The sequence below is a fragment of the Globicephala melas genome, chromosome 15 (assembly GCF_963455315.2).
Source record: "Globicephala melas chromosome 15, mGloMel1.2, whole genome shotgun sequence".
Classification (NCBI taxonomy): domain Eukaryota; kingdom Metazoa; phylum Chordata; class Mammalia; order Artiodactyla; family Delphinidae; genus Globicephala; species Globicephala melas.
In genome coordinates, this window is record NC_083328.1 from 64,340,742 (window position 1) to 64,461,430 (window position 120,689).

The following is a 120,689-nucleotide window of genomic DNA, read 5'->3' on the forward strand; positions in this document are numbered from 1 at the left end:
TTGTGCTGCTAAACTTAAGGGCATTGACTCATGGATTCATGTTTCTCATTTAAAGGAGGCACCATGTCCTGCTTGGACTTCACAACAGTCTAGAGACCTGAAACTGAAATTAACTAGACAAAGGCCAGGATAATGAAGCAGATGACATCCGTTGTAGACAGCTTTCCCAAGATTCAGGACCAGATGAATCATCTAATGTCATCCACTTAATGAGCCATATGAAAAAGCAAATAACTGCTATGAATGACCTAATACCAAGTCTTGGAGAAATACTAAAAGGAAAAATGATAGCTAGACATCTGGAGATGATTGACCACTCCTGTAAGATTCTAACTAATGAAGATTTATGAACTTCTCTTATTTTGAATGCCACTGAGGACTTGCTTCCTAGATGACTTATTGTTGCTCAAATATGGTCATAAACTTTCTAAAAGCATACCTTTCACACAGCCACCTCTTTCCCTCCTCTGTGGGACATGACTCTCTGGGAATGAGCCTCCCCAGCACAGAGGAAGTCGAAGCCAATGACATATAACCAAATGGTTGATCATTGATGCCTCCCAAAGAAAGATCTTGATCAAAAGGGGGAACATGAAAGAAAAATAAATATGGAGTAGGTATTGCTAAGAGAGGTCTCTAAAATGGACCCGGGAAGCCACTGAGGAAATAGGACTTATGCATGTCTCAGCCTGGATGGAATCTGAACTTTTGACCACTTATTGTCTTAACACAGGCATCCAGAACATTTGTCAGAAACTCAAGATACTTATTGACCTCACCCTAAACAAACTAGTGACAGTCTATTCCTTAAGAACAAATGTTTCCTTATTTGTGTCAGAGTCAATCACAATTCTCACCAGACAACTCTAACAACCTTGTGGCTTTTGTCTTTATAAGCCCTGATAATTCCTTCTTCTGAGCACTCTTTTGGTCTTTACCCAAATCTGTGTCTCCTGAATTGCAATTATTTTTTTAAAATTTTTATTTATTTATTTTTTGCTGCGTTGGGTCTTCGTTGCTGCGCGTGGGCTTTTTCTAGTTGCAGTGAGCGGGGGCTACTCTTCGTTGTGGTGCGCGGGTTTCTCACTGCAGTGGCTTCTCTTGTTGCGGAGCACAGGCTCTAGGCGCCCAGGGTTCAGTAGTTGTGGCTCATGTGCTCTAGAGTGCAGGCTCAGTTTTGGCGCATGGGCTTAGTTGCTCCATGGCACATGGGATCTTCCCAGACCGGGACTCGAACCCATGTCTCCTGCATCGGGAGGCGGATTCTTAACCACTGTGGCACCAGAGAAATCCCTGAATTGCAGTTCTTAACACCCCAAATAAAGATCTTTATTCTTTGCAGCCATGATACTGATTGTGGTTTGACAACTTCCAACTACGTGAGCCAAGAAACTTTCTTAGCTCCTAAGCCAGGTTGAGTTGGATTTTCTCTTTTGTGTGTGTGTTTTGTTTCTTTTCTATTTATTTTTTTCATAAATTTATTTATTTATTTATCTTTGGCTGTGTTGGGTCTTCGTTGCTGCGCGTGAGCTTTCTCTAGTTGTGGCGAGTGGGGGCTACTCTTCATTGCGGTGTGCCAGCTTCTCATCGCAGTGGCTTCTCTTATTGTGGAGCATGGGCTTCAGTAGATGCAGCACGCGAGCTCAATAGTTGTGGCTCATGGGCTCTAGAGTGAAGGCTCAGTAGTTGTGGCACACGGGCTTAGTCGCTCTGCGGCATGTGAGATCTTCCCAGACCAGGGTTCGAACCTGTGTCCCCTGCATCGACAGGCAGATTCTTAACCACTACACCACCAGGGAAGTACCATGTGTGTGTGTTTTGAATTTTTGGATTTTTCTCTCATTTATAGCCAAAAGCATCCCTGATACACAACTTCAGCATCCAACAGGACTCTGTTTCAGATATTCAGTGTTATCTGGCTGATTTTTAACTTGTAGTGACACTTGTATCCAGTCCAGTCTAGTCAAGTCCTCAACACTCATCCCCTACAGTCCCTAGTGAATACCACTGCCTGTCAGCCAAGTTCACAAAGATCATTTTCTCTGAGAACGTCACTGGGCCACACAGTGAGTGGATCCATGGTATTACGGACTGAATTGTGTCCCCCCCAAATCACATGTTGAAGTCCTAGCCCCCAATGTGACTGTATTTGGAGACAGGGCCTTTAAGGAGGTGATTAAGATTAAATAAGGTCATACAAGTGGGGCCCTAATCCAATAGATAGGACTGGTGTCCTTTTTTTTTTTTTTCTTTGTGGTACACGGGCCTCTCACTGTTGTGGCCTCTCCCGTTGCAGAGCACAGGCTCCGGACGTGCAGGCTCAGCGGCCATGGCTCATGGGCCCAGCCGCTCCGCGGCATGTGGGATCTTCCCGGACCGGGGCACGAACCCATGTCCCCTGCATCGGCAGGCGGACTCTCAACAACTGCGCCACCAGGGAAGCCCCAGGACCGGTGTCCTTATAAGAAAGGACGAGATAGCAGAGATCTCTTTCCCTTTGTGCACACAGAGGAAAGGCCATGTGAGGACACAGCAAAAAGACAGCTGTCTGGAAGCAAGGAAGAGAGGTCTTATCAGAAACTAATAAAACCATGCCCCGTGGAGTTAACAGAAGCTGATAACTAATAGAAATTGTTGAACTTTTTACAGAACAACACATAAGGGAACAGCTTGTTAAAACTGCCTTCATTGATGAATTTCACTTTCATTTTCTTTCTTTCTTTTTTCCTCTCTTTAATTGCACACCTTCCAAGCTTCACAAAGCCCAGTTGTTTTATAGGAAGTTGGAGTCAGCTCCTGCCCAGTATGAGCCAGCTGGGCGTTGGTTGGGACCACCAGCCCTAAAACTGGGCCTGCACAGCTGTCCAGTGAAGGGCCTTTTGATGTTAGAGGGCTGGAAACCTCCACCCTCAGCTCATGCTAAGCACCTCCATTTTGAATATGCAGAAGCATGTAACCCAGAAGCACCTGTGCAGAACACTGATTACCTCACCTTTTTCCCTACCTCAAGTCACCTTTCCCCATACCTAAGACTGTTACCAAAATGAATTTCGGTCCACTCACTTGCCGCACAGCAAAACCAATTTACTGACACCCGGTTGTCATGAAGGAAAGTACAGCTTTTATTGCAGGTGCCAAACAAGGAGCATGGGAGGCTCATGCTCAAAAGGCCCAAACTCTCCACTGACGGGTTTCAGAGAAGAGTTTTTAAAGGCAACTTTTGGGCCGAGGGCTGCAGGATGCATAGCTTTCTTCTGATGGGTGGATGGTGAGGTAATGGGTGGCGTTCCAGGAATCTTGTGCTCTGCATGAAGTCACCATCCTCCACTTGGGTGGGGGCCTTAGTTCCTATAAAACAATTCAAGATATGTATCAGATTGTTATGAATATCTCTTGAGGAGGAACTAGGACTCTGTTTTATTGCTGCCTGTTGTCATTACTTTTCTTACTTAACTGCTTTTCCTTTGTTTTTGCATTCCCTCATTTCTCTAATTAGTATCTGCTTGAATCTGCCCTTTGGAACTCAGAGAAGGTCTAGGAGGCTGAAGCCTTTTTCCTACATATGAAAAGTGGGGGACATGGAAGGGCTTTTGTACCCAGGAGGGCACTGCAGTGTCCTGCTCAAGGTGGTTTCAAGACCACCTTGCTTATCCAATAAATACTTCAATCCTCTTGCCTTCAGGGAGGTGGATCTGAGACTTGTTCTCCCATCTCCTTGCTTGGCTGCCTTGTGAATAAACTCCTTCTTGGCTGTAAACCTTGGCATCTCAGTGTTTGGCTTGCTGCACATTGGGCAAATGGACCTGGTTCAGTAATGCTAACTGTGCTAGCACCTTGATCTTGGGCTCCTAGGCTCCAGAACTATGAGAAAATAAATTTCTGTTGTTTAAGCCACCCAGCCCGTGGTGTATTGTCATGGAAGCCCTAGCAGACTGATACACACAGCCAACATGTTTGTACTATGTGACAACTACTCCTGAGTTGATGGCCTAAGGTTGGGCATTTTGACTTAATGGTTCCCAGTCTTTGGGCCCCAGGTTTCTGCTTCTGATGACTATGGAGCTGGTTACAACCAGGAACCCCTGTGCTATTGGATATCATGCAAAATAAAGTCTCATATATACTTGTCTATGCTTTCACTCTAAGTGTGCTGTCATTAACAAAGTAGATATTAGTTCAAATGTTAGGGAAGGCTTTGATCTTTTTTTTTTTTTTTTAATATTTTGGCCGTACCACACAGCATGTGCGATCTTATTTTCCTGACCAGGGATCTAACCTGAGCCCCCTGCAGTGGAAGTGTGGAGTCTTAACCACTGGACTGCCAGGTAAGTCCCTTGATCTTTTAAAAAATATTCTTTTTACATAGTAATCCTTCTCATCTAAAAACGTGACCCTTATCTCAAGGAGAAGGTCTGAAGGCATTCTAGTGTTTGGGACTTGTTAATCACTGTGATTAACAAGGAAAATAGTTTCAGAATTTTTATAAAGGTGGGGTTTAAAGCCAGTAACCTGGGTGGGACTGGAGGGTTGTCTTTGGAGTTGCATTTGCATAACAAGTATATTGTATTTCCCTATATTGTGAGTTAGAGTACACCAATACACATAGTAGTATTTAACGTGCTCTTATTTACATTGTTTATAAGACTGAGAAAACCTCAATTATTCCTACTAGTGAGAAGTATAATTTATATGGCTTCAAGGTGGCTTCAAGGGAATTGAACTTTCCCCTATCTACTGTGCTCTGAGTATCTGGGAATAAGCTGGCAGTAGGTTCTGAGAAGGAGAGCAGTGTTCCTTGGAGAAAAAGACCCTTTTCAGTGCCACCTTGACTCAATCTTCAGGACATTGGTGAAAGCTGGTGCTAAGGCTTCTAAGGTGGAAAGTTTAGGGAAGATGTATTAAAGGCAAGTAATCTAGGGCTCCCAGGAGGCAACTGGGAGAGAGGGCTTGGAAGAGAAGGATTGAGTGAAGGGAGAAGATTGTTATTGGACCACATTAATAACCCCTCCGCCCCCCCCAAAATATTTGTTGTAAGCAACTTTTTGAAAGGAAATCTTTCAACAAGCTGAGTTTCCTCTGTGTGTGATGCATGTGAGAAGATCTGCTCCAAAACAGAAACAAGAAATGAGAATGTTTCACATGGCAAAGGAAGAGAGAAGCTTAAGGAAGACAGCCCAGGACTTCCCAGAATACGGAGGATATAAATCTGTCAACTCAAGATTAATATCAAAAGACACAGTATAGCTTACAGATTAAAATTGAGCTGTAGTCCATCTAAGGGTGAATGGATAAACAAAATGTGGTCCTATACACACAATAGAATATTACCCTTAAAAAGAAGGAAATTCTGACACATGCTACAACATGCATGAACCTTGAGGATATTATGCTAAGTGAAATAAGCCAGGCACAAAAGCAAAAATACTGTATGATTTCACTTAGATGAAGTATCTAAAGTAGTCAAAATAATAGAAACAGAACGTAGAATGGTGGTTGCCAGGGGCAGGAAGGGAGGGGAAAAAGGAAGTTGTTGTTTACTGGGTATAGAGTTTCAGTTTTGCAAGATTTTTGAAAAAGTTCTGGAGATTGGTTGCACAACAATGTGAATGTTAATGCCACTAAACTATATACTTAAAATGATTAAATGGTAAGTTTTATGTTATACATATTTTGCCACACAAAACCCCCCTAATTTCATTGAATTAAAAAAAAAATTGGGGAGCCAGAGTGCTTGGGTTTGACTCTTGAGACCTTGGGCAAGTTACTTAAAATCTATGAGCTCTAATTTCCTCCTCTGTAAAGTTTTGTTACAGGGCTTTATGAGAATTGAGTCTGGCACATAGAAAATGCTTAATACATGTGAGATATAATTATTACAAAAAGCAACCCTGGGGGCTTCCCTGGTGGCGCAGTGGTTGAGAGTCCGCCTGCCGATGCAGTGGACACGGGTTCGTGCCCCGGTCCGGGAAGATCCCACATGCCGCAGAGCGGCTAGGCCCATGAGCCATGGCCACTGAGCCTGCGCGTCCGGAGCCTGTGCTCCGCAACGGGAGAGGCCACAGCAGTGAGAGGCCTGCGTACCGCAAAAAAAAAAAAAAAAAAAAAAAAGCAACCCTGGGACTTCCCTGGTGGTCCAGTGGTTAGGACTCTGCGCTTCCACTGCAGGGGGCACGGGTTTGACCCTTGGTGGTGGAATTAAGATCCCGCATGCCGCGCAGTGCGGCAAAAAAAACCCCTCCAAAACCAAGACAAACCACCCCCCAAAATAAAAACAAAAAGTGTCCCTAAGCCTCTTTCTTCAATTCACGAATTTGACAAATGTCAAGCCCATACTTCCTTCAATGCATCATTCTGCACTTTGGGAAAACTACAGAAAAAATGTTCCACCTACATGGAGCTTAATTACTAGTGGTGGATTCAGATAATACATGAGTAGATTATAAATTCTGGGAAGAAAAATAAAACGTGTTAAGAGTATAGGAAAGGCTGGGAAGTGCTGTGACCTGACACTTGAGCAGAACACAAATGAAGTAAGGAGCCTGTGGGGTACTCCACTGTGTAATGAATATCTAGTATTTTAACAACCTTGCATCATAATGTTATAGATTAAATAATGCCTAATTCTTAACTTTGCGAACATTAGACTCACTAAACAAAATTAATTCCAAATGCCAGTATCTGAAACAAATTCAGCAAAGAAATAACAAAATTCCAAAACCTTTTAATCTTTCCTGTATTTTTTTTCTTGAAAATACTAGATTTAAAAGAAAATGTCACATTGTAAACAAGTCCAGTGATCCATTAGCTTAAAACAGAATGACAGCACAATCACATTATAAAACCTAAAAATGAAACACTGGTACCAAACACAGCAGTTACAGAGAGGCCTGAGCCAGGCTCTGAAAGATCTTTCCCAGAAATAGAGGCAGCAGCAGCTTCAAAGAGGCACAAAAATTGGTAGAAGGAGGAGGCAGCATTCAAACCATCAAGGCATAAGAGTACAAAAAAAAAAAAAAACCAGAGCAATAGACTCATCTTGTGAACAAGAGGTGAAGGATAAAAGGGCAAAAGCATACTTCCTGATGTTCTGGGAACATCAGACCACGCCACACGAACCCAGGAGTGTTAGAAGGGCAGTTTTTTTTTTTTTTTTTTTTTTTTACGATATGCGGGCCTCTCACTGTTGTGGCCTCTCCCATTGCAGAGCACAGGCTCCGGACGCGCAGGCTCAGCGGCCATGGCTCATGGGCCCAGCCGCTCCGCGGCATGTGGGATCCTCCTAGACCGGGGCACGAACCCGCGTCCCCTGCATCAGCAGGTGGACTCTCAACCACTGCGCCACCAGGGAAGCCCCAGAAGGGCAGTTTTTTAAGTGGGGAAAGGATATTAGTCAACTTTAGAAGCACTTGGGTCTGCTTCTTGGCACTCAACTCTCAGAGACACAGGAAACACGTCACTCTAGTGTTGTTTCTAAACTCATAATTGAGCTGCTTGCCCTGACCCCATCACCTTGGCTGAACATAACATCGAATCTTGGCTGTGTCTGTTGCTCCCATGGATGTCCTACTTATGAATGAATATGTATAAGAGAGGTGCCACGGTGAGACCTTGGAACAAAACACAGGGCTCTCTTGGGAAAAGGGTTTCTGCCTTCCTCCTGGTGCTGGAGGGTCCCTGAGGGATAGGAGTTTGATGTGGCTGGGCCCCTTGAGGCTCCGAGTTCATCAGCAAAACTTTCTCTTTAGCCCCACCCACCCAAATCCTTCCCCAAGGAGGCCTCTGAGTTCATGGAAAGGCCAACTGAGAGAGCAGAAAAAAACAGCTGGGGAAAGAACGTAAGGGATAGTTTTCTTCCTGTGGCACTTGTTACTGACCAGAGTGACTACTTCCTTATAGTGACTTTAGACATTGAGAGAGTTTGTTCCTTAATCTGGAACACTGATTCTCAAGTAAGGGGCAGGCCTTCCCAAGAGGGGCTCTTAAGACTCTCCGAAGCGGTTTTGTCCAACATAAGCCCCAAACTCTCTCTCAACTGAGATCAGTATATGCAATGACAGAAATTCCTGATGGGAGTATATTGTACATCTGAACAGTGTTAGAGGCACAACAAAAAGCTAAAAACCCCTAATCTGTGGGACAGACGTCAAAATTATATAGTGATTTTTTTTCTCATTAAGTTACAAATAAGTAGCTAAATTCCGTGACTAGACTCCACGCTGAACAGCCAAGAACGACAAGTTCACCCATTCAACTAGTAACCACACTAGATTAAAGCAATACAATTCTGTCCTCCTAAAGACAATTTCCAGAAAGACCCGCCTGTCCCAGTGAGGTAGTTGACACTAGGATTAGCACAGGCTAATCACTGTACGGTTTCTTAGAAGACTGGCTTTTCTCTGTTTCTTTCTCTTTCATAGTGCACAAGGGGTCCACCAACTTGTTATGAACAAGCATTAAACCTCTGAAATACTTGACAGTCTTCACTTTCAACTCTAGGGTGGCATCCTCGTCGCACATAAACACCGTGTGGGGATGCTACTGGAAGGCAGACATATGGTTCACTCCCTCCTCCGTGGCCTTATACAGAGCAAACGCCTTGTGAGCACCTGAGATGAAGATTATCATCTCTCTAGCATCCATCACAGTGCCCGTGCCCACCATCAGGGCCATGGTGGGCACCTTGGTGAGATTCCATCAAAGAACCTAGCAAGGGCTTCCTTGGTGTCTCAGTGGTTAAGAGTCCGCCTGCCAATGCAGGGGACACGGGTTTGAGCCCTGGTCCGGGAAGATCCCACATGCTGCAGAGCAACTAAGCCCGTGCGCCACAACTACTGACCCTGTGCTGTACAGCCCACAAGCCACAGCTACTGAGCCCACGTGCCACAACTACTGAAGCCCGTGTGCCTAGAGCCTGTGCTCTGCAACAAAAGAAGCCACTACAATGAGAAGCCCGTGCACCGCCATGAAGAGTAGCCCCTGCTCGCTGCAACTGGAGAAAGCCCATGCACAGCAACAAAGACCCAACGCAGCCAAAAATAAACACATAAATTTATTAAAAATATATATATATAAAAAGAACCTAAGCATTGGCCAGGATGGTGTCCATGGCCAGTGTCTTCACATGGTCCTAGACAATAGACTGGAGCCCAACTCGTAAAAGGCAATGTGTCCACCAAGGCCGATGCCTCCCAACAAACAGCTCAATCCCTCCCGCAGCCTTGATCTTCTCTTCAAAGGCATCACACTCAGCCTGTAGGCCAGGTGCATTCCCATCCAGAATGTGGGTGTTTTCTGGGTGGATATCAATGTGTTTGAAGAGTTGTTCCACATGAAGGCGTGGTAGCTCTCTGGGTGGTCTCAAAGAAGGCCCACATACTCATCCATGTTGAAAGTCTTCACACATCTGAAGGACAGGTCTCCATTCTTATAGTACTCAATCAGCTTCTTGTAGCAGACAAGTGGGGTGCTCCTAGTGGGGAGCCCCAGGGTGAAGTACTTGTCTGGCCCTTGGCTAAACTGGATGATGCAGTTCCTGATGTATTTGGCCACCCACTCACTGGCCTGAGAAGAGGGGTCCAGGATGGTGAGCTTCATCTTGTTGAGGACACCTCCTGTGGTGGCTGTAGAGACTGTGCTAATCTTTCCTTGTTTAATGATAACATAAATAATTTATTGGAACACAAGCATTAAAATTGTCAGAAAGGTAACATTTAGACATTGCAAAGATGATATATTAAGTGACATATATGATCCATTTTTACCTTAAAAATACAACGATTTTTTCAATATGCATTGAAAAAGTCTAGGAAGATTCACATCAAGAGGTGGCTACAGTGCAGCCATTATGGAAACCAGTATGGAAGTTCCTTAAAAAACTAAAAATAGAGTTACCATATGATCCAGCAATCCCACTCCTGGGCATATATCCAGAAAAGATGAAAACTCTAATTCGAAAAGATACATGCACCCTAATGTTCATAGCAGCACTATTTACAATAGCCAAGACATGGAAGCAACCTAAGTGTCCATCAACAGATGAATGGATAAAGAAGATGTGGTATATATATACAATGAAATATTCCTCAGCCACAAAAAAGAATGAAATATTGCCTTTTGCAGCAACATGGATGGACCTAGAGATTACCATACTAAATGAAGTAAGTCAGACAGAGAAAGACAAATGTCATATCATTGATATGTGGAATCTAAAATAATGGTACAAATGAACATATTTACAAAACAGGAACAGAGTCACAGATGTAGAAAACAAACTTATTGTTACCAAAGGGGAAAAGGGTGGGGCAGAGGGATAAATTGGGAGATTGGGATTGACATATACACACTACTATATATAAAATAAACAACAAGGATTTACTGTACAGCACAGGGAACTATATTCAGTATCTTGTAATAAACTATAATTGATAAGAATCTGAAAAAAATATATGACTGAATCACTTTACTGTACACCTGGAACTAACACAGTATTCTAAGTTAACTATACTTTAATTAAAAAAAAGGGGGGGCTGTAATGTGGAGCAAATGGACCTCTTACACACTGCTGGTGGGAATGCAAAATGATCCACTTTGAAAAAAGACGTGTATATCTTACGAAGTTAAACACGTACTTACCATTTGGCCCAGCAGTGCAACTCATAAAGGAATAAAAGAGAAATAAAATTATATGTTCAAAGACTTGCATACATATGTTCATAACTATTAATAGCCTCAAACTGGAAACAACCCAAATGTCCATCAACTGGTAATGAGATAAAACAAATTGAGTATAACCAAGGTATGGAAAATTGCTCAGCAATAAAAAGAAATATTTATACATACCACATGAATGAATTTCGGAAACATTATACTAAGTGACAGAACTCAAATACAAAAGATTACATGCTGTGAATACATATATTTATATGAAATTCTAGAAAAGGCAAACCTATGGTGACAAAAAGCAGACCAACAATTGCCTGGGTAAGTGGTAGGGAGGATATGCAGAGGGTGGGGAATATTAGAGGGAAAAAGAAAACTTTTTAAAGTGATAGAAATGTTCTATATACGCATACCTCAGAGATATTGCAGGTTCAGTTGTAGACCACTGTAATGAAGTGAGCCACACAAATTTTTTTGGCTTCCCAGTACATACAAAAGTCAGTTGTTTTTACACTATGCAGTAGTCTATTAATTGTGCAATAGCATTGTCTAAAACAACAGTGTACATACTTTAATTAAAAAATACTTTCTTGCCAAAAAATGCTAGCCATCATCTAAGCCTTCAGTGAGCTGTAATCTTTTGCTGGTGGAGGGTCCTACCTTGATGTTCATGGCTGTGGACTGAGCAGGGTGGTGGTTGCTGAAGTTTGGGGTGGCTGTGGCGAGGTCTTTAAGACAACAGTAAAGTTTCCCACATCGATTGACTCCTCCTTTCACTTGAACACTTAGAGGCCATTTAGACTTATTACTTGGCCTATTTCAATATTGTTGTGTCTCAGGGAATAGGGAGGACTAACGAGAGGGAGAGAGACTGGGGAATGGCAGGTCAGTGGAGCAGTGAGAACACACACAACATTGCCATCTTATATGGGTGTGGCTCATGGCACCCCAAAACAATGATAATATCATACGTCAAAATCACTGATCACAGATTACCATAAATATAATAATGAAAAATTTGCAATATTGTGAGAATTACCAAAATGTGACAGAGACATGAAGTGAGCAAATACTGTTGGAAAAATGGCGCCAATAGACTTGCTTGATGCAGAGTTGCCACAAACCTTCAATTTGGTAAAAAAAACGCAGTATCTGTGAATCACAATAAGGCAAAGCACAATAAAACGAGGATTGTAGTGGTAGTTATACAATCATATATAATTATGATTATACAAACTATACACTTAGACTGGGTACATTTTATTCTATGTAAATTATACCTCAGTGAAGCTGGAAAAAATTCATCATAATATAAAACCTAAGATTTACACAATTTTCTTCATGTGAAAAAATAATAAAAATTAAAAAAAATTTGAACAGGTGACCTCTGGTTGGTGGGAATATAGTTTTTATTTTTTGCTTACATATATTGAATGTTATACAATGAATGCTATTTTCCATAATTAATCAATTATTTCTTGAAGTGATGATGACCTAACTGAAGTAAGTAAATAAGCCCAACTTGGTTTGGTGAGACAGCGTCAGGGTGGATGTTTGAACCTGGATCTCTATACTCTTGGCCATTATACAGGTACATTCCAAGCTTCCCAGATAAGAATAATAGCCTGGGATGCTTAACAAAACTGTTTGTATACTACACTTTTAAATCTGCATAGTTAATAAATCCTCAAAGGTGATTCTTACCACGGGGAAATTTGATGGAACCATTGCCTACATGCAGAATCTGAAACCTCAGGAACATTTTCTTTTATATTAAGGGTCTGTCATTGATGCCAAATAATCCCACATGTGTATTAGTTACCCCACCTGGAATCTATTAGCATTAATCTTTCCTGGAAAGTCATCTTCCTTATGAAGCTATCCCTAACTGGGACCCCATACCTGCCCAGAGTTGGGTGACCCTTGGTGGTTCCTTTTCTATCCCCGTTACCCGTACAGTAAAGCATATAGCTCTTCTTGCCCAGGTCTTTACTTAATTGGCACAACTGACACTGGGGCTGGATAAATTCTTTGCTGTGGGGGCTGTCCAGTGCACTGTAGGATGTTTAGCAGCATCTCTGGCTTCTACCCTTACACACCAGTAGCACCAACCTCCCATGCCCAGTTGTGACAACCAAAAATGCAAAAATGTCTCCAGTCATTGACACATGTCCCTGAAGGTGGCAAAATTAACCAAGTTAAGAACCATTAACTTGTCTCCCGTGTCAGTCTAAATAAACATCTTCTAATCAATCCTCTGCATAGATTCCAGATTTCTAAAACTTGCAGTTCAAAGCATAGTCCTTAGCCCAGCAGCACTGGTGTTAGGTATAAGAGCTTGTTAGAAAAGCAATATCTCAGGCCCAACCCCAGGCTCTGCATTTTTAATAAGATTAACAATCCCTGGTGATTCCTATGCTCTTAAAGTTTGAGAAGAACTGCCAGAAAGTCTCTAACTTGCCTGAGGGTTAATATCACTTGGAACAGAGGTTAACAAAATTCCTAAGTAAGTCCTTCTCCTGGAGATTTCATTCCATTGGTCAAGGGTGGGGCCTAGGAGCCTGCATTGTTAAAATGTGTCTCAGGTATCCTTATCTTTGGGCAAGTTAAGGAACTGCCAAAATAAACATTAGGGAATTCCCCGGTGGTCCAGTGGTTAGGACTCGGTGCTTTCTCTGCTGGGCCTGGGTTCAGTCCCTGGTTGGGGAACTAAGATTCGGCACGCCGTGCAGCTTGGCCACAAAAATAAATAAATAAATAAATAAATTCAGATTTTGTCATTATCCACATAAAATTAAAACCTCTGGGCTTCCCTGGTGGTGCAGTGGTTGAGAGTCTGCCTGCCGATGCAGGGGACGCGGGTTCGTGCCCCGGTCCGGGAAGATCCCACATGCCGCGGAGCGGCTGGGCCCGTGAGCCATGGCCGCTGGGCCTGTGCGTCCGGAGCCTGTGCTCCACAGCGTGAGAGGTCACGGTGGTGAGAGGCCCGCGTACCGCAAAAAACAAACAAACAGAAAACAAAACCTCCTCTGTGGCTCCCCATGACCTGGAGCAGTGGTTCTCAACCTTAGGTACTCACCTAGGGAGTACTTAAAAATCCTAATACTAGGTTGTTCCTCAAACCAATTAAATCAGAAATCTCTGGGGTAGAAACCCATTCACTGATGTGTGTTTTAAAACTCCCCAGTTGCAGCCAATGTTGAGAACCACTGGAAATGACCAAGCCTGAGCTCCTTAGCCTGGCTTAAAGCCCAACTAGAAAGGTCCCTTTCTAGCTCTGCTTTGCACTGCACTTTTATATATGTACACTTTACTCCCCGCCTCACTAAACTATCTGAAATTCCTACACCTATAGTACTTTCAAGTCTCTGGGACTTTCTACTGGTTATGCTGTCTTCTACTGCCCTGGCAAAGAGTTATTCATCCCTAACGACTAAATTACCACTTAGCCCCCACTTTAGAGTTAATCAATTAGTTAATTAATTAATTAAGCCTGTGCCGCACAGCACACGGGATCTTAGTTCCCCGACCAGGGATCGAACCTGTGCCCCCTGCGGTGGAAGTGTGGAGTCGGAACCACTGGACCACCAGGGAATTCCCTAGAGTGATTTTAGATTTCCCTGACAAACTCATTCAGGCAGAGTGAATCATTCCCTTCTCTGTGCTAACACCATCCGTCTTTGTGTAGACTTGTATTACTATATTTACCCCAGTATATTAATAGGCTACAAATATTATATCTTGAGGACAGGAACTATGCCTGGTTCACCTTTATATCCCTAGCACCTAGCAAAGGGCCAGGCATACAGTAAACAGCCAATAATATCTGTTGACTTAGTGAAAGTACTGTAAGCAACAAAATAAAAACAAGCAGGATATTACCTTCTTTAAAAAAATTTTTTTTTGATTTAACATAATCTAACTACATAAAAATCTTAATTAGAAAAGAACTTTTGTTGGGAGGGAGACGCAAGAGGGAGGAGATATGGGGATATATGTATACGTATAGCTGATTCACTTTGTTATACAGCAGAAACTAACACACCATTGTAAAGCAATTATACTCCAATAAATATGTTAAAAAAAACCAAAAAACTTTTAAGCTGTGATCCTCAAACGAAGAAATACACCTGAAAGCACTCCTAAGAGAGAAGCCTTTTCCTTGATTCAGAATCATAATTTGGTCCATTCCAAGGCTTTGAAATAATTGTTTTTTTTTTTTTTTTTTGATACGCAGGCCTCTCACTGTTGTGGCCTCTCCCGTTGCAGAGCACAGGCTCCGGATGCGCAGGCTCAGCGGCCATGGCTCACAGGCCCAGCCGCTCCGCGGCATGTGGGATCTTCCTGGACCGGGGCACGAACCCGTGTCCCCTGCATCAGCAGGTGGACTCTCAACCACTGAGCCACCAGGGAAGCCCTAATTCTGTTTTTTTATATGTGTCTATGGCACTTTTTCAATTTAGGTGAAATTTACCTAACATAAAATTAACTATTTTAAAGTGTAAAATTTAGTGTCATTTAATAAATTTACAATGTTATACAATCACCACCTATATCAAGTTCCAAAATTATTTTCATCACCTCAAAAGAAAACCCTATACTCATCAAGCAGTCATTCACTCCCCATTCTCTTCCTAGCTCCTAGAAAGCACCAGGAACATTAACTTTTAAGTTACACTAAGATATTTAAAAGATATAAAGCAGATAGTTAAAGAGATACAGATTCTAGATGGTTGCACAATTGCATCTCATCACACAGAAGAGCTCAAGTGTAGTTTTTTCAATAATCTCAAAAAACTCCAGTATTTTATTAACCATTTTATGTACATTGATATTCAGTCTTGAAAACTGATAAAAACATGTCCAGAGTTTCTTATAAAGACAACGTACAAATGCTCATTTACATTCTGCACATTAATAACGATGATGAAAATGACACAGTATTCATAGCTACATAAAAATATATACAAGGATTCAAACAGACGATGTTATTTGGCTTATAACATGTGTAGATACTACACAAAAAAATGAGGATGTAATTTTCAGAAAAGTAAAATGTGACCAAAATTACTTTTCGTCTTAAAATTTAAAAATAAAATTCCTAACAATCGTAATTACTAGTTCATACTCAAATCTCAGACTAATTCAAATTAGCCACGGTTAGACATAGGTTAAGTTAAATATATATATATATATTTTTTTGCGGTACGCGGGCCTCTCACTGTTGTGGCCTCTGCCGTTGCGGAGCACAGGCTCCAGACACGCAGGCTCAGCGGCCATGGCTCATGGGTCCAGCCGCTCCGCAGCATGTGGGATCTTCCTGGACCGGGGCATGAACCCGTGTCCCCTGCATCGGCAGGCGGACTCTCAACCACTGCGCCACCAGGGAAGCCCCGGTTAAGTTAAATACTTGTTAAATATTTTGCATTTAAAAAAATAAGGTCTGTGGTTTAAAAAACATACATTTGATAAGATTTTCTCAAAATTAATTAAGAATGGCTTATCCATGTCCTTCCAGATTCTGGAAACTCACTAGAAAAAGTGAATACCGAACAGCTGACTCTTTGGAAAGTTGCACCCCAAGCCCCGGAAAACACCCTTAAGGGGCCCAGTGATCAAACCCTAATGGGAAACTCATAATGCACCGATGATACTGAGAACAAAGAGGGGGAAGTAATATGGCATGAGGTGACATTAATGTGGTTTTGAAAAAGGTTTCAACTATTCTTAGGGAATCAATTATACATTGAGAATGACCAATCTCATGATAACCTCAAAAACAGTATCTCACATATTATCATGGTGCTACCTCACTAGTAGGAATATGGTTTCTAACAACTCTTTTCTGTATTTTACTCTACTGGCTTGAGAAGCAGCTTCCTATTTTGAGAATTATATGACATAATATAATCATACATAACTAAGTTAATGGTTTGGAAAACAAAATGATAGTAGTTTTAAAAAGGAGCAAGTATCTCTTTTATCAGGTTGTGACACCAGGCTAAGAGGGCTTAGGGCTGGAAAGCAAGGAGTGGGGGTAGTGCAGGGGTTCAGGTACAAATCTGCTTCTGCTCAAGGAGAGGAAGGGCACGAGAAGTGTCTGGACAACCCACAATGGTCTTGGCACCTGGATGTGGAGTTACCACACTGAGTCAGAGACAGGCTGGGCATCATCCTCTGGCCCAGATGCCATGGAACCCAACCCCTACTTAATACTAAATTAGGAACACAAACCCCTCAAACGACACTTACCAAAAACAGATTATTCACCCTCATATTACAAAGCCCAGAAGAATAAGACATTTAATTATTTTAAAAAGTGAGCCAAAAAATTATGAGGTTTCTCCTTACTTCACCTGAAAAACCCAGGGAACAAATATTTTAACAATTCTATGACTATTAATATGTTTAAAAGGCACTTAAAACATTCCTTTACAATCCAACTCAAAATACATCTGTCAACTACATTTTGGATAAATGTAAAAAAACCCCAACTTTGGTGTAACTTTTTTTTGTAACTCAGTGATATTTACTACCTACAGGGCTGAATGTTTTGAAAGATAGAGCCCCAACTTTCTGCAAAACAACTTGAAAGTGCTTTTATCATAGAAATGGGAAGGGCACTAATGATTTGCTCTTTCACTGACAACATCCTGTAGTCGTTTAAGTAAAACGTCATCATTTTCTTGACAGAGGCGTTTGGCAGGTGATTCTGCATCACCATCGATGGCTATTGCTCGCTTCTTGGTTCTCTGCTCACCTTGCCTTATCATGTTGTTGATATCTTTCAAACTCTGTGCAAAAATAGAGGACATGTGTGAGTAAAAGGGGAAAAGGGAGAAACAGCAGCCAAGAACTAAGCTAACTGCTTTTTCCTGCCCTTTATCCTCTATCCAAAGCTGAACACTGGGGTAGAGATTATTTTTTGAATCTAGGCCAACCTAATAAGGGTGATTAGAACTAATCTTTTCAGGTGATTTTAAAAATTGGATTTACCTTATAGCAGTAGTTTTCAAAATGTGGACATGAGACCAGAAGCAGCAGAAGCATTTGGAAACTTATCAGGAATGCAATTTCTCAAGCCTCGCCCTACCCCTACTGAATCAGACATTCTGGGGGTTGGGCCCAGCAATCTATAGTTTATCAAGCCTTCCAGGTGATTCTGATACTCCCTAAAGTTTGAGATCCTCCTCCTGAAGCAGTGCTTTTCAAACTTTAATGTGCTTACTAATCGTCTGGGGAATCTTGTTACTATGCAGATTCAAATTCAGTTGGGCTGGTGTAAGCCTGAGAGTCTGCGTTTCTAACAGGCTCCCAGGTGATGCTGATGTTGCTGGTCTGTAAGGCAGCCTTAGAGAAGTTGCTCCTGAAAGCTGTGCATCACAACAGTCTAGGAGACCTGCCTGCCAGAGCTCTGTGATACAGGAAGTCTATGGGACAGGTATCTGTGTTCAACAAGCTCCCCAGATTCTGACCTATGACTGTGAAATCACTGCCTTACAATTCAATTGGTCCCATTTCTGATTTTATGCAAGAATTTCTTCTAAAAGTCCTCATATAAAATCAACTTCTATAAAGAAGAAATGCAAGCCTGTGCAGTATATCTCAGTCAACTTTGTTTGCTAAGCATAGCAGGAACTTAATAGATGTCTGTGGAACTAAATGAGAAACTAATGAGTTAAGGAGCTGCCATGTATTTGGACTGAGTTACAATCTGTCCCACTACAGTTTCTTCCAGTTAGTAGTGATTCTGGCTTCTGGAGACATACTGAGTGTATCTACTTGATAGCCCTTGAATTATCTGAAAACAGCAATCATGTCCCTATCACATCTTCATCATTGTATGGGAATAAAGATGGAGATAACCATAGAGCTGTCTGTGTAAGTAAGAAGAGGCCTCTGTTTTCAGACCTTTCACTATCCTGGTTGCCATCCACCAAATGAACTTTCACTTCTAAGGCCTTCCTTTACACATAGTGTTCCCCATGTCTGACCACTTGCAGGTGTTGCCTTACTGGTCCTTCTCAAGATCGTGCTTGAGCAGGGACACACTGGGCTCTTGGACTGAACTCCCCCGATACCACATCAATCGTAAAGGATTAAACTACCTCAACTGAATACACTGCTCTTGATCACAGGAAACTTGCCATAGTAATGGTTCATATTTATTAGCAGTAACTTTGCAAAAAAAGGGGTAAGATTAAAGATTACTAATTGGAAATCTGAAATCCAGTATTTAACACATGTACACCATTGTTTTGGAGTAAAGTTTGTGTGCAACTTACCTTAGAAGGGCTGCCATTGAACTTATAGAGCAGAGCACTCCTTGTTGTAAGGCCTGACCCATTTTTGTGTGGGGACACATAAATGGAGTGCTGCTGGGAAATGCGGCGCGGAGAGCCTGGCTGTTGCTTAATATGTGGAAAAGGAGAGAGTGGTGGAGCTTCCATCTGAAATAATACAAAAGTAAAGTTTTTATAAGATAAAAGGTTTTCTTTCTTTTTTTGAATCCCACCATTTTTATTCTGCACTATCCACCCTGTCCTACCCCAGCCCCAAGCCAGGTGAAGGGTCAACATGGAACTTTTTTTTCTTTGCCATGTTTTTATTTTTTTTAAAAAAATATATATTTATTTATTTTTGGCTGCATTGGGTCTTCGTTGCTGCATGTGGGCTTTTCTCTAGCTGTGGTGAGAGGGGGCTACTCTTCATTGTGGTGCATGGGCTTCTCACTGCGGTGGCTTCTCTTGTTGCGGAGCATGGGCTCTAGGCACATGGGCTTCAGTAGTTGTGGCTTGTGGGCTCTAGAGCGCAGGCTCAGTAGTTGTGGCACGCGGGCTTAGTTGCTCCGCGGCATGTGGGATCTTCCTGGACCAGGGCTCGAACTTGTGTTTCCTACATTGGCAGGCGGATTCTTAACCACTGCACTGAAGTGAAAGTTCATTTGGTGGAAGCCCTGGTTTTATTCTTTTTTTATTTTTTATTGCAGTACGCGGGCCTCTCACTGTTGTGGCCTCTCCCATTGCGGAGCACAGGCTCCAGATGCGCAGGCTCAGCGGCCATGGCTCACAGGCCCAGCCGCTCCGCGGCATGTGGGATCTTCCCGGACCGGGGCACGAACCCGTGTCCCCTGCATTGGCAGGCGGACTCTCAACCACTGTGCCACCAGGGAAGCCCATGTTTTTATTCTTATTGCTATCTCCTAGTTAGGAGTCAGTTATACTGTAAGAGGTTATTTATGGCTGAAGAAAATCAAAAAATGGTTCATTAACCCTTGTTTTTCAACAATTACTAATAGATAAACTAAAATTTATTTTCCTGGATCTTTCAGGAAATTCTGAAGAATTCTGAGCAAGACACCAGAAGCAGTAAGCCAGGAGCATAGGAACCTTATGTCAATGCTCAGAAAGTGGAGCAAAGAGTAATCTATGTCCTAACACTTGCAATAAGAATCTCCCTCCACACGCACATACCCACAACCAAATTAGTAGCACAGAAAATAAAAGAGAGGCAGAGCATTCTGTGGGCCAGCAGGATGAGCCCAATATGGAACAAATCTCTTAATGAAATGGTTAAGACTTTATACTGAAATGCAAAAGATTTAAAGTGAGAAGGGACTCACTTTTAATAATCTATACAATGTTTCTATTCCAAGAATGGAGATGACTCCTTAATTAATATTTCATTCAGCATCTTCACTTGAAGTTAGGAAAACTAGTTTTGTTTTTGTTTTTTTTTTGCAGTACGCGGGCCTCTCACTGCTGTGGCCTCTCTCGTTGCGGAGCACAGCCTCCGGACGCACAGGCTCAGCGGCCATGGCTCACGGGCCCAGCCGCTCCGTGGCACGTGGGATCTTCCCGGACCAGGGCACGAACCCGTGTCCCCTGCATCGGCAGGCGGACTCTCAACCACTGCGCCACCAGGGAAGCCCTAGTTTTGTTTTTTAATTGGCTGATAATAGATATATTCACAGTATAGCACATGGTGCGGGTGGTGGAACTGAGGGAACAGATTGAGTAGTCATGGCTTCTGAGGATAATCATAGACCATATTCCTTGAAAGGGACAAAGACAGAAATATAGAGAGATACATAGACACATATATGGCTACTGCCTGGATGCAGCTTCTACTAGATTCCTCTTTCTTATAACTGAAGTCTGGTCTCCTGTGAACCAACTTCAGCTTATACACTGATAATACTTTGAAAGGCCTGCTGGTACTGTCAAATCTAGAGTCTGAATAAAAATTTCTTAGTGTTGCTTCTATTATTGATTCAAGCCTATTTATTTCCTTTTCTTTTTATCTTGAGAAAAACACTTATCTCAGAGATATAACAATAGGAATCAAAAACAAAGGAAAAAACCACCAGAACTGTTTTCATTTTTCCATGTTCCCATCTAGTCCTTGCCCATATGCATTCATAATTTCTAACAACATAATCACAGTGTGGATAAAATTTCCATGATTTCCTCTGGTCTCTGTTGTATCACAGCCTTAATCACTCTAATTACTACTATGTTTTCTCCTATAAAATGTATCAGTAAGGTTTTAGCTTTGAAACACTTACTAGCAAAATAAACTCACAGTAATCCAATTATGAGTACAGATGTTAATAAAGTAGTAAAATATAAAACATACCACATGGTCCTGATTTGACAAGTCGTATTTCAATGCAAATGACTTCACTCTTCCTACATATATTGTATTGTAAAATTTGATAAGATCACCTCTTTCCTCTTTCACTGGTCCACTGGAACAGTCAGGTGTTTTTGTAGCATCTTCCAAATCTGTTAAAAGAATTCAGTGTTGTACAATGTAATATTACTCAGCCATAAAAAGGAATGAAACCAAGTCATTTGTAGTGAAGTGGATGGACCTAGAGTCTGTCATACAGAATGAAGTAAGTCAGAAAGAGAAAAACAAATACTGTATATTAACGTATATATATGGAATCTAGAAAAATGGTACTGATGAACCTCGTGGCAGGGCAGGAATAAAGATGCAGATGTAGAGAACAGACTTGAGGACACAGTGGGGGAAGGGGAGGCTGGGACAAAGTGAGGGTAGCATTGACATATATACACTACTAAGTGTAAATTAGATAGCTGCATATAGCACAGGGAGATCAGCTCGGTGCTTTGTGATGACCTAGAAGGGTGGGGTGGGGAGGGTGGAGGGAGGCTCATGAGGGAGGGGATATGTGTATACATACAGCTGATTCACTTTGTTGTACAGTAGAAACTAACACAACATTGTAAAGCAATTATAGTCCAACAAAGATGTAAAAAAAAAAAAAAAAGAATTCAGTGTTGTGATAGGTGTACCTTAATCTATAAGTTGGCGATTTGAATCACAACTCTCTCTACAATATAAAAGGAAAAAAAACCAAATAAACCCACATCTTTATGTAAGACAATTAATATTTTTAGAAAAGGTTCAGAAATCCATCTATATTATGGATAAATTAGATTGGAATCATAGAAATGCAAACACGTAAACTTAAGCTGGTACTCTATTCTCTAGATATCACTTCAGCAAGAATGTTTTCACAACCCTACCTTTTGAGCTCACTGTCACCGGTGGCTCTTAGAGGGGCACCAGCCCTGGGTTGAAGTTTACCTAAACTGAGCTTCAGAGTATGGGTAGCAGTGGCAAACCCTGAGTTTCAGATAACAAAAGCCTGCAGATATTCATACTGACTCTTTGAAAAAGGTGGAAAGACTCTAAAAGGTAAAGTGTATCCTCATAGTTTAAGGAAGAAGCAAGGTGAACTGCTTATGTTTATTTTTCTGCAAATACATGGCAGGTGACAGGTGTTCAAAAAGTCTTATTTTCCCACGCACAACAGGAACCTTAGTGCTGTCTATAACTGGCGTCCTCAGTTGTAAAATGATAGCTTGCCCCAAGGTGCTTTCCTGTTTATTACTGTAATTCTGGAGTAGCTTGTGACACCAGGCAGAACTTTATCCTCTTCTTTTTTGGGAAAGAGTATTACAAACCATCTTCTCCTTGTACCTACAAGAATCATCTATGCACAGGAGCTAAGAAAACTACCAGCAATTAAAAAGAATTCAACATGTGAAAAAACTTTCTCATTTTCAATTCTGAAAACATGGGTAGAAACATGCTTCCACCTTTGGAAAACCAGAAAAACTCAAACATGGTCCAAGGGCCAGGCAGCCACAGGGAACCTCCATAGGGATCTCCATTTGGATGTCTTTTTTACTCTTGCTATTTTTGCAGCATCTTAATAGGGCAGAAAAAAGCTATGTGATCAAATAAGTTGAAAAAATGTTGCATAGTAGTATATCCTCCTCTTAGGAATTCAGAATACATGTTAGTATATTAAAGGTTCTGAGAACTTTTGCAATTAGAAAAAAACACATGTTCACTTTAATTCCATACTTCTCAAATTTTCTACGTACAGTCGCTCTTCCCCATAACAGTTACTACCATCCTGGGGACACTGTCCCAAGGCAGTAAACAATGGCTTAATAACAGCTGTTGTAGGTTATTCTTGTTATACAGATGAATTAAAATTATTATATGTCCTCCTTGGATTAGAAATTTCTGGAGGCAGTTACTTCTTCATGTTTCTGTGTTATTCCATTTCCAGTTGTTAATAGTTACATAAGGTAAGGAGCTATACTTAATTTGAAGGAACCAAACATTTAAAACTCTCTGGGACCTTGGATTCTAACTAAACATGATTTTATTTAGATATTTTTCATTTAGCTGTTTAGTATTTTTTCATTTCAAAACAGAAAACAAGATGTCAGTTGTCCTTTAAGCAGGAAAAAGATCTCTACCTTCCCACCTCTTTAAGGACTTTAGCACTCAGAAATCAAAGCCTCAGTAGGCCGGTGACCATCTTATCACATATACATTAGGAGATGGAACTTATGAAAGACTGGGAAAGAGAATGAGATCTCCCTGCCTGGTGCTATAATTGTTTCAAATCTGTTTCCCCTCAGAGGGCAGGAGGGACCTCTGCCTAACATAATTTGAGGCACATGGTATACATTTGATATACTTCATGAAACGAACCAATGAACTATTATGGTTTCATAATTTTCCCTACTGTTCCCATGAATAAGAGGAATGTCTTTTTTGGATTATCATACAACACTGTCAAGCAATTAAAGTGTGGTTTTATATAAACTACCAGTGAATGAGACTAGCCCTTAGAAAAAAGGAGATATTATCTGCAGAGCTCCAGAGAGACATGCTGAAATTTTTAGCCTGGATCTCTGGCTTCAGAATTTTCCAAGGATCTGAAGTGAAAGTGGGAAGGGAGAAGGCAAATTACCCCAGGGCTGCAGGTGGCCAACAACTGCAACCATAATACATGCTTAATTTTATATCCCAGGACAATATAAATGCATTCAGGGGAAAAGACATTGAGGGCACCGTAGATACCCATTTCTCAGGGGAACTGGTTTCAGAGGATGGGCACGCCCAAATTGTTTGGGATGCACAAATTAATGAAACCCCCATCCATCACCCCCAGAGGAGCTGCTCAAGTGACTGATGCTGGTTTCTTTGTATACTGTCATTAGGCTTCAGTCTGAGAAGAGGCATAAATAGTGATTCTTACCACTTAAAAATGGAGAAAGTAAAGAAGAAAAATTATTTTAAGATGAAAGTAAGAAAGAAGATCACAATTTATTTATAAATTCAAGGGTCAGGTTGAGATATGATGGGCTTGATCAGCACAGCAGCACTCCCCTGGAGTAAGCATTTAGTATTTATTTTATATTTCTCCTACCACGTCCTTCCTTACCGTTTTTGCTCCTCACCGTTAACAGTGTGCAGTAAATATTTCAGACTGGCTTTCGGATTGAGAGGGCAGTGCCATTTAGCTCCAGTTATGCAAGAGCCACTGACCACACACCAATTCAAAACTACTACAGTGGTTTTAGACCATTTTGGCAGTTTCTCATGAGCTCTAAAGGGCATCATTATAATCTAAAACCAAGTAAATCTTGTTTAGATTAAACAGTCTAGAAAGAAAATGTGCTCCATCCGTATCTTGGTTGTCTATCTGGTGACTATAAAATAGTTGTAATGTGAATAAAGTCACTTAATTATCAATTTGCAGGTATCAATGTTATACATCTCACATGGAAACAGAATTTTTGTCCCTTGAGAGGATTGCTTTAACTGTTTTTGTGTGTGTGACCTAGTTTTCAACATTTAAAGGATTTTATGTAAGGAATACAGCCTTAGAAAAATTAGCTTAAAAAAAAAGACATTTAAAGAGCCATATACTCATGAATAAAATACAATAAATTTTATATTGCTTATAAACAAAATAATAAATAATAACTACTACTTACTGAGGCCTTACTATGAGCAGGCCTTGTATTAAACACCACACACATGCATCATTTTTTTTTTAATTCTGAAAACAAGCCTCTGAGGAAGTACTGTAAAGTTTTCAATTTACTATCATACACTTGGGCATTATGTTTGTGTTACTTAATTAAGCTATAATCTGGGTCTCTCAAATGTTCTAATCAAGAATGCCAGTCTGGGGACTTCCCTGGTGGTCCAGGGGTTAAGACTCCGTGCTCCTGATGCAGGGGGCCTGGGTTTGATCCCTGGTCAGGGAACCAGATGCCCCATGCCACAACTAAAAAAGATTCCACATGCTGCAATGAAGATCCTGCGTGCCGAAACTAAGACCCAGCGTGGCCAAGTAAATAAATAAATATTAAAAAAAAAAAAAAGAATGCCAGTCTGGGGTGCTCTGCTAATATGATAATGAATGCACAGTCCATGAGTATCCAGCTAGTGTTTTAATCAGGTAGCTCATTCTCCACAGGTGGCTACTATAGGGCTTCTGTTAGGCATATCTCCATCAATGACCAATGCTCAACATCACTAATTATTAGAGAAATGCAAATCAAAACTACAATGAGGTATCACCTTACATGGGTCAGAATGGCCATCATCAAAATATCTACAAACAGGGTTTCCCTGGTGGCACAGTGGTTAAGAATCTGCCTGCCAATGCAGGGAACAAGGGTTCGAGCCCTAGTCCAGGAAGATCCCACATGCCGCGGAGCAACTAAGCCCGTGTGCCACACCTACTGAGCCTGCGCTCTGGAGCCTGTGAGCCACAACTACTGAGTCCATGCACCTAGAGGCCATGCTATGCAACAACAGAAGCCACCACAATGAGAAGCCCACGCACCGCAACGAAGAGTAGCCTCCGCTCACCTCAACTAGGGAAAGCCCATGCACAGCAACAAAGACCCAATGCAGCCAAAAATAAAATAAAATAAACAAAAAACAAAAAAACCCCCACAATTCACTTAAAAAAATCTACAAACAATAAATGCTGGAGAGGGTGTGGAGAAAAGGGAACTCTCTTGCACTGTTGGTGGGAATGTAAATTGGTACAGCCACTATGGAGAACAGTATGGAGGTTCCTTAAAAAACTAAAAATAGAACTACCATATGACCCAACAACCCCACTACTGGGCATATACCCAGAGAAAACCATAATTCAAAAAGACACATGCACCCCAATGTTCACTGCAGCACTATTTACAATAGCCAGGACATGGAAGTAACCTAAATGTCCATCAACAGAGGAATGGATAAAGAAGATGTGGTACATATATCCAATAGTATATTACTCAGCCATAAAAAGGAATGAAAGTGGGTCTTATGTAGAGACGTGGATGGACCTAGAGACTGTCATACAGAGTGAAGTAAGTCAGAAAGAGAAAAACAAATATCGTATATTAATGTATGTATGTGGGATCTAGAAAAATGGTATAGATAATCTTATTTGCAAAGCAGCAAGAGACACAGATGTACATAACAAGTGTATGGATACCAAAGGGGAAAGGGGGGTGGGTAGGATGAATTGGGAGATTGGGATTGACATATATAAACTACTGATACTATGTATAAAATAGATAACTAATGAGAATCTACTGTATAGCTCAGGGAACTCTACTCAATGCTCTACTGTGACCTAAATGGGAAGGAAATCCAAAAAAGAGGAGATATATGTATACACATAGCTGATTCACTTTGCTGTACAGTAGAAACTAACAAAACACTGTAAAGCAACTATACTCCAATAAAAATTAATTAAAAAAAATAAAATTGCATTAAAAAAAAACTTAGGAATAAACCTCACCAAGGAGGTGAAAGACTTACATGCTGAGAACTACAAAACATTCATAAAGGAAACTGAAGATGATTCAAAGAAATGAAAAGATATCCCATGCTCTTGTTTTTTTTTTTTTTTTTTCATGCTCTTGGATTGGAAGATTTAATATGGTTAAAATGACATGGTACCCAAAGCAAATATTACATCTATAGATGTAATATGATCCCTATCAAATAACCCATGAATTTTCCACAGAACTAGAACAAATAATCCTAAAATTTATATGGAACCATAAAAGACCCAGAATTGTCACAGCAATCCTGAGGAAAAAGAACAAAGCAGGAGGCATAACCCTCCCAGACTTCAGACAATACTACAAAGCTACAGTAATCAAAACAGCATGGTACTGGCACAAAAACAGACATATGGATCAATGGAACAGAACAGAGAGCCCAGAAGTAAACCCACACACCTATGATCAATTAATCTTCAACAAAGGAGGTAAGAATATACAATGGGGAAAAGACAGTCTCTTCAGCCAGTGGTATTGGGAAAGCTGGACAGCCGCATGCAAACCAATGAAGTTAGAACACACCCTCACAGCATACACAGAAAAACCCCTCAAAATGGCTTAAACACTTAAATTTAGGACATGACACCATAAAGCTCCTAGAGGAGAACATAAGCAAAACATTCTCTGACATAAATCATACCAATGTTTTTTAAGGTCAGTCTCCCAAGGCAACAGAAATAAAAGCAAAAATAAACAAAGGGGACTTAATTAAACTTATAAGCTTTTGCACAGCAAGGGAAACATAAACAAAAAGGCAATGTATGGGGAATTCCCTGGCAGTCCAGTGGTTAGGACTCTGCGCTTCCACTGCAGGGGGCACGGGTTCGATCCCTGGTTGGGGAACTAAGACCCTGCAAGCCACGCAGCGCAGCCAAAAAAAAAAAAAAAGTCTACAAATAAAAATGCTGGAGGGGGTATGAAGAAAAGGGAACCCTCCTACACTGCTTGTGGGACTGTAAACTGCTGCAGCCACTATGGAAAACAGTATGGCAGTTCCACAAAAAACTAAAAATAGAGTTGCCATATGATCCAGCAATCCCACCCCTGGGCACATATCCAGACAAAACTATAATTTGAAAAGATACATGCACTCATATGTTCATTTACAATAGCCAAGACATGGAAACAACCTAAATATCCATCGACAGATGAATGGATAAAGAAGATGTGGTATATAGACACAATGGATTATTACTCAGCCACAAAAAAGAATGAAATAATGCCATTTGCAGCAACATGGATGGACCTACAGATTATCATACTAGCAAAGTAAGTCAGAAAGAGAAAGACAAATACCATATGATATCACTTATATGTGGAATCTAAAATATGACAGAAATGAACATATCTACAAAACAGAAACAGACTCACAGATGTATAGAACAGATTTGTGGTTGCCAAGTGGGGGTGGGGGAGGGAAGGATCGGGAGTAGAATTAGCAGATGTCAAACTATTATATGTAGGATGGATAAATAACAAAGTCAGATGCAAACTACTGTATGTAGGATGGATAAATAACAAAGTCCTACTGTGTAGCACAGGGAAATATATTCAATATCCTATGATAAACCATAATGGAAAAAAATATGAAAAAGAATATACATATGTATTAAAAATAAAAAAGATTGATTAACATATTTGAGACACTACCCGAACAGCATGATAGTCATGAGAGATCCAGTGAGGTCTGTGGGGCTTTACTATTACGAATGATGCCCAGGCCTGAACTCTGACGCATGTTGTTTGCTTGATCTTGGCTTTAAGTTTAACAGAATCCTGCTCTGGAATCTTGGCATCTACTTTGAGTGAACCTTTTATGTGAGGAGGTGGTTGGTCAGGTGGCATAGGATGCATAAACTGTGTGTTTTTTTAAATAGTAATTATTTTATTCCTAATTATGAATTTGTTTATAGAACCAGAACTCTTCTTCCCAAGGTGGTGTTCTTTGGTGTGTCCAAGTCTAGGTCATAGCATCTAGCCACAGCTCCAGGTACTGGAACTTGTCTTATCTGAACACAGACTTGCGAGACTGTATCCTCCTCAATAACTTTGTCCCTTTTTTGGTGCCGGAATTCCTCAGTCTTTTATCACTGGATACTCTCCCTGCTCTGTGCCATCACCACTGGACAGGATCTTAAGAATGGTTTTTTGTTTGTCTGCTAATAAATATCTAGTTAATAAATGTATATAAAACAGAACTGGACCTGAAACCTTTATGTTGTAGAGAGGGTAGCTAACCTTCAGTTACCTCAAGCTTTATCATCAAACTTAACAAATTCTGTCTTGAACTTCACTGCTCCTTGTATCCCAAACACTCGCTAGCAGTTACTTTGTTTCTCGTAGAACACACAGTTTCCCAGCCAACCTGATGCCTGGTTTTGCAAGGACAGAAAAACCACCCAGGACAGGTGAGCAACATGTATAACAAAAATAGGTAGGTTTTTTTTTTGTATTTTGTCAGGTTTACTTCCTAATGTACTTCTTCTCATTGCCTTGAAAAGGCTCAGGGATAATTTATCTATGTAAAAAGAACTGAGTTTGGCCTGTGTAACCTTAGATGGGATCAGATTCTAGGACATTATTATTCAAGAATTTTTTGTTAAGATCTTAAAAGTTCAGATCCCAGTAGACACCATAATTATCATGGATATTTGGGTAATTAAAAAAAAATGTCTTTGACCCAGTCAATTTTCTCTAAGAATTTACCCTAAGGATGTGGACCAAAGATCAACCTACAATGATGTTCCTTGCAAAGCTGTGTATAATTGGAAACAACCTAAAAGTCCCACACTGTGAAATTAAATAAATTACAGTACTTATATACACATGTACACATATATATACATTAAGTGATAGAAAGTGAGACAAGGAAAAGGAGACAGATGAGACAAGGAAAAGAGATGGGCTGAAAAGGCATTTTTACAACTTATCAACATATGAATACTGAACATTTGATTCTTCTTTCTTTCAAAAAAATTACTAGTACCTGAAGTCTTAGCATGATGGTAGTAACAAGGTGGCGACCTTGCTTTTGCTGATGGTGGCAGAATACCTATACACTTATTAATGAACAGGACATTTCCTTAATGTTCTCCACAGGCAAATCACTGACAGCTATCTTACTTTCCCTGTCATTCAGATTTAGTTTTGAATTTTATTGTCTTTTATGAGTTTTTATTAATGTGTATAAGTATACTAGAAAACTTCTAAAACACAGTTAACATGCGATAAATTAATGGTTTCAATACACAACTTCTGTGGAGGGAGGTACCTGACCCATATTTATCTCAAAGTCATTTGCTTCTTTCCAACACATATGCATTATCCACCCCACCTACACAATTAACTCCAGGACATCCACTGTATTATATACAATGTAACCAACAGTGTACTACATATAGAATCTTAAATTGGGCAACTTACCACAATCTGTCATTTCAAAATCACCATTTAGGTTTTTATTGTATGTCACAACTTCTCTTGGAATACTTTTCAACAGTACACTTCTGTAAACCTATATAGATCAGAGGGGACAAAAAGGACTGCTGAGTCACAAAGAGGCACAGGTTAAGTAAAACCAAAATAAGAACAAGATATCAAGCCAATTAAAAAGTATTTGTCTGTACGGGTGATAATCAAGGGCAAGATGTTAGTAGCCCTTGGTAAATGCAGATTACGGCAAACATCTTAGAAGAGGGGATACTGAAGCAGAGCTTACCACCTGAAATATAACCACTGCAGAAGGTTACAAAATAGAAGAATTAAGTAAGGAGCAACTAAACACTGATGAGAAGATTTTGCCAAATAAAAGCAACTTAAAAGATATGAACCTATTCCTTCTTCTTTTTAATTTCTTACATGAGACTCATTTGATCTCACTGGGGCTTGTTTTCCTGCTCCCATCCCACACCCATCTCCTTTCACATGGCCACATGAAAATCTGTTCCCCTCCTTGCCCCTAAACTGTTTTTAACCTCCAAGGTAGCTGAAAGGAATGATCCATTCCCCCTCATCCTATGGATATCGGTATTGAGAGAATATTTAGGAAGCTGTGGCTTAAACCATTTTTGACCCACATTAACTTAATGATCTTAAGGGATACTCTGAACCTCTCTAAGCTCTGTTCCTAAGGGATTTTTCTGAAGAGGCCTGGAAACCAGGCCTCTTCCACCCTGTCACAGGGTGTAAGAAATGCCTATACTTGGCTCTTCTAATATCTCTATATTGCTAGCAGTGTACCTGGGGCTTAAGTAAAGAAGTGAAACTATCTGTGGGGCTCTGATAGAAGGGGGTATGGCTACTGGTACTGGGGCCAGGGATATCTGAGCTACCACATCTCTCTTTTTGTCTAAGGTGGCAGATCACTGGGCCAGAGAAGAGGCCATTATGCTCCTTTAGAGCAGAGCAATCAGGTTCTTGAATGACCAAGGCCTTAAGGTAACCTAATCCTGTGTTCTTCAGCTACAATAATAACAATAATATAGAGCTAACAGTTATTAAATGCTTACTATGTGCCAGGTCACGCTAACATTTTATATTTCCATGACTGAAAGACTGTACAGAATTCTCACCAGGGCTATTATATCAGAAATGCCTGATATCTATTCAAAGATGCAAACATTAAGATTCTTATCAGATGGAAAAAGAAGCTAGACTTAATTTAATATATCCTCAAATTTCACTGGATTTAAACATCATCAGAGAATCAAGTCTTATATGATTAAAGAATATTATTATTATAAATATTTTTCATTAGTGAAAAATGTCCCTACTCAAATAAATGAACAAATGGAATAAGAGAACGTGTGAGAAGTATATGCATATATAATATATAGGGACTTCCTTGGCGGTGCAGTGGTTAAGAATCCGCCTGCCAATGCAGGGGAAACGGGTTCGATCCTTGGTCCGGGAAGATCCCACATGCGGTGGAGCACCTAAGCCCGTGCGCCACAACTACTAAGCCTGCGCGCTAGAGCCTGTGAGCCAACTATTGAGCCTGTGTGCCACAACTACTGAAGCCCGTGTGCCTAGAGCCTGTGCTCCGCAACAAGAGAAGCCACTGCAACGAGAAGCCTGCACACCGCAACAAAGAGTAGCCGCCACTTGCCGCAACTAGACAAAGCCCATGTGTAGCAATGATGACCTAATGCAGCCATAAATAAATAATAAATAAATAAATAAATAAATAATATAGATTAGTCAGAAACAGCAAGATTTTTGGCTTCCACTGAAACTGTTTTTTAATTAAAACTGTCTCGAGTTTAATGGTGTCCATTAAACCAAAAAATCTATAGTAAAACTAGAAAAGAAGTTTACCTTTTACATGACTTGTCAGCAGAGAAATAGTACAAATCTATTTTGGGACAGGAGGAAAAATAATGTAACTCACATGACTATTAGCTTGAGGCTGATTCCTATAACTTTTCATTATTTCTTGAAAAGTTCTTTCTTCTTTTGTTACCTAAGGAAAATAAGAACTGCATTTATCAACTGCTTTTAAAAGAAAAATGGCTCTGAACAAAAACTTCAATTACAGGTTAGCATTGAGAGGAGTCTTGCAGAAAGCCATTAACCCCAGGCCACTCAATAACTAAAATCCACTACCATTTATGACTTTTACTACCTTAAAAGTTCAGGTTTGGGGACATCCCTGGTGGCGCAGTGGTTAAGAATCCACCCGCCAATGCAGGGGACACGGGTTCGAGCCCTGGTCCGGGAAGATCCCACATGCCGCGGAGCAACTAAGCCCATGCACCACAACTACTGAGCCTGCACTCTAAAGCCCGTGAGCCACAACTACTGAGCCCATGTGCCACAACTACTGAAGCCCATGTGCCTAGAGCCCATGCTCCGCAACAAGAGAAGCCACTGCAGTGAGAAGCCCGAGCACCGCAACGAATAGTAGCCCCCGCTCACCGCAACTACAGAAAGCCCACATGCAGCAACGAAGACCCACTGCAGCACAAATAAATGAAAAGTAAAAAAAAAAAAAAAAAAAAAAAAAAAAAAAAAAAGTTCAGGCTTTGTGGCCTGTGGAGACTCAGCTAATAGTTTCATTAATCAAAAGCACTAAGATTGCTATGATATAACTACCAAAAATGCATTTCTTTATAAAAAAGAATGATATAAGAAAACTCAGATCTGCTGAATCCCTTGCAGTCTCCAGTTGTATTAGTTTTTAAGTACTTATTTAAAATTAACCACATACTAAAGGATAGAAAATGTCTTGTGATTCACAATAAGACAGAGGGTATTACAGGATTAGGCTTTTAATAGTTCAGAACAGACTATAGGGTTTTAACACTTAGAAAAGTCACAGTGGTGGCCAAAAGAAAGAAAATAAATTAGTGATCCATAAAGGAATCCCTTCTAGTCTATTTATTATCACAGAGTTCACTTAAATTACTCTTTTCTTCTCCTTCACTGTCCATTAGCACTAAACCTGTTCTCCATAATGATGTTCTCCACAGAAATGGCAAAGCCTGAGCTATGGTAGTTTTCAAAAAAACACAAATGATTATTTAAGACGGTAGACAGCAGAAGCGAGAAGAACTACAATCCTGCAGCCTGCAGAATGGAAACCGCAATCACAAGAAGTCAGACAAAGTGAAACGGCAGAGGAATATGTCCCAGATAAAGGAACAAGATAAAACCCCAGAAGAACAGCTATAAGTGAAGTGGAGACAGGCAACCTTCTGGAAAAAGAACTCAGAAAAATGATAGTGAAGATGATCCACGATCTCAGAAAAAGAACAGAGGCAAGGATAGAGAAGATGCAAGAAATGTTTAACAAAGACCTAGAAGAATTAAAGAACAAAGAAACAGAGATGAACAATACAATATCTGAAATGAAAAATACACTAGAAGGAATCAATAGCAGAATAACTGAGGTGGAAGATTGGATAAGTGACCTGGAAGACAGAATGGTATAAATCACTGCCGTGGAACAGAATAAAGAAAAAAGAATGAAAAGAAATGAAGACAGTCAAAGAGACCTCTGGGAAAACATTAAATGCATCAACATTCACATTATAGGGGTCCCAGAAGGAGAAGAGAGAGACAGAAAGGACCTGAGAGAATCTTTGAAGAGATAACAGCTGAAAACCTCCCTAACATGGGAAAGGAAACAGTCACCCAAGTCCAGGAAGGGCAGAGAGTCCTAGGCAGGATAAACACAAGGAAGAACACACCGAGACACAGAGTAATCAAACTGACAAAAATTAAAGAAAAAATACTAAAAGCAACAAGAGAAAAACGATACAAGGGAACTTGCATAAGGTTATCATACAAGGGAACTTGCATAAGGTTATCAGCTGACTTCTCAGCAGAAACTCTGCAGGCCAGAAGGGAGTGGCATGATGTATTTAAAGTGATGAAATGGAAGAAACTACAACCAAGAATACTCTAACCAGCAAGGCTCTTATTCAGATTTGATGGAGAAATCAAAAGGTTTACAGATAAGCAAAAGCTAAGAGAATTCAGCACCACCAGACCAGCTTTGCAACAAATGCTGAAGGAACTTCTCTAAGCAGAAAAGAAAAGGCTACAACTAGAAACAAGAAACTTACGAATGGAAAAGCTCACCAGTAAAGGCAAACATACAGTAAAGGTAGGAAATCATCCACATGCTAATATGATATCAAAACCAGCAATTACAAGAAGGGGAGAACACAAATGCAGGATATTGGAAATGCATTTGAAATTAAGAGGCCAGCAATTTAAAACAATCTTGTTTATATATAGATTGCTATATCAAATCCTCATGGTAACCACAAATTGAAAATCTACGATACACATACAAAAAAGAAAAAGGAATTGAAACACAACACTAAAGTTAGTCATCAAATCACAAGAGAAGAGAACAAAAGAGGAAGGGAACAAGAAAAAATGTTTCGTAACTCTATGTCTCTTGATTTTTTGTATTTTCCATCTCTATGTGATATGCTGTTTTTTCGTTTCCTCAGCTCTACATTCTAATCCATTGAGTCTTTTGGCTTGGAATTTGTTTCCATTACAAGCTTCATTCAGTTCTTTTTGACATCTTTCAGGTCCTTTTTAAAATGACTTGGCCTTTGTTCATAAAAAGAATTTTCCTTTATACATTGAATCATTTAAAACATATAATTGCATAATTTGAGATCAATAATTCCATTACCTGAAATTTTTGAATATCTAACCTGCTCTAAATTTTATCTGTTGACATACTCACATTGGCTTATTTCCTTGATTGTTTTATAATTTTGGATTTTTTAGTTCTGTTTTAATAAGGATTTAATTTGTGTGAATACTGAATGGCTTCAGGGTTGAGTGTTTCATACCTCAAAGTAGTTTGCTTCTGCTGGGAACCCCAGTGATATTATTAGCTCTGGGACAACTTTTGGTTTTGTTGTTGCTGTTATTGTTACTGTTTTGACTTTGCAGATTCTTTTTCTTTGGCCATGCCATGTGTCTTGTGGGATCTTGGTTCCCTGACCAGGGATTGAACCTGCGCCCTCGGCAGTGAAAGCACAGAGTCCTAATAACCCTAGAGATTCTTGGAATGGTAAAATAAATGAGGTATGCAAATTGGTGTGGTTTTAAAAGAGGAAAGAGTGATACCAATATAAAGGATTATTAGTATGGATGCCAATGTAGAATGTGACTATAAAAGGGGAGTAACTATGTGGTCTTTTTCGTGCTGTATGTTATCTAGTTGTTGTGGAATAAATGTATAAAAACTGTAACCACAGAAGGAAATATTTGTAACTCTCTGTAAGTTATAAACCCAATGCTGCTTTTTAGGGTTCTGGTATCCTTAAGAGAAATAATAAAAATAGTAACAGCTTAAAAAAAGATTAGTTAATAACATTTATTAATACCTATTTTGTATAGAGATTTTAAAGATGTAATGTGAGAAGGAAGTCACAAAGGAGTTTGAGAACATGTGTTCTGCCTCAAAAAGCTGAAAAATTAGGTTGTAACATCTACATCTGCTAGGACTGGTAGTGTGGCCAATATGATCAAGACCAAAGGTACAGATGATTGTTTCAGACCTATTAGAATTTTTAAAGACAAGTAAGATATGCCATTTTATGACTTAAAACATATTGTAGCAACTAGAAAGTAAAATGCTCTTCTGAGGCAACAGAATAACTCACTGGAAAGCAATAAAGTATAGAAGCTATTTTATACCAGATTCTGAATCAGGAGAACATAGGTTGTCACTTATTGTGTAACTTTGGCCAAGTTACTTTCACCTCTGGGCCTCAGTTACTCGCCTAAAATGTAACGATCATTTTACTTTAAAGTACAAGATTAGAGGTGTCACGGGGTGATGGTGGAAATGGTTCTCCATTAATAGTGTGGAGAACCATTTTACCAAAAATGGTCTCTAAGATCTTTTCCAATTTTTTTTTACAACCAGTGTATTCCTATGAAGCAAGAAGGCTGATTACTATGAAAGTAAATGAAAGACTTCCCTGGTGGCACAGTGGTTAAGAATCTGCCTCTCCCAATGCAGGGAACACGGGTTTGATCCCTGGTCCGGGAAGATCCCACATACCATGGAGCAATTAAGCCCGTGAGCCACAACTACTGAGCCCGCGTGCTGCAACTACTGAAGCCTGCAGGCCTAGAGCCTGTGCTCTGCAACAAGAGAAGCCACTGCAATGAGAAGCCCACGCACCACAAGGAAGAGTAGCCCCCGCTCTCTGCAACTAGAGAAAGCCCGCACACAGCAATGAAGACCCAACACAGCCAAAAATAAGAAATAAATAAAATAAATAAATTTATAAAATAAAAAAAAGAAAGTAATGAAGAGTCCATAGAAATAGATACAGTAGCTGGAATTTACCACTGTTGGCTTGTAGCACTTAAGGCAAACTAACAATCAAGTGCAACAGATTTTCACCTCAGGCCTCAAATACAGGTAACTACGGCAAAGAGCTTCCCCCAACTTATACGTTACCTTTGCCATGATGTAGAAGGCACAAAGGAGGAGCTGATCCAAATGTCTGTCTTTCATCAGATCAGGGCAGTGAACTAAAGTGAATTCAAAACATGTCCATATCTTCCTTCTTAACTCATTTGAAACATCCAGTTTTAAACATAAATCACGTAAGCGTACACTTGCCAAATGATAGACCTAAGATGAAAGATAGCACATTGATGCAAAAAATCAAGTAAATAATTTCTCAAATTTATGTCTTACCATGAACATGGGCTTTTAGGCCAACATTAATAAACACCTAAGCCTGCTGATGCATTAAATTACATAAAATTTTTATTTTATAGTACTAGTTCACTGCTATGGCAAAAGAAAATATATTAAAACAAAATTTTCTTTGGAAAACTACCTTAAACATTTTTTTGGTAAAGATGTTATATGCTATTATTCTATGCTGTCAACTATGTAAAGTGAGAAATACTAAAATTAAATGGTTTGATTTACCAGCATCATGATCATTATGAATACATAATTTTTCAAGTATTCAGAAGTCTCTCTCTTTTTTTGGTTCAGGTAAAATGACTAGAAAGCCTAAAATGTCACATAATACACTCAAATGTTTGACTCCAAAATAAGTCAGAAAGCAAAATCATTTAAAAATTTCCCCAATAGTCTACATTGTTTTTATGAGCACATGAAAGGAATGTTAAGCAAACGAGATACCAGATTTTGTTGTTGTTTATTGAGGTATAACTGACATACAACATTAGTTTCAGGTGTACAACATGATTCAACATTTGTATATGTTGTGAAAAGATCACCACAATACGTCTAGTTAATATCCACACAGTTAACACAATTTTTTTTTCTTGTGATGAGAACTTTTAAGATCTAGTCTCTTAGCAACTGTAATATGGAATAAGCATTACTAACTATAGTCACCACGCTATACATTATATCCCCATGATTTATTTATTTTATAACTTGAAGTCTGTACCTTTTGACTCCCTTCATCCATTTCACCCACCCCCTCGCCCCCGGCAACCACTAACCTGTTCTCTGTATTTATGAGCTTGTTTTTGATTTTTAGATTCCACAAATAAATATCATATAGTATTGTCCTTCTCAGTCAAGTTGTTGTTTTTAAGTATGTCAGAGTAAATTCAGTTCAATACCTTCAACCTTTCATATATAGAGTCTTTATATGAACTGATACTAATGCAAATGCCCCAAAGGTCCTAAAAGATTCTAAAATGATTTCTGATCATCCAAAAAGCATTACGTTTTATTATCTTAAGAACTGGTAATCCTACTGTGATATTCCTAAACTAGACTATTCTGTTTGAACTAAGTCTTTAAATCTAAATGTTCAGGGTAAAAAAAATGAAAAAGAGTAAGGCATTCTTTATAGCAAAGTATCTTTTGAGAGGGAAAAAAAATCCACAAATTAAAGCTGAAAAATGAACTTTAGCCATCCAATACACTAATCTGATAGAAAGAGAGATAAGGGTTGACTCCAAAGCCACCAGTGATTCATTGTATAACAAACTCATTTTCTGCATCCAACCCTTTGTTTCTGGTCTTGCTGGCTAAGAGATAAATGGGAACCACTGGGGTCAGAGCAGTGGGAAAGATGCTGGAACTTTACATTTGTGATAGAAGATAACAGATACAGTCCTAGGTAGAAGGATTAAGAATGTCATTAAGTAATATTTGTGGGGCTTCCCTGGTGGCGCAGTGGTTGGGAGTCTGCCTGCCAATGCAGGGGACACGGGTTTGGGCCCTGGTCCGGTAGGATCCCGCGTGCTGCAGAGCAGCAAAGCCTATGTGCCCAACTGCTGAGCCTGCACTCTGGAGCCCACGAGCCACAACTGTTGAGCTCATGTTCTACAGCAGGACAGGCCACTGCAATGAGAGGCCCACGCATTGTGGCGAGGAGTGGCCCCCACTCGCTGCAACTGGAGAAAAGCCCGTGTGCAACAATGAGGGCCCAATGCAGCCAAAAATAAATAAATAAATTTTTTTTAAAAGTAATACTTGTTAAGTATCTTTTACAAAGCTAATCCAATGCCTTAAAGGTACACATACTCTGGAAGGCTTCTAACAAAAAATTCACAGTAAATTCTACTCAGGCATAGGATATCAGCATCACACTGAGTTCAGCATGGATAACATGTGCAATTTACTCAAGAAATGGTTATTTTGAACTCATTATAGATATGGACGTTTCAATTTCCTTTTAGGGTAAAATTTTTCTAGCTTCTAAGTAGGCTATAATTAAAAGGAAAAGGACAAGCTAGATTCTGAAATAAATTCAGAACTAAAAATTCATAAATAAAGCCTTATTTTTGTCAATCTTAGATTCATTATCAAAGGCAGCAATTTGTCATTTTGAAAATTAAAAATAGGGAATGAATGGGGAAAATACTACAGTTGGAGCTCTGTTTTTAAAACAGGCCTTAGGCACAAGATGTAGGCAGGAGTGGAGACGGTGGGATAGAGTAGAGAAAGCAGTGGGAGGTGGAAAAAAGGGCAAGTGTCTCAAGAATTATTCTAAGAAAGACTAGATAGAGGAAATAAACTTAAATTTGAATGAAGAGATAATTTGAAAAAACAAACATGAATTTCTTAAAAATTTTAAGCCTTAAACCCTAATCATAATGCTAAAAAGAAACAAAAAACAGTGCCTTTTTTTTCATTTACAATTTTTCAGAATGGGCTAAATAGCCACTAGTTACAGGGTAGACTGGAGAGGTATCTTCCAATTCTGGAATTTATTTTAGAGAAGCGGCATGTTTGGTCACAAATATCTGACTAACATGTCTATGTTATCAGAAGCTTTATGGTGCTTATAAAAGCTAGGCAGGATAAGCTGAAATTATTTCTATGTTAAATCTTTGCATTAATACTAAAATAATCTAGGCATTATAATGAGAACTGGTCAATTCATAAAAGGTAAAAAACTAGATTTATGATAAAAATTATGTAGACTCCCAGCAGTATCTCACCAATCTTAATAATGAATCCTCAGTAATGTAAACTTATCCATAAGATCCAATGTACCTGTCCCACAATAAACTCCAATCTAAAGCAATATAACACAATGGAGTTCCTGTAAATTCCACAGGATGGCCAATTGCTTAATCAAAGTTATGTAAAACAAGCCGGCAGGAAATGGAATTAAAACTCTATGAGTCTGAGTCCAAACATTAGCTCATCAAGATCATAATGTTCTTTTAGAATGTCAAATATGTTTTTAAAAAAGGCTAAAGGTACATCACCTGATACTAAAGCTAAACAAAGACACTCTAAGAAAACTACAGACCAATATCTATGATATTGATGTGAAAATCCTCCACAAAACCCTAGCAACTGAATGGAACATCATACACTAAAAGGGTTATACACCATGACCAAGTAGGAGTTATTCATGGAATGAAAGGATAGTTTAACATATGAAAATCTATCAGTGTAATACACTACATTAGCAGAATGAAGAGAAAAATGATATAATCATCTCAAAATTTGATGCAGAAAAAAAGCAATTGACAAAATTCAATACCCTTTTGTTACAAACTAGGAATAGACGGAAACTACTTCAACATAATAAATACCATATATGAAAAATCCGTAGCTAAGATCATACTCAAAGTAAAACAATGAAAGCTTTTCCTCTAAGATCAGGAACAAGACAAAGATGCCCAATTTCAGTACTTCTATTCAACACCATACTAGAAGTTCTAGCCAGAGCAATTAGGCAAGAAAAAGAAATAAAAGGCATTCAAATTAGAAAAGAAGTAAAACCATCTCTGTTTGCAGATGACATGACTTTATGTGTAGGAAACCCAAGCACCCTGGAGTCCATAAAAAATGTTAGAACTAATAAATGAATACAGCAAAGTTGCAGGATACAAAATCAACACACAAAAATCACTTTTATTCCTAAACCATAAACAATGCACAATCCAAAAATGAAATTAAGAAAATGATTCCATTTACAATAGCATGAAAAAGAATAAAATACTTGGGAATAAACTTAACCAAGGAGGCAAAAATTTGTACACTGAAAACTGCAAAGCATTGCTCAAAGAAATTAAAGAAAACATGAATAAATGGAAAGACATACTATGTTCATGGACTGGAAGACTTAATATTGTTAAGATGTCAACACTACTGAAAGCAATCTACAGATTCAGTATAATCCATATTAAAACCCTAAAGATTTTTTTTTTTTTTTGCAGAAATAGAAAAAAATCCATCCTAAAACTCATATGGAATGTCAAGGGACTCTGAATAGTCAAAATAATCTTGAAAAAGAAGAACAAAGTTGGAGGTCTCACATTTTCTGACTTCAAACCTTACTACAAAGTTACACTAATTAAAACTGTGGTACTGGCAAGAAGAGACCAATGAATAGAATACAGAGCCCAGAAATAAACCCTCACATATACAGTGATGAGTAACTTGACAAGGGTGTCAAGACCATTCAGTGGAGAAAGGCAGTCTTGTCAACAAGACTTACTGAGAAAACTGGATATCCACATGCAAAAGAATGAAACTGGGTCCTTACCTTATACCATATATAAAAATTAACTCAAAATGGATCAAAGACCTAAATGTAATTTCTAAAACTATAAAAATCCTACAAGAAAACATAGGGGAAAAGCTTCATGACACTGGCATGTGCAATGATTTCTCGGATATGACACCAAAAAGAACAAGACAACAAAACAAAACATAGATAAATTAGACTTCATCAAATTAAAAACTTCTGTGCGTCAAAAGACACTAATATATAACATAGTGAAAAGGCAACCCATGGAATGGGAGAAGATATTTGCAAATCATGTATCTGATAAGGAATTAACATCCCGACAATATAAAGGACTTTTACAACTCACCAATAAAAAACTCAAAAAATGGGCAAAGGACTTGAATAGACATTTCGCTGAGGAAGGTAAAAGGATTGCCAATAAGCCCATGAAAAGATGCTCAATATCACTAATCATCAGGGAAACGCAAATCAAAACTGCAGCAAGGAGATAGCTTCAAAATGGTGGAGGAGTAAGACGTGGAGATCACCTTCCTCCCCACAAATACATCAAAAATACATCTACATGAGGAACAGCTCCTATGGAACACCTACTGAACACTGGCAGAAGACTTCAGACTTCCCAAAAGGCAAGAAACTCCCCACGTACCTGGGTAGGGCAAAATAAAAAAGAAAAAACAGAGACAAAAGAATAGGGATGGGACCTGCACCTCCGGGAGGGAGCTGTGAAGGAGGAAAAGTTTCCACACGCTAGGAAGCCCCTTCACTGGTGGAGATGGCGGGTGGGAAGCTTTGGAGCCACAGAGGACAGCGCAACAACAGGGGTGCAGAGAGCAAAGCGGAGAGATTCCCACATAGAGAATCGGTGCCGACCAGCACTCACCAGCCTGAGAGGCTTGTCTGCTCACCCGCCGGGGCGGGTGGGGGCTGGGAGCTGAGGCTCGGGCTTCGGAGGTCAGATCCCAGGGAGAGGACTGGAGCTAGCTGCGTGAACACAGACTGAAGGCAGCTAGTCAGTCACAGCTACCTGGGAGGGAGTCCGGGAAAAAGTCTGGAACTGCCTAAGAGGCAACAGACCATTGTTTCATGGTGCGCGAGGAGAGGGGATTCAGAGCACCACCTAAACGAGCTCCAGAGACGAGTGCGAGCCGTGGCTATCAGCGTGGACCCCAGAGACGGGCATGAAATGCTAAGGCTGCTTCTGCAGCCACCAAGAAGCCTGTGTGCAAGCACAGGTCACTACTCACACCTCGCCTCCCGGGAGCCTGTGCAGCCCGCCACTACCAGGGTCCCGAGATCCAGGGACAACTTCCCCGGGAGAACACACGTCATGCCCAGGCTGTTACAACATTATGTTGGCCTCTGCGGCCGCAGGCTTGCCCCGCATTCTGTACTCCTCCCTTCCCCTGGCCTGAGGGAGCCAGAGCCCCCTAATCAGCTGCTACTTTTTAACCCCGTCCTGTCTGGGAGGGAAACAGACGCCCTCAGGCGACCTAAACGCAGAAGTGGGGCCAAATCCAAAGCTGAACTCCAGGAGCTGTGCGAACAAGGAAGAGAAAGGGAAATCTCTCCCAGCAGCCTCAGGAGCAGCGGATTAAATCTCCACAATCAAACTGATGTACCCTGCATCTGTGGAATACCTGAATAGACAACGAATCATCCCAAAATTGAGGCAGTGGACTTTGGGAGCAACTATAGAGTTGGGGTTTGCTTTCAGCATCAAATTTGTTTCTGGCTTTATGTTTATCTTAGTTTAGAATTTAGAGCTTATTATCACTGGTAGATAGGTTTATTGATTTGGTTGTTGCTCTCTTCCTTTTTTTAATATACATACATTTTTCCTTTTTCTCCTTTTGCCAGTGTGTATGTGTATGCTTCTTTGTGTGATTTTGTCTGTATAGCTTTGCTTTTGCCATTTGTCCTAGGGTTCTGTCTTTTTTTTTTTTTAGTATAATTTTTAGCACTTATTACCATTGGTGGATTTGTTTTTTGGTTTGGTTTCTCACTTCTTTTTTTTTTTACTTTCTCATTTTTTATTTTTAATAATATATTTTTAATTTTTAATTTTTATAACTTCATTTTATTTCTCTTTCTTTCTTTTTTTCTCCCTTTTCTTCTGAGCCATGTGGCTGACAGGGCCTTGGTGCTCCAGCCGGGTGTCCGGTCTGAGCCTCTGAGGTGGGAGAGCTGAGTTCAGGACAGTGGTCCACCAGAGACCTCCCAGCCCCACATAATATCAAATGGCGAAAGCTCTCTTAGAGATCTCCATCTCAACGTGAAGACCCAGCTCCACTCAATGACCAGCAAGCTACAGTGATGGACACCCTATGCCAAACAACTAGCAAGACAGGAACACAACCCCACCCATTAGCAGAGAGGCTGCCTAAAATCATAATAAGGTCACAGACACCCCAAAACACACCACTGCATGCAGTCCAGCTCACCAGAAAGACAAGATCCAGCCTTATCCACCAGAACACAGGCACCAGTCCCCTCCACTAGAAAGCCTACACAACCCACTGAACCAACTTTACGCACTGGGGGCAGACACCAAAAACGAGAACTATGAACCTGCAGCCTGCGAAAAGGAGACCCCAAACACAGTAAGTTAAGCAAAATGAGAAGACAGAGAAATACACAGCAGATGAAGGAGCAAGGTAAAAACCCACCAGACCAAACAAATGAAGAGGAAATAGGCAGTCTACCTCAAAAAGAATTCTGAGTAATGATAGTACAGATGATCCCAAATCTTGGAAATACAATGGAGAAAATACAAGAAACGTTTAACAAGGACCTAAAAGAACTAAAGAGCAAACAAACAATGATGAACAACACAATAAATGAAATAAAAAATTCTCTAGAAGGAATCAATAGCAGAATAACTGAGGCAAAAGAACAGATAAGTGACCTGGAAGATAAAACAGTGGAAATAACTACCACAGAGCAGAATAAAGAAAAAAGAATGAAAAAAATCAAGGAGAATCTCAGAAACCTCTGGGACAACACTAAACGCACCAACATTCAAATTATAGGGGTCCCAGAAGAAGAAGAGAAAAAAAAGGGACTGAGAAAATATTTGAAGAGATTATAGTTGAAAACTTCCCTAATATGGGTAAGCAAATAGTCAAGTCCAGGAAGCACAGAGAGTCCCATTCAGGATAAATCCAAGGAGAAGCATGCCAAGACACATATTAATCAAATGATCAAAAATTAAATACAAAGAAAAAATATTAAAAGCAGCAAGGGAAAAGCAACAAATAACATACAAGGGAATCCCTGTAATGTTAACAGCTGATTTCTCAGCAGAAACTCTGCAAGCCAGAAGGGAGTGGTAGGACATATTTAAAGTGATGAAAGAGAAAAACCTACAACCAAGATTACTCTACCCATCGAGGATCTCATTCAGATTTGATGGAGCAACTGAAACCTTTACAGACAAGCAAAAGCTAAGAGAATTCAGCACCACCACACCAGCTTTACAACAAATGCTAAAGGAACTTCCCTAAGCAGGAAACACAAGAGAGGAAAACACCTACAATAACAAATGCAAAACAATAAAGAAAATGGTAACCGGAACACATATATTGATATATACCTTAAATGTAAATGGATTAAATGCTCCAACCAAAAGACATAGACTGGCTGAATGGATACAAAAACATAACCCGTATATATGCTGTCTACAAGAGACCCACTTCAGACCTAGGGACACATACAGACTGAAAGTGAGGGGATGGAAAATGATATTCCATGCAAATGGAAATCAAAAGAAAGCTGGAGGAGCAATTCTCATATCAGATAAAGTAGACTTTAAAATAAAGAATGTTACAAGAGACAAGGAAGGACACTAAATAATGATCAAGGGATCAATCCAAGAAGATATAACAATTGTAAATATTTATGCACTCAACACAGGAGCACCTCAGTACATAAGGCAAATGCTAACAGCCATAAAAGGGGAAATCGACAGCAACACAGTAATAGTAGGAGACTTTAACACCCCACTTTCGCCAATGGAGAGATCACCCAAAATGAAAATAAATAAGGAAACACAAGCTTTAAATGATACATTAAACAAGATGGACTTAATTGATATTTATAGGACATCCCATCCCAAAACAACAGAATACACTTTCTTCTCAAGTGCTCATAGAACATTTTCCAGGACAGATCATATCTTGGGTCACAACTCAAGCCCTGCTAAATTTAAGAAAATTGAAATCATATCAAGTATGTTTTCCGACCACAATGCTATGAGACTAGATACCAATAACAGGAAAAAAGGTGTGAAAAATACACACACATGAAGGCTAAACAACACACTACTAAATAACCAAGAGATCACTGAAGAAATCAAAGAGGTAATCAAAAAATACCTAGAAACAAATGACAATGAAAACACGACAACCCAAAACCTATGGGATGCAGCAAAAACAGTTCTTAAGAGGGACATTTATAGCAATACAATCCTACCTCAAGAAACAAGAAACATCTCAAATAAACAACCTAACCTTACACCTAAAGCAATTAGAGACAGAAGAACAAAAAAACCTCAAAGTTAGCAGAAGGAAAGAAATGATAAAGATGAGATCAGAAATAATGAAAAAGAAATGAAGGAAAAAATAGCTAAGATCAATAAAACTAAAAGATGGTTCTTTGAGAAGAAAAACAAAAATGATAAATCACTAGCCAGACTCATCAGGAAAAAAAGGGAGAAGACTCACATCAATAGAATTAGAAATGAAAAAGGAGAAATAATAACTGACACTGCAGAAATACAAAGGATCATGAGAGATTACTAAAAGCAACTATATGTCAAAAAAATGGACAACCTGGAAGAAATGGACAAATTCTTAGAAAGGTATAACCTTCCAAGACTGAACCAGGAAGAAATAGAAAACATGAATAGACCAATCACAAGCACTGAAATTGAAACTGTGATTAAAAATCTTCCAACAAACAAAAGCCAAGGACCAAATGGACTCACAGGAGAATTCTAGCAAACATTTAGAGAAGAGCTAACACATATCCTTCTCAAACTCTTCCAAAATATAGCAGAGGGAGGAACACTCCCAGACTCATTCTACGAGGCCACCATCACCCTGATACCAAAACCAGACAAAGATGTCACAAAAAAAGAAAACTATAGGCCAATATCACTGATGAACAAGATGCAAAAATCCTCAACAAAATACTAGCAAACAGAATCCAACAGCACATTAAAAGGAACATACACCATGATCAAGTGGGGTTTATCCCAGGAATGCAAGGATTCTTCAACATACAGAATCAATCAATGTGATAAACCATATTAACAAATTGAAGAATAAAAACCATATGATCATCTCAATAGATGCAGAAAAAGCTTTTGACAAAATTCAACAGCTATTTATGATAAAAACTCTCCAGAAAGTAGGCATAGAGGGAACTTAACTCAACATAATAAAGCCATATATGACAAACCCACAGCCAACATTGTTCTCAATGGTGAAAAACTGAAACCACTTCCACTAAGATCAGGAACAAGACAAGGTTGCCCACTCTCACCACTATTATTCAACATAGTTTTGGAAGATTTAGCCACAGCAATCAGAGAAGAAAAAGAAATAAAAGGAATCCAACTTGTGAAAAAAGAAGTAAAACTGTCACTGTTCGCAGATGACATGATACTATACATAGTGAATCCTAAAGATGCTACCAAAAAACTACTAGAGCTAATCAATGCATTTGGTAAAGTAGCAGGATATAAAATTAATGCACAGAAATCTCTTGCATTCCTATAAACTAATGATGAAAAATCTGAAAGAGAAATTAAGGAAACACTCCCATTTACCACTTCAACAAAAGAATAAAATACCTAGGAATAAACCTACCTAAGGATGACAAAAGACCTGTATGCAGAAAACTATAAGATACTGATGAAAGAAATCAAAGAGGATACAAACAGATGGAGAGACATACCATGTTCTTGGACTGGAAGAATCAACATTGTGAAAATGACTATACTACCCAAAGCAGTCTACAGATTCAATGCAATCCCTATCAAGCTACCAATGGCATTTTTCACAGAACTAGAACAAATATTTCACAATTTGCATGGAAACACAAAAGACCCCGAATAGCCAAAGCAATCTTGAGAAAGAAAAACAGAGCTGGAGGAATCAGGCTCCTTGACTTTGGACTATACTACGAAGCTACAGTAATCAAGACAATATGGTACTGGCACAAAAACAGAAGTATAGATCAATGGAACAGGATAGAAAGCCCAGAGATAAACCCACGCACCTATGGTCACCTTATCTTTAAAAAAGGAGGCACGAATATACAATGGAGAAAAGACAGCCTCTTCAATAAGTGGTGCTGGGAAAACTGGACAGCTACATGTAAAAGAATGAAATTAGAACAGTCCTTAACACCACACACAAAACTAAACTCAAAATGGATTAAAGACCTAAATGTAAGGCCAGACACAATAAAATTCTTAGAGGAAAACATAGGCAGAACACTCCATGACATACAACACAGCAAGATTCTGTTTCACCCACCTCATAGAGTAATAGAAATAAAAACAAAAATAAACAAATGGGACCTAATGAAACTTAAATGCTTTTGCACAGCAAAGGAAACCATAAACAAGATGAAAAGACAACCCTCAGAATGGGAGAAAATATTTGCAAATGAAGCAAATGACAAAGGATTAATCTCCAAAATATACAAGCAGCTCATTCAGCTCGATATTAAAAAACCAAACAACACAATCCAAAAATGGGCAGAAGATCTAAACAGACATTTCTCCAAAGAAGATATACAGATTGTCAACAAACACATGAAAGCATGCTCAAAATCACTAATCATTAGAGACATGCAAATCAAAACTACAATGAGGTTATCATCTCACACCGGTCAGAACGGCCATCATCAAAAAATCTACACACGATAAATGCTGGAGAGGGTGTGGAGAAAAGGGAACCCTCTTGCACTGCTGGTGGAAATGTAAATTGATACAACCACTATGAAGAACAGTATGGAGGTTCCTTAAAAAAGTAAAAATAGAACTACCATATGACCCTGCGATCCCACTATTGGGCATATACCCTGAGAAAACCATAATTCAAAGAGTCATGTACCACAATGTTCATTGCAGTTCTACTAACAACAGCCAGGACATGGAAGCAACCTAAGTGTCCATCGACAGATGAACGGATAAAGAAGATGTGGCACATATACACAATGGAATGTTACGTAGCCATAAAAAGAAACAAAATTGAGTTATTTGTAGTGAGTAGGATGGATCTAGAGACTGTCATAAAGAGTGAAGTAAGTCAGAAAGAGAAAAACACTTGTATTTCACAATATTGTGGAAAACCTTGTATGTTGCTAGCAGGAATATAAATGGTGCAGCCACTGTGGGAAACTGCATAGCATTTTCTCAAAAATTAAATTTAGAATTACTATTCCACTTCTGTATGTACCCAAAAGAATTGAAAACAGACTTGGATACCTGTACACCAATGTTCATAGCAACACTATTCACTCACAATAACCAAAAGGTAGAAACAACGCAAATGTCCATCTATAGATGAATGGATAAACAAAATATGGTATATACATACCATGAAATATTAGTTTTAAAAAGGAAGGAAATTCTGACCATGCTACAATATGGAAGAGCCTTGAAAACATTATGCTAAGTGAAATAAGCCTGTCAAAAAAGGACAAACGTTATATAATTCCACTTATATGAGGTACCTAGAGTAGTCAAATTCATAGAGACAGAAAGTAGAATAATGGCTACCAGGGGCTGGGGGTGGGAGGAAGAAATGAGGAGTTACTATTTAATGGGTACAGAGTTTCAGTTTAGGAAGATGAAAAAGTCTGGAGGTGGATGATGGTGGAAGCTGCACAACAATGCGAATGTACTAATGACATTTAGCTGTACACTTAAAAATGGTTAAAATAGTAAATTTCATGTATATTTTACCACACACAAAAAAAGAAGGCTAAAGTTGCCCTCTGTTACTCAATTTTTCTTGCATTGATTAAAGGAGACCTTTTTAGATGCTATAAAAACACGTACCTTTCTATAAAACAGTGCTAAGGACCCAGTTCTCTTTGGTTTGCTTATTCCAACTGAATGTACCTCTTGTGCTTTAGTCAAATGGGTCTGTTTTGGAGAAGCACCAATTAATGACTGAGCCGTAAGTGATACAGGACTCTCGACTTTGGACTCCTGAGTTGTATTCATGGAAATTGGTATCAGTGTGATCTCTCCAGCATCATTTGCAATACCTGAATGTACAAGCAAGAGTTCTTAGTTTTAGAAGTGTGTCCCAGAAAAGTTGTCAATTCTTCCTTCCTTGCTTCCTTCCTCCCTCTCTCCCTCCCTTCCTTCCTTTACTATCTATCTATCTACCTACCTATCTATCTATCTATCTATTTATGCATAGGAATATGTTAGAAGAAAGCCACAAAAATAGTAATTCTAGGTTATGATACTCTTATTTTCTATTTCTGCTCTGAAACAATAAAATTGTTCTTTTGAGCTCTAAAGGAGATGTTTTTAATCAATAAACAAAATTCTTCCTCAATGCACTTATTTGTAAAACTCAGATAAGAAAATAAAATAAGTCCTAACAAAGAGGGTTGTAAATTTATAAAATGTGAAAATTCAAAAAACAGTGCAGGCATACCTCAGAGATATTGCGAGTTTGGTTCCAGACCACTACAATAAATTGAGTATCATAATAAAGTGAGTCACATGAATTTTTTGGATTCCTAGTGCACATAAAAATTATGTTTATGCTATATTGCAGTTTATTAAGTGTGCAATAGCATAATGACTAAAAAACAATGTACATAACTCAATTAAAAAATACTTTGTTGCTAAAAAATGCTAATCATCATATGACAACAGAGGGTTGCCAGAAACCTTCAATTTGTAAAAAAAAAAAAAAAATAGTATCTGTAAAGTGCAACAAAGCAAAGTGCAATAATACTAGGAATGCCTCTATAGGTTCAAAACAAAACAAAAGGGTGGAGCACAGAGGATCTTTAGGGCAGTGAAACTATTCTGTATAACAGTATAATGGTAGATATGTGTCATTAGACATTTGTCAAAATTCATAGAATGTACAACACCAAAGAGTGAACCCCAATGCAAACTACGGACTTGGGGTGATAATGATGTGTCCATGAAAGTTCATCAGTTGTAACACATGTGTCTCTCTGGTGCAGGATGTTGATGACAAGGAAGGCTCAATTTTGCCATGAACCTAAAACTGCTCTTAGAGAAAAAAAAGTATGGGTTCAGGGACTTCCCTGGTGGCGAAGTGGTTAAGAATCTGCCTGCCAATGCAGGAGACACAGGTTCGATTCCTGGTCTGGGAAGATCCCACATGCCATGGAGCAACTAAGCCCGTGCGCCACAACTACTGAGCCTGCACCCTAGAGCTCACAAGCCACAAATACTAAGCCCATGTGCCACAACTACTGAAGCCCACATGTGCTCGAGCCGCAACTACTGAGCCCTCGCGCCGCAACTACTGAAGCCCGTGTGCTGCAACTACTGAAGCCCGCACGCCTAGAGCCCGTGTTCCGCAACAGGAGAAGCCACCGCAATGAGAAGCCCGCGCACTGCAATGAAGAGTATCCCCTGCTCCCCATAACTGGAGAAAGCCCATGCACAGCAACGAAGACCAAACGCAGCCAAAGAGAAAAAAAAGTATATAGGTTCAAGAAAAAATACTGGAATAATAAGACCATGTGATCAGTCCAATAAGACATTTCTTAAATTTTCACCCAACTCAGAAAAAATATAAAATAAATGCATCAAAATGTTACCATGCAATGGGATTGTAACTTTATGTCCTGTTGTCCCTGTTACTATGGCTGTGGCCATTGTTAGAAGACTTTGCCCAGGTGAAATTGATATATTTTCAGCAGTAATGCTTGAAGAAGGAGCAATTTTCAATTTTGTTCCTTCTGTTATGATCCTGTCCATAAGCATTTCCTTTGGGGGGTCTTCCCCAAAAAGTCTTCTCTTAGCACTGCCAGCGGTAGGAGAACTGTAGCGTTCATGGACAGAAATTGGAGACAATGGTTGCGTATCTAATAAAGAGAAAAATTTATAACAGTTTGACATGTATTCCAAAATAATAAGTCAGGTTTACTCACTCATTCAACAAACAGAGATTGAGTTACTATGCTAATAACATGGCCTCTGTCCTCATGGAATAATCGAGTCTAGTGGGAGAGAGAAGAATGAAGTAAATATTAAAATAAAATTATGGGGCTTCCCTGGTGGCGCAGTGGTTGGGAGTCCGCCTGCCGATGCAGGGGACGTGGGTTCATGCCCCAGTTCGGGAGGATCCCACATGCCGCAGAGCGGCTGTGCCCGTGAGCCATGGCCGCTGAGCCTGTGCGTCCGAAGCCTGCGCTCTGCAGCGGGAGAGGCCGCAGCAGTGAGAGGCCCGCGTAACGCAAAAAAAAAAAAAAAAAAAAAAAGGAAAATAAAATAAAATAAAATAATGAGAGCTCACCTTCCTGGTTTCTTGAACCTCTGCCTATATTAAAGAAGCAAAATATTAAGGGTAAAGTAGAAGGTGAGAAGTAGAATGTGGTGACTGCTAAATTTCAAAAGTAGTCCAACTAGCTTCTGTCTCCCAATCTTATCTAGTAAATAACTCCTGATTAGAAGGAAAAATCAGTGATTTGGTTCACAATTTTGCCTTCACCACATGCCCACACTTCAAATAGTTTAAGGCAGTAGCTGTGGCTTTCTGATTTAGTAGAGGCAGAATCATCTTTTATAAGTCCACTAGAAGATAAAGATGAGTAGAAGTGTTATGACTCTGCTTAACTTGCCTTAATCTGAGGCATTAGTGTATTGATCAAAAAGAAAGTAAAGTATGGATTAAACCTCTTTTCCAGTGCTATCCTTCTGCAGAAACTGCTCTCCTTTCCATCTCCACTAGGTGCAAAGCCTCTCCTAGCCAATCCTACATCTTTTCCCACCATTTCCCCCCTACTTCCCTCAACCCACTGTTTCTTTACAGGTATATAACATGTTTTTAAAGTAAAAACATTTCACTAATTATTTTTACAATTACTAGATAATTAGACAGCCATGTCATCTATTTTCAAAACATGTTTAAAAGGTATAAAAATTACCTCTGGCATAATTTGACAGCTCTCTGTATTACTGAGGTAAGTGAGGAATAGTCATGGTTTAATAAAAATCTCTCCATAATTCTGGAGGTTATAAAAGCAACTCTGACTCCCAGTCTTAGTAAAAAAGTGGAAAGTTCTATTGTAGCTCCCATTACCCCTTAACAGAAGTCTACCTGGATACCTTATATCTAAGAAAATCAATGCAGCCCTTGAATCTGACTTGGAATGTTCAGAGCTGACATTTCAAGGGAAAACTCATGTTATAGCCATGAAGTTAGCTGCAAGCCCCTTGAAATGATGCTCTGCCTAGCACAGTACTGGAAAAGCTGCAGTAGACAATAAAAATTTAACAAATATATAAGTTAATAAATTGTCTTTTTTCTCCCAGAGTCAAGGCTCAATATTATTGTTTTCTAAGGATTTTCCATTATTTGATTCTCTTGCCTGAACCCCTATAAGAAAATACCGTTTTCTTCTAATTATAAAAATAATATATCACCTGAATGTTCACAGCAGCGTTATTCATAAAAGCCAACAAGTGGAAATAATCCAAATGTCCATTAACAAACGAATGAACGAACAATATACAGTATATCCATACAATGAAGAATTATTCAGCGTAATGAAGTGTTGACACATGCGACAACATATATATCTTGAAAACATGATAAGTAAAAGAAGCCAATCACAAAGGTCACATATTATATAATTCCATTTATATGAAATGTCCAGTACAGGAAGATCCATAGAGACAAAGAATAGATTAGTAGTTCCAGGGTCTTGGTAGAGGAGGAAATAGAGAGTGATTACTGTTGGATACAGGTTTTTTTTTTGGGGGGGGTGGGGTGATAAAAATGTTCTGGAATTAGATAATGGTGATAGTTGTATAGTCTTGTAAATATACTGAATTGTATATTTTAAAAGGGTGAATTTTATGCGATGTGAATTATATCTCAATTTTTAAAAGCTCACTGAAAAAACTCAAACGATACCAAAAAACTGTAATGAAAAAGGTAACACTCAAAATTCCACCACCAGGACAGAATTACATTTTAGTGACCATTTCTTCATGATCTTAGTTCTGATATCTCTAGCTAGGCTGCAAACACACACACACACACATATATATAACATATATTATATATATAATATATATTATACATACATACACATTATAGTCAGATACACACACATGCATACGCACAGAGTTCATGCTTTGTACAGTTAAAGTATGCATGAGTTTCAGTTATCATAGCATAAATTAACGACAGCCTTAACAAAAAGGTTCAGATTTCAGTTGCCATGGTATATTAACTGTGAGTAACTGCATAAACTACAAACTTTTCCCATGAGGATTTACATAAATCACTGTGTGAAAAATAGATGTGCATCATGATCAGTGACCAATCCTGTTACTTCTTTCAAAGTCTGTTGGTGATTGTTCAGGGCAAATCTGCTGGTTCAATTCATGCAGGCAGCAAAGCATATGGTTATGTTGTCTCCTTATTTCCCAGTGATAAACCCGCATTTTACAAAATAGACGAATGAAAATAGACAAATGAAAGAAGGAATGGCCCCCCCAAAAAAGTGAAAGTTCAACAAAGAATTGAAAAGTGATAATGCTGAAAGTGAAATTAAAATTGTTAATGAAGTTATAGAAGAAATAGCTGACCCTAGGAATGTTGACACTGCTGCTATTCAAGAGATTAGATATACAGCCAGAAGAACTGTGTGAAGATGAGACTTATTGATATAAATGCGAAAAGTTGTTAAGATAAATAGGATGAAGACATCTAACAGGAAGTTATGATGGCAAAAAACTTCACTTTAAAGGAACTTTCAGAAATATTTCACAACACTGAAAGCACAAAGGATAAAATGTTAAGAGCTGGTCCAAACTTAGAAAGGAACACGACAGTTCACCAAGGCACAGGAAAGAAGCTCACTCAGTATTGTAAGTTATATGAGAAGAAAGTGGCAAGCACCATTTAAACTATTCTTTATGACTTTAAAAAACAAAACACTTTCATTCTCAATGTTTCCAATTGTAGTGTACTAAGTAAATATTTTTACTATTTTTAAATTTGTTTAAATATTAATAATTGACAGTAAGAGAGTTTTTAGCTTTGACAAGATTTTTAAAGGTCATAAAACAATCCTAATTATTCCCCTTGCTTAATGAAGACTGTTTTGCATGCACAGTGTGCACATTTTCATGACCTTATACTACGTGTAAAGCAAGACACACACAATTATAGTCCAAAAGTGGGTCTTGAGCTACCTTACTATATAACCTGAATACTTGTACATCTGAGGTTTATTCAGGGATATTGTCATCAGAAGATTTTAAGTGATTTTTAAAAATCCAAGAGTTAAATAATCCAGAAGATGCACACATCAGTTTGCTACACCACAAGAGAAAATAAAGAATAATGCACTAAAATCTTCCTATTAGTAAGGCTCAAATGAACTATTTTGAGAGAGCATAGATAAGTAATTTATTAGATGAATTTAATATCCCAAAGAGTTCTTTGTTCTGCTTTAAACATTTATTTTTCTATAAAGACTTAGAGATAAAGAATATAACTTTTATCACATTTGGAAAAGTAGGTATTTAGCTTAAATAGTTTTCCATTAGCATTGAGGAAAAGTTGTGTATATTTATGAAAAAGCCAAAATACTATTTCCACAATAATAGACACTGCAATTTAAAAAATAGATTAGATTCAAAATCAGAGTGGAAATCTTATTACTTTAATATAAAAAAGTATACAATGAGCCACACGGGGTATTGGCATAAACATTAATCCCCTTTCAAATCTTGATAAAAAAATTGTATTTCTTAATAATACGTTAGGCAAGACCTGAAATTTTCTCTAAAAAAAGATGTTTGTTATTTTTTCATTGTTTTACCAATGTTGAACCTACCCTTTCGAAGACTCCCACTGTCAGTCCGAACTTCTTTGACCCTTGGATGCATTAGAGGAGACATTGGCATCATGGGAAGATGTCCCTGTACATTTCCCCCGTTTCCTGTTTCAAAATTATTTGGGAATATAACCTGTAGAAAACAAAAACCCTCTGCTTTACACACAGATAAACCCACTGATCAAAACATAACAGAAAAAATGAGAAAGAAAGTCTTCTTAACTTTTTACTGTTTTATTTCCCTGTCCTTCACAAAATATACCAGCTTGCATAAAGTGCTCAATAGTTAACATTGTTAAAGATATGTAAAGAGTTCAACTCACTTAATCTTATAATATATCTAGTAAAGTTTACTGACCACTAGAAGTAAACCTATGAGGTAGGCACTGCTATTCTTCACTTATGGATGAGAAAATGGAGGCTCAAAAATGTGAAATCTGCCCAAGGACACAGTACTACTAAATATTACAGCAAGGGCTTCAACCCAAATCCTTCTCTTTTAAGTTCATAGCTTTTTTTTCCACTTCCCAATGGATTCCATAATGGAAATATTGATGAATACTGAAGATTGCCCAATTAATCATAGTCTGCTGCAAAAGACCAAAGAAGCATAGAAGAGAGGCTTTAAGAAATCATCTTTTCAGTTCTTCCTAAATAGTTCTTTCAGTTGTTTGAGATTAGAGAAAAACTCAAGAAGATTAATGAAGTATAAGGAGACACAGAAAAGCAAAGTAGGATGTATAGACAGGAGTTAAAAAAGAATAACACAGAGGTGAAGGGAAAAAACTCAATTTCTCATGATACTAAACTGTTAAATGTGCAATTTGTGTGCATTAGGTAGAAGCTTTTAATCTTTTTATTGTAAATACTACTAATTAAAAGTGCTCAATTCTTTATATGGATATTTAAAAAATTAAAAATGATGGGATTAATGGTTTCTTAGATCTGATACTGAAAGCACAAGCAACAGAAGAATAAACTGGATTCATCAAAATTTAAAACTTTTGTGTTTCAAAGGTCATCATCAGGAAAGTAAAAAGACAACCCACAGAATGGGAGAAAAGTTTTACCGATCATATATCGGATAAAGGAGTGTATCTAAAATATATAAAGAACCTATAACTCAATAATAAAAAGACAACCCAAATAAAAAATGGGCAAAGGATCTGAATAGATATTTCTCCAAAGATGATAAAGAAATGGCCAATAAGCACATGAAATGATGTTGAACATCATTAGCCATCAGGGAAATGCAAAAAAAAAAAACCACAGTGAGATAATACTTCATGCCTACTAGGATGGCTAGAATCAAGAAGACAGATAATAGGCACTGGAGAGGATGTGGAGATATTAGAAACTTTATACACTGATGGTGGGAACGTTAAATGGTGCAGCCACTTTGGAAAACAGTCTGACGGTTCCTCAAAAGCTTAAAAAGAGTTACTATATGGCCCAGCAATTCCACTGCTAGCCATATACTCAAGAAAAATGAAGGGCTTCCCTGGTGGCGCAGTGGTTGAGAGTCCGCCTGCCGATGCAGGGGACACGGGTTCGTGCCCCGGTCCGGGAAGATCCCACATGCCGCGGAGCGGCTAGGCCCGTGAGCCATGGCCACTGAGCCTGGGCGTCCGGAGCCTGTGCTCCGCAACAGGAGAGGCCACAACAGTGAGAGGCTGCATACCACAAAAAAAAAAAGAAAGAAAAAGAAAAATGAAAACGTATGTCCACACAAAAACTTGTTCATGAATGTTCATAGCAGCATTATTCATAATAGTCAAAGGGTGGAAACAACACAAGTTTATAAATAAACAAACTGCTATATCCATACAATGGGATATTAGTAAGCTGTAAAAAGGAACAAAGTGCTGATACATACAACAACATGGATGAACCTAAAATCATTATGCTAATAAAAGAAGTCAGTTATACTCAGCCATAAAAAGAAACGAAATTGAGTTATTTGTAGTGAGGTGGATGGACCTAGAGTCTGTCATACAGAGTGAACTAAGTCAGAAAGAGAAAAACAAAATACAATATGCTAACACATATATATGGAATCTAAAAAAAAAAAAAAAAAGGTTCTGAAGAACCTTGGGGCAGGACAGGAATAAAGACACAGATGTAGAGAATGGACTTGAGGACATGGGGAGGGGGAAAGGTAAGCTGGGACAAAGTAAGAGAGTGGCATGGACATATATACACTACCAAATGTAAACTAGATAGCTAGTGGGAAGCAGCCGCATAGCACACGGAGATCAGCTCCGTGCTTTGTGACCACCTAGAGGGGTGGGATAAGGAGGGTGGGAGGAAGATGCAAGAGGGAGGAGATATGGGGATATATGTATAGCTGATTCACTTTGTTTTAAAGCAGAAACTAACACACCATTGTAAAGCAATTATACTCCAATAAAGATGTTTTTTAAAAAAAAAAAGAAGTCAGTTTAAAAGGACCACATATTGTATGATTCCATTTACATGAAATGTCCAGAACAGGGAAATCAATAGAGATGGAAAGTAGATTACTTGGTTGCTTAGGGGCTAGGTCAAGAAGACAGAGGTTAGGGAAGTGATACGTAAAGTTTCTTGTTGAGGTGGTGTGTTCCAAAAGTGACTGTGGTGATGACTGCACATACCTATGAATATACTAAAAACCACTGAATTGTATACTTATGGGTGAATTGTATGGTATGGGAATCACGTCTCAATAAAGCTGCTTTCATAAAATGATGGGATTATTAGCCTTGCCCTAACTCACTTCTTCACAGGTAGGAACTCTGTTTGCAGAAGCCTGGAGAGCCTCCCACAGAGCAGAGTCATGACTCCATGCTAAACTCTCCAAAATCTGTTCTTCAATGCTGTTCAGGTGTTTCACCATGTCCCTGGAGAGTCCTTCCTCTGAGCGGATCACCACCTCAATAACCTGGAGAAGAGAAAACTGAGAAAGTAATGTGGTCTCAAGTAGTCAGTTCTAGACTAGGCTGACATGTATGGCTAGCACTGCTGTTATTAATGACACAGAACCAAGAATATCTTTGAACCATAATTCTATGGCTTATTAATATATTTTTAATTTATAAAGAAGTTTTTAAGATTTTCAAAATACTTGCACGTACATTTCTGGTTTTCATGTTTTATTTTACACATGGAAAACAGAGGCAATGATAGGTGAAAGTGGTCAACAGCCCAACAGTGGTAGAAGTCAGGTCTTGGGTTCCCAGTCCAATGCTATTTTGAATTCACTGCCCCTTCTCAGACTATTCCTCCCAACAGCTCAAAAGAAAGAATGAATAACATATTTAAAAGGAACTTTGCTTATATACACTATAGTTCCATTTTAATAAGAGTAAATATCTAGAGCAAAGTCTGTAAGCATATATATAAAAATATTATTAGTGATTATTATTTGTAATTAGGATTATAATATATGACTTTAATATCTACATTTGTGTGTATTTTCTGTTTTTCTTCAAGGAGTATATATTATTTATGTGGTTAAAAAACAACGGCATTGGGTTTCCCTGGTGGCGCAGTGGCTGAGAATCCGCCTGCCAATGCAGAGGACACAGGTTCGAGCCCTGGTCCGGGAAGATCCCACATGCTGTGGAGCAACTAAGCCCGTGCGCCACAACTACTGAGCCTGCGCTCTAGAGCCCGCCAGCCACAAGTACTTAAGCCTGCATGCCTAGAGCCCATGCACAGCAACAAGAAAAGCCACCACAATGAGAAGCCCGCGCACCACAACAAAGAGTAGCCCCTGCTGGCAGCAACTAGAGAAAGCCTGTGACCCAACGCAGGCAAAAACAAATAAATAAATAAATTTATTAAAAAACAACAACAACAACAACAACAGCATTTAACTTCTTGAATGAAAAAAGGATGTTACAAAAAACAATGAATTGTTATTAGGTGAGGGCAAAAACTAAACTTTTTCCTCAGATAAAATTACATATATTTCCTAATGGAAAATCTGAAACACATACATAAACATTAAAGTAAATATAGAGAAGCAATTTTCCTTACAAAACTAAAAAGAATTTAAATTCCACTCAATCAACAATTAAAATGGATAGGGTTTTCAGTGATCTGCATTTCTGTAACTTTAGGTATAAAAATTTAACTCATCAAACTAACTTTTCTATAATCAATAATTTTCAAGTAACACAGATGACAAAATATTAACTAAATTATGCCAACCAGTATAATAATAGCATCAGTCTTAAATTCAGACATCAGGTAACATTAGTTACTGCAGCTGTGACCTCTGTGTTCTGTAAGAAAAAGGTTCTAGCAGGTAAAAAAGGGTAAGTAAGTTAAGATTCATCCACAGTGAATTAGCTCAAATTTGGGGAAGGAGCACCATCTGTTATTACAGCCTCAGTAGCTAGACCATGACCACAATTAATTTTAGACCTTTTCTTTCTCCTGAGAGAAAGAGTTTTTGTTCTTCATCACACATCTATTTAACAGGATTATGATTTTCATTCATAATATGGAAATTCAAACTTAACGACCTAGTTCCTGGCCACATTTGCAAGTCAGTGATGGAAAAACTGAAGCTATGAGATTGGCTTAATTTACTGATCCCCTCTCTTCCTCTCCCTTTTGTCCTTGATTCCACCCTAAAAGGAATGCTTTCACAATACCTCTGGAAATATTTTCCAGACATCACTACAGCTCACTTCTTCAGCATTAAGACAAACAGAATGTTTACCTGAGGCACACCATAACAGAACTTTGCTCTCATCTCACCTTATAAAAATAAAATGGTCGCAGATTAAGAACTTGAATAATCCAGGGAAAAGTACGAGGTGAGCTATAGGCAAAGAGCACAATTTCCAAACAACAGGCCATCAAGGAATGATGAAATATATCCTGCTCTAAAAGAACCTTGGGGAAGAGAAAGACCACAGTTTAATAAATTTCTCAATTTTAGCCTCTGCCATTATGTAAAGAAGACTATAGAAACAAGAAAAAATAACTTATATCTTATGTAAGTTATAAACCATAACTTATATAAGTGTACATTATATTATACTAGATTACCAGAGATAAAAATCTGAGTTCTTAAACTGATAGTTTTCTTATGAGATACAGTCTTGCTCAGTGACAGATGTTAAATTCAAATGAGGCATAAACAACAATCTACTTTGAAACTGGAGTAAATAATAAAATAATTAATATTCCTGCCAAGAGAAAAGCATAAGAATTGGGCTCCTTTATTTAAATGACAGTTTTATGTCAACTGTTTTGTCAACATGAGGGCAGTGTTTATTAATCAAAACACTAAAATCAAAGGTGTAGTATATCACAGCTAAGATTTTTAAAAGTTCAGAGAAAGAAATATTTTACTAAGATAAAGTCTTGGGACTTCCCTGGCAGTCCAGTGGTTAAGACCCCATGCTTCCACTGCAGGGGGCATGGATTCGATCCCTGGTCAGGGAACTAAGCTCCCGATGCCACGTGGCGTGGCCAAAAAAACAAACAAACAAACAAAAGATAAAGTCCTATTTCACCACTGAGTTTAAAATTTAACATAAGTTTTCAGTTCTATAAATGGTGTTTGTTGCCATCCTTCTTTCAAATACCATTCCAAATCAACAAAGAGAATAAGCAATAGAAAATATCTTGGATAGAACAAGGAGTTAATTGTAACCGCAAACCATATATGAAAACTGAAACTGGATGAAAGGATGACAAATTACTCAGCAGAAAGTAGGATGGTCAAACATAAGGGCCTGAAGAGAGACACTTAAAACAAATGAATCTGCTGCACTCTACTCGGGAAAAACACAGCAACTGAAGGCACAGGCAGAATGAAAAGTACAGGTTAGGCAGGGGCTGACATGGATGGGTGATTTTTAAGTTTATGGTAGTCAGAAGTCCTCAGGTCCCCACCCAACATCCACTCTAAGGAGTCAGATGATAGGTCTCTAGTCTATCCCAACAAGGATCTAGAGAATTATTCTCTACAGAAACTGAACTAGAGAGAATCAGAGCTTGAGAACACCAGGTATAGAAGAGACCGTGGTTTTAGGTGAAAGTCTGCAGACTGAATTGTGAGACCAAGTTTCCCTTCCTCGCTCTGCTCTATAACACGAACAGCCAGGCAGATACTTTTCTAAAGAAACTGAAATATTCCAGAGAAGTCTTAAAGACACCAACAGTTGAGGGTCCCTATACTACACGATCACTTGAGGCTACTGGACTTTTATTCTCACTCTTGCACACAGAGCTTTGAGCCAAACTGTTTTGTCAACATCAGGGTTTATTAATGTCTCATTTTTAGTGACTCATTCAGAAAGTAGACATTTGAGGAAAGCCTCCAACTGAAAGACAAAGGTGTAATCCAACATTTGAGGAATAATCCAACATTTGAGGAAAGCCTCCAACTGAAAAACAAAGATCAAAACAAATGGAAAAGAAACTCAGAGGAAACAGAGACAATGCAGGCATCAGAAGAAAACCTCAAAGAAATCTAAATTAACCTCAAAGAATAAGTCTTAGAAATGAAAATACAGCTAAAATAAAAAATTCTTCAGAATTGGATGGTGAAAAATTGAGTAAATATCCTTAGAAGTAGAACAAAAAGACAAAGAAATCGAAAATAAGAGGATTAATCCAGAAGGTCCTTTATCTGAATCATAAAAGCTCCAGAAAGATAAAATTGTGGGCAATACATTATCTAAGAAATAATGCAATAAAATGACCTAGAACTGCAGGACGTAAATTTCTGGACTAAAAGAGGAACTCTGTAGGAATGCCCAACACATGAATGAAAAGACCCACGATTAAGGCACTCTATTATAAATTTCAGAACATTAGTGATAAAAGAATGATAACTAAGATTCCAGAAAGTAAAAACAGGTCACATACCAATACAAAGAATTAGAATGCCACTGGATTTCTAACTAGCAATACTGGAATCTAGAAGATAATGGAGCAATGCCTTTAAAATCATAAAATTATACAAAGACAACTATTAATCAAGTGTGAATCTAAAATAAAGACATTCTGGACTTCCCTGGCGGTCCAGTGGTTAAGACTCCACGCTTCCAATGCAGGAGGTGTGGGTTTGATCCCTGGTCAGGGAACTAAGATCCCACATGTCGCGTGGTGTGGCCAAAAAATAAAAAAATACAATAAAATAAAGACATTCATGCAGTTTTAAAAAAGACACTTAAGGCAAGGTAAGGTTTCCATGCTTTACTTGAGCTGATAAAATGTCTATACCACTGGATTGTGAAATTATGTATGTATAATGTAATACCTACAGCAACCAGTAAAGAAACAATCTATACAAAGATACACAGTCTAAAAATGTTCAAATTGACCCACAGGAAGGTAGGAAAAAGAAAACAGAAAACAAAATATAAAATGGCAGACTTATGCCCTAACAAATTAATAATTAAATTTAATAGGTAAATTAAATTTACCTATTAAAACAAAAAGCCTGACACAGTAGATTACAAAAAACATGACAACTATATGCTGCCTACAAGAAACTAATTTCAAAGGATGTTACAGGTAGATTGAAAGTAAGAGAATGGAAAAAGAGGGCTTCCCTGGTGGTGCGGTGGTTGAGAATCTGCCTGCTAATGCGGGGGACACGGGTTCAAGCCCTGGTCTGGGAAGATCCCACATGCCGCGGAGCAACTAGGCCCGTGCGCCACAACTACTGAGCCTGCACGTCTGGAGCCTGTGCTCCGCAACAAGAGAGGCCGCGATAGTGAGAGGTCCGCGCACCACGATGAAGAGTGGCCCCCGCTTGCCACAACTAGAGAAAGCCCTTGCACAGAAATGAAGACCCAACACAGCCAAAAATAAATAAATTAATTAGTTTTAGAAAAAAAGAATGGAAAAAGATATACAGGCATACCAGGTTCCAGACCACTGCAATAAAGTGAATATGCAATAAAGCAAATATCGCAATAAAGTAAGTCACACAAATGTTTTTGGTTTCCCAATGCACGTAAAAGTTATGCTTACACTATATTATAATCTATGAAGTGTGCAATAGCATTATGTCTAAAAAAATAACTTAATTAAAAATTACTTTATTACTAAAAAATGTTGACCATCACCTGAGGCTTCAGTGGGTCGTAATCTTTTTGCAATAGTAAAGATCACTAATCACAGATCACTATAACAAATACAATAGTAGTGAAAAAGTTTGCAATATTGCTACAATTAGCAAAATGTGACACAGAGAAATGAAGTGAGAAAATGCTGTTAGAAATATGGCACCAATAGACTTGATGCAGGGTTGCTGCAAACCTTTAATTTATTAAAAAGTCACTATTTGTGAAGCACAAAAAAGTGAAGCACAATAAAACTAGGTATGCCTGTATAAACATCAGCCAGATGACTTCAGAACAAAGACAATTACCAGACTCAGAGAGGGATGTTCTGTCATGATAAAATGATTAATTCACCAAGAAGACATAGTAATCCTCAATGTCTATGCATCAAACAGCAGAGCTTCAAACTATATGAATTAAAAAAAAATCTGATAGAACTGAAAGGAGAAAGAGACAAATCCACAATTTTATTTGGAGACATCAATACCTTTCTCTCCTCTCAATAACTGATAGAACTAAACCAAAAATTAGCAAGGATACAGAAGAATTCAACACCATTAACCAACAAGATAGAACTGACATTTACAGAACACTCCACCCAAACAACAGCACACAATCTTTTCAAGTGCACAAAACATTTACCAAGAAAAACCACATCCTGGGTCATAAAATAAACCTCAAAAAATATAAACAAAAAGAACTCATAAGAGTGTATTATAAAAGTTTAGATATGGAAAATAAATTAGTGGCTAAAGAGACTGAGTGTCACTTAAAAAGGGGTAGTATGAGGGAGATCTTTGTGGCGAAAGAACAGTTCTGTATCTTGATTTTGGTGGTGGTTACCTAATCTACACATGTGATATAAGGGTAAAGAGCAAGACACATACATTGTTCTAATGTCAATTTCCTGGTTTTGATATACTATGTAAAATGTAACCACTGGGGGCAAATGGATACATGGGATCCCTCTGTACTACTTTTGCAACTTTCTGTGAATCTATAATTATTTCAAAATAAAAAGTTGAAAATTTACTTCTTTCTCCAGAAGCTATGAGAGCATATGCTCTATCAAGTATTAGTAAATCATGAAAAAGAAAGACGTGGAATCCAGGAAAAATGGGGAACCAACATAGAGGAAAACTTCCAGGGTGCAAACACAGAGAAATTTTATTACACTAGTTAAGCAGCACCTCCAAACATCAACTTGTTCTTACTGGAATTGAAGGTCAGAAGGCTTCAAGAGTGACAAGAGAGAGGAGGAGGAAACAAAGATCATATGATAAGTTTGACTTCTTAGAAAAATTCCTTTACATAGCTATTGGAGAGAGTGATCAGACTTGATCAAATGTCCAAAGAAAATGAAGCAAAAAAAAAAAAAAAGCCATCAACATTTTATTCCTCAAAACTCCCTGAGCGGTATGGCTAGATATTTTAATTATCAGTTGGTTTAATAGTTGGGGGATTTCATTATTAGCTAGCTAGGAACGAAGGACAAAAAAACTGACCAAAGGGAAAGGATAATGATGGTGCATCAAAGAAAAATTTTACATATTTCACATTTCTGCCTAGAGGTGGCTAGCACTGGGTGTGCCAAAGACAACTAAGGCCAATTAAGATGTCATCATGGGTAAGTTTGCCATTAACTGCTGAGCCCCACAATGAACTACAGAGGCTCTCAACACATTGCTTCCAAGCTTACGTTCTGTAGACCTCGCCAGTCGCTGGGAGAGTGAATTTACTTACTGACATGTCCATTCCATGAAGTCTTCGTGTCTCCTGAACCATTACAGTCTCTAATATTTTATAATACAAAATTTCTGCAAGCTTTAGTCTGTTTACAGCAAAATCTACGGGGGGAAACAAAGGGAAAACACATGCTAAATAAATGTAGCTGTTAAGAACTAAAGAACAAAACTTATATAAGCTTCAATCAGATATATTAAAAATTGCAGGGAAAGAAAAAACTTGAGTTTCTATTTTTCTTGGAACAATCTATCTACTTTCAATGCTTTATCAATTTCAGTTTTGTCTTCTTACCTATGTGAGATCCTGGCTGTTCATCTGTTGATTGGGTATAGTGTTGGCAGAAAGTCTCTCCTATTAGTTTCACTGTTTTCATAATGTTTTCCATAGGATTACGCATACAAGACCTAAAAAATACAAAAGGAACCTAATTAACAGAAAAAAAATTCCAGAGTACCAACATTTCTTCATTCAAGAATTAGTCTAGTTTTTAGTGACCAAAGTCCTATTCTCAGGTGTAAACCTAGATATGTAAACACAGCATATTTCAAACCAGTCTACAGCCTTTAAATATAATCATTTGGCATATTGTTTTGGAATTTCAACATTACGGGAGTCAATGTTCTCTCTATTATGCTTCTATTTATATGAAATTCTAAAAAGGCAAAATTCTAAGGACAGAAAACATATCAGTGGTTTCCAGAGGCTGGGGATGGCATAGGGATTGACTACAAAGGGGCATAAATTTGGGGGGACTGTTCTATGTCTTGATCATGGTGGTGATGGTTATACAACTGTATACATTTGTCAAATCTCATACAATTGTACAGTAAAAAGGATGACTCTTGTATATAAATTATACTTCAATAAACCTGATTTAAGAAAGATTTCTTCATCTGATTTAAGAAAATGATAGGCAGCATTTATGTATATATTGTGCTGGAACAATAAACTGCATTTAGTTCTTATCAAAGCCAAAAGAATAACAAATAAAAAAAATGTAGCATTAAAAAGGAAGATGGACTTCCCTGGTGGCACAGTGTTTAAGAATCTGCCTGCCAATGCAAGGGACACGGGTTCGATCCCTGGTCTGGGAAGATCCCACATGCTGCAGAGCAACTAAGCCTGTGTACCACAACTACTGAGCCTGTGCTCTAGAGCCCGCAAGCCACAAGTACTGAAGCCCGAGCGCCCAAGAGACTGTGCACTGCAACTACTGAGCCCACGCACCGCAACTACTGAAGCACTAGCGCTCTAGGGTGCACGTGCCACAACTACTGAGCCCAAGTGCTGCAACTACTGAAGACTGCGCGCCTAGAGCCCATACTCTGCAACAAGAGAAGCCACCGCAATGAGAAGCCAGCATACCATGACGAAGAGTAGCCCCTGCTTGCAGCAATGAAGACCGAACGCAGCCAAAAATTAAATTAAAAAAAAAAAAAAAGACATTTGGCAAGAAGCAATTAATCCTGTTACTTTTATATTATTAACTCTGTTACCTTTCTATCAATAAAACACAGAATACAGGTCTTAATTCAGAAATGACAAACAAATCCAAGACTGTGAGAAACAATGTGATTTGCCCAAAGCCAAATAACTAGTGCAGGGTTCAGAATTCCCGGTCCCATGTTCAAAAAGACCAGCATCATGTGCAGCATCATGTGCCATGTAGCATATATGGCAAAAACATTTTATATTCTTATCAAGTTCTTCTAATGCAAAGCTGTGCCTCTTGAGTTATATTTTCTTCCAAATAGGTTGTCTTTTTAAAATTTTATTATGTGGTAAAAACACATAACAAATTTACCCTCTTAATTTTTAAGTGTACATTACTGTCAACTATGTGCATGTTATTGTATAGTGATCTCTAGAACTTTCTCATCTTGCATAAATGAAACTCTATACCCATCGAACAACAACTCCCTGTTTCCCCCCTCCCCCAGCCCCTGGCAACCACCATGCTACTTTCTGTTTCTATCAGTCTTATTACTTTAGATACCTCATATAAGTGGAATCATGCAGTATTTGTCTTTTTGTGATTGGCTTAATTCACTCTGTATAATGTCTTCAAGATTCATCCATATTGTAGCATATGACAAGATTTCTTTCTTTTTAAGGCTGAGTAATATTCTGTTGTACATACCACATTTTCTTTATTCATTCATTCAACAGTGGACATTTAGGTTGGTTCTATATCTTGGCTCTTATGGGTAATGCTGCAATAAACTTGGGTGTGCAGCTATCTCTTTGAGATCCTGTTTTCAACTCTTTGGGATATATACCCAGAAGTGGGATTGCTAGGTCATAAAAATTCTATTTTTGAGAAATCTCCATACTGTTTCCCATATCAGCTACACCATTTATAATCCCACCAATGGAGTGCCAATTCTGATACTCACCAACACATTTATTATTTTCTGTTTTTTTGATAGTGGCCATTCTAACGGGTGATATCTCATTGTGGTTTTAATTTGCATTTACCTGATGATTAGTAATGTTGAGAATTTTTTCACATGCTTGTTGGTTATTTTTATGTCTTCTTTGGAGAAATGTCTATTTAAGTCTTTTGCCCCTTTTTCAAATCAGGTGTTTGTTGTTTTTTTGTTTTGTTTTTTGTTGTTTGAGTTGTAGGAGTTCTTTATATACTCTGGCTATTAACCCCTTATCTGATATATGGTTTGCAATTGCATTCTTCTATTCTAGTAGGTTGCTTTTTCATCCTACTGATTATTTTCAATGCTGTACAGAAGTATTTAAGTGGGATATAGTCCCATTTTTCTATTTTTGCTTTTGTTACCTATACTTTTGATGTCACATCCAAGAAATCACTGCCCATTTCAGTGTCATAAAGCTTTTCACCTATGTTTTCTTCTAGTTGTACAGTTTCAGGTCTCATGTTTAGGTTTTTAACAAATTTTGAGTTAACTTTTGTACATGGTGTAAGATAAAAGTCCATCTTCATTCTTTTGCATGTGGATATCTCAAAGAGATATTTGCATACTCAAGTTCACTGCAGCATTACTCACAGCAGCCAAGATGTGGAAGCAACCTATATGTCCACTGACGAATGAATGGATAAAGGAAGTGTGGTATGTATATATATACAATGGAATATTATTCAGGCTTAAAAAGAAGGAAATCCTGCCATATGCTACAGCATGGATGAACCTTGAAGATATGATACTAAGTGAATCTGACTTTCCCCATAGTGTAGTCTTGGCACCCTTGTCAAAGATCATTTAATGATATATGTGAAGGTTTATTTTGGGACTCTAGTCTATTCCATGTCTAGTCTACATGTCTGTCTTTATGCCAATACCATACTGTTTTGCTTACTGTAGCTTTGGAATGTGTTTTGAAATCAGAAATGTGAGGCCTCCAGCTTTTTACTTCTTTCTCAAGATTATTTTGGCTAATAAAAGTCCTTCAAGGGCTTCCCTGGTGGCGCAGTGGTAGATAGTCCACCTGCCGATGCAGGGGACACGGGTTCATGCCCCGGTCTGGGAAATCCCACATGTCGCGGAGTGGCTGGGCCTGTGAGCCATGGCCGATAAGCCTGTGTGTCCGGAGCCTGTGCTGCGCAACAGGAGAGGCCACAACAGTGAGAGGCCCGTGTACCGCAAAAAAAAAAAAAAAAGTCCTTCAAAATTCCTTATGAATTTTAGATTTTTTTTTTCTATTTCTGTAAAAATGCCATTGGGATTTTGATAGGGACTGTACTGAATCTGTAGATTGCTTTGGGTAATATGGACATTTTAACAATATTAAATCTTCCAATTCATAAACATGGAATGTCTTTCCATTTATTTGTTTCTAGGTTCTTTGTCTTTTGCATTTTATGTTTTCTTCCTTCCTTCCTTCTCTTGTGCTTTAAAATGTCTGCAAGATGCTTTGCCATTTCTTTTTAACTTGTTCATGCTAAATGGATAGTTCAGTTCAGATCTATTTATTCAAATGCTATGAGGGTAGATCTTTATGAATCTTCCTACTTTACATGCAATCTGCTTACCTTCTGAGCTATGGTTGAGGCTGGGGCTTCTTCTGTCCACTTTTCTATAGACTGAGGTTTGGGGACTAGTGGGAGGGCACAGATGTGCTATGTTCAGCTTTTGTTAGAGGATCAGGGCTTTGCTTTCTCTTCTGAGATTTAGTTAAATGTCCCCATTCCAGGGTTCACTATACCTTGGTCAGAGATATCTTCTAGTTCTATGAAGATCGCTCCCCAAATAAGCTAGGAATCTTGGAAAATGGTAGGTCCTGAGAATTTTTCATATTTCTGCTATCTTGGTGGTATACAGGGACTTTCACTTGGGGAGGTTTCTATGACTTTTTACTCATATGCCTACTCATGCCATTTGTTTCTCTCCACATCTGGGTTATTAATGAGTATTTTCAAGATCCTATCAATAGGACTTCCCTGGTGGCACAGTGGTTAAGAATCTGCCTGCCAATGCAGGGGATGTGGGTTCGAGGCCTGGTCCGGGAAGATCCCACATGCCGCGGAGCAACTAAGCCCGTGCATCACAACTACTGAGCCCGCGTGCCACAACTACTGAAGCCCGCGCACCTAGAGCCACACTCTGCAACAAAAGAAGCCACCGCAATGAGAAGTCCGTGTACCGCAATGAAGAGTAGCTCCCGCTTGCCACAATTAGAGAAAGCCCACGCGCAGCAACAAAGACCCAACGCAGCCAAAAATAATAAATAAGTAAAATAAATAAATAAAAAGATCCCATCAACACACCCTTTCCCCCCAGTAACGCTTCTTGGGGATAGGCATACCAGAAGCAACCATTTCCTTTCCTGACCACCACTTTGGAAAATTATAGCATGAAATCATATCCCTCTCCTCATTTGGTTTCTGCTGATAGATAGTCTGCTGATTTTTACTATTCTGTTATTAGGTATTAGGAAATAAGGTTCTCTAATCTGGCCTCACTTTATCATCTTTACTATGAAATATGCTTCTTTTTCTTAGACAATTGCATAAAATTCCATTTTACAGCTGTACCATCAATATGTAACCAGTCTCCCATTTGATGGACATTTATATTGAACCCATTTAAAAACAATGTAAAAAGAAAAACAGTAATGCATAAATTAGGGGTGTTACCAGAATGGAATGTTGGAGCTAAATAACCTTTAAGATACATTTAACCTTGAAAGTCTATAATAATACGAAATAAAATTTATATATAATTTTTAATAGGTACTTCTATCTGATTTTAGGTCAACATACTTTGTGATTGAAATGGTACAGTAAAACTTGCCAGATGTATATCCAGTATCTCCAGAATTCGGAAATACTGAAAACAGAATGGAATACAGAATCTAATTTAAAAGAGACATTTGGAAAAATACTAGTATTGTACTCACTCAAAAATGTTTATAAGTTGTTCACTTGGTGCATTTTTCAGTCCGGCCACAATACTCTGTAACCGGCTCACACTTTGGGTGGCTGAAGCAACAGGAGTAATGACTGCTTCTTTTTCTCTTAAATATCGTCGTCCTGTCAGTGGTGTAGAAGGTGCAAATGATGTTTTCTGTCAGAAAAGAAAATTATGTGAGATTAAAAAGCTACCTTCTTCCTCATTATGTGTTTAATTCAGTACATATGCCATCTTCTCTATTCACGTTTAATAGGTTACTTTCTCCCCCTCTTCTGGTTACCCACCAAAATTTTAGCAATATTATGCTAATAACATCCTACCTTTGAATAACACTTTCCCAAAGTGCTTTCTATCTATAATCTCATTTTATCTTCATAACATTCATTTGAAATATAACAGGCACATTTTCATTTTACATATGAGGCAATAGGCACAGAGAAGTTATAAAACTTGTTTAAGCTGACAAAGGTAATGGCAGAGCTGACACTAAAACTTAGGTTTCCATCTTCTGGACCAGTGAATTTTCCATTAGACCTCATCCTCCAACCTACTTAAGACATAAATACAGAATTAAGCCTTGGCTATTAACAATCAAATCAGAGTTATGTGGCTGAAGTTTGGGAAGAGCACATAGTTCGTCATGGGTAGGAAAGCAAACTAAATTTTAAATCAAGAGAAGAGTGGCTAAAGTGATGCAAAGAAAAAATAGGAGGAAAGCATAAATCCTTCTTCATATCCAAAGACACATACTCTACTGAAAAGCCAGGCATTCTGGGAAAATATCCAAATATGAAAAATTGCAAGAAATGAGGTAAAAATACTAAATGCCACAGTTTTGAAAGCTACCTTTAAGGCTTTCATGGGAAATATGAGTTAATAGAAGAAACTCAAGATTTAACTTGAAAGATGCTGCTGCTGTTAGTAGAATCACACACACAGAGAAAAAGATCATTCAAGACTGAGGCCAGGCTAGGTTAATTACTTTTTCAAAGTGTTGTTGAAGGTTACACTCCACATTAGCCTGTGCTGTCAGTTTCCCTAATGGGGCATCACCAGTGAACTTTCGAGGAGTTCCAATTTCCTCTTCTGCATCTGCTCCCAAAAAGATCCTCTCATCAAAGTCACCAACAGTTAAAACATATTCTTCATACTCCTTGTTCACTGCTTTGCTGAAAAGAGAATTATTTTAAGCTGCTAGAACAAAACTAAGTTACACAATGGATTTATCTTGACTTGAAGATAGATTTTGACTCCACAGACTAGAAAAGCTCATGACTTTCTAGTTTTTATTAACTTTGCCCATCTAACAATATCAGAGGTTTCTATCCGATCACAGACATTCTTCACATTCACATACATGGCAATAAATTACTTTGAAAGGTGAGTGAAAAGAATATACACTTAATCTGGAAACTAGTTGAACCTAATTAAGACCTGATCATTGAGGAAACAATTGTGTGTGGCCTTGAAATATAAGCACATTCTGAACTTGCCAATATTTGATTAATTTGCCAATATTAGTTTACAAAGAATGTAAACTCAAATACAGAAGTCATTGGGTCTGTTTATGAGTTTCTTAGGAGAGCAGCTGTTTTAAGAGCAAATGGGATCTTAAAATAAATGTACTTAAAGACAGCAAGGCTTAGTGATAACACCCACTCAGCCACGGAAGCAGAAGGAACTTGAATTTGGAGCAGTTACCTTCATACAACATTTCACTTAACAAACTGCAACAAATCATATTGATAACTTATGATATGCCAGATACCATCAGTGCTAGACACTTACCTATTATCAGTAAAACTAGAAAGGTCCAGAAGGCATTCTCCCTTTAAAATCTGGGGAAAAAAACCCACTTTGTGACTTCATGTAAGTAAGCATATTAACATACACACAAAAATACTACATTTATCTAAATTTTCACATTGGTAGTTATAAATAACACACACACACACACACAAAATAGAATTACTAAATATTTCTTTCAGACCTGTAAATCCTATTTAGTATGCAAATAAAATATTAAAAAACATTTAAAGTCAAGTTTTGAAAATACTTTGTAGTCTATAGCAGTGGTTTCCAAATTTTAGTGACATAACAATCATGTAGGGGAACTTGTTAAAAATGCAGACTGACAGACCTCAAGGTCTGAACTAAGGCAGCAGTTTGTTTGTTTTTTGTTTTTGCGGTAGAGGGCCTCTCCCGTTGTGGAGCACAGGCTCCGGATGCACAGGCTCAGCGGCCACGGCTCACGGGCCCAGCTGCTCTGCGGCATGTGGGATCCTCCCGGACTGGGGCTCGAACCTGTGTCCCCTGCATCGGCAGGCGGACTCTCAACCACTGCGCCACCAGGGAAGCCCAAGGCAGAAGTTTTAACAAATTCCTCAAGTAATTCTCATGAAAGCTGTCCAATTTTAAACATTGGTCTATGGAAAATGGAAACTAACAGTTACTGAATGATAATATATGTCAGGCAAGCAAAAGATTTGAAAGGAATATAGGTACTGTTACTGGTGACAGAGGAAAACTACACTGTTATCAATATTTTCTGTGTATCCACACTATACTTAGATTACTACATAACAAGGGTTGCAAACTCAAATGATTTCAGGGGTCAGGGATCAACGTACATAAATGAAGATGGCAGAAAGCATGCTTCCCATCCTAAAAGAGGTGGCCAAAAGACGTGGCCATCATTTAGCTTGACAACAGTTACCATGTAGAAATTGCAAACTGCTATTGCCATAGCTTCTGATTTTAAAAAAATTTTCATATAAAAGATCTTTATGTGTAAGTTAAAAATTGAACAAAAGAAAAATGAAATAAAAAATTAAAACACCCTAAACAGGCCAAATAAAGCGTCTGGCCCATGGTCAGGAGAACCACTGTCCAAACCAGGATACTTTTGGAGTGAAAGAAGACACTATAATAATTATGCCAAGACAACAGCCAAAACCCAGATAATTCAGGCAAACCAAGATGAATGGTCATCATAGCCAGGGGCCACTAGTGCCTTGCACAATAGACATAATCCTTGAGTTCCTTTAAAAGTTTATTTTGCTGGAGATTAAAGTTTTACAAAAAGATATTTTACATAGATATACACACAAAAATATATACTGTGTATATATACACATAAATAAATACTTGTTTTTTTGCTGAAAGATAAGACTAAATACAAAATGATGTCCAAGAGGGACTTCCCTGGCAGTCCAGTGGTTAAGAATCCCCCTTCCAATGCAGGGGATTCAATCCCTAGTCGGGGAACTAAGATCCCACATGCCGTGGAGCAACTAAGCCTGTGCGCCACAACTACTGAGCACACAGGCCACAACTACAGAGCCCATGCACTCTGGAGCCCGTGCACCACAACTGGAGAGAAGCCCGCGTGCCGCAGTGGAGGATCCCTCATGCCGCAACTGAAACCCAATGCTGGAGATTGGTTCAAGATGGCAGAGTAGAAGGACGTGCTCCTACTCCCTCCTGTGAGAGCAGCGGAATCACAACTAACTGTTGAACAATCATCAACAGGAAGACACTGGAACTCACCAAAAAAGATACCCCACATCCAAAGACAAAGGAGAAGCCACAGTGAGATGGTAGGAGGGGCACAATCACAATAAAATCAAATCCCATAACTGTTGGGTGGGTGACTCACAAACTGGAGAACACTTATACCACAGAAGTCCACCCACTGGAGTGAAGGTTCAGAGCCCCACGTCAGGCTTCCCAACCTAGGGGTCCAGCAATAGGAGGAGGAATTCCTAGAGAATCAGACTTTGAAGGCTAGCGGGATTTGACTGCAGGACTTTGATAGGACTGGGGGAAACAGAGACTCCACTCTTGGAGGGCACACACAAAGTAGTGTGCACATCGGGACCCAGGGGAAGGAGCAGTGACCCCACAGGAGACTGAACCAGACCTACCTGCTAGTGTTAGAGGGTCTCCTGGAGAGGTGGGGGGTGGCTGTGTCTCATTATGAGGACAAGGACACTGGCAGAAGTTCTGGGAAGTACTCCTTGGCATGAGCCCTCCCAGAGTCTGCCATTAGCCACACCAAAGAGGCCAGGAAGGCTCCAGTGTTGGGTCACCTCAGGCCAAACAACCAACAGGGAGGGAACCCAGCCCCACCCATCAGCAGACAAGCGGATTAAAGTTTTACTGAGCTCTGCCCACCACCAGTCCCTCCCATCAGGAAACTTGCACAAGCCTTGTAGATAGCCTCATCCACCAGAGGGCAGACAGCAGAAGCAAGAAGAACTACCATCCTGCAGCCTGTGGAACAAAAACCACATTCACAGAAGGATAGACAAGATGAAAAGGCAGAGGGCTATGTACCAGATGAAGGAACAAGATAAAACCCCAAAAAAACAACTAAATGAAGTGGAGATAGGCAACCTTCCAGAAAAAGAATTCAGAATAATAATAGTGAAGATGATCCAGGACCTCGGAAAAAGAATGGAGGTAAAGATCGAGAAGATGCAAGAAATGTTTAACAAAGATCTAGAAGAATTAAAGAACAAACAAACAGAGATGAACAATACAATAACTGAAATGAAAAATACACTAGAAGGAATCAATAGCAGCATAACTGAGGCAGAAGAACGGATAAGTGAGCTGGAAGACAGAATGGTGGAATTCACTGCTGCGGAACAGAATAAAGAAAAAAGAATGAAAAGAAATGAAGACAGCCTTAGAGACCTCTGGGACAACATTAAATGCAACAACATTTGCATTATAGGGGTCCTAGAAGGAGGAGAGAGAGAGAAAGGACCCGAGAAAATATTTGAAGAGATTATAGTCGAAAACTTCCCTAACATGGGAAAGGAAATAGCCACCCAAGTCCAGGAAGCGCAGAGTTCCTTACAGGACAAACCCAAGGAGAAACATGCCGAGACACATAGGAATCAAATTGGCAAAAATTAGAAACAAAGAAAAATTATTGAAAGCAGCAAGGGAAAAACAACAAATAACATACAAGGGAACTCCCACAAGTTTAACGGCTGATTTCTCACCAGAAACTCTACAAGCCAGAAGTGAGTGGCATGACATACTTAAAGTGATGAAAGGGAAGGACCTACAACCAAGATTACTCTACCCGGCAAGGATCTCATTCAGATTTGATGGAGAAATCAAAAGCTTTACAGACAAGCAAAAGCTAAGAGAATTCAGCACCACCAAACCAGCTCTACAACAAATGCTAAAGGAACTTCCCTAAGTGGGAAACACAAGAGAAGAAAAGGACCTACAAAAACAAACCCAAAACAATTAAGAAAATCATAATTCTATCAAACATTTAGAGAAGAGCTAGCACCCATCCTTCTCAAACTCTTCTAAAAAATTGCAGAGGAGGGGCTTCCCTGGTGGTGCAGTCGTTGAGAGTCCGCCTGCCGATGCAGGGGACACAGGTTCGTGCCCCGGTCCGGGAAGATCCCACATGCTGCGGAGCAGCTGGGCCAGTGAGCCATGGCCACTGAGCCTGCACGTCTGGAGCCTGTGCTCCGCAATGGGAGAGGCCATAATAGTGAGAGGCCCGCGTACAGCAAAAAAAAAAAAAAAAAAAAAATCTACAAACAACAAATGCTGGAGAGGGTGTGGAGAAAAGGGAACCCTCTTGCACTCTTGGTGAGAATGTAAATTGATACAGCCACTATGGAGAACAGTATGGCGGTTCCTTAAAAAACTGAAAATAGAATTACCATATGACCCAGCAATCCCACTACTGGGCATATACCCAGAGAAAAACATAATTCAAAAAGACACATGCACCCCAATGTTCATTGCAGCACTGTTTACAATAGCCAGGTCATGGAAGCAACCTAAATGCCCCTCGACAGACGAATGGATAAAGATGTGGTACATATATACACATGGAATATTACTCAGCCATAAAAAAGGAACGAAATTGGGTTATTTGTAGAGACGTGGATCAATCTAGAGAGTGTCATACAAAGTGAAGTAAGTCAGAAAGAGAAAAAACAAATACTGTATATTAACACATACATGTGGAACCTAGAAAAATGGTACAGATGAACAGGTTTGCAGGGCAGAAATTGAGACACAGTTGTAGAGAACAAACGTATGGACACCAAGGGGGGAAAGCGGTGGGGGGCGGGGGGTGTGGTGGTGTGATGAATTGGGAGATTGGGATTGACATATATACACTAATATGTGTAAAATGGATAATAAGAACCTGCTGCATAAAAAATAAAATTAAAAAAAAAGACCCAAATCTACCAAAAAAAAATTAAATAAATAAATTTTTTAAAAATATATTTTAAATAAATATTTTTTAAAAAGTATGTGTAAGAGAAGAAACCAGTTAGGGAAGACTTTATGCTCAGAGGAAAATCTCATAATAGTATTTGCAAAGAGGGGAACTATAATAATGACCTAATCCATATTCCTATTTTTTTTTTCCAACCAAAGAGAAAACTCAAGTCGTAGCTGGATTAAATGGCTCAGCGTTGGGGAAATAAATTGAGACCCAAAGGAAAAAGCCAGGGCTTCCCTGGTGGCGCAGTGGTTGAGAGTCTGCCTGCCGATGCAGGGGACGCGGGTTCGTGCCCCGGTCCGGGAGGATCCCTCGTGCCGCGGAGCGGCTGGGCCTGTGAGCCATGGCCGCTGAGCCTGTGCGTCTGGAGCCTGTGCTCTGCAGTGGGAGAGGCCACAGCAGTGAGAGACCCGCGTACCGCAAAAAAAAAAAAAAAAAGGAAAAAGCCAACTCAAACATATAGAAAGAGCGAGGTAAATTATTGAGAAAAAAATCCAGAATGCATGTAGGTAGCCCACAACTGTAAGGGATTTTCTGTTCTACTCATACTGAATTAAAGTTACAGTTGTTATATTGACACATCATCCTACTTTTAATAAACAGTCAGCGAGTTATTCAAATTGTGGCAATAAACTAGCTTACTCTGACCTCCTGCTTTTCATAATTCTTTATCAGGCTTACTCTGATGTTCTGTTCTTTATAATTCTCTATCAGAACCTCCTATAGTTGCCTCTGACAGTGCATTTACTTGACAGTACATACAGATGGTCACATTCTTCAACAGCTCAGTTTTGCACATCACAGAAAATCACAGGACAACTCCACATCACATCAGAGACTGAAACCTGGGAATCTTGACCCTGAGTCCTATAATGTTAAGAACTTGCTTAAAATATTGCTTTTCCCCTTGAGGCTGCTGCTGCTGACCCCCCAAAATCTGAGTCATTTAATTGTAAGTATAGTACCTTCCTGTCAAAGAGCTTTGAAATATATGGCTTAAAGTAGTGCTCCTTTATTCCTTTGGCTTCTACCAGAAGTCCGTCATGTAGTTCACACAGTACAGGAATGATGCAGGGAGGTTCTTCAGAAGCCCTAAAGTCAGCAGTATGGAAATCAGATGGTAACCCTAGTTTGACAGGGTATAAAGAGCAATGGAGGGAAAAGAGAATATGGTCAATTTTTGAAACTCTTTTTCTAAAAATTGATAATCAGTTTTCAAAAATACATAAGGTCTTACCTTTAAATGACGGATTTAGCAAGTCTCGTCTATTTGGGCACATAATGGCATTGGCAAAAATCAGATCCAAGCAGCACAGAAGTAAATGATAAGAGTTTACTAAATCATCTCCAATCATACGAAAATTACCTTTAGAAGAAAAGAGACATAAAACCCAGAAACCTTTCAGGTCAAATAGCACCAAGTTCCCACAGTAGAAATGTAAAACACCTGAAAGTGTCACCTTACCCTTAGTATAAACAAAGAGTGTCCAACAGAAATTAAAGAGCTCCTTAACACTGCAAGGAATCCTCCTAAAAAGGGGGAAAAAATGTACTTTTTATCTGACTTACTAAATATCATTCCACATTTGTCACTTAAATTGAAACAGCAAATATAACAAATAGTAAAGTCAAATTCCATATAAAATCTCATTCACAAAGGACAGACAACTATGTTTTATTAAATGGAATTAAAAAGTAGACTTTTAAAAATGCAAATTCCCTTAATAAGTTTGTATCATAATTTTTATGTCAATTATATGAGGATTAAGTGTCTCACCTCTGCTTCCTGCTTCGTGGTAACTTTGGTGGCTCTTCATATGGATTTTGAAATATATCTAAAAAAATTGGCTCAAATTTTTTGAAAATTACAGTAGACACCTCAAAATTTCTTTCTAGCCTTTCTATACGTTCACGAAATTCTTGTGGCAAGTTTGACATGTCCATCCACTTCTTCATTTTACTAAAAAACTGTATTAAACTAAAAAAACAGAAAAAAAGCAAATTTAAAATGAGTCCATATAATGGAAGGAAAAGAAGACACTCTACTTATGCCTAAAAATCTTTATAAAATGCCTGATTTTATTTTAAAAAAAAAAAGAGAGAGAGGGAAAACAAAAACCTCACTCCAAGTGCTATGAAATTACTTTGGTACCCAGAATCACTGTGGGAATGTAGATTTTGAATTAGTAGTCAATACATAAAATACCTTCTACTATGCAGGGAGTACCTATCTACTTCTTTTATTCCCTGCAGCACCTAGACAATACTCTGCATATAAATTACAAAGTAAATGTTAGGCAACAGACTGATGAGTTCACAAAACTAGTTTGAGGAAAGACAGAATCTCCCAATACTGGATTCTGGAATTTGATCACAAAGCACCAGACTGTTACAGGGCAGGAATAAAATTCAAATGTTTGTGTTCCAACGTGTGGTTCTACCTCCAAATATAAACTAAGAAGGTAGTACATAACCAGAAAATCACTTAATGGATAATGGCTTTACCTTTCTGGCTTATTTAATTATGAGTGCATTTTTTTTATGTCCTCATGTTAGTATGGCCTTAGACTGAAATTTTGTAGTGTTAAAGCTCATTTAAGTGTCTAGGGCTATATACAGAATGATACTTGTAATTTTTTTCTTAAAAAAGGTGGTGGAAGAAATCATTAGCTAGTTGTCCATAGGTGTTCAAACTCCAGACATGCTGATTGAAATCTAAAAATCTGAGTTTTTTTAAAAGATCTTTATCAGGGCTTCCCTGGTGGCACAGTGGATAAGAATCTGCCTGCCAATTCAGGGGACACGGGTTCGATCCCTGGTCCGGGAAGATCCCACATGCCGCAGAGCAACTAAGCCCGTGCACCACAACTACGGAGCCTGCGCTGTGGAGCCTGTGAGCCACAACTACTGAAGCCCGCATGCCTAGAGCCCGTGCACAGCATCAAGAGAAGCCACCACAATGAGAAGCCCACGCACCACAACGAAGAGTAGCTCACGCTCGCTGCAACTAGAGAAAGCCTGCGCACAGCAATGAAGACCCAACACAGCCAAAAAAAAAAAAAAAAAAAATGTATATCATGATACCCTGTGTGTGAGAATTCTCCTTTTTGGTTTTCTTTTTTTAACGGGTAATATGCATAATTACAAAATTTAAAAGGTACTAAAGGATATATGATGTCTGCTACCACCGCCCTCCCAGTTTTTTTCCACTAAAGCAATCAACTTTGCCTTAGTGACTAATTACATTGTTACTAGTTATTTGTCCTTGCAGAGCTTTTTAAGGCATTTATAAACATATACCTACTTAAACGTTTTTCCCACTCATACGATACCATACTACCTACAATATTCTGCACTTCATTTTTTCCCTGTAATTTATTTTGGAGATCTTTTTTTTTTTTTTTTTTTTTTGCGGTACACGGGCCTCTCACTGTTGTGGCCTCCCCCATTGCGGAGCACAGGCTCTGGATGCACAGGCTCAGCGGCCATGGCTCACGGGCCAGGCCGCTCCGCGGCATGTGAGATCTTCCTGGACCGGGGCACGAACCCATGTCCCCTGCATCGGCAGGCGGACTCTCAACCACTGTGCCAGAGAAGCCCTGGAGATCTTTTTATATCAGTTCATGTAATACTCCTTCCATAATTTTAAGAGCTGCGTTTTATTCCACTATATGAATGTACCATAAATGTATTTAAACATTCCCTTTTATCCCTTAATCTTTTTATTTTGAAATAGCATCAAACTTACAAAAAAGTTGCAAGAATAGTATACAAGAACTCCTTTATTCACCGATAATTAACATTTTGTGTATTTGCTTTGTCATCCATCTCTCTCTCTCTCTCTGTGTATATATGTGTATACAAGTGTTCCTTGATTTATCATGGGGTTACATCCCGATAAACCCACTGTAAGCTGAAAATATTATAAGCTGAAAATGCATTTCATATACCTAACCTACCGAACATCATAGCTTAGCCTAGTCCACCTTAAACATGCTCAGAACACTTCCATTAGCCTACAGTTGGGTAAAATCATCTAACACAAAGCCTATTTGATAAAAAAAAGTGTTGACTATCTCATGTAGTTTAATGAATACTCTATTAAAAGTAAAAAACAGAATGGTTGTGTGGGTACAGAATGGTTTTAAGTGTATTGGTTGTTTACCATCCTGACTGCATGGCTGACAGGGAGCTATGGCTCACTGCTGCTGCCCAGCATCATGAGACAGTATCACACCATCAAGTCACAAATCTTAAGTCGAATCATCATCTGTATATGTATCCACATGTGATGGTTAATTTTAGGTGTCAATTGGACTGAGCCACGGTGCCTAGATAGTTGGTCAAACATTATTCTGGATGTTTCTGTGAAGATGTTTTTTGGATGAGATTAAAATTTTTTAGAAAAGTTATATACGGGCTCATGGATTTCCACTGCCTATCTGGACCAAAGCCAACCTGCCTACAGTCACTGCTGAGTGCCCAATCAGCCAGCAGCAGAGCAACGTTCTTTAGGAGGCTGTATATGCTCTGAATCAGCAAACAGTATAGTGCTGTTTCTTCCATAGCCAGGATTCACAGGTCCAGGAATCAAGAGGTGGGGGGAGAGTGGCACCACTCACTATTACCCCTACTGACCCACCAGCAAAATTTTTGCTTCCTGTCTCTGTCACATTATACTCTGTTGGCCTAGAGGTCTTAGTTCCAAAGAGAGTAATGCTTCCACCAAGAGATACAACAATATCCATTGAACTAGAAGTTAAGACTGCATCCAACCACTTTGGGCTCCTCATGCCTCTAAAGCAACAGGCAAAGAAGGGAGTTACTATGCTGGCTGGAGTCACTGATCCTGATGACCAAGGAGAAATTGGATTGCTACTCCAGAATGGAGGTAAAGAAGAATAGAATACAGGAATCCCTTAGGGTAGCTCTTACTATTACCATCCCCTGTGATTAAAGTCAATGGAAAACTACAACAACCCAACAGGCAGGACTACTAATGGCCCAGACTCTTCAGGAACGAAGGTTTCGGGTCACCTCACCAGGTAAAAAAAACCACAACCAGCTGAGGTGCTTGCTGAAGGCAAAGGAAATATGGACTGGGCAGTGGAAGAAGGTTATTAATACCAACTACAACCACATGACCAGTGAAACGAGGACTCTAATTGTAACGAGTATTTCTTATTTTGCTACAAATATGTTTGTGTGCGTGTATTAAATCTTTGTATTCCTTCCTCTCTTACCCACTTGTTACGTAACATAGCACGTACTGACTTTATACCACAGTATTGTTAACTTTACTTCCGAGCATTTAAGTTATAGGATATCAAGAAGAGTAAACATCACCCAAGGATTTTGCATCCTCTTTTGGGGAAAGGGTTAGGGCATTTTGGGTTGTACAAAGTATACTTATCTCATGTTAGGCTAATGTATGATCTTGTTATGGCTTTTATTTGCAGATTAAGTATGGCATAAGGAGATGTGTATGAGCGCCCAGATATTCAGTCAAACATTATGCCAATGTTTCCATTAAGGTATTTTTTGGAATGAAATAAACATTTGGATTGGTGGATTCTGAGTAAAGCAGATTACTCTCCATAATGTAGGGGGGCCTCATCTAATCAGTCTGAAGGTCTTAACAGAAAAAGACTGACCTCCTCCCAAGTAAGAAGGAATTCTGCCAGCAGACTGCCTTTGGATTCAAACTGCAACTCTTTCCTGGGTTGCCAGCCTGCTGGGCTACCCCATATTTTAGACTCTCCAAGTCTCCACAACCATGTGAGCCAATTCCTTAAAATCCCTCTCCCTCTCCTCTTCCCAACCTGTGCATGTGTGTGTACATGCTATTTTGCATGTGTGCTCGCTCGCTCTCTCTCCATATATATGTGTGTGTGTGTATATACACACACACACACACACACACATTAACACATTCTATTGGTTTTGTTCCTCTGGTGAACCCCAATATAACATACATATAATTTTTTTCTGAAGCATTTGAGAGTAAGGTGTAGATATCATGCCCCTTTACTCATAAATACTCTTCTATTTTCATAAAGAGAAAATGTATTTACTCAAAAATATAGTTTCTATTTCCTGAGAAAGAGGTCTTACATGATTAAGTGCAATTATCAAAATCAGAAAATTTTATATTGATAAAATACTATTAGTTCATATTTAAATTTATAATTCACCAATTGTCTCAAGAATGTTCTTGATAGCAATCTTAAATTTCCCAGTCTAGGTTGTAATCTAGTAGCATGAACTGCATTTATGTGTTATTTCCTTTTAGTTTCCTTCGGTCTACATCAGTTCTTTAGACTGTCTCTTGTGACACCAACATTTTGGAAGAGGACAGGTCAGTTATTTTGTAGTATGTCCCTACATGCTTCCCTCATTATTAGATTTAGGCTATGTATTTTTGACAGAGTACTACATAAGTGATGTTATATCCTTCTCAGTGGGTCATAACCATTTGTCCCATCATTGATAATAACTCTGCACTTGATTTAGGTGGTATCTGCCAGGTTTTCCACTTCAAAGTTACTATTTTTCCCTTTGTAATTGATAAGTGACTTATAGGGAGATACTCTACAATTATGCAAATATTTAGTTGGCATTCTAATATAAGGAAGATATTTCCCTTCTCCCCTATTTATCATCAGTATAGATTTTATTCAGTGAGCTATAATCCATTACTGTCCCTATTCATTCTGATGCTCAAGTTATCCCAGGTATGATTACAAATGGGAGCCTTTTCAAACTAGCTCCTATGCCCCCTGGACATGTCCCCAACATTTTTTGAGCACTTCCTTACTTTCTGGCATAAGTTGTTCCAGGTTCGTTAGAAAAATAGGTCTGCCCCAGCTTCTGAATCAGCCATTTCTTTGAAGACATTATGCTAAGTATTCATTTGTTGTGTCCTTCCTTGGAGATACTATGCTGTTATTTGAAGACATTAGGCTAAGTGAAATAAGCCAGTTACAAAAAGACAAATACTGTACGATTCCACTTATGTGAGGTACCTAGAACAGTCAAATTCGGAGAGACAGAAAGTAGAATGGTGGTTGTTGAGTGCTAGGAGGAGGAAGAGGGAAGTTATTGTTTAAGTGGTATGGAGTTTAAGTTTGGGAAGATGAAAAAGCTCTGGAGATGGATGGTGGTGAGGGTTTAACAACAATGTTAATGTATTTAATGACAATGAACTGTACAATTAAAATTGGTTAAAATGGTAAATTTTATGTAATGCATATCTTATCACATACACATACAATTCCCCCCAACCCTGCTGCCAAAAGCAAAGTATAGAGTAGGGATGGTAATATGGAACATACATTCCAATAGTGGCACACTACCTAATTTTAATGGCACTCAAAAGATAAAAAAGAAAATTACTCTGTAAAAGTTAGTATCATCAATGTTCCAATTAAAATTATGAAAAATCATTTTTCATTCAGGTTCTATTATACTATGAAAATAATGAATGAATGAAAGTTGTCTTGATTTAAGTTACTGAAAAACTTGTAAAAAATTAGTTCTCAATACTTAAAACAATAAGATATAGACAACTAACTGTTTTATTAAAATGAATTGAAAATTCAAATTATAAAATAGATACAATTTTTTAATACCCTTAATAGCAGAATAAATTTTTACATGAAACTTTCTTTTTAAGTTGGAAGTTGCTTTGGTTAAATTTTTTTTGTTTTGTAGACTGAAGCTGAATATAGATACAGTTCAAAAGGAGACATACTAATGTATATTTGTATATAGATACATATGTAATACAGCATGACTTGGGAGGCTCGCCACTTTCTTAGGTATATAACCTCTGGGAAGTAATTTAATCTCTTGGTGACTTGGTTTCCTCATCTTTAAAATGAGATTTATTTAATACAATTACTGTGAGGATTAAATTAATAAAGATATGCAAACTATTAGCACATATTGTCTGTCACACAGGTAAATATTCAATAAAAATTTGCTAGTTTTACATGTTTATGTATAAATCTATACTTAATCAGTATTTTGCAGTATAATTTATTAACAATATTTGATGGATATTTTCCCATATCTATAAAGATCTACATAGTCATTTAAAATTACATTTAAAGTTGAAATTTTGAAAATAGCCCAAATTATTATAAATCACTGTAAATAATAATCATCACTTGAAATTCTTTTTTATTTGCCTGAATGAACATACTGATGTTGGTCAACAGCTCTTTTAGCAATTAGGAATGTGACACTTAAAAAAATTTTTAAAACCAATCCACATTTTAAAAAGTATCTTTTGGGCTTCCCTGGTGGTGCAGTGGTTGAGAGTCCGCCTGCCAATGCAGGGGACACGGGTTCGTGCCCCGGTCCGGGAAGATCCCACATGCGGCGGAGCAGCTGGGCCCGTGAGCCATGGCCGCTGGGCCTGCGCGTCCGGAGTCTGTGCTCCACAACGGGAGAGACCATAGCAGTGAGAGGCCCATGTACCGCAAAAAAAAAAAAAAAAAGTATCTTTTGACTCATCACTACACTTTTAGGAATTTATCTGAAATACACACTTACAATAATGTTCACTTGTCTGTAATCACAAGGGACTGGATATAATCTAAATGCTCATCAATAAGGGGGCTGGCTAAGTATATAAAACATCCTTATAACTTAAAATATCCCACAGTCACTAAAAAAAAATTAATGAGGTAGAGCTATACATAGTGATATAGAAGGATTTCCAGAATATAAAGTAAGAAAAGCAACAGAAAAATACATTTAGCAATGATCTCATTTATGCTTAAAAATAAAATGCAAAAAACTAAAAAACAGATTTTTTCCTGCTTAAAAATTTAATAACAGTAAATTGCTAATAGTGGTAAATTCTGGGGGATGGAAAAAGAGACATCTTTCTATTCTTCTATTCTTCTATAGACATCTTCTATTCTTCTTCTGTATTATTTAAAAGTTTAAACCTTTTTTCTTTTATTGTGGTAAAAGTATATACAATGTAAAATTTACCATTTTAACCATTTTTAAGTGTACAGGTCAGTGGCATTAACCATTACCACTATATACCTCCAGAACTGTTTTCATTATTTGAAATTTTTATCATGAGCTTGTACTGTTCAGTTTCCGCAACAACTTATTATTACAAAGATTTAAAAATTTAGTATGGTCAGTGATGAGAACCATCAATAGAAAAAGATCACATGACAATGGACAAGGTTTTGCTCAATTAAAAAAAATTACCTTAACTCCTTTTATCTTAGTTATATTTTCATTTTGTTTTTATCATGAATGACAAAAATTATATTTACTAAAGTTTTAAAAATTGTCTTGACTTAATTCTTTTTCCATTTATAGAAACCAAAATTGTTCTGAAGATTTTTTTTTTTTTAATTTAGCATGAACTGAAACTTAACCCTTGCTGGATAGGGCTTTACACTTTCTCCTCTGTCCTGGAAACCCAGGATAGCAAATAGACAATGACCTCAAATAGTCATTATGAACATTAGCAACTATCCAAATCTGAATCACTCCATTTCTGTTGTTTGGTATTCAGGCAAATAGTTCCATACAGTTGATACCAGAGCAAGTAAAAGCTATAGCTAAGACCCACCAATTGCTTAGTATTTGCAAGGGAAAAAATATCAACCATACAGTAGAGCAACAAGAGAACATCGTTAGCAGATGATCAAAATTAACATCACCAATGAGAGGCAGAAGGATATCATGTGCCTCTAGATGTGATATACTGAGGACACAAAATCACTTATGTAGTTTTCCACCTAGGAATGTAAAACCTGCACCTAATCATAAGGAAACATGAAACAAAACGAGGAACAATCTATTAAAAAGGGGGGCAGGGTGATTGTGAACTATACTCTTCAAAAATGTCAATGTCGGGGCTTCCCTGGTGGCGCAGTGGTTGGGAGTCTGCCTGCTGATGCAGGGGACACGGGGTTCGTGCCCTGGTCCGGGAGGATCCCACATGACGCGGAGCGGCTGAGCCTGCGCGTCCGCGTCCGGAGCCTGTGCTCCGCAACGGGAGAGGCCACAGCAGGGAGAGGCCCGCGTACAGCAAAAAAAAAAAAAAAAAGTCAATGTCATAAAAGACAAAGGCTGTGGAAATGTTCTTGTTTAAAGGAGACTAAAAAGACATGGCAAGTGAATGCAATACCTGACCCTAGATTGGATTATTTTTTTTTTAAGATTGGATCTTGAAGGAAGAAAATGCTATCAAGAATGTTACTGGATCAACCAATAAAACTACAATAGAGATGCTAGATTATACAAAATTACTGTATCAATGTTAACTTTGTTGACGTTGATAACTGTACTGTAGTTATTTAAGGAAATACACACTGAAGTATTTAGGGGTAAAGGGCTACAATGGACACCACTTAAATTGAAATAGCTGAGGAAAAAAATACTATTTAACAGAAAAAGATCAAATGATAAAGCAAATGGAGTAAAATATCAATAAAAGGTGAGTCTAGGTCAAGGGTACATGGATGTTCTTTGTCGTTTTCTTATTTCTGCAACTTTTCTGAAAGCTTGAAATTATTCTCAAATTTAAAACATTAATGAAAAAGTTACAGAGAAAAAAGATTTAGAACCTCTAAATCTAAAAAGATTTAGAGGCCTCTGGTTTAAGTAAGTTAGAATTTAAGGAAGAAAGGCAGAGAAAGAATGTGAGAATTGGGAAAAGATACCTATATGGATAACAAACTTCGAATGGGATGAAGCTAAATGATTTAAAATAAAGAGAAATTAAATCCTAAAATTAAATTTAGGACTTATAAAATAATGTTTGAAAAATCAAAGTGCTTTACCTTAATTTAGCTGAACGTAGTATTCTGGTAAGTGAAACACAATTTCCTTCCATGATACCCTTTCCAACTGTGGGAATAATGCTTTTGCGGCAAGCGACATATAATGAACATGCCAACCAGTGGATAACTTCTCCCTAGCAGGCAAAAGATAAAACAGCAAAATGGATACACTATGTTAAAACGCTTGAATTCTAGAATCAAAAGAGATCTTAGAATTACCTGATCTAATATTCATCCTGTATTAACAGGCCAGAGAAATGAAGATATTTGCCCAAGGTCACAAAACTTAGTTGGTTGCAGTAATGGGTATAAAACTCCTTACTCTTAGTCCTGTGTAACATGCTAAATCCGTATTAATCTAAAGATAGATCTCTCACCTATACCCCAAATCTAATATTATTGAAGAGTTTTCAATTTCTCAGCATTAGCTTTCTCAATATTATAACACCAGTCATGGCCTTGATGATGCTGAAGTTCCTACCATTTTAGTTTTAGGTTTCTTTTTTAACCAGTTTGGCAGAGAAAGGAAAGAACAGAGTAGAAGATGGCAAGAGAATTACACATATAAAAATTAACACCCATCACAACACAAAGGAGACTGTCAGTTTTGTGAGGTAAAAATTTGGGGAATTATTTACCCTAATCTTTAAAATAGTAAGTATGGCTCTCTATCTTAGCAGACACTTCAATTTGCAATGCTACAAAAAAGGTGTCATTTGGGAATTCAACACTTAATTCTCTGCTTTAGGCTTGAGATATCCAAGCTAGATTCACTTTATGACTTCACTGATGAGTTTTACATAAAATTAAGAACTAGACTCAAACCTCATAGCACAACACAATACTGTTGTGCAGATCCTCTTTAAGATCAGACTCTAAAAGAATAAAATGATTGATAAAGATTTCTTGTAATAATCCAAAAGGGGTGGGTAGAGATGGGTAGCCACCAATAAAGCTAAGACCTAGTGTTCCTACCCTAAAGTACTATAGTGAAAAGTCTCATTTGCTCAAGGCATTAAAGGAGGCAGGTAAGCTTAAGGTTGAATACTTTTAGAAGCCTTGATTAACGAATTGTTTGGGTATAGCATCCAAGTACTCTATAGCTTTTGGATACAGGCTACTAGATGAAAACACTATTAAGACAGAGAAACTTTAAGAACCAAAATTACTGCTTTGATTTTTTTCCTTAAAAAAAAAGCACCTATAGTATTTAATTTAGTTCCTTTACGCTAGGCCTTAGAAATACAAAAACAGTTTCTAACATCAGGGTACTCCAAGTGTAGAGCTAAGAGGAACAGATATTATACTATTATCTATAATTGGTGAGATATATGTTTTAAAAAGAATTTAAGAGAAAGTGTTTTGGGAGAATATAGTGTAGTTACTGATTTTGACTGGGGGTCTGGGAAGGGTTCACAGAGGGAGACAAAAGTGCTAAGTGGTGAAAAATCACCAGAATGTACAGGGGCGAAGTGGGGTGGGTAAGCAGGAGCTAGTCAGGTAGACTAGAGGGGATAGGGGCTGGGCAGAGGGGTTCTTAGGAAGCAGCAGATATATGAAAATGCCCTCCACCAAAAACAAAGCATAAAAGAAAAGGAAAATAAAACACTCTAGATAGAATAAACACTCACAAAATCTCAATTCACACAGCTGTGATTTTGGTCAAACATTTAAGATATCCTGATGAACTCGGCCTAACTGGAGATTCAGCTCTTCAACTTTCTCTGCAGTTGGGAGTGAGGGAAAAGTTTCCAGGCAGAGGGATCGGCATGGAGAAAGCACGCAAGTAGGAACAAGCTTGGCATATTCAAGAATCTGAAAGATGTGCCCAGGTTAATACCTTGACCTCCATCTGCACTCAGCAGTGCTTTTTCAGTGACAGACCAAATGAGGACTCGATGTCAGAAATGCTTTCTCAGACTTTAAAAGTTTGTTTCCAATCTAGAGACCATAATTTATAATCTCCCTTAGCTTCTTATTCTTTCCTCAGCTTTCCAGTCGTGTCACCCAGAGATGCACATCACTGTCCTTCATCCAGTCTATCCAGTCCTACCCTGGAGACATACAAGAGTCTCTCTTCTCCTCTCTCTCTCTCTCACACTCACTCACACACACACACACACACACACACACACACACACACACACATTCAACTCCAAATTTCCAACTCTATGCCTTAGAGCCCACCCATTATTTCACCAGGTGATGAGTCAGCAGAGCACTCTGGGTGAGACCAGCTCTCTTGGATCACGAAAACCTTTGACCATAAGGCTACTGGAGTAATTGCAAATACATTCCATCACAATTCTACCTCTATACTGGGCTTATGCTTGTCTGGGTTCCTATGACAATTAGCAGAACGACCCTGGGCAAGACAATCCTCTGGGCCTTGATAATATTGCCTGGAAAGCAGGTTTAATACTCGCTGCCCTGCCACGTTCACAGGGCTGTTGTGAGGACTTAATGCAAGAACGGTTGGGGAAAATCTAATGATAGCCTACATTTATTTTGGTTAGAGACAGACACTGTGATTAGCATCTGGATAATCTAATTATCCCCATCTGAGAGAGGAGGAAACTGTGGCCGAGAGATAAGCATTGTGTGCACACTGGCTCTGATCAAACTGCTGTACAGTGGCAATACTGCCGAAAGAGCAAGCCACACCTCGAGGCGGAAGGGTGAAGAGATTATGGCTCAGACTCCTAACTCCGGCTCCACCTCTAACGGTGCGACCTTGCGCTTAACCTCTTCGGGGCTCAGCTTTCCCATCTGTGTAACGGGGATCACAACATGTTCGAAGAGGTGTGGCGGCGAGAACCAAGTAAGATGACATATTTAAAGCGCTGGGCAGTGTCGTCTGGGCACACAATTCACGTAAGCTTCTGCCATTAGAGTAACTGTTTAAGCAGATTTAAGGGCAGTCCCATGACGTTTGTGGCACTGGTCTGAACACTAGGGGACCCTGAGTGGCATGTGACCTTGGACAAGCCACTCCTTTTCCGGACTTCGGTTTCCCGCCTCAAAATAAATGGAGAGATTGATCTACACTCGCCCTTCCAGCTTCGCACTCCTCGGCGCGGGGCTGGGCAGAGACCCTTCCCGGTGGGGAAACTCCCACCGCCCCATAGGGTGGGGTAGGGGCGGGGCGGGGGTGGGGCCTGGCGAGCTCGGTCTCGCCGCCCCACCTGCCGCCGCTCACCTCTAGGCTGTAGTTGCCCCGGATGGCGGTGAAGTCGTCCAGGGCTTCGGCCGCGCTCCCCTCATCCAGGTTCAGCTCCTGGCACAGGGCCTGCAGCGCCTCCCCGGCCGCGGCGACCACCGCCGCCCCCTCAGAGTGGGGATCGTCCTCGTCCATACCCTCAGGCCCGGCGGGCGGCGCGGTCACAGACCCCCCAGCTCCTTTCTCCCTCCTGGGCGCGCTACCCACAACCACCCGCGCCAAAAGCGCGCGAAAATCGGTAGCCGCAGAACGACGTCTCTTCGATGGTCTGCATCCGCGTTTCTCCTCAAAAAGGTCCGTTTCTCCTCCAGGGCTCCTAGCCTCCCTCTCCGGAAATATGATAAGAAGACGGACTCCGGGGCCTAGAAAACCCGGACTTGGCCCTTGGCGGACAGCGGTGCACACAGCCGGCAGGGCAAATTTGTAGCGGAGGGATCGGCGGTCCGCGCGCAGGATCTGCTGGGAGTTGTAGTCCACATCCTGCCTTGGAGCCGGCTGCGCCTCCCTTTCTTGGTGGCTCTTTGGTTTGGGCCCCGCTGGGCTGCCAGTTGCGAGGCGGCCCCGTTCATCTTAGGGGGAAACCTCTTCTCTTCTGCCCGGCCAACCCACGGGCCTGGGTTTGTCACTGCCCCGGGACGCCATAGTCTGATCGAGAATTGCCCCTTGAGTTAGAAGATGGAGGAGGGACCTGAAAAAAGTGGTCTCTCGACAGCGAGGGCGGGGGAGGGCCTCGTCGCCCTCTCCTCAGTGTCTCCAGCGCCTAGTGAGTGGTCTTTTGAATGACTGAAGGGTTGGTGAGGCAAGGTTTATTGGGGTACACTTGTCCATCTCTTCTTGATCGCTAGACGAGGCTTGACCTGGGCTGAAAGAAATGCAGTAAGGAGCCACTTTCTCAGCTTCCTGGGAACTGGGACCCTGGAACCCAGTAAAGACTGTTATTCCAGACTTAGGAATGGCCTGAGCATAAGCCTGAAGGCGTGGAGCTGGTCTCGAGGCTTACCCTTCCGCTTCACCAAAAACACCTTCTCCAAGAGCCAGAGTGATCATTTGAAAAGGTAAATCAGAGCACGTCAGTACTTCACACAAGACCCTTCAGTAGATTCCTTTTGCCCTTAAAATAATATCCAGACTTCTTGACCTGGCCTATAAGGCCCCATGTGATCTGGCCTCACCAGGGCATTGTCCCCCTCCTCAGGTATATAATAAGATCCAACCTCACTGCTTTGTTTTGGAACCTTGGAAATGCCAAGCTGCCAAACTAGTTCTTGCCTCAGAGCCTTTTTCCCGTGCTGCTCAAACGGCCCCACATATTCTATGGCAGACCTTTGCTTGTCTGGCTCCTCCTCATCCTTCAAGTTCAGCTAAAAGTCATCTTGTCAGGCCACCCCTGAGCACTGTATTTAAAACAGCTGACCCTGGTGGCGCAGTGGTTGAGAGCCCGCCTGCCAATGCAGGGGACGTGGGTTCGTGCCCCGGTCCGGGAAGATCCCACATGCCGCGGAACTGCTGGGCCCGTGAGCCATGGCCGCTGAGCCTGCGCATCCGGAGCCTGTGCTCCGCAATGGGAGAGGCCGCGGCAGTGAGAGGCCCGTGTACCGCAAAAAAATAATAATAATGACTAAAATAAAATAGCTGACCCGCATCTCCCCCCATCCACCCCATTTCATTGTCTTCATAGCATCTTATCACTATCTGAAATTATCCTATTTGTTTATTCGCTGGCTCTTCCTACTAAAATGTGAGTTGCATGAGAGCAGGGGCCTTCCTTTCATGTTCACTGTAGTCCAAAGTATATAGATGAGTGACCAACTCGTAGTTGGCACTCAGTACTTAGCATGGTGTGTTTGAAAAATTACAAAGAAAACCTTTGTTGCTTGGATGAGGGAAGGAGTCACCAGAGATGAAAATGGAAGACAGGTCAAGTTAGGTTGCAAAGGATCTTATAAAGGTAAAAACGTGCACATTATCAGGGATTTTAATGAAAGGAGGTGAATGATCAGTATGTGTTTTGGACAGGTTCCTCTGGCTGCAGTGTCACACGTGGAGTGCATGGGGTAGAGAGTAGAGGTATGAAGATGGTGGGAGGTTGGTCCAGCGTAGAAAGGAGCCAGTCTGGAGAGACAACTTTGTCCTAGAACTGAAGGGGGCACTACTGAAGGGGAGGCATCTCCAATACCAGGTTTCCATCTGGGCCAAGAGGGTGAAAGGTGATACTGTCAACTAGAATGGGAGTACAACCAGAGGGATAAGATCAGTTCTGGAACTGTTGTGTATGGGATGCTTGCAGGCAGTTTAAAAGGAGGCTGTTGGATCCTGGAATGTAGCCCCTCTCTCCTGGGCAATTTCCCAGTCTTCTACATTCTCCACACGTGGGGAGGGGTGGGACTTGGGAACCAGTGGCAAGCCGGGTCTCAAATGAGTAAAAACTCAAACTCCCCCTAAAAATTCAGACGCAAATTGAACCGCCCACGTGGAACTTCCAACTCTGCTTTCTTCTAGCTGACTTCAGGGCCATCTCATTATTATTTTCTGAAAGGGATGTTGGCACATAGTGTCCGTACAGAGACTTACCTCCCATGAGATTTTACTTAGAGGTTATGGGCCGTTAAGGGGAGGTCTATCTCCAGTGCCAAGGGTTCTGTAACAGGGCTTATCATCTCTCCTCCTAACTTCCTTTCCTGTCAGCAAAGAAATGTCAGGATTAGTGGAGGTGAAATGGATGAAGGTCTTCCTGTACTGGCTCATTTGTTTTCTAATTAACCTACTGTGCTTCTTTAAGAGAGAGCTCCAGGAGTGGAGACAGCCTAGACATGAAGATTTGGGAATTCTCAGGCAGTACCTGAAGCTAAGGGAGCAGGTTCATATCACTCAGGGAATGTGTTGGCATGAGAAGAGACTCAGGGGTAGAACCTCTAGGAACACCAACATTTCAGGGATGGGCAAAACTTTAGGAGTGAATGAAAAAAAAAAAAAAACTGTCCAGAGAGGTATAAAAACAAGGAGAAGTAATTCAGAGGCCAGGAAAGAATTACTCCATAGAGTACTACCAACACGACAGAGAACTCAGATAGGATGAGGAATTCAAAGAAGATACCTCATGTATTATCTTTCATATGTTTTCAGTGACCTTTGCCAGAGACAGCTGCCTTTAGCACAGTGGGAGTGGAAGCCAGATTACTGTGATTGAGGGGCTAATGGGAGGAAGGTCAGAAAGTTGAAGTAGGAAGTAAAAACTTCTCTTTAAGTAGTCCGGTGGAGGAGAGCCAAATGGAAGGGTATTTTCTAGGACTGGGAAACGCAAGCATGCGAGTAATCAGAGACAGGCAGCAGGCAGAGATTGAAAATAAAAAAAGATCATCAATATAGTCAGGCTCCAGAGAAAGTGGCCAAGCCGGGGATCCAGAGCCTGCCCTTCCTCTTCACAGCTCTTGTCTGGAAGGGGGTCACCTCACATCTAGATTAAGCACAACGGCTAGGTGCTCTGGTGAGAGCAAAATAGCAACATACAGTCGGGTGTTGAGAGTGGGAAAGGCTTGGAACAACTTGAGAAATATCACTGGCTCTGTCAAATGCAGACACCATGGTTGGAATTTTTTGAGGAAAAATGCAGTAAAAGTAAGTCTACCCCATGAGATCCTGGGTTTCGTAGCTAGTCCTGGACAAGATCACAAGAGCTGAGAAGCCTCAAGTTTTTTGCCTTTGCCATAACTAATCAATCTCTTTTTTATCCAGATCTGAACTTCAGAGGGTCATTCTGGCCTTGAAAAGAAACCAAGATAAAAGGAAACAGCTCTCAGGAATTATAAATCAAATAGAACCTGAGACTCATTGCCCCGTTTTTCATCCCTTTAGTAAGTAGTTGGGCTTTCAGTGAGTTGCAGTATACGTACTATAGCCCATTTCTTCTTTGCAGCTGGATTTGATTCTCCTGATTCTTGTCCCACTTCATGCATACTAAGTCCTGAAAGCCCTTCATTTCTTCATTCCAAAAATGTTTACTGAATGCCTGCCATGTGCAAGATACTGATTCTTCCTTTGTTGTGACTTTCAGGTCATCCAGACTTGAACTGAGGGGCATTGCTGGCTTGAAAATGATCCAAGAACAAAAGAAACACCTCTCAAAGGTCATCCACCAAACAAACAAAAACTGAGAAACACTCTCTGTTGTTTTCTCCTCAGGAGTGAATCTGGGCTCTAACTTCGGATTTTCAGTAAGTCATATCTTATCTATGTAAAGCCTTCCATTTTCCCCTCCTATGTTTTGATTCATCTGATCCGTAACCCTTTACATCCAATTAACCACTCATGTCTATGACTTTTCCGTTTGCCATGTTGTAATTCTCAGACTGTCCTGAATTGAATTATTAGGAAGTGCAGGCCTTGGAAATGAGGCCACGATAAAAGGAAAATACTCTTGAGTTCCCTTATTTCCCTTATGAAATAAAGCAAATTTAAGCAGTACTCTTTTTTTTTTTTCCTCTTTTGGATTGTAACTAAACTATATCATTGTTTTGTTTTGTTTTTTTACATCTTCATTGTAGCATAATTGCTTTACAATGTTTTGTTAGCTTCTGCTGTGTAACAAAATAAATCAGCTATATGTATACATATATCTGCAAATCCCCTCCCTCTGGGGCCTCCCTCCCACCTCCCTATCCCACCCCTCTAGGTGGACACAAAGCACTGAGCTGATCTCCCTGTGCTATGCAGCCTCTTCTCACTAGCTATCTATTTTACATTTGGTAGTGTATATAAGTCATTGCCACTCCCTCACTTCGTCCCAGCTTACCCTTCCACCTCCCCATGTCCTCAAGTCCATTCTCTATGTCTGTGTCTTTATCCCTGTGCTGCCCCTAGGTTCATCAGAGCCATTTTTTTTTTTTTAGATTCCATATATGTGTGTGTTTGTGTGTGTGTGTGTATTTGTTTTTCTCTTTCTGACTTACTTCACTCTGTATGACAGACTCTAGGTCCATCCACCTCACTACAAATAACGCAATTTCGTTTCTTTTTATGGCTGAGTAATATTCCATTGTATATATGTGCCACATCTTCTTTATGCATTCATCTGTCGATGGACACTTAGGTTGCTTCCAAGTCCTGGCTACTGTAAATAGTGCTGCAGTGAACATTGTGATACATGTCTCTTTTTGAATTATGGTTTTCTCAGGGTATATGCCCAGTAGTGGGATTGCTGGGTCATACGGTAGTTCTATTGTTAGTTTTTTAAGAAGCCTCCATACTGTTCTCCATAGTGGCTGTATCAATTTACATTCCCACCAACAGTGCAAGAGGGTTCCCTTTTCTCCACACCCTCTCCAGCATTTGTTGTTTGTAGATTTTTTGATGATGGCCATTCTGACTAGTGTGAGGTGATACCTCATTGTGGTTTTGATTTGCATTTCTCTAATGATTAGTGATGTTGAGCATCCTTTCACGTGTTTGTTGGCAATCTGTATATCTTCTTTGGAGAAATGTCTGTTTAGGTCTTCTGGCCATTTTTGGATTCGGTTGTTTGTTTTTTTGATATTGAGCTGCATGAGCTGCTTGTATATTTTGGAGATTAATCCTTTGTCAGTTGCTTCGTTTGCAAATATTTTTTCCCATTCTGAGGGTTGTCTTTTTGTCTTGTTTATGGTTTCCTTTGCTGTGCAAAAGCTTTTAAGTTTCATTAGGTCCCATTTGTTTATTTTTGTTTTTATTTCTATTTCTCTAGGAGGTGGGTCAAAAAGGATCTTGCTGTGATGTATGTCATAGAGTGTTCTGCCTATGTTTCCCTCTAAGAGTTTTATAGTGCCTGGCCTTACATTTAGGTCTTTAATACATTTTGAGCTTATTTTTGTGTATGGTGTTAGGAAGTGTTCTAATACCATTCGTTTACATGTAGCTGTCCAGTTTTCTCAGCACCACTTATTGAAGAGGCTGTCTTTTCTCCATTGTATATTCTTGCCTCCTTTGTCAAAGGTAAGGTGACCATATGTGCATGGGTTTATCTCTGGACTTTCTACCCTGTTCCATTCATCTGTATGTCTCTTTTTGTGCCAGTACCATACCATCTTTTTTTCTTTTTTTTTTGCGGTACGCGGGCCTCTCACTGTTGTGGCGTCTCCTGTTGCGGAGCACAGGCTCCGGACGCGCAGGCTCAGTGGCCATGGCTCACAGGCCCAGCCGCTCCGCGGCATGTGGGATCTTCCCGGACCAGGGCACAAACCCGTGTCCCCTGCATCGGCAGGCGGACTCTCAACCACTGCTCCACCAGGGAAGCCCAATACCCTGGGCTTGATTACTATGGCTTTGTAGCATAGTCTGAAGTCAGGGAGCCTGATTCCTCCAGCTCCATTTATCTTTCTCCAGATTGCTTTGGCTATTCGGGGTCTTTTGTGTTTCCATATGAATTGTAAAACTTTTTGTTCTAGTTCTGTGAAGAATGCCATTGGTAGTTTGATAGGGATTGCACTGAATCTGTAGATTGCTTTGGGTAGTAGAGTCATTTTCACAATATTGATTCTTCCAATCCAAGAACATGGTGTATCTCTCCATCTGTTTCTATCGTCTTTGATTTCTTTCATCAGTGTCTTATAGTTTTCTGCATACAGGTCTTTTTTCTCCTTAGGTAGGTTTATTCCTAGGTATTTTATTCTTTTTGTTGCATTGGTAAATGGGAGTGTTTCCCTAATTTCTCTTTCAGATTTTTCGTTGTTAGTGTATAGGAATGCAAGAGATTTCTGTGCATTAATTTTGTATCCTGCTACTTTACCAAATTCATTGATTGGGTCTAGTAGTTTTCTGGTAGCATCTTTAGGATTCTCTATGTATAGTATCATGTCATCTGCAGTGACAGTTTTACTCCTTTTCCGATTTGTATTCCTTTTATTTCTTTTTCTTCTCTGCCATGACTAAAACTTCCAAAACTATGTTGAATAATAGTGGTGAGAGTGGGCACCTTTGTCCTGTTCCTGATCTTAGGGGAAACGGTTTCAGTTTTTCACCATTGAGAATGATGTTGGTTGTGGGTTCGTCACATATGGCCTTTATTATGTTGAGGTAGCTTCCCTCTGTGCCCACTTTGTGGAGAGTTTTTATCATAAATGGGTGTTGAATTTTGTCAAAAGCTTTTTCTGCATTTATTGAGATGATCATATGGTTTTTATCCTTCAATTTGTTAATGTGGTGTATCACATTGATTGATTTGCATATATTGAAGAATCCTTGCATTCCTGGGGTAAACCCCACTTGATCATGGTGTATGATCCTTTTAATGTGCTGTTGGATTCTGTTTGCTAGTATTTTGTTGAGGATTTTTGCATCTATGTTCATCAGTGATATTGGCCTATAGTTTTCTTTTTTTGTGCCATCTTTGGTTTTGGTATCAGGGTGATGGTGGCCTTGTAGAGTGAGTTTGGGAGTGTTCCTCCCTCCGCTATTGTATCATTGGTTTTTAGTAAACAGTACTGCCAAAATCACCAAAAAGAAAACCCACCCCATGCTGTCCTCTTTGTTATCACTGACTCCCCTGCTCCTTCATCCTCTATACCTAATTACTAAGTCTTGTGGATTCCTCCTCCACCAGATTTCTAGCTGTCTTTCAACATGTTATATTTTCTCTTACAATCCATCTTATGTTTACTTACTAGTCTAGTCTTTCTCAAGCAGCATTTGTAACATGTCTCTTTCTCAGGACTCTTCAGGGCTCCCCTATTACCAGTTGAATCAATTTAGGCAGCTAAGCATTGAAGCACATCTGTCAGGTCCAGCCTCACCTGCATGCTTTTTTTTTTTTTCTTTTGTCGATATGCTCTCCCTACTTTTTCTCAGGGTACATGTTGGGTTTTATTTTTCATTATTATCCAATGGCCTGCCGTGTTAACACTCAACTGAGCTTTTTTGAATAGAAAATGAAGTATGGGTGGTTAGATAGATTTACTCTGCCCTTCATTTCTGATCCAGATACATCATGAAGGTTGTTTCTATTTTGATCCCACTGTGCCTCTATGATTAGCCTCCCAGTTGTGGTTTAGTATTTCATAGTTCCCCAGAGCACGTGTCGAGAGCCTGATGAAGACCTTTAGAGGCTCCAAGACTAAAAAGATGATAGTATACAGCCTTCCAAATGTAATTCAAAATATAAACAATTCCAAACCCCAAAATAAGGGTAAGAAAGTACAACAAAGTTCTGATTATTTTTCCCAGCATGAATATTTCATTTTGAAATTCTTTATAAAAAAAAAAATTTTTTTTTTCCCCATCTTTGTTCTGCCCTAAGCAACTACTTAGTCTGCACATGCCCCTCTTAGGAAAAACTACTCACCAGCTAACCTTCTAACGGTCAAAAAAAAGCAGTTAATAGTTGTCGGGGAGGGGCAAGACCAGCCCTCATCATTCTTCTGGTTCTTGTTCCTCAAAGGAAAAACTAACGTGGTGGTCCTTAAGCTGAGTCCCTACAGAGAAAGTAGTGCCAGGGATAGGATACTCGAAAGGATAGTTACTGGATTTTTCTACTCGAAAGGATAGTTAACGATTTTTCTACCTCGCTTAGACTTTAGATAAAGAAATTAAAAACCAAAAAGCCCAATTTAACCTAATGTTAATTCTAAGGCATTTATCCATCAAAATCTATGTCCAGGGCACTCAATTTAGTCACAAGAAGATATTTCACAATAGCGTTTTCTTTGAAGTTTTCCTCTAAGAGACTGTCCTGATACTTCATTCTACCTAGAACCAAAACTTAGGATCACTTTTGTTTCCTGAATGTATAATGTTAATCCTGCTCTGCTGTATTCCCAGAGAAGTTGGAAAAATGAACACTGGTTTAACCTACCCCCTACCGCCCCCCAGAGAATAGCCTTTTAATCAGAAGGTCTTGGTGGAAAAGTCATTCATATGAGAGGGATATATGTAACACCCAAAGATAGCAACAGCAGGAACAGTCTTGGCGAGATTATCCCTGTTGCTTTTTTCCTCATTTCGATTTCCTCATTCAGTTTAGAGAAATTGGTATTTTCCTTTTCTTCTTTGAAACAGCTAAAGCTATTACCTAGGGAGCTACTGAAGAAGGTACAGACAATTGGAATCAAGAAATTTGAGTCGGGCTTCCCTGGTGGCGCAGTGGTTGAGAGTCCGCCTGCCGATGCAGGGGACACGGGTTTGTGCCCCGGTCCGGGAAGATCCCACATGTCGCAGAGCGGCTGGGCCCGTGAGCCATGGCCGCTGAGCCTGCGCGTCCGGAGCCTGTGCTCCGCAAAAAACTATACACTTACATTAGGTGGATTTCATTGTATATAAATTTTAATATATAAATTATAACTCAATAAAGTCGATTTAAGAAAAACTATGGACCTTCCTCGGACTACACCACACAAAATTCTGCATACAACTTTCTAGATGTTCACAGACCCCAATGGCACCTAAGTTAAGCACCCTTATATTAGCAATTCTCCCCGGGAAGAAAATGTTAAGGAAGATCTGCAGGGCCTAGAGAGAGATTATGTATAGGAAGGAGTCTTTTGAAACTCTTGTCTTTAATCTGCAGCCAAAATTAGAGGTTGAGGAAGAAGGAGGCATTGTTGTTAACAATAGAATAGTCAGTGAGGACAGAATAAGGTAGTCAGTGATAGCCACAAGTCACTTGCTATCACTGACTGAACAGAGAAAAAGGGAAGTAGCATAGTTTGAGGGACTGAGCTTCAATAGGAGGTGGAAAGTTTGGATATGCTTTCAATGGGAGAAATAAGAAAGTTAGTGGAATGCTGTCCTTTTAAACATGACTGTTAGAATATTTATATCAAGGGCAAATTCTCTAAGGAATTCTGGCATAAAGACCTGGTATTCCTACCCCCCAACTTCTCTTCCAGTTCCTGGGCCTTATTATGCAGATTGGAGAAATGATGGATAGAGAACAGAAGAGGCTCCAGTGCCTAGAAGATCTACTGGAGAAAGAAGAAAGAGATTTGCGGATGAAAAAAGGAACAGATTAGGAGGGAGGATCCTAGTTTTGGGGAATTCTTTTTGGGAGTTATGGGAGAAGATTCAGAACAAGTGAGAAGTGAGAGAGTGAAAGAGGGAAATGAGGGGATTTAAAGAGAGGTACAATAGAACCATTTTCTTTGAGGTGCTGGGAGATATTTATTTATTTATTTTAACATCTTTATTGGAGTATAATTGCTTTACAATGGTGTGTTAGTTTCTGCTTTATAACAAAGTGAATCAGCTATATGTATACATATATCTGCATATCTCCTCCCTGTTGCGTCTCCCTCCCACCCTCCCTATCCCACCCCTCCAGGTGGTCACAAAGCACTGAGCTGATCTGATGCTGGGAGATATTTAAATTGATTCACACACTTATATTTGCCTGCTGGACTTTACTACTTCAAATATAACAGTGCACAGAGGGCTTCCCTGGTGGCACAGTGGTTAAGAATCCACCTGCCAATGCAGGGGGCACGGGTTCAAGCCCTGGTCCGGGAAGATCCCACGTGCCGGGGAGCAACTAAGCCCGCGAGCTGCAACTACTGAGCCCATGTGCCACAACTACTGAAGCCCACGCACCTAGAGCCCATGCTCTGCAACAAGAGAAGCCACCGCAGTGAGAAGCCTGTACACCTGAACGAAGAGTAGCCCCTGCTCGCCGCAACTAGAGAAAGCCCGTGTACAGCAACGAGGACCCCACACAGCCAAAAATAAATAAATAAAATAGATACATAAAAAAAAAAAAGCAATGCACAGAGACTAGGCCACTGAAGGCGCTCAGATATTTTCAGGTTACATTTATTTACGCATTCATATGAAAACGTATACTCTGTTGTTATGTACCAGCTCTTGTGCATCCCCATGAGGATGCAAGATTAATAAACACAGTAGCTGGCCTCAAGCTGTTCAGTTATGGGAGAGGAGCAGATATGTGAATAATGCTAAGGGCTATTATGTAAGCACCAAGAAGTCACCAGTTTGGGGAGTCATAAACAGGAGGGGAAATAGGCAATAAAAGGATGGCTCTGGATCCTTCATCCTCAACTAAAGGGCTGCTTACCTTCAGGCTGAGATTTCTGGATAAACACTTCAGAACTTGAGCCATGCTGGCTGTGGCCTGTTCCCGCTCATGGTCTTTGACTGACTGTAACCAGGGGTCCATGTGCTGCGAAAAATAAAGGGAGCCTGAATGGTTTATCAGGATGATCTGGGATAACACCTATATTCTTTTGGAAGAAAGTGTGGAGGGAGAAGTCCCACATGTCACTACTATGTCTGAAAATATCTTCCTAAATGATAAACCAGTTTTGGTTGCAAATGAAAGTAGTGGGATGACAAACAAGGCACAAAGATCTAGGCCATCAGGTGGTCAGGCTTCTACAGGGGCTTATTGTCTAGACTTATTTTCCCTTCATCCACCTTTCTTCAATTATTTATTCTATTCTTCTGTATGTTTTTAGCCTTCTGAAATCTACTTTGGAGAGAAATAAAATTAATGATGTGCTATAAAGGAACTCTGAGGATGGGAAATTGCATCTGCCTGAAACAGGGAAGGATTCATGGAGGAAATAATATTCATGAGCGGGAGCTTCATAAAGAGGGTGGCATTTCAGGTAGAAGAAACGGCTTGTATTAAGCTGCCAGGACAGGAAAGTACAAGACACAACCAGATAAAGGAGAGAAACCCAATCTGGCTGGAGTGTTGATATATAAATAGAAGAGGAATGAGAAATAACGTTAAGGTTGGTGTGGCAAAGACAAATGTCCACCTGTGTAAAGGCACAAATTATTAATAATAGTTTAAAGGGTTATCCCTTTCTGGAATATTTGCATCTTAAAAAGGGCAAAGTGAGCAAGATGCTTGAACTGCAGTGAATGCACTCCAATGAATAAATCCCTATTGGTGGAATGGCAGCTACTGGAACGGGTACAGGTGAGGGCAGGTGGTTATTAACAACCTTTGAATCTCGCATGGTAGCCAGCTGCCTATTTACTCACTCACGAGGCTGACTGTTCTTCTGGTCACTGATTGAAACCCTTCTATAATAATAAGCAATAATAATTTAAGGAATAATTATAGCAACCACTTAAATCATTTATTGAAGGCCATTTATTCAACACTCATAGTAACTGTTATCTCCATTTAAAGGTGAAAAGACTGAGAGATTAAATTCCTTGTGAATGTATAGCCGATGAATGGCAGGGAGTCAGAATTTGAGCCCAAGTCTGACTCAAAATGGACAGCTGATACTCAACTATTATGCTGTCTCCTGAAACTTCATCCTTCCATATTTTCTTCTTCCACTTTCACCAGTTAGTAGCAATAGTTTCCTGTTCTCTCCTGATATCCTGTTTACCTTAAAAATGATGTCAAGATTTTTCAAATGTGGGTCTTTTATCAACCAAACTCTGGAGCCATCTCAGAGAACGCCTGAAACGTCTGCCTGTAGAGACAGTGCAAAGGCACAGGGTTAGTGAGGACCGCCCCCCACCCTGTGAAGTTCCCCAACACTGTACACTTGTAAGGCTCTCCTTGTTATCTTCGACTTTACTCAGAGGTGAAGGACTTTTGAGTACAGTACTAGCAGGCAGTGTGTGACCTGAGATGAAACAATAAATCTTCATTTCAAATGGATACCTCAGCCTTACTGGGAACACAGTTAACTGACTCTAACTACATTTGAGAAATTACTTATGGGTCATCAAAATACTTTCAAAGTTTGACTTGTGAGTCTTTCTGACACTTTGAAACCTAGGGGAACAAAGTCTCCTTGGGCAGTTGCTTCACCTTCCAGTTTACCAGCTGCAGAAGGAAATCCAGGCCTTTGCACTTCTTTCCTCTTCTCTCTGCCTAAAATCTTCTCTTCCAGAGATATTCACGCCCTCTCTCTGCAGCTGTCATCTCATCAGGAAGGCTTTCTCTGGCCACCTTATGTAAAAAAAAAAAAGCCCCTGGGCTTCCCTGGTAGCGCAGTGGTTGAGAGTCCGCCTGCCGATGCAGGGGACGTGGGTTCGTGCCCTGGTCCGGGAGGATCCCACATGCCGCGGAGCGGCTGGGCCTGTGAGCCATGGCTGCTGAGCCTGCGCGTCTGGAGCCTGTGCTCCGCAACGGGAGAGGCCACAACACTGAGAGGCCTGAGTACCGAGAAAAAAAAAAAAAAAAGCCCCTGTGCCTCCCAAACACAGTACTATGTATCCTCCTCTTTCCCTGTTTTATTTTTTCATAGTATTTCTTACCACCTAATATTATATTTATTTATTAGTAGTTTGTATCTCTGCACTAGGAGGTAAGCTCCCTGATGAGACAGCGTATTGCTGTATTTCTGCTGCCTGTCATGATGCTTGGTATCAGTACATGATAACCCTAAATATCTGCTAAGCATATGAACACTCCCACCTTATTTTAAATATTTATTTTTTTGGCTGCTCCGGGTCTTAGTTGCGGCATGTGGGATCTTTTAGTTGCGGCATGCAGGATCTTTAGTTGCGGCATGCGAACTCTTAGTTGTGGCATGTGGGATCTAGTTCCCTGACCATGGATCTAACCTGGGCCCCCTGCGTTGGGAGCGCGGAGTGTTAGCCACTGAACCACCTTATTATAAGTCCTTCCTACCTTATTTTAAAGCCAAAAGTAGGGAAAGAAGGAATGAAGGGAAGAAGAAATAAGAATAAAATAAAGTGGAATAAAAAAGCTATTTAATTTAACCACTTATTTTATTCACCAGACTTGGCTTAAATGGTTTTTTGGCTAGTTCCAAAAAATCAAATGCACTTTCAAAAGGTCAGCATCAGCTGACCTTGTGGATGGCAAGTTACTAAAGCAAGGTGTGAGCTACCTCAGAGTTGTAGGATCCACCTGGCATGATTTCCTGCAGCTGGGTAAGAGTCGTTACAGAGGGCAATTACACTTTTGATGACAAGACTGAACAGGTCAGCTCGCTCTTCAGAGCCAAACAGCAAATAGACATCTTGGTAACTAAGAAAAGACAGATTGGGAATAGCAAACTGGAGGAGTTTGGTTTGAAGTTGATAAGCAGGAATCCAAGTAACCCAAAAGGGAAGGAGAGACTGAATGGTGTATCATCCTGATGGAGCAGATAAACGGCATGTTTGTCATTCTGTCTAAACCAATCTTGCAAAAGGTTAGAGGAAGAGTTTCAGGCTCAGAGCCTCCACCCTTGTCCCCTTTCCCCCTCCATCCACAAGACGTCACCAGAGTGACATCTTTCAGGCTTTCCTCCAATTCAAGCACAGAGGGAAGCTGCTACAGTCTGGTATAGTCAACCATGATCTTCCAAAGTGTGTTCTGCTGAATGCTTGTTAGTTTGGGTGGGCTGACCCAAGTCTCAAAACCTTTTAACTAGAGGACTTCTTGGGACCTTTAGTCAGTTAATATGCAGTACTAATCTCTAAGAGAGGTAAACAGCAGACAGCCCTTCCAAATTTCTCAGGCCATGGGCCTCTACTGTTAGGATGCATATATGCGAATAACTTTCCACTGAATATACTCTGGACAAAACTGAACTCCACAGAGTTTCCAGTGGGTCTTTGAGATATAGATGGTAGGACAAATGAAATCCAAGTTCTTACGTAAAAACTTGGATTTGGCTTCCCCTTCCTTATCTAAATAGTTTTCAGAAGTTAAAAATATGAAACACATCTGTTGGCTCTGGTATTGACCCTGAACGAGGAACCAGGATGCACGTGTAGGGGGCATATGGGCATCACCTGAAGTTAGTGATAGTGACAAAGATCTCCTAGCGCACAGGGCTGAAGAGAGAATGCAGGGGCTCCTTCTCCACCAGCGTCTGCAATGAGAGGGAAAGAACTTTAGAGAGTCGGAAATGGGCCAAGCCATTAGGCCAGATGACAGGAGACATGGATGGCCTGCAAGAACAATGGCAGGTCCTTCGGCAGGCCCTGCTCCTGGGCTTCACAGGACTGGCAGCAGGACCGTGGCCAGGCTAGTTTAGTTCCTGGGGCCTGGCTCTGCCTCTTACTAGCTGTTTGAGCTGATACAATTTATGTAACCTCCTTGTACCTCAGTTTCCTTACCTGTAAAACGAGATAACAGTACTACTTACCTTCATGGGTTGGTTGTGAGAATTAAATGAGCTAATTCATAATACCCAGTGGCCCACAGTAACTGTGATAGTGTCTGTTAGTCATTATTTTCATTACTAGTGATTATTTCCAGTTTAGGAATCCTAACTCCTCTTTCTACTACACCAGCCATTTCTCCTCTAGTGCCTAATATTATTCTAAGTTAGTTGTCCCAGAAAAGGAACAACGTTCCAAATTCCAAACTGGCAGAGAAAAAGTAGCTTTGCACGGCTGAATAAACCTGCAGAGTGATAGGGAAAACAGAGGCTTTGGAGCTGGACACACTTGGGTTTGAGCACTGGCTCTGCCTCTCACTCTGTGTGACCCTGTGTGTAGTATTTAACTTCTCTGTGCCTGAGTTTCCTTATCTGTATGGAGGAGATGAGCTACAGCTCAGGAGTTGATGTGAAGAGCAAATGTAAATGGTTGTAGGGGCCGCCTTACTGGATTGTCTACCCAGCCTCTCTGGAAACTGCCCTTGGCCATCAGGAATGGGCATCTCACAGCCACATTTCTGCTAAGTCATTGTGTCCCACTAACCACAACTCACCTGTCTAGGAGTACACACCAAGGTCCACTAGATTCTGTCTCTCAGGAATCTGGAACTGAGACAAGGAGCCTCAATCTCAGTTTGGCTGGTCTATTAAAAGGAGACAACTTAAAATTTGGGAACACTGCCCTACGGACAGGGGAACTGAGAGAACAAATTTTGGCAACAGAGAGAGAGAGAGAGAGAGAGGAAAGGAGAGAGGGAAAGGGGAGAAAGAGAGGAAAGGGGAGAAGGAGGGGAAGGGAGGGAGGGAGAGGGAGGGAGTTGGAAATGCATGCAAAGGAGCAAAGATAAGAGATGGAAAGTTCTCAATGAGCAGAAATTTTTTTTTCTGGTTTCATTCCCTTCCTGGAGCAGGCTGCTCTTCCTATCACAGGATTCTAGGGAATACTCAGTTAACCTAAGAACAAATCTCCCCTTTTGTGTTTCAGCTGCCTCTAGTAGATTTCTCTTACCTGCCACCAAAAAGACCTCATTTGGAACTTAGGAGGGTGCCCAGGAGGCAGTGCTCAGCAAACATTACCGGGTTTTCTTTTGAGCCCCTTTCTGAGTTTTCTCTTTCTCTCCTCACTTTCCAACTCTGGTCAGACCTTGCAGGTGGCCTGCTTGCTTTTCTTCCTTATTTCCTCACGGAGCTTACTTATTTTTATGGTTTTATAGTCTGGAAGGGATAAAGCATAAGACTCTGCCTTCAGCCTGACAGGCCTCTAGTCACCCAAATTTAGTCATCTCAAGGGCATCGCCACTAAGATCACAGCTACAACCTGGCATTTTGCTGTTAAAAGGTGAGCTCATTATTGTCCCAGTCCAAAGGACATACATTCTCTGCCTTCAATTGCTGTTGATGGTGCCCTTTCCCAGGGCTCATAAGATAGATGATTTATGACTCCTTTATTTATTCCCCACATCCAATCAATCACAGTGATAGTTCCTCCCTGCTCTGCACAGATTCTGATTCTCCATTCCTGTAGCCATACTCCTCACATGTGGATGAAGGCAGTACATCTTAGCTAAACCACCAGGCCTGCAATTCTTTCTGACTTCAATCTACTTGACCACTTCTGTCAGAATAATCTTTCGTTTTCTTTTTAATTTTTATTGGAGTGTAGTTGATTTACAATGTTGTGTTAGTTTCAGGTATACAGCAAAATGAATCAGTTATACATGTACATATATCTCCTCTTTTTTAGATTCTTTTCCCATATAGGTCATTACAGAGTATTGAGTAGAGTTCCCTGTGCTATACAGTAGGTCCTTATTAGTTACCTATTTTATATATAGTAGTGTGTATATGTCAATCCCAATCTCCCAGTTTATCCCTGCCCCCCACCCCCTGGTAACCATAAGTTTGTTTTTTATATCTGTGATTCTACTTCTGTTTTGTAAATAAGTTCATTTGTACCCTTTTTTTAGATTCCATATATAAGCGATATCATATGATATTTGTCTTTCTCTGACTTACTTCACTCAGTATGCCTTTTGTTTTCTTTTTTTAATCAGTTAGGTATGAATGGCTTATTAGATATTCACAATTATGCTAACTACTGTGGGGAATCAGAAGTTGAGAGGCTATTTTTTGATTGTAAAGTATTTGTGTGGCAGGGACCTCCTGGGAGGTGACTCTCCAGGTCATAGCAATCAATCACCCCTTCTCTGGGAACTGCCTCTAATACACAGGGAGGGATGCCCAGAAGTCATGTCATCACTATACAGTGCTGCCCTCAGACGCACTTGATTGATGCAGGAGTGGAGAAGTGACCCAGTCTGGGCCAATCAGACTCTCTCTCCCAGAATTTGGAATTACAGAGTGACAGACACAGACTGGGAGCTGCCAGAGGTTAGGGTCATGGTGATGGCAGATCAGCCCCTGCCTTTGAAATTCCTGGAGGTGTCCTGGAACAGACTCCTTTAGAGGCTTGATTGTTAAACATCTTCCTTAGACTCTAAGGGAGATATCCCAGCATCCTTTTGTTTCTAACTCAAGTGAGCCAGAGTTGATTTTTGTTGCTTGCCTCAAGAAGAATCTTTACCAATCAACAAAATGAGACATTTGTCTCAAATTTCTTAATGAAAGCCATACAGATATTACTATCTCCATTTTCCGGGTGGAGCTAGAGGTTCAGAGAAGCAAAGTGATTTGTCTAAGATCACACAGGTTGTGCTTGACAGAACTAGAACTAGAAGTTGTGTCTTTTGATTCCTATAGCTCCCTTTCTTCTCCATCCTTCTGCTTCAGGGAGCTCAAACACCTTCTGCTTTAGGCCAACTGGACAGATTATTTTCATATCAGTTCAGTCCACTGTAAACTGTCTGTCCTCTGAACTCCTTCAGCATTTATTATTCGTATCACTGAAGAGTCTTCCTGAAACATCATTCTCATCCATTTCCTGCCTCAGTGTCCGAGTAACACAGTGACTCTTCAATGCTGAGTGCACCATTTAACTATTTACCAAACAACAACATGGTGGTAGGGTTTGGTGGAGGACCTCAATGCAGAATTAGGGTAGAGCCCCAAGCTGGCAGAGGAGAATTAAGAGGCACTAAGGACAAGTCTGGCTACATTAAAATTCTGTAACAGTAGTACCGGTGCCTGTGTCTACTGTTAGCTAACAACAGCACCTAAAAACCACACCCCTGGCCATTCTGCCATATTTCAGGATGTACAACCCTGGCCTTGCATAACCAGGTATTAATTTACCAATCAAAGCCCCTACTCACTGATTCCTTCTCTCAACCCTATTCATCACATCCTTTGAGCCTTAGATCAGAAGATCTATCTGGATTAATTTACTCAAATCTTGTCATTACTTTATATCCCAGTTGTCATTGTAGTTCTTCTCTTTTCTGTTAAAGTTCTCAAAATACTGTTTGCATCTTTTCTGATTTTGAGGTAACAGACATACAATAAACTGTACATATTTAAAGTGTATACTTTGATGATTTTGGACATAAGTATGCACGCATGAAATCATCACCACAATCAAGATATGGATCACTCCCCAAAGTTCTCTTGTGTTACCTTGTAAATTCTCCCTCCTGCCTGAACCACTCTACTCCTACCTTCAGGAAACCACTGATATAATGTCACTATAAGCCTAAATTTTCTAGACTTTTATATAAATGGAATCACAAAGTATATCCTCTTCTATCTGGCTTCTTTCACTCAGTATAATTATTTTGAGATTCATCCAAGTTGTACAATGTATTAATAGTTCATTCCCTTTCATTGCTGAGTAGTATTCCATTATATGGATATACCAAAATTTGTTTATCCTCTCATCTGTTCATGGACCTTTGGGCTGTTTCCAGTGTTTAGTTATTCCAAATAGAATGGCTATGAAACACTGGTGTACAGGTCTTTGCATGGACATATGCTTCATTTTACCTAGGAATGGAATTGCTGGGTCATATGGTAAGTATATATTTGACTTTGTAAGAAACTGCCAAACTATTTTCCAAAATGGTTGTGCCATTTAAATTCCTATCAGCAGTGTATGGGAGTTTTAGTTGTGCCATATCCTCCTCACCAACATTTACCTTTCTTTTTATTTTAGCCATTCTGGTGGGTGTATAGTTGAATCTCATTGTGGTTTTAATTTGCTTTTCCCTAATCATGATGATGGAGCATGTTTTCATGTGCTTATTTATATATTTATTTAGGCTGCTGCAGGTCTTAGTTGAGGCACGTGGGATCTTTGTTGAGGCATGAGGGATCTTTAGTTGTGGCATGCGAACTCTTAGTTGCGGCATGCGGACTCTTAGTTGCGGCATGCATGCGGGATCTAGTTCCCCGACCAGGGATTGAACCTGGGCCCCCTGCGTTGGGAGCGTGGAGTGTTTCCCACTGGACCGCCAGGGAAGTTCCTTCATGCGCGTATTTATAAATCTCCTTTGGCGAAGTGCTGTAACATTTTTCCCCCTTCCTTTCCACATTCTGTTCTCAGCTCTTTTAATGTGGATATTGAAGAGCCATGCACTGGGATGGGTCATGAGAAGACTGGCAAATGCCTTAAAATTCTTCTCTCTTTATGATGGCCCTGGCTGTCTCCTCAGCAGAACTGCCTCTCCTCTTGGTTCTTGGGAGCAGCACTCATTTAGCCCCTGCACACGGTCTTGCAGGGACGCTCCAGACTTGAACGATCATGCAATGATCCATGCAATTTTCTCATGGACACCAACTATCTTTAATTCTTCTAGGTTGAACCCCTTGCCCGACCAAACTTTGGTTGATACCTGACAGTGGGTATTTTACCCGCTGGAGAGGTCCAGGTGCAGAGCATGGGGAAATTCAGTGTGCTTTCGTTGTCTGAGACTTCCTTGTGGATCTTCTGAGCTGGTTGGTTGAACCATGTGGCAACCCACTGCTGCCAATTCTTGTGGAAGTGGGACTTTGGAATCATGCCATTTTGGCTGAGTTGTATGGCTTTGTAGAATCCTCTTTCCATGGAGTAGAGCCAAGCAGAAATCTGCACTCATTCTCTAATCTGCATTATATCGTTCTGTTCTCCTTGATGTATTCTTGGAATCATTCTCAACCTATTTATCGGGTGTAGTCACTTCCAAACTAATTGTAAACTCTTGGAGGGCAAGGAATTACACTTCCAGGAAATTTGTATCCTTTTCAAAGCACCACAGTGTTCTGTGTACAGAAGATCTTTGATACAGTCTATTGCTTAACAAACCTGTTAGCTGGTTAACCTTCAATTCTGAAAACTAATCATCAGTGTAATCAGCCTTACAGATCTGTGGGTTGAAAGTGAGCTGCTCATTTTTCTGAAGTGTATAAGAAATCTCAGATTCAGAATTTTACAGCTCTAGAGAAACTGAAGGGAACATTACACAGAAAAGAAAACCAAAGCATCAAAAAGCTAAGTTCAGGACTTCCCCGGTGGTCCAGTGGTAAAGAATCTGCCTTCCAATGCAGGGGACACAGGTCCAATCCCTGTTCGGGGAACTAAGATCCCACATGCTGCGGGGCAACTAAGCCAGTGCGCCACAACTACTGAGCCTGTGTGCCTTAACTACAGAGCCCACGCACTCTGGAGCCCGTGCGCCACAACTAGAGAGAGAAAACTCACACGCCACAATTAGAGAAGCCCGTGTGCCTCAGTGAAAGATCCCACATGCCTCAATGAAGATCCCGCGTGCTGCAACTAAGACCTGACACAGCTAATAAATAAACAAACAAATAAATAATTTTAAAAAACGATTAAAAAAAAAGTTAAGTGCTTGCCGAAGTGCATCACCTCGTTTCTAAAGGCCTTCTGGATCCTTTGACATGGAAGTGACCACTCACATACCTATTCCTCTGTGCCCTTACTATACCTATTTAAACTTTTGTTACAGTCCCTGTGACAATTGATTGGCTGCAGGAACAGGGATTATGTCTTTGTCGCCCCAATTCCCAGGACACTGCCTGGAACTGTCAAGTGCTTAATAAGGCAATGAATGAATGAGTTAGTGGCAGAGTGTGGCTGGAGTTAAGTGCAAATAGGACAAAATACAATAATAAAAAAGATACAATCATGTTACTCAAATGCAAAATATGTGTTAGGTACCGTGTTATGTGGCTTACATTTATTTATATAATGCTCTCAACAGCTCTGTGAAGTAGATACAGCTATTCTCATTTTATAGTTGAGGAAACTGAGGCACTGAGGAGTTAAGTAATTTCCCAAATTCACACAGCTAGAAAGAGGCAGAACCGCACTTGAACCTAGGCATTTGATTAGAGTCTGCCTCAAAAGTACTGCTTGATTATGCAGCATTGTTCTTACTGAGAAATTTTTTTTTTTTTTTTTTTTTTTGCGGTACGCGGGCCTCTCACTGTTGTGGCCTCTCCCGTTGCGGAGCACAGGCTCTGGACGTGCAGGTTCAGCAGCCATGGCTCACGGGCCTAGCCGCTCCGCGGCATGTGGGATCTTCCCGGACTGGGGCACGAACCCGCGTCCCCTGCATCGGCAGGCGGACTCTCAACGACTGCGCCACCAGGGAAGCCCCTTACTGAGAAATTTAAATGCTGTTGCTCGCCTTTCTGCTCCTCTTTCAATTGGTTTTCAAGGGTGACTATATTTGTGGAGTACCCTGAGTATTTCTCCTCTATGCAGAGATACTGATATGAGAAGAGGTTGAGGGAATTGATAATACAGGTAAAGCCACTAAAATTTGTTAGCCAAGTCACTGAATTTGCATGGTCCCGATAATTTGTGATAAGGTCACAATACTTACATTTGGCATATGCACAATGTCTACTATGTGGCTGAGAATGAATGACTCTGGTTTCATCATAAGGTAAAGTTCGGCTGAGAGAAGACAAAGATCTTAGGAATGTCAGCTTCTCAGGTTCACTCTGAGTTTGTAGAAAAATGATAAAAACACAATTATGCATTATAATCTCATTTTATAGTTGTAAAGGCTTTTGAAAAGTTTCTTGGAATGTTTTAAACAACTGACATCTCATTCAATCCAAGATTAGTTTTTTATCATAAGGAACGAATAAGTTACAGAGGATAAAATTCCTTGTCCACTGGTCGTGCCTGGGTTTGGGACCTCATTTTCCCTCTCAGCTAGCTTTTACCAAGCACTCCATGATGGCTCTCCCCATCTTTAGTCTTTGCTTCCCCACCTACCCACCCTGTGTACTGCTGTCTGATTAAGGTCCTAAAGGTGACCTCTGATGCTATTACTTCCAGCTCTCCTGATGTCATTAAAGTCATTATTTTGAGTCTTTGTTTCCTATTAAAATGCAAGTCCTGATTTGAACAACAAAATCTTTTGTATTATTCTCTTTTTCTGATTATAAACACAGTATCTGTCGTAGAAACTTTGAAAAAATAAAGTATAAAGAAGAAAATAAAAGACACCAATAATTCTACATATCTTGAGAAAATTTCTTCCAGTCTTTTCTCCCCTGCATGTAGGTGGTATAAACTGATAAGCTCTCTGGACAGTAAGCAGCAAATATAGCAAGAAGCTGACTTTAATGGCCTGACTCTCACCTGGATTAGTATAGCAAGCCAACATTGGGTTACACTGCTCCAGTTCTGCCCCCTTCCAATCTATTTGTCCAGCTATCACCAGTTTCATATTTATAAAATGCAAATTTGATCAGGTGACTCCCTACTGAAACTCTTTTCAACAGCACTCATGGAGGTCAAGGCCCTTCTCAATGTGATGGCAGCCAACCTCTTCAAATTCATCTTTTGCCTTGCCTGGTAGCATTCTGAGCTTTAGCCCAGTTAAGTTTCATGCTTCCCTTTCTTGCTTCTGGGCCTTTTCACCTTCTGAATTCTCTACACTTTTTGTTTACTGACTGAAATCTATATATGCTTCAAAACTTGGATCATGCATTTTCTCCTGAAGCTGGGTCAGGTATCCTTCTAAGTGTATCCATAAACCACATGTGCATATTGCTAACGTGGTATTTGTGATACTCTGATAAAATTACCTTCTTACTCATCTATTTCCCTGACTGGCTGTGGATTTAGGTCAAGGCACAGAATGGACTTTTTTTTTTAATTCACTGCAGCAATCCATCCCCTTTATTAATTACAAAGAAATCCTTTATAAAGCCCTGCTGACATGAAGTATAAAGAATAATCCAAGTCAAAAATGAAGACCAACATTCTGGCTTTAAGTCTTTTTAAAAAAATTTTATTGGCATTACACATAGAGAAAATGTAAAGCTTGTTGAATTGTCACAAACCAAAAACATCTGTGTATATACACTCAAGGGAAATGAAATCTGGATAAAGAGGTATCTGCACTCCCATGTTCACTGCAGCATTATTCACAGTAAATATGGAAACAACCTAAGTATCTGTTGACAAATGACAGACACCGTTGACACTGTGATTAAGATGTACCAGGCTTCTCTGAGCTCATCAGACATGCTCTGCTCCTTTCTGCCACAAGGTTGTTAAACATTTCATTTCCTATTTCTGGAACACTCCCTCCAATTCTAACTTCCCCTAGTTTCTCCTATTCATTCCTTAGATTTGAGCTCCTCAAGGGTTACTTCCTCACAAATGCATTCCCTTATCCCTAGGTCAAGATAAATTCTTCTGTTATGTGCTCCCATAGAATGAACGAGTGTTTTACTTAAACAAGGAATGCTGTATTAAGTAGGATAATACAGATCTATAGTTACTGACCTAGAAAAATTTTTTCCTCCCACCATCTCTGACATGTGTTTTTCTATAATTACATGCATTTGTATGCACAGAAGAAAGTCTGAAAATATATATACCAAAATGTTAACAGGAGTTATCGTAGGAGAGGGGTATTAGGGAAGATTAACCTGTAACTTTTATTACAGTTTTATTTGTTTTTATAGGAAATTTATAATATTTATAAACATAAGTATAAACATAATTTATAAGAATATGTAAATATATTTATTATAAATATAAAAATAAATATAAAAGTACTGTGGACAAAGAATGTCACCTGCCATTTCAGTAAACAAAGGATGCTGAAGCCATCAGCTGTCCCACATCTTCCCCTATGTAGAAAAGCACTAAAATCATAAACTTGAGATGTCTGTTTTTGAGATTAGCAGTCATCTTTTGATGTTTCACTACATGTTTGTTTGTTTTTTCCAGCAAAAACTCCTTCTTATCCTGGCTCCTCCCTTACTTCTTTGGAAGAGTCCCTCAGAGCTGTCAGAGACACTGTCATCCCAGGCTCTAGTCCTCAGTAAGGCCTCCGAAAAAACGTAACTCTTAACTTGTAGGCTGTGCATTTCTTTTTCAGTTGACAGTATAAATATAAATAAATTTTACAAATTTTTTTATAAATAACTTCTACACTATAAATTGTTTATATAATAAATGTTTAAAATATGTGTTGGAACAGAAGAATAATTTGGATGACTCAGAGAATTGCTGTGCATACATTTAGTTCACCATTAAAAAACTCCAGGATGGATTGAATCAGCCTCTCAACAATTACCTCATCGAGGGGGCCCTGGTGGGTCAGGTGTCTGAAGGTGTCTGTGAGGGATTCCCAAGGGAGTCCAGGGATATCCGAGATGTCTGAGTCTGTAACACCGGAAGAAAGACATTGGATGACGCCTCTGTACTGTGTGAAGTCGTATGGTTTAGTGGGGAGAACCACTGTACATCAGGATAGACAGGTCCTGTTCTCACCTTTACTATTTCCTCTGCAACCTTGGACAAGTCCCTTCCCCTCTTGAGTCTCAGTTTTCTCAATTACAAATTCAATGTACTCTGAGGGCCTCCTAAGCTACAAAAACCTTTAAGACTGAGCAGTAGGGCTTCCCTGGTGGCGCAGTGGTTGAGAGTCTGCCTGCCGATGCAGGGGACACGGGTTCGTGCCCCGGTCTGGGAAGATCCCACATGTCGCGGAGCGGCTGGGCCCGTGAGCCATGGCTGCTGAGCCTGCGCGTCTGGAGCCTGTGCTCCGCAACGGGAGAGGCCACAACAGTGAGAGGCCTGCATACCACAAAAAAAAAAAAAAAAAAAGACTGAGCAGTAGCAGGCTGGTTAAGAGCATGGACTTCTCTCAGTTTGAGACTAATTTGAATCCTGGCTCTACCACTTACTAGTTATGTGACATTTATTAAATTAGTTTGCCTCTTGAAACCTTAGATTCCTCACCAATTAAACAGGGTTATTGGAAGGATTAAGTGAGATAATTAAGTGAGATAATACATACCAATAAAACAGGGTTATTGGAAGGATTAAGTGAGATAAGTGGGAAAAGACTTATCCCAATCTGTGGTCCATAGTAAGCACTTAAATTGTAGATATTATTATTCAAATTCAAGTCTTTGACCCTGTGGTGACTAGAGCTTAAACTATAGCTGCCCTTGGTGCTGATCTCTTCCCACCGGAGCAGGCTGCAGAGTAAGTGTTTGAGGTACCTCCTTCCCAACCTGGAATATACTTTGGGCACAGGCTCCAGAGTCTGCCTTGGCTCGGATCCGTGTTCTGCCTCTTTCTAGCATTCTGACCTTGTGCGACCTTACTTTCTCTGGGCCTATTTCTACATTTCCAAAATGGGGATGATGACAAAACTTTCTTCATTTGGCTGATACAGAGCCGGCTCCAGCGAAGTGTTGGCAGATATTATTCTTTTGCTCACTGAGTGACAGTGATTATGGTGGCTCTTCATGTAGCTATACATCCTTGCCTCCTCCATTTTCTAATACCAAATTCCTTATTCCTATTGTGCCAACAGTCTTCCTAGTTTCTCCCTAACACACCTATCATCTGAGGGTTTCTACCACTCTACTTTTGTACTCTTCTTGGTTTCCTGAATAGCCTCTTCTGCAAATTCCTCCTACTCTCGGCCACATGCCTCTCGTCCACTAGAAGCCATGTTCTCGTTCACCTCTGATCTTTGCACAGGAATTCCTTCTGCCTGCATGTTTCTTCTTCCTGTCCCCCACCTTCCCTTACCTCTCTTTGCCTAGCTAACCCCTACTTATCCATCAGAGCTCAGCTCCAGGATGCCTTTCCTGAATCCCCTCTTTGCCCATATTAGCTAAGTATCCTTCTAGCTGCTAATAAACCTTTCTCTGTCTGCTCCCTACTCCCTCCCCAACCCTTAATCATGCACATTATATTGAGTTCCAATCATTTGTTTGTAAGTACACTGTGTCTATTCTGCAGCTAGATCAGTGTTAAGATCACAGTAGGGCTTCAATAAATATTTGTTGAATGAATGTACACGTGAATGAATGTAGTTCCTTAGACACAATGTAGTCTTTGCTGTCTCATGCACATGCTGTTCTACCCACGTGAAATGCTCTTCCCTCTACTTCTCACCTGGGTTGGTCTTTCATGGCCTTGAGGCTTCCTTTAGCTTTAAACGGCACCATCTCAGACAGGTGTTCTCTGACAACCATGGTTTAAAGTAGGTTCCCATCGCCCTTATTTTTTGTCTCACCCCTTGTTCAATTTTTTCATAGTATTTACTGTAAACTTGTAATTACTTTATTTATTGTCTGTTTACTTTTTTTGGTCCTTTGCAGCACTATAATGTAAATTCTATGAGGGCGGAGACCATGTCGGTCTTGTTCACTGTCGTATGCCCAGCAACTGGTTCTCAGTAAAAGTTTGTAGAAAAAATGAAAGTTATTCTGTAGTCTCATCCAGCTTCCATCCACACCTACCCTTCCCTTTTCAGAATCCTCCTAGCACTTAGACTCTGTCCAAGTCTTCAGTATCACCTGTCTTAGGACCAAGTTTAGATTACTATATGTCTAGAATAATGCATCTTATCTCATTTTGCCAATCATATTCCAAGGTCTTAAAGTCAGGGACCAAATTCATTGTCAAAGTATAGTCAAAAAAAAAATCAAAAAAAAAAAAGTATAGTCAAGAGCTGGACTTGAAAAGATTCCCTTTGCCCTGCCCCCTCCCTCTTTCTAATATTTCCCCTTTTCACCTGTAAGTTCAAGGCTACTTGGGCCTTTTTTAATATCCTCTAAGTTGCTCAGCTGCAAATCCACACTTCCTGAATTGTTGTCAGAAGCACAAGGGACCACTACTTCTTCCCGACTACAGGTCCTACGGATGAAGAGGGGATTAGAAAAATTAGTTTTTCAGGACTGCTTCTGTCTCATCACTCAAGTGCAAGCTTAAATGTCTCCTTCTCAGAGAGGCATTTATTGATGACCAATTTAGATTAAGTAAGCTTCTTCCCACCCCAGCCCCACATTTATTTTTTTCATAGTATTTAACCATTACCAACAATCACCAAGTTCATTTGCGTTTGTTTACTGTAAAAATTTATTTCATTTTCTTGTTTGTATGTTTGGCTGTTTTGTTCATGAATGTATTCTAAGAGACTAGAATAGTGCCTGGCACATGGCAATGCTCAATAAATATTGATTCAGTGAATGACTGGATAGATCTATATTTGCTGAATGTCTAGCCTATATTAGTGAATGAAAAGCAAGTTGCCAATCTGTTTTCCAAAATGCCTGTTGCATTTTACATTTCATTTTTTAAAAATTTATTTATTTCATTTGTTTATTTTTGGCTGCGTTGGGTCTTCATTGCTGCATGTGGGCTTTCTCTAGTTGCCGCGAGTGGGGGCTACTCTTCATGGCGGTGCACGGGCTTCTCACTGCGGTGGCTTCTCTTGTTGCAGAGCACGGGCTCTAGGCGTGTGGGTTTCAGTAGTTATGGCTCTCGGCCTTTAGAGCACAGACTCAGTAGTTGTGGCGCACGGGCTTCGTTGCTCCATAGCATGTGAGATCTTCCCGGACCAGGCCTCAAACCCGTGTCCCCTATATTGGCAGGCAGATTCTTAACCACTGCGCCACCAGGGAAGCCCATGCTTTACATTTCTATCAGCAGTATATGAGAGTTTCAGTTGCTCCACATAATTGCCAATATTTGGTATTGTTGGTCATTTTATTATCAACCGTTCCAGTGGATGTGTAGCAATATTTCACTGTGGTTTAATATGCAGTGCTGTTGGTCATCTTTTCACGTGCTTATTTGCTATTTGTATATCTTTGATGAAGTGTCTACTCAAATCTTTTGCCCATTTTTTTTTTTTTTTTTTTTTTTTTTTGCGGTACACGGTCCTCTCACTGTTGTGGCCTCTCCCGTTGCGGAGCACAGGCTCCGGACGCGCAGGCTCATTGGCCATGGCTCATGGGCCTAGCCACTCCACGGCATGTGGGATCTTCCCGGACCGGGGCACGAACCTGTGTTCCCTGCATCGGCAGGCGGACTCTCAACCACTGCGCCACCAGGGAAGCCCCCATGTTTTTTATTGGATTGCTTGCAAAAGTATGTTGGTAAATGTTTAAAAAAGACTCTCGCAGTGTAGTTCTGAAGTTTGATATTTTCATTTATATTAACAAGTAAGATGTAACTGAAACTTCAGAAGTGACTTCTTTTCTGAATGGGATAATAGTTTTCAAACAGGAGAAGAATATTTCCTCAAGTTTTTGTGCTATTGACAATGTGAAATTGATTGATGCAATATACTTTTAAGTTTAATCTCTATTAACATTTTCTCCAACATTAAGTTTACACAGTAAAAAAGCAATAAGTCAAGCTCTGGTCTGTAGCGTGTGCTGACTGTATGGGGTAAATATTCTTATTGTAGCCAAAATTCAGCTATTAATGTTACTGGGAAGAGATTTGTAGTAGCACACCATGATATAAGATTTTTACTATTCAGATATTATAGATATAAGCTACCACAAAAACACAGATGATGGTAAAATACAGCAAAATAATTAGGAAATGATGACTTTGGTTTTCAATATACTTTATTTCATTGTAAGTGCGTATAGTTTAATTTTTCTAAATAGCTGTATTTAACAACCAATTTGCAAAATTCCTTTTATTTATATATATGTTTATTGAAGTATAGTTAATTTACAATGTTGTGTTTGTTTCTGGTGTACCGCGAACTGATTCAGTTATACATATATACTCTTTTTCATATTCCTTTCCATTTTGTTTTATTACAGGATATTGAATACTGTTCCTTGTGCTATACAATAGGACCTTGTTGTTTATCAAAATTCCTGATAAATTTAACAGTAGACTCTCCAAGCCAGTATGAGGCTTCAGCACACCATTGGTTGTCTTATTACTGAGTTGGAAGAGTTCTTTATATATTCTAGATCAGTGCTGTCCAATAGAATTTTCTGTGGTAATGGAAATGTTCTATAGTTCTTCACGGTCCAACATGATCTCCACCAGCCACATGTGGCTACTGAATGCTTGAGATGTGGTAAGTACAACTGACAAACTGAATTTTTAATTTTAATTAATTTAAATTCAAATTAAAATATCCACATATTTAATGGCTAGTATACCATACCCGACGGCACAGTACCAGACATAGAAAGAACTGACTCTCCCTTATTTAGGATAATAATTTCCGGGACACTAATTATAGTAAGAGTTATCGCATAGTGAATACTTTATATGTTCATAATAGTTAAAAGCACAGATTATGGAGTCAGACTGTCCGGGTTCAAATATTTCAGTTTCCTTCTCTATAAAATGGGAATACAAATAGTGCATATTTCACAGAATGGTAATGAGGAGTAAATGAAATAGTGTACATGGAGTGCTCAGTACACTGTCGGGCTATCCCG

The 120,689-nt window shown here is 39.6% G+C and overlaps 1 protein-coding gene and 1 pseudogene across 2 annotated transcripts; both read right to left on the reverse strand.

The window, feature by feature from the left end:
* Nucleotides 1-7,865: 7,865 nt before the first annotated feature.
* On the reverse strand, nt 7,866-13,539 carry LOC115839211 (glucosamine-6-phosphate isomerase 1-like; annotated as a pseudogene).
* Nucleotides 13,540-15,448: 1,909 nt separating this feature from the next.
* On the reverse strand, nt 15,449-91,348 carry RBL1 (RB transcriptional corepressor like 1). 2 transcript variants are annotated; one of them, XM_030830647.2, is made up of 22 exons: nt 90,946-91,348; nt 87,747-87,880; nt 78,701-78,901; nt 78,389-78,453; nt 78,161-78,289; nt 77,889-78,049; nt 72,438-72,487; nt 71,632-71,818; nt 70,636-70,802; nt 65,554-65,666; nt 65,260-65,363; nt 60,188-60,325; nt 58,194-58,358; nt 55,439-55,571; nt 51,182-51,448; nt 49,419-49,630; nt 36,811-36,987; nt 32,254-32,325; nt 30,288-30,378; nt 21,298-21,446; nt 18,945-19,109; nt 15,449-17,453 (listed from the first exon to the last, which is right to left on the reverse strand). In XM_030830647.2, the coding sequence occupies exons 1-22, from the start codon at nt 91,099-91,101 to the stop codon at nt 17,283-17,285; spliced, it is 3,207 nt and encodes a 1,068-aa protein (XP_030686507.1). In that variant the 5' UTR covers nt 91,102-91,348; the 3' UTR covers nt 15,449-17,282. The 2 variants fall into 2 exon arrangements, with proteins under 2 accessions (XP_030686507.1, XP_060140096.1); XM_060284113.1 differs by lacking the exons at nt 15,449-17,453; nt 18,945-19,109 and adding an exon at nt 20,590-20,713.
* Between the last annotated feature and the right edge of the window lie 29,341 nt (nt 91,349-120,689).

Coding starts and splice junctions, on each gene's coding strand:
- RBL1 (XM_030830647.2), bottom strand. CDS start 91,101: ATGGACGAGGACGATCCCCACTCTGAGGGGGCGGCGGTGGTCGCCGCG. Junction 78,454..78,700: donor CCACGAAGCAGGAAGCAGAG/GTGAGACACTTA, acceptor CCCCCTTTTTAG/GAGGATTCCTTGCAGTGTTA. Junction 30,379..32,253: donor AGCCTCAAGCTAATAGTCAT/GTGAGTTACATT, acceptor TGATCTATATAG/GTTTACAGAAGTGTACTGTT.